Genomic DNA, 127826 nt, shown 5'->3' with positions numbered 1-127826 from the left:
GGGAAATATTGACCCGTATTACCGTATTTGTTCTATTAGAAACACCTTTTGATCTAGACAAAAATAAACAAGATTCTGGTCAAATTGTTAACGCAAATCGATGCGGGAGCGGGGTTATCTTTTTTAATATTTAAAAATTGTCATGAAAATGTACGTTTACTTATTTATAAAATTGTGATGGGTAATTTTTGAATTGATCAGGCATCTGAGGGTTTTTAGTCGACTTCGACAGCATCGAAAAAAATCATTTTTTTTCCTGATGTACGTAGAACACCACCTATAATTGTTTACTTAGTAGATACCACTATAATTTCCAATTACTATGTATTTTGGACACCATTTCTACCTGAAATTCACAACTGAGAAAGGAATAGCGAGGTGTGGGGGCTGGCCATTTTACAGTAATGTATGGCGGCTCTGAAATACGGTGGGGGGTGATTTAGGCAAGTGGTTTGGAAGTGATTTTTACTGAACAGGCTCTGCATATTCATACCATAAAATTTCTCGCTAAAATGTTGGTCTTACATTATGCACAGTTTCCCGAATGTTGATTTCTATAATCTCTAATTTTGAACCAGATCACGTGCAGAGATTACTATGGGCTATGAACTTGATTATTTTTTTAAATATTGAAAAAAAATTGAGAATTTATGTTGTGAGAGGTGACAGCAGCTGACTCTTGCTTTCAGTGAAACAATAAGGTAATAACGAAGGGTCGTAGTGATAAACAAGCACGCATACATTTTTTTTCCTCGCAAGAAATATGCAAATACAATTGGAAATTCGCCAAGTTTGTAGTTTTGCCAACATTTGCACAAAAAATAGGAGCCTCAGAGTAAACTCATGGAACCAAGTTTGATGCAAATTACTTTTGCATAGGACCTAAACACAATACATCTACTCAGTAAGTCTCTCCCCTAGCGATGAAGCGCTTCCGTGACGTAACTCGGGTAAAAGACGTAATGAATAAAAGTCGCGCCCTCTAGCGGTAAATAACGCATCCGCGACGTAAGTAACGTAAATAACGTAGATGAATTGCGTTCTTAGCATGGTCAGTGTTTTTTTGATTTTAGTCGCCCGCAATAAAAACAACGTCTACCAACCAAATACAGTTGAATGACATGGCCTCATTCATCCAGCTTCGTCATTTTGACGTCACACAGGCGCTTTGTCGCTTGAGGGAACAATGTATAGGAACGGCGAATTGGTATAAATTATGTTCTAAAACACTTACGGTTACTCTGAATTTTGCTTTATGTCATTTTGTTTATACTTCCTGAATTATATCTTATGTGTAACAATAGACTAGCGCAGTCGGGGCGATTAATTTGTTTTTGTAGTTAAATAAAATTTTTAAAAATCGCGAAATCTCCTGCAACTGCGAAATCACCCCGACTGGTTTATTCTGCATGGCCCTCTATCGACACTGCATGAACCCGTCGATTTTTCAACAGGTAATTATGTTAATGAGTGTTCTAATTGACAATCATCTAAGCCAATCACAACGTTTCTTCAACTGACCTCTAACCGAGAAGACGTGGGCTGATTGTAGCAGCCGATTTTTTTTTAATTCCATGACTAGTACGAGTTATTTTTTAAGTCTATTTACGACGACTACAACAATCTCGAATTTCAACGTGCTGCCATGTTGGGTCTGCAGGGTGACCTTTACCAGGTTGACCTCATTATGCACGTATTTCCGCGCCCACTTCATTATAATATGTGCTTTCATGGATATTTAATAGTAATGAATTTCCTGCAGAATAAACCAGTCGGGTGATTTCGCGAATTTTTTTATTTTATTTAAACTAAAAAAAAAAAAAACTAATCTCCCGACTGCGCCAGTCTAGTGTAAGAAAAACAAACCATGAAAGCATAATCAGAAAAGGGCGATTCAGTAGAAATTTTCATGGAAGTGTTAGCAGTCGGAAGGAGTGTTTTCTAATCAAGTTCACAAAGCACGGAATAAGCAAATTAAGCAAACGTGCCTTGTTTATGTTTCGCAATATTTTGTGCCAATTTTTTTATAATGAAACTAATAATAATTAAAACGATAAATACATTACTAATAGCTAAATAAATTAGTGTTCGACTCCATAAATGCGTCATGCAAATGTAAGCAATTATTCGGATTAAAAAATGGGATTTGATTTTCTGTTAAAATTCTAGTTCTAGTTAAATTTTACACGCCCGAAAATCATCTATTTTATTTTAGCAGCAGGTAAGATGAGCGTCCTTTAGAAATATGTGAGACGACACTGGAGACAGGGAACGTAGGAATGTAGATTTCCGAGAAAAAGTGATAAAGATATGTTTATATTATATATTTATGACATTTTAGAAGAGATAAATAACACCTTACCTGTATGGACGAAATAACACACGTTACTATTAATATAAAACCACTCTATTTTCGTAATGTTCAAATCCGTGAAATGATATCATGGAGTATAACACCGGATTGAATAAATGAATTAAAACAATTAAACCAATTATTGCGGTTTTTATTTATATGATTCACAATAATAATATTAGTGAAAACAGAATTCCGATCCCCATTTATGGTAACTTTCTATCAGGTGGCTTGCACGATCCAAACACTGACGGCGCTCTCACTTCCGTTCCTCTCCTTCGGGTTCTAAGTGGAGTGTGGTTGGCTTGCGTACGTTCAACTTGGATGGCGGATGGAGCGGACTTCATAATGTCTGCATGGTACACGTATATCAGTTTTGCTATCCGTTACAGACGAAATAAAATTTCAGATATTATCGTGTGATGATAATATTTATTATTATTATCTGGGGGTATCTGCATCCTATCATACTAGACTGTACGCGGTCGCATCGATCTCTGCTACGCGTCGATCGTTACTCCCACTGTACTGTCTTCTTGCATACATTGAGGTATCTTCGCAATAACCTCATATTATGTTGTAAGATATTTTCCGAAAAAACAACAGCGAATGAAATGAATTGTTCCCAAAGCTAAGCACGTTTTAATTTAACTACAATTACACATTTTTGGATTCTATTTCTTAATACCCCATTTCATCCCCATACTACGAACCATAACATAATCGCCTGTTTTAAAAGAACTATTCTCAATTTTTATCATGAAAAAGGTGTTGATAATGTTTGATTTGACACAATTTCCCCTTTTACTGCATTCACCATTATGTCTTATATAATGATTCTGGTTTGACAAATTTACATGAGCTGCTCCTGGATTAATTTAACCTTGATTATTGAAATTTGTGGATACGACTGTATTATCCGATAAGCATAGCCATTTTTGCAGTTCTGACTAATCTCTCTATTTCTCAGCCTTGACCTTCTTGTGAAAGAAGTATGGCTACCAAGAAAGTACGCAACTTAAGTCACAATGAGTGAATCTCTCTTTCCTATTATATTCTAAATAAGCCTGAAAAAGAGAACTCTCAGTTTGGTCTTCACTGTGGAACACAGATATATTATACGTGAGTATTAGAAACCCAAACGGACCTTAGACGCAAAATGCATTAATCTGTTACATCTGTTTCATCCAACAATTTTGTAATATGTAATACATTTAATCTAATTGTGCAATCAGTGTACTGCCCATCCGGTGTAAATGGGATAATAGGTTGTTCTATTTTATTCACAGCAAATATATCAATCCTAATAAATCCATTTATCTCCCGCGGTCGTTTAATTTTTTTAAAGCTTGGTTGATTCATATCTCAATATAAATATCATAAAATAGAGTATACCATTACCTTTTGTTGAAGATTACCTGTTTTTATAGTATAATCCCTTTCAATCACAAATGTTGTGATTTTTCCTGGAACTGTATATAATTTCATTTGCTAGTTAGAGACATAACGCAATGTTTTTTTAATGGTTGACCAGCTATCACGGTTATGAACCAATTTATACAATTACAGTATTATAATATTTCACAAAATTAGACTCCCGCTTGGAAACATTTGCAATGTAACACTCCGCTTACTATCTCCCTTGGTTAAAGCATCGGAATAGCAGTGGTTCTGTCGCGTATGAGGTCGGGACTAAGGTGCTGGATCGATGTAGGTACTGGTAACACCATGATTGATGTGCATAGGACATATAACTCTGCATCATTGCGACTGCCTCTTTAAAGTGAGTTAATAGCTACAAGAGTGCAATAACAAGTGTTACATTTGCACATTAATATAACACCACTGGCGGACGCAGAAATTATGTAAGGGGGTCGCGCGCTTCCATTGACGTGGCCTTAGTAGACCTCCGGGGTGCTGGGCCAATTGATTTGTAATTTTTTTTTTGGCGGGCTGAATGGGGAAGAGGTCTGGCTTACAAACCTAACAGCTCGTAACTCCAAACGCAAAATGTAATACCTTAAATTAAATTACCACTTAATACTTTAAGTTAAATAGACACGCTAATTGCAGGTTAACCATGAATGTGCTTTACGATTAGTTTATTAAAAGCGGAAATACCTGTAACTGTCGATTATTTTTCTCCGATTTTTATTTTTAATAAAACAATTTCTCTGTGTCATTTTTGTAACTGCCATCGCAAGTATGTGGACACTGAATGCATAATATTGTCGCTACATACGGACGTTGAACACTAAATCTCGTGGAAATGAACAAAAGATGTCCGCGGGGTTGCGTCCAGGTTTCCAGAGCGTGCCATCTATTGAAATTGTTGTCAAGCTTGAGAGGCTGTTACCCCTCTCTCTCTGTCGGCCTTACACTGGTGATTTTATGTGCCGTTCGCATAATAGCGTGCGTCGTGCGTTTATGGGTCCCATCTCAGACCGATCTCAATGAAAATGGCGACTACTCGACCTTCATTGTTCACATTGCATTTCATGTAACATTTAGCCTTATGGAGGGTGACTTTGTCAATGCAACTGTGTCTAAAACAATATGAACATTTAGATACTTAACATAAAATGACGATTGAAAAACCATTCAATCAATCACAGTAACAGTACATTTGACGTCAGTAGTGAGGATGAACACAATGACATGAGCGTCAACTAAGTGGCAGCCATGGTAACACACGGCACAAAAGTACGTCTAAATAACAATGCTGAACCTCTTGTTTTAATCTGAACCCAGATTTATAAATCTAAACAAAAAAAACAAGACCACAGCGTACAGATCGACAATTTTCTTGATTCGATTGTGACACCTTCGCATCAGTATCGCACTCTCTCTTAGCTTAGCTATGGAATATGCATATTTAACAGCGTATTCGCTATGTAGTATTTGCTTCCTCCAACGAAACTTTTTAACCAGCTGATTCTACAATGCCTAGTAGCCAGCTATGAACTTGCCAACTTAATTGTACTTCTTGTAACCGCACTAAACACCCGTCCAATTGGGAGCCTGTAGTTACATAGCAATTGTTATTTAATTGATTGATTAAGCATTGATTCACGGCGAATACGGTTTACGTAAAGTGTTTTGCCATGGGACAGGAAAAGTGAAATCACATCTTCTACTGGTATCTTAAAACATAAAAACGCTAGCGCTCCAGGAAGACGAACTGCCAACTTTGTTAGCAGGATTGCTTCACTGTTAGCAACATAACACACCCTTGGGTAACGCCAACAAGGAGTAGATCGACTTAAAAATGCATATTTTGTTAACTGACAAGCACGATTTGCGTGTTACTTAAGTACCATATGGCAACTATAAAACACCAGTGCTGGCGATTTAATGACGTCATACACGGGTTTAATCCCTCATTACAATAGTATTACTTATATAAGTATATAATAAAACTGTACGCTTCATTTATTATATTATATTATATTATATATCGTAATATCTTGTATCACTATCAGAATAAACAGACAACAACAATGAAGAAAAACAGTACAAGTTTGTTAATAAATAAAATCAAATCTAGAATTTTGCCCTAGCAGAATAACATAAATTTAAAATAGATTAAAGCTATTATACAATAAATCACACATGTTAACCATAACATTACTTTTTATTATACATAATTCCATTCCTTCCGGATTAAGTACTAAGCCTGATGTATATTCTTATGAGCCCATGCGTAGCATTGATTTATGTTATATTACAGACAAAAACAAGAGGGTTTCGATTATATTTCTAGTAGTCGTGCTTACGGTAAGTATGGTATAACATACGAATTAACGGTTTAGCCTTTATATGTACAATGTATATATCTCTGCGAAATAGTTTTTAGTGAAAGTAATAGATACCAATGCAAACTTGTTGTGTTTTGCAGCTTGCTGTCTTAACACAGTCTATTTAGTGTTCTCTTAATTATAATGTATTGATCTCTCATTCTATAGTTGCATCGAATAATGGCGACAATTAGAAGTATAACGCTATGGTTATTTCTGTGTGGTCTTCTGCAAGTGGCATGCGCAGCGACCATCTCCAATAACATTAATTCAGATACGGTATTCACGAAGACCGAAAGTCCTTATGAGGTAACTGGTGACATCACGGTAGATGATGAGATCATTCTAACCATCGAACCTGGTGTAATCGTGAACTTCTATCCAGGGAGTAGTCTAGTTGTGCGTGGGGCGATTGTTGCCAGAGGAACTGACGCTGCTCGAATTACCCTAACGTCTTCACAAGGTAACTTTGATACGGATTTGACTGAAGATTTCAGGTTAGCCTCAATTCGACTTGTTGATGGGGGAGGTTTGCACCAAGGTCGACTTGAAATCAACATCAACGGGAAATGGGGTACTGTAAGTAAAGATACCTGGGAACAAGCTGAAACAGATGTGGCATGTAGACACCTTGGTTTCAGTGGAGGTACATTATCGACGTCTCCTCCTGGAACTGGTAATATGTGGATTGATGATATTGATTGTACTGGTACAGAGGCTACATTATTTGAATGCATCAACTTATCTATTGGACAAGACGATTACGGTAAGTTTTGAATTGACGACATATTAAAGTGATCAGAAATACATCTGAGCTAATGTCATAGTAAAAGAGACGGGTCTCAAGTTGTTAAAAAATTAACGCAATTTCCCCTCAGGCTGTTTATGAATCTTTCTATTGCTGAATTTCGCACAACCGAATTGTATGTTAACAACAGTGTAACATAAAAATGCATGTAATCATGATTTCCACTTATGGACGAAAAATATCCACATTTTTATTATTTATGCAATTAGCAAGAACTCTATTTATCATTTTTAGTGCCAGTTTATTGCGATTCTAGTAGTTTTTAATGGTCATTATGTTATATTTTTTCTCATTCATGCAAACGTTTCTGTAAGCTAAACAGTGTTGTCTTTTGCAATGCAACTTTTTTCAATTGATTTCGTGTGTGTCAAGGTTCTAGAGAAATCACCTTACAAAGAATTGTCTTGTATGAATAGTAGTGTAACTCAAGTAAGTTACTGGAAAAATTACTTTGTAGTCACGAGTTTTCGTTGATTACCGTGATCTGACAGGGAACTGGATGATCACACGAGACACTGCAAACAGCGCAGTGTTGTATTACACGTTGAGTTTTATTACTTATGTTTGTGAAGATTGTGAGATCTCGTGGATTGTGTGATGCACTTTTAGCCTTTAGGCGAGTTGGACTGTAAAGTGCTGCGCCTGTGGATAGCGTGAAGAAACTGTAGGCTGTGTTGTGTTCTGTTGTCATAACGATTCGCCTATATCGGTCCATGAATGTTTCAAGATACCACACCATTCAAAAGAGTTTCAAGGGAGTTTAATTTTTTTTTCAAACTTTCAGGTTGTCACTAGCACTCGGCAAACGTTACTGTCCACAGTAACTCCAGCCAAAGCTTAAAGTCTTTCGATATGTGTGTTTGCTGGCTTAGTATTGTTTTTTTTTTTTTCGGTTCAATTTGAATACATTTATGCATGATTTTAGAGTTCAACTAGATGCACGCATGTTGCATAAACGTATACCACAGAAGTCATCAGGAGATATACAGATAATCCCTCTGGAAGTTAGTCTGACAAAGTAAATTTGACGAGAGTCGCTATTTCGAAATGAGTTTGCTGCGATCGCGTCTAAGTTACAAAGCAACATTTATAAGTTTTCTTTGATGCGAACACCAAATCGATTCGCCTTCCGTTGAGAAAACATCCCTCAAACACAGATACAGTATTTGTACATTGATTTGCTGCAACTTTGAAAAATTAACATGTAATTTATTAACTATTCTAGTGACCTTTGGTACTAACATCATGTCTTACATGATTGTTTTTTTTTTTAAAAAAGCCAAAGGTCGACTTATGCAAAAATTGAATTTACAGTGGGCGGCACAGGTATCGCATAGCAAATGTAGTGTGACGTATCCACCAAATGCACATACAAAACCGGGGAAAATAACCGGGGGATGAGGGCCAAATATCCAACAAAACAAGTGTGCCTTCCAAACACTAACCGGATTTGCACCAGCTAATTTAGGAGTATCCGCTAGAATACACCCGAGTCATTACAATTTTATTGTTTTATATGTTAATTTCAAAAAACAAATTTGTTGAATTTTTCGCGTCGACTCTAGATTTTTGTAAAAGAAGAAGTTATCAAAAAATCCCATAAAATTGCTACGACTTGCACTGTTTGCTGTTTTTTCACGGTATGTTTTATTACTTTCACAGATCACACTCGTGACGTCGGATTAGAGTGTACAGGTTCCCAGAATAGAGTCCTCCAGCACAATTACTGGAGAGGTATCATCTTCACCGGCTTGTCGCCACTAGTTACATCATTACTGCAGAACGTGGACATATCCTTCACATCCGGGACCCAACCGTCCGACATAGCTGGATCAGTCGAAGTTGAAGGAAACCCACCAACATTTGAAAATGTTAACATAACCAATTGTTTGACCAGTGGAATACTTGTTTCTTCATCACCAAACAGCGTATCAATACAAGACACTGTTATATACAACTGCATGAATGGAATTACAGTTTCTAGTGTTGATGGGAGTATTGATATCACAAGTGTCAGTGCATTATCGAATCATGGTTATGGTATTCTAATATCACCTTCAGGTAATCGACCATGCTTATTCTGAATCATAACCCCACTGCATCCACACAATTAACACAGTTAATCATAGAGTCAGTACATTGTATTACAATCTGCGTTGGCAAACCGTGGGTCCACAATACCTGTGAGTTCACCATTTCGTCATGAGAAATGCTATTTGAATGATCGCAATGCTTACCGAGTGTTTAAATCACGCATGTTAACATATCTCATACATCATTTTCCGACTTGATCGGACGTATTGTAATGTACAACTTAGATTAACATTTTACTTTAAAGGATTTGAGTAAACCAGTTTCTTATGTTCATAATTGTATACAATACAATACAATACAATACAATAGAACAATGACAACTCCATGCATTTTGCCAAAATGAGTGATTTCGCAAAGCATTCGTATAGGATGCATCATTATGGAATGCTATTTGCATATTGAAATCTAGTCTCCATCTTTCCTTCTATATACCTGGAGCCTCAGGGGAGAGCATTGCGGAACAACAGGGAACATTTACTATAAAAATGGTGTGGCATAGTTGGGATAATTTGAAGTCAGTTTGCAATAAAATTAAAATTAATCGAAAAAGTAATATGTTTAGTGATTGAAAGTGATTGCGATGTTCTACCAACGACTGTGACCAACAGAACACGAATCAATTTCTGACTAGTTTTGTTTTACTTTACAGGAATCGTGAGCAGTAACCTAGTTGTATCTATCAGTGAGGGTCTGTTGGAAAACAATGGACGGTCTGCCATAACATACGATACCACTGTAAGCACTGAAGGCAGTGTCAGAGTTGACGTAAAACATTCACAGATAAATAACAATGGAATGCTTGCGCCCCCAACGCCAGATGAATGCAGTGCAGCCATTACCTTGAACGCAGGCATCACTGAATTCAATATCTCAGCCAATCGTTTTATCGGAAACCAGCTTGGCGCTGTGAGTATATACACTGATAATATTGAAACCGCGCAGGCAACACCTACCACGTGCATCTACAACAATTACTTTGAAGGAAACACAGGCGGCGAGGTGATCTTTCTAGAATCTGAACAAGAAAGTGGTTTGGTAAATATTCACGATAATACGATCATAAGCAATGATCTGGGCGAGGGTAACAGCGTGCTAAGACTGCACAATGTAGTTTCTTATGTTGTGAATAATCTTCTTGTGTCCAACACTGGTCTCTATACTCTGCACTGGTCGCATGACACAGCACCGATCGGATGGCAAGAATGTTACAACAATTTGCTACTTTACAATAGCGGCAACACTCCGGGTAGAAAACTAACCTTGGTGACAACAGGAAGTGGGATCGGTTTCTATAACAACCATTTCGAAAATCCTTCAAACGATTACGAGTTCAGTGGGGAAAGTGGAACCACAAATGCACTAATTGACGCCACTGAGAATTGGTGGGATAGTGTGTATGGAGAGGACATCAGAAAGAAAATTCGAGATGATAATGTTATCATCGGTTTTCCGGATGTAGTGTTCACGCCATATCGAATGACGTCACCAGTCATAAGTGGTAAGTATAACATGATTTGAACACAGTTATGTTGAAATTGAACGGGGAACAAAATACTAGTAGATAATTCGTCTGGAAAACAAAATATAAAAAAAGTATAACATGATTTGAACACAGTTATGTTGAAATTGAACGGGGAACAAAATACTAGTAGATAATTCGTCTGGAAAAAAAAAATTCATTGGTACATCATGGTGAGGACCAATGACAGAACAATATTTTCCTTCACTTAGTTTTTGTGCTATTTTTCATGAGAAATGTAATTTATTTCCACTGTGTGAAATATTTTTTTATTGATCCTTGCATGATTTTCTTTCTGTGCATTAATTTATTGTTTTATTTCCAATTCTGTCATCGCCCCCCCAAAAGTGCTTATGGTTCACCATATATTCAAGCTAGTCACAAACATGTTGTCATATTTGCATGTATGTTTGTTAATCTGTCGACTTTGGTGTTCACAGATGCGTGTCCAATCGGCTATGTTTTATATGGTAGTAACTGTTATGGTCTAAACGGTGGATCACTGTACATCGATGATGCTAGACTTAAGTGTATGGTATGTAAAGTACAATGTTAATGCGATATCTCACTGTGAAACCACATAAGTACATTTGATTGCCAGGGAAAAAAATATCCTCGTTTGTATAAATCTAAAATGGCCGCCACACAAAAAAATATTCAATACGATATGTGGGGTTACCGTGCACTCCAATAAACCACTCTTTAGTTTGCATAGTTCGATTAAATATGAAGTATTAGATATACAAATAATTTGTTACAAACCTACTTATTCACACTAAACCCAAAATTATAAATATGTCAACAAGATATCCTTCGTGAGATTTTCGCAATGATGATTTATACTACCCATATTATCGAAAAGGAATGATAGCTTGAAAATTTACAAAGCTATTTGTATAGAAGAAAAAGGAGGCCGGAACATAAAATATTTTGTTTGCCCTGTAAAGCGAGAGAATATGGATGATATACACAAAACAGACCAAACTGAAACACACATGATGTAATGCAAGCAACGATGAAGTGTGACAGGTATTTTTGATGGTTAAAAACCTTTCACTTAGGTAACCGGGATTCGGTCGTTTCCACGCTAGGCTGACAAAAGACACACACAAACTTCATTCATGTTCCCAACGATTCTCTGCCAAGTCCCTGGTTTTCATCCAAGACAGCATTAAATCACTCTTTATTTCTTGTCACTCCTTAACCAATTACAATCAGTATAAGGGACTCCAAGGCCTTGCCTTCAAACAAACAACCAATCACATGAAAGTTTTACGCATCATAATCAATTAATTACTCGTCAAGCTATCTAGAAAAACACTACTATATATTGTCAACACTAACTAATATTTATGGGGTAATAGTCTTGCACTAACATTCCACAAAGATACCGCCTAAGTTAGAATCGCAAACAAAATTGGTTTAGGTTTACAGCTACTGTATTGTATCTTAAAAACTGCAGAGTCATAAGATGTTTTTGGTTGATTTCGACTAGCTCGCCATCTGGCCTTGTCATTAACCTTTGTCAGTATATGTCATGGCAACCACTGTCAAACTGACTGAAATATAAATCATGACAGAAGTACGAATGAGCAAGATATGGCAGTGAACGGAAATTCACCTATTGTGGTGCAGACTCGTACGCTGAAAACATTGGTAAAAAAGGATACATTCAATCAACTTGTGACTGTGTTCTGCATTACTGTGAAATGACTGATCATTTCAACTTCAAAATGGTATTTGACCTATGTTATAGAATTTCCACTATAAACCTGTATTTAATGTCGGAGAAATCAAACACACAAACAAATTATTTATACCGTATAACACGGATTGATTGCTGAATATTGACAATTTATCAGGAACACGGTATGAGACTTAGTATTCTGTATATCACTTAAATAATCTTGTTCATTTCAGGAGTTGGGAGGTACTCTGCCGACTTCATCAGATAATACAGATGTGTTGGCCTTTCTAATGTTCCATGGGCCTAAATGTGCCACACAGGTTCAAGTGTGGATTGACGACCAGCCAGTAAGTATAATAAGGCTTTAACCCAATTTCAATGTCACAGAATGTGAAAAATGTCTTTGCGTGCTTGGAATTGTGAAGGGTATCCAGGAATTCAGGTGGAGCATCGATGCAAACGCCTCCATGGTATTAGTGAATTTCGAGTACTGACTTATAACAATATAACAACTTAATATTACTCATCGTTTTACTACTGTATATACCGCTTTGCAGGGGTGCAGTGTTCTGACAATTAGTTTCCCAACTAGTAGTAGCATCGAAGCCGTAGATTGTTCTGATAAACATCCATTTGCAGTTGTTTGTAAAATACCAAGTAAGTAAGTTTTAACTCTTTAATTTGTTCACGTGTTTTTACAACAATAATTGCAATAGAATACCACGATTGTATGACTGTGTCTTCCTGCTCTAATCATACAATAATTTTAAATTCTTAAAACGTATGAGTGTTTTTGTTTGTATTTACATAGCGGCGGATACTTGCCCCTCGATATGTTCACATAACGGGATCTGTGTTGATGATATTTGTCTGTGCCTCGGTGGATGGACTGGGGATGATTGCTCTTCGTTCCACTGCAGAGATGTCAACGAATGTTCTGGCCATGGAACCTGTGTCGGTCCCAACACATGCAAATGTATAAATGGATGGCAGGTAACTATGTGGGCAGGATGAAATGAGTTTAAATTAAATTCAGATTTCATCTTAATGTGGCTGGTTTACAAAATATGTAAAACAGTAGATGGGTGTAAAAAGTGTACGTTATCGTGCCTACTGGCTCCTATGACATTTGCAAGTGTGCCAATACAGAATAGGACAGTTTTTTGGGGGTGGGGGGGGGGGCAAGTCATGTGACTCTTCCTCTCGCTGTCACTCTCAGCGAGATCTCGGCAGCCATTTACGAATACATTTTATTCAGTGTTTTCATTCTCATCATATGTAATCGCACTTAAGTTTGACGAATTGTTGTTTCATACGCTATAACAATGTAGGGTAGAGATTGCTCATATAGCTATTGTGATTCCATTGACGAGTGTGAAGAATGCTCTTCATCGACCGGATGTGGCTGGTGTGACACAACGTTGAGTTGTGCATCCGGAGATGGAAGTGGCCCGGATGAAGGCAGCTGTCCATCCTGGTTTTACTATTCATGCATCACAATACGCGATGCTTCTGATTGCAGTGACAAAATAAAGGTGTGTATAATTTAATTGTGTTGTATATTTGATGTATGCACATATGCCTGAAACCTCCAAGTTTTGTCCTTGTGATTATCTTTAGTCCTACTGGTTTACAAGGCCGTAGGAAACAAAAATTAGTTGGTCCGGCCATCCATCGAGGGCTGTGGGCCCGAGGCGTAAGATGACGTGGGACGAAGGACCATGTCTACTGGGGGGGGGGGCGTGCAGAAGTAGTCCGGCCATAGCCGGTACGGTTCCTACGGTCTTGGTTAACGTATTGCGATGGCCATAGGAAACTGATTAATTTATTTTCACTTCTTGTCTAACAATTAATGATACCATAGTTAATGTCACCCGTAATTACCCAGTGAATGCCGCAAATATTTAGATGCATTTCTCATTTGTAACTATTTGTCTATAACGTTTTTGATAATTTTGAGCCAAATGGACATAATTGTTCATTGGGTACAGGTTTGATCAACATTTTTGTCAAAAATAGCATTCTTTCAGACAAAGGTGATAAAAAATGAATTTAGCGGACAAAATATTCTAATAATTGTATGTTAAATATATTTAATATATGTTATTTTATTATATTTTTTGTTCTTACAGATCATCAATTGCGAAGGAAATCAATGTGCTGTTTCGACTGGGAATTACTTTCCTGGCAGTTGCCCGACCTGCTATGACGTGGACCACTGTTACAAGGATACAGTAGGTTATCATTATTGTTACAATATATCATGTGACAATTCATAACATCCTTCACGAGCTAAGTACGAATGTTCAATGTTACTTCCGGCGAAACAAGGATTTATATACAGTTGGTCGGTCATACATAGCGAAATTCAAAAATATGCACTAGCGTGAAGAATTATAAAAAAAGTAACTTTTTTATATACATGGTCCTCACCGATGCTAGCGCCTTTATTTTTAAATGTATGCTACTTCATGGTTAATACTTATCATATTCACCAAAACGCTCATAATATCAGCTACAATAATTGTATGAAGGCAAGTCGGTCTCAAATCTGATTTGTCTACGGCAGACCATGGACGTCTAACATAAATCATTCTAAAGCGTCATTTGATATATCGTAAGCTATTCTCATTTTTCAAAACACTTAACGATATTTTTGGCCTCTATATCGTCAGTACGTATTGTAGTTATAATTGCAGTTTTGTGTGGATAGTGAACCAATTAGTTTCTTCGTGTTTTTTTGATAATATGATGTGTTTCTTTGTGTAAAGATTGTTGTATTATATTTTCAGCCCACTGGTTGTCGGGGCTGGGACGAGGCTGTGTGCCCTGGCGGTATCCTACATCCAGACTATTCAGATACAACACGCGTCCAGAATTCTGTCTTAAATAGTAATGTGAAACTGATCAACGAAGGAGATGCCATACTGTACTCGTGTCCAGCTTTGAACGCTAATGATGAATCGGACGATTCGTTGTTGATAGTCACTCAAGAAACCCTGGATATCGCTGAGGGCGATATCATTGCAAGTATACAATCGGATGGAATATTACATGCAGTGTTGGGTATCACACAGATGGGTAAGTTCTTAGAAAAGGGTCGTCATCTGCGCACGCGCTGGAAGTTCATCTCGTTCGAAAGATGAATTTGAACAAAATTGGAATTGTGCTTGAAAATGTGTTTGTTTGTCGACATCAACAAATACGTAGCTTCATTCACTGTAATACTTTTCACAAATATTACTTTCCGTCTTTCCACAGAAACTTACACACTTATTCTAGGAAAACCTGCTCCACTGGAAGACGTTATTGCATATGCAAATTTCAAACAGGATGTAGAAGTGATACAGATAGAAGACAGCCTCGTACACGAGAATGCAATCAGTGATAGTATAGCATTAGGGTTGATAAATGGGGAGACCGTCGTTGATGGCAGCATACACATAATAAACGAGGGCAAGTAATAATAATAGTATATTCAATATCGATGTCACAACAGGAGAAGTGTTCAATGCCTTACGAAACAAAAAAAGGTTGTTCGGTCCATTATAGGTCGATCAATCTTAACAAAATAGAGAACTGTAATAGAAGACCTGCGTTACCAAAGAAGCTTTGATTTGAGTTTATTGTGTGATGTATTAGTGTATAATATAGCAAAATCAAAAGCACTGATGTTATTGAAATCATTACCAAATATTTAGAAATTTTAAAAATCCACATTTGATTAATGCCACTAGTTTTATAAACGATGTCACAATGCCGACCAACACATTTTTAATAGTATAAGTTATATTATTGTAAATAATTGCGATAACCGCTAAGTCGTACATCTACTCGGCCCGCCTAAAACCATTGTTTGTGAGGTACTTCCTAAGTTGTGGGTATCCAATACAAACTATGTCGAGATTTATAAATACTGTTCAGTGGAATACAAACATGAATGACTGTTGTATATTTTTTAGTCAGATAAGGTAGAGAGAGGATCATTTCCATTCAAATGAAGTTTTAATTCATCCATTAGGCACTGAATGTAATCGTACATACAGACGAAAAAAATGTTGTCTGGTATTATGCAAGGTGTCAAGACGTTTTCGGAATGACGAAAAATCTAAAACAGATGACTGCTTAGAAGAACTGTAAATGTCAGGGTCGGATCTCGGGTTCTGGAACAGGGGGGGGGGGCGATAAGTTGACCGAAGGCCAAGTTCGCGAGCGCCCTCAAAATACGCCACTGTATGTTATGTTAATTTAGATGCGTTAAATGAGATTCCATCTCTAATATGTTCTATGATAAAAAAGCAGACATAGTACTCACTGGTGTTTTGAAAAAAAATAGAAAAATATTAAATATACTTTGATATAATTTATATAATTTGATTTTATAACTCCCACCACAGAGCTCTAAATATATCTCAATTGATCTTATAGCAACTGAGGTTTACAAATGTCTTGGTAATGTTTACGAACTCGAAGTGGACAACTCTAAGAGAACTGTAAAGACGTTTTTCATTGTTCATCCGGATACTGTGATATTCCAAGAGGGCGACATCGTAGTATCGAACCACTCCAATGGTTTCTTGGCCGACGTTGTTGACATTGACGACAGCGAGATGAATGCGACATTTGTGACAACGCAGCTTACGCATTGTAGTAGTGCAACAAGTTTCCAGCCAAGGTGAGTTGTACTGGTAACATCAGCCAAATGAATAAATTACATATTCATGATTTAATAGATATCCCGCAATGATACTTTTGGGGCGGACATCCGAGCATTTTCACCGCCTGGCAACCATCACGGTGAAAAGAAAGGCCGAAAACTCGCAGAAAACGGTACTTTGAGATGGATGCTGAGACTCCCCTGAACAGTGTAACAAGGTCACCCCGTGTTTTCTTGAATTTAGTTATTTTCACCGGCTTTTCGACCGGCGTTCTTCAGCAGTCCATAGAAATACATGGTACAGTGATGCGCGTCATAGCAACGTAGAACGTTTCGTGACGTACTCCGCCCGAGGGATATGTATAATCAGATTTGGTTACTAATCGCATGTAACTGTCCAATCAACTTTTTGATCGATCATTGGATCATCTAGAATTTACTAAAAGTATAACGCATAAGTATAACTCTTCAAACATTGAAATTGCTAGTCTACTATATCGTCAAGTTGCAGGTGTGTGAATTAACATATTATGCAATTAAAACAATAGGTAGGTACTATATCGTCAATACTGAGTTGATATGTGTGTAAATATAAATATCGTACAGTCAATATATTTTGCATGAAAGACGGAAAAACAAACTGTCAAATAAGTATATAAATTAGTAGGGTGGCTGTAGCACAATGATAAACACGTACCGTAACGATACCCCAAAACGTACACACAGGTATTACTCTACAGTAATATTTTCTCGTGACATGTTTATAATACATGGTTATTCGTTATTATATTAGAGTTAAGACAGAGATACACGATGCTACTGGGAGTGAAGTCATTGTTGATCTCGTATGCAGTGGAGGAAATAAAATACCCGGACTCCTTATTCTAGAAAATATTCCTTCGTCGGATCTAGATATCGTTGTAGGTGATACGGTAATTGGAATGTCAAGCAGTGCGTTTCTTGGAAAGGTAATGTGTTATTTTGTCTGTAACATTTTTTTTTGAAGGATTGATGTTTGTTATCAGTTAACGTTGCACATCATCGTTTGGCGTTCACTGACACACTTTCTTCTGTTGATATGTTGTTTAGCATTCCCACCGTACAGCACATGGATGATCGTTTTGTTTTAGTCTCATAAAATATGTTTAATAACAACGTCGTGTATTGTTAATAGGTCGTGAATTCTCGTATTTATGATGGTCGTGTGTTTATTGAACTCCTTGAAATATCCACCAACGACGACCTTTTGTACGTAGACGTTGGTGGCCTTGTACCAGTACGAAGACGTAAACGAAAAGAATTATCATGGAATCCGGAGTTTTCTTTATCAAATACATTCCCATTCGAAGTAGGTATACAATAAGTATTTGCATTTAATTCATTTAATTTTATGTTAGTGATGCATTAGTGTATGTGGCAGGTTGAAGTTGATGTTGGGTGTGGTATTTTTGCACCAATTGATACTCCAATACTATCGTGCCAAATCAGATTGACACACACACGTCTCGAGAATTATAATTCTACGTTTCGAATTATAACACATAATGATAATTTTGTTTCTACTAACCCTAACTCAGGATGGTCCAGTGACATTTAATGTTACTCCAAAAGTTGACTTCTCACCGACGTTCTCATTGAATTTTGATGTTAACTGGTGGGGAGGTATCACTCGTGTTGGTGTCGGGTTTGACGGAAAGCTCACAGCATCTCTGGAGACTGTGTTGAACTGGAATATGGCGTGAGTACTTGATTTCAGTTCCCACTGGACAGAATCTGAAAAGTAACATTTGGTTTCCGTCCATTCTACTGCTGTCTGTGCAGTCTTATATCTCTGACATGTTAATTCTTACATGGGTAATTTATTATGGAGTTTTAATTGGATTCATCCACATTTAATGCGTTGTTATGCAACATGTCAGTAATTCTGTTCCAAAATTAGTACAAATGCAAATTATAATAGACCACATATTTTATTGTCATTTTTTGGTATCAATGCATTTTTAGTTAATGTTTTGGGGGATAATATAAAGATTTTTGGTCAAACAAGTGAATGAAAATGTGATATTTTTTTCTGGTATTTGGACACACATGGAGCATTTTTGTTTAAAATTTGTACAAAGGCAAATTATATTGAAATGCACATTTTACTGACATTTTGTAGATGTATAGTGGTCCATGCTTTTTAGCTAGTATTTCTTAGACACAATATACAATATTTGTTGGTCAACAATTGAGGTGAAATAATTTTTTTATTTAAGCTGGTCTGTTTAGGGTCACAGACAAGATACACAATTTTGACAAGTAAATTGCTGGTAAAAATAACAATTTTGTAAAATACGTTACTCGATTTCTGTACTGTCTATTTTGTGTTTATTTTATTTTATTTTATTTTATTTTATTTTATTTTATTTTATTTTATTTTATTTTATTTTATTTTATTTTATTTAGAATTTATTTAATTATCAATCAAACTGAGTGCATGAGGTGAATAACACTTTAGTTACACGGTGTTGTGCGGGTCATATATCATGTTATATCTTATTAACCTCATGCGAATGCAAACTAAAACAATGATCTATATATTCTTTTGTCCCGAACGCGTTACCTATGTATTGTAAATGTATTGGAGCTTAAATGACTCCTACTATGTATTTTTTTCTTTCAGAGGTGACGCAAGCTGGTCTCATAATTTACTTGATATAACTGTAGGGAGATTCGTTATTCCCTACATATTTGTACCAGGGGTGTTCCAGTTTGTAGTCGATATCAAAGGTTCAGTAGGATATAAGGTAGATTTATTTCACGTTATTATAATTTGTTATCGTCTATTTACCCCAATTTCATCACAATTCCGGATTCCAGATATTAACAAAATTCAGAATTCTAATTTTGATACCACATAGACAAAATAGTAATTCTGTTGAGACCTTAAAATAGTGATTCAATTGATAGTGTTAGTTATTTCATATTAATCTCGTTCATTATACTGTCAGATTAAAATATTTTAAATAAACTAATTTGACATCTACATAATCTCACATTCAAAACAATACTTAATATGTTAATTCATATTTAGATAGAGGGTACAGTTACTGGAGAAGTAGGTGCATCGTCTAATCTAACTACCGGGGCAACATGGACGAAAGCTGAAGGTGTGCGACTCAACAGGCCCAAGGTATTGTGTAACTAAACATTGCGGATTTGCTATTTGAACCTGCCATTTAATACGTTTTTCATCATGCACATGTATCAATGTGAATTATTTTATTGCCAAATTAATTTAGTTTTGAAATCTACCTGTATATCAACGGATCTATCATAAAAATACGGGTATACCACTTCAGACATCAGCGAGTAAATGTGCTGTGAAATTATGTAGTTCAGCCCTGTCTTTGCTTGATGTGCATAAATTATATTGATGTGTAGTATATTCTCGATCTTCTTTAAACAGGTATCCTTTGAACCATTTGTGTCTGCCTCGGCATCATTCAACACAGCTGGGCTTGCAAGTGCAGTTGCAGAAGCAGCTATCGTACCACAGTTCAATGCACAACTACCACCACAAGGCGTGAACCTGCAGAAGTTAACGAAGAAGCTTCCAAAATGGATGAAACAGTTACTTCGTAAGTGTGACATTTAAAAATATATTAAATGAAAGTTAAGTGAAATATATTAAGTGAAAGTTTGAATAGACGATGGATTAAGGAAATTAATCATGAAAGTAAAAAAAACAAAACAATTATTCAATACAGTTTAAGCAGTCTATTTAAGGACTAAATAATGAAGAACAATGGAACGAGAAACTGTTTAATGAGTTGCGGAAACCTAGGGGAACTTACAACGTCTAGAAAATTCAAATCGCACATTAAAAAACTTTTATATATATTTGTAAAGGAAGAAGCGAAACCTGGTATTTGTTAAAGTACCATTTCATGATGCATGGAATATATTATTATTAAGTTCAACAATATGATGTATCCATTACAGAAAGACATTCGTAGATGTAGATATGACCATAATTGGAATTCTGAACAACTATTTTTCTTTTCGTGTGTTTCGTTCAATCATAAGCATGCTCCAGTAGTATTTTCTTTGTATGGAATAAATTATTATCATTATTTAGTAAAATGATGTCCCATTTCAGCTAACGATGACTCTGGTATTGCAACAACCAATGACGTTGAAATAACTTTAGGCATAGCAACAACCATCAAAGGTAAAGTGTCTGCATCACTGTGTAGTGGGAAGTGTGCAGACCCTGATAAACAAGTGAGAGTGGATGTTGAAGGAGGTATACCAGCTATTACGGGTGATGCCAATTTTAAACTCTTCAAACTTGTCGACGAGTCCGTAAATTTATTCACGTTCCAGACTCCGGATTGGTATAACACAACTGGGTAAGTGTGCTCATATTAATGATGTTATTATCAGAAGATACGAGAAAAGGCATTTGTATTTTTCACGATATTATGCTAGTCAACAGTACAGATGATAGATGTAATATCACAACTCTAGTGTCCACTCTATGGATTCTGTAAGAATTTCTGTACCCATAGTGATTTTAGAACATAGTTCTTGACTGACCTAGTTCTTGAGGATCTTCCTAGGTCAGAAACCAGATGATATATTTGCCGGACCACTATAAGAATAGTGCAATATATGATTGTGATTCCTTTTGGTAAAACATAAAACAATTAATTTCTGCAGCTTCTACTGTTACTAATGTGACTGGTACTGTGACTAGGTGTCACATGGCGTCGTGTCAAAAGGATATGCCAAATGTTATGTGCTGTGATCGCCTGCTGAATCTAATGTAGTGTATCTATCTATAGCTTTGTTCCTCAGAGTTACCACGGTCACTATTCAGGTGTCTGCACGCAGTTTACATTCGACTAACGTGTGTAATCTCCTTAATGACAAATGGTTCTGCATAAGCATTATTATATTAATGTAAGAAAAATAACAAGATGACAGTACTCGTTGAGTAATGCATTCAACTTCTGCATAGCCAGAATAAAACAAATGTTTTGTCATGGTAAGCGAGGAGCCAATTTTTTGCAGAAACATGTGACTTGTTGGATTCTCTGGATTGCTTACACTGGCTATGGCACAAACAAGATTAAGCAATGAAATCTTGGAATAGCTTGCTATGTGGTCAAATTCATAATCGTCAAATAGAGTTTACCGATTCACTTCCTCCACTTAATAAATACTTAGGTTGGAAATCTGTTTCCTGCATGAACACCATATAAACATACTTCAGGTCTAATCATTTGCATGAATATTTTTCTGTATTCAAAACTTCATCATTTACTTCTTCCATGTGAATGGAAAACCCTCAGTATTAGTGTCTGAAATGATTAGGAACAAATGCCATTATAAACAAACCCTACCTTTCAAGGCATAGACCTTGCAAAGACTCTTGGAGCCATGCCACATTGAATGCTAAATTTACTACATTCTGAATAGATACATAGGTACCTGATGCACTCACTTTGTCATGTTCATAATCTAATGCATAACCATCTAGAGAAAAGAGAACCACTTGCATACAGTATATGGACCAGCTGACTACATTTCAAAATAACATTGGTGAATATTACTTAGTTGGTCATTGTCTACCTTGTGTATTTTGTGTGCAAATTTCTTTTAGCAGACCCGTCCAAAATAAGTTTACAGTCAGGGTGTTGTCATCATACATTCCTATTACAATACCAAAATTTACACACTGCCTTTAAATTGGTTGAACTGGTCACTGGGTTATGGCCATATTGGTTAGAGCCACATGGCATACCAGCAGAAAATATTCATCATCTGCCGTATCTAATAGTGTTTTAATAGATTTCAAAGCACAATAAATTCACGCACACTGAAAATTCACATCTGACAATAATTGGGGGTGGTTTATGAGCCATATGATTATATGTCACATATTTTGGTGGCAATTGTGATGTTTGCTCAAAGTTGTATTTAAGTTCTTGTTAGTTACTTCACAGTTAACGGTAGATTTCCATGTATTTACATAATATATAGCAAGCATTACAATAACTAGAACTTACAGCATAGTACTTTTTCACTGTAAGATTGCATTTTAAACTTTTTATATTGGCATCACTTGATTCTATAGGTATATTTTTCATCGATCCTACTGTGTATATGTACACATATCAATAATTGCATATTCGATTACACAATACAGCAGCAACGTCTAACAATCACTGACAAACATTGTGTTTTTCAACTATTTGTAATTTCAGTTGGTGTTTAGGTACTTTCCTGGGCTTGCCATGCTGTGTATGTTCGGACGGCATGCCTGGTATACTGGATTTAACCAATGGCGCGTGTACAAGGTGCAAATGCTGGTGTGATAACAGGAAGACAATTGGGGGATATTTGGTAATAGCAAACATAGTGCAGTATAATGAAACGTGTATGAATCGACATATTCTGTTCGTCGACGTTTTTTTTTTCAAAATGCATCTTTGTATGATGAAAATTTGTTTCACATTTGTTTTACAGAATGATGAAGATACATGTGTATGTGCATCTTGTCCAGATGGCACACCAATGCTTCCAGTGTATCCTGAATGTCCTTGCTTGTGTCCTGATGGAAACATCATGGCAATGAACGTTGATGGTACATGTCCTGTAAGTATATTTACTATGTTTAAATAAAATGCTCTTTCTGGTCGACATAATTGCAAAAGTTGTACACAGTACTCGTTTTATTGCACTGTCTTTTCACTATGTCTCTCTTGGTGGCAGTGCGTCATAGGAATTACCTCTTAACCTCAATTGACACACAACAAACAATGCGGCACCCACGCGGATTTAGGGAGAGGCGCGCCAGGCGCCACCCACTTCAGCCTCCAACAAAATTGACGAATCAATTGACAAACCCAGCCCACCGGAGCCTACGAAAGTAGGAGCGCCCCCTTAACGAATTTCTGGATCCACCAGTGGCACCCGCCGTGCGTATAGATTCCGAGAGATTCCCCACATGCTGTCAGCACGTACAAAAACGTGAACGTATCTTAGCATGCTTGCAGTCAGCATGTATAAGAAACATGAATAAGCGTATGACAGACTTATTTTAAATGTTCGATCTTGTTTAAATGGTGAATGCATATTAATGCAGTCAAACAATTTCCTGATAAATTGCTGTTGCATTTAGAATTGTGTATTAGGCATTTTGTTTGTGCCCCTTAAAATGTGCTCCATAGGGTCAACCCTTCCAATATAATATGAATTATAGATAATAGTAATAGCAGAATAGGGTACAAAATGCGTTCCCGTCCCAACCTATGCAAGATCTCTGGACTTTTTGCGCCTAAAATTGTTTTGAAACCACTAATCATTAAACAAATACAGTAGTTTCACTTTCTAAGACGTGATCATTGAACTCGCACAAATCATACTATTTGTAAAGGATTTTAATAGCATAGCTTGTGCAGTGTGTGTGCAGTGATTATTTTGACCTTATTCCTTCAGTGCATTTCCAGGACGAAGCGTGAACTTGACGGAGCAGTGTCACCTGTCGATTGCACATGTGACAAAGAGCTTATGCCTGGAACAACTGAAGACGGCTGTGTGTGTGTAGACGACTGTGCATGCACGGAAGATGAAGAGCCAGTACTCGTAGACGGTGAATGTGTTTGCAGGCCTCTATACATTTGTGGTATATCGTATGTGTGTGTTGTTGGAAGAAAGGGTGAATTTTGTACCGAACCGGAGTGTGCACCTTGTGCGGCATCCCCAGGTAAGTGTACTGCTCGGTGTTTTCCCCAACCTGCACCCATTGCATCATATGCTATAAATTCGTGTTGTGAACAATGCCGCTAACGTAAATGCTACACGTGGCATGATGTACATCGCTGTCGTACGTAATGTGTTGGCAATGTAGTTGATTGTTTTAATTTGTAACTATGTTGCTTTACATAATGTGCACAAGCGATGTTTATGTAACTTCATTCTTGTAATGATGTTTATACACTTGCTATATAAATTTAGAACAAATTTGAAAAGTCATTATTATTATATTGTATTAATTTATAGTGACTTAATGATGAATGTCATTTGTGTAAGCGTTCATAATAATTACGTGACTTGTCTCCTGACAGAATGTTCCGGACATGGTACGTGTGTTGCCTTGGATAACTGCAATGCCACGTGTAGATGTGATGAAGGATGGATGGGACTATGTTGTGACAGCAAATATACAAGTAAGGGGTCAATTTTGCTATTAAATTCAAAATCTAATCCCATTGACTGTTTCAGGCATTATATTGAATCATTACGTGTTTGTAATGGCATGTACTCTTGTTGTACTTGTAAGACAGGGTAGTCATGTGTGTTGATACATCAAAGAAAGTCTGTGCACTGGTTACGGCAAGGTAACACATCATCTAAACGAGATCTTCAAAAACTATTAAAGGTTCTCATTTCACATCAGTCGGTACTAATAATTTCAACATATTCAGACGCGTCATCACCATGACCTTTCAGTAAGATTAACTAACAGGACTACTATAGGCATGGTTTGTAGAGATAACAATATCTTCTAACTCCAGAAACAGTATGAATATCACAGTAATTAAATCACATGCGGGTAATTCGAAGGGTTTTGCTATTTTTGCTTAGGGAAACAGTTGAGATGTATTTAAACTATCACCTTACCCCAAATTGATAGAAGGTAGACAATATTCCTAACATACACAGATGCGCGTTAAAATATAGAATGACAGGTATTAATTTGGCAGACAAAACTGTTTATTGTCATTATTTCTAATTATCTCAACAGATTCAGGTCAACAACCAAATCTACCCGATGGTAAGTATCACCAAGGCAACTACAGACAATTTATTTGAAGGCAAACCACTTGAAATATTTTTTAGTAATGTCGTAGTAAGAAACGCTTCCAGAGAATACCCAATAACATGCAAGCACCATTAAAATAGACACAGGTTATTCAAATATGTGACGAAATACTACAAAGTTTATATGAAGCTGTTTTGTTTTTGTTTTTGTTTTTATGAGTAAAATAGTAATGATAGTGAATACAACATAGACGCAGATTTTGCCAGCGAGTATTCGCACAAGATTCCTGAAAAGCCAACTCCTCTAATTTCACAAATGTGTGCTTCCACATTCCATTAGGAGTGGGCCAAGGTGACCCCCACTTGAGAACGTTTGATGGACTCAAGTACGACTTCCAAGGATACTGCACATACACAATCGTGCGTAATAGTCCCAAATACGATGGAGTATCATTCGAGATAACAGCTGATTTCCGGAGTCAAAATCCACGGACTCCATATAAACCACCAACCAGAATGATAACCATCAACATTGCCGTTGAAGGAAAAGAGTTCATTCAACTGATGGAGGACAACACCATATTAGTACGTCAGTAATTTTACCCACATCTACGTTTTATGTTGCAGCTAAGCTATTTGTGTTATGTGAATTGACCTGAAACACAAATGGCCGCCGAAATGTCGTTGACAGCGAGAATCGTTTCATCCTTTCTCGTCAACGCGTCTACTGCTCTAACGTGACCGGAACAGTCGATTTACTGATAGGGGAGAATGGATCATAATTTTAGGGGGAACAACAAGTCTTGTGGCCCTCTTGCTGTCAACTAGATTTCGGCGGCGTCTGAAGTTTATTACCATACACAAGTTATAAACATGATTGATTGATTGAAAACATGACACATTCTGAAAGTTGCACCTTTGCTGGGAACATGTAAATATCAATATTGTTTCATACTACATGTTGATTGTTTTTGTAAATAAAAACAAAGCTGGACACATATTATAGAATATCGGTTGTAACTCGATTTTTATTTTCACAGGTTAATGGGAATAACATGTCAAATACCCATCCCCTAACACTTAGTAACAATTCAGTGCTTGTACAAACGGAAAATGGAGCATCTGTGGTGAACATAAACGAACCCGATATAACTATAACATGGAAAGGCAATATACACAAAGTTGACGTCATTCTACGCGATGATAATCTGAGAGGTAGTGTACACGGATTATTTGGAGACGCAGACGGTTCCCAAGACAACGATTTCCAGAAGCCAAATGGCGACATTGCAACTACTGCTGAGGAGTTTGGAAATAGCTGGCTGGTACCTGGAAGGTATGATACATAAAATTGATGTTTACAAACACCTACTTCAAATTTCGTTTCATAATATGTGCTAATATTTGATTTATATCATGTGTGATATAAACGCATTTTTTTCTCATATTATTTAATTTCAGTTGTCCAGCAAACTTGTAGCAGTCAAATAGAATTATTTAATGACAACAACTGTTGCGTTCCCTTGGAATCAACAGTTAGCTGAAGCAGGCTCGATTATATGTCTCATCTTCTATAGCAGTGCATTTGGATTGTAATTATATCAACGTCTAGCTTGTACTACACACCTGATCGACGATTTTTGTACTTTAGCGATGGTTTATAATATTTACAGCTATAAACTTCCTCCAGTAATATTCTATAACCATAGCGCGCTCAATGCGGGTATGAGGGAATCTAGAAGTGCGTTAGCGCTAGCATCATATTAAGCTTTTCTAAAGAACGGGCGCGCTCCTCTGTTCTAAGATGTACCATTCCATTATTTGCAATTGACGCTTTGATACTTGATGTTGGTGTTTCGTGAAAGTATTTTCAAGTTTGTTGAAATTAATGTAGGATAACTAGTTGCATGAATAAATGAAACTATATGATAATGTGTTTAATTCATTTTATAAATGTCAATGGAATGTATATATTTAAAAAAAATCATTGCGAAAAGCCAAATACTAAGATAACATTGAATCATTTGTTGTGACACGAAGCTAGAATTTGGCAATTAAAACATTAAAAAAAACTGTATCTCACACATGCAAGACGAGCTATCTAGCAAGCCTGGAGTGTCTGGACAGGACCATAGTGGTGAAAAAGACACAATCTGGTACCCGCAATACATCAGTGCTCCACACCTTACTTTAGGAAAGATAAATATATAATAAGTATAGTGTTTATAATTTAGACTACGGACAGGAGCCTAGCGGTGAAAAGAAATCAACATCTGGCACCCTCAAGACATCAGTACTCCACACCTTACTTTAGGAAAGATAACTATATATAATAAATATAGGAAATGTACACAGCTCTGAATAAACTCGAAAACATTTCACTAAAATAGGACTGCTACACATTAAGTTAATTCAAAACCCAATTAGCTCTTCATTAGCATAGGGTATTGCAAACGACATGACATCAGAGGTGTCCAGATTTCTACCCTGCTTTTAGTAGGTTCATTTCAATACAAAATAATCACATTAGAAATGTGTGGAAATTGCTCAGATTTGTTTTTTAAATACATGTTTTGTATATCAAAGCAATAACTAAAATTGGTGTCAGGTTGCAAGTCAAGTCGTATTCTAAATAGCGAGTCCCATTATTTTGGACAGAAGTTCTATTCTATTTGATGTACGTAGCACTGTTTGTCAGACAATATTCAAATCTACATAGTAAACACATTCTATATTACGTGTACTGGATAATACCGTCATATTTAGTCTCCAAGGGGGGAGAAGAGGATTGTAATTAGAGCAATGGCATTATCCTGACATATATTGTGTATACATTTTGATTCATATACTTTGGGCGGCATTCATTTAGTCCCGCAAACATTTTTGATCTGAAAAAGGTTTACTACAATAATTCACAATGAAATATGCGGATATTATGATGCTAGAGCACAGTTTTGCCGTAATTGATCGGCTGCTATTATAAAATAATCCAATGCGTTGCCAGGAAGCGATTGAGTGAATTAGAAACAAGAGGAGAGAAACGTTGTTCCACGATCTATTACCGCCGGTTAGCAAGTATTCGGCTGGTATTTCATAATGGTCACTATATCGCCGACTCTTCGAGGTGTTGATATTGTAATTTCGCACACGTTTTTGATATTAAAAACGACAGGTTTAAAAGTGGGTACCCAGACAAAATGTGGCGTTACATTTTCTAACTTCCATTTTCAATGTAAACTTGGTATGTATAATCCCCACAAGAACTGCCAATCAAAATTGATATGGAAAACTGTCACTGTGTGATACGGGGAACTGCCACTGTTCGATACGGGAAACTGTCACTGTGTGATACGGGGAACTGTCACTGTGTGATACGGGGAACTATCACTATCATACATATTATAATAAAATTCCAAAACAAATGAGTCAGATGTAATTCCCGGTAGATGAAGCGAAACGCATGAGTGTCCCGAATAATTATCAGTCTATAAGTACGGATATACTTGATCTGGTTATTTGCTAAGTGTCGAAACTGACATAAGAACTGTATATTCAAACCTTATCAATTGGAATAGAGTTGCAGTTGAGTCGAAGCATATATATACAACAAAAAGCATTAGGTTTTACGGTCGGGTGTCGATCACAAATGCTAAAATTTAGTCATCATGTTTAATGAGAATTAAAATTCATTGTATTAGGGAGCAACAAATAACGTTGATCAATAAACAAACGTTAATATTACAATAACTATTACGATAATATGAATTATCTATAGATATTCGTCTATATACCATGTGAAGCATGTGCGTGTAATTACTCACGATGTTTACACTAGCTGTTTAATGACAAATGAATAATAGGCTCCAATGCAGCAGTCAGATGCACCCTTGTTTTAATTTATGATCAGTATGGTTTTCATTATTGTGAATTTAAATTCGTATATGCATTTCGTGGTAAAAAACTATATCTACAACTATATTTACATTCAAACGTATTCAAGAACCAGAAAAATATCTTTTTAATGCGTTTTTCTGTTTACATTTTAAAGTATATGTGAACAAATATGTACTCTTTATTTTGTACATTATTGTCAAAGTCTTGAGTGCCTTTTATTAAATCCAATGGTTGCACGGCAACGGAACGTGACTTTTCATGACGATTGTATTGAAACAAAATTGCATACTTCAGCAGATCGATAAAGCATGCGTTCGACTACATGACTGCTTAATGTTGAGACACAAGCATTATTGAAGTTCATTACGATACAAATGATTCAACTTGCAATGGCTATTTTGTTGTTTGCTATACTGTGCTTATGTAGCATGATTCGAACGGCGATTCGCGCAAGTGTTACAGGTGAGATATTCCTAATTAACTTTGGCACTGTGATTTTTGTGTATTCAAACATATACACTAAATAATCAATATTGCATAAAAAAGTATAGCATCTTATATATACCTTCTAGATACGTAAAAAAAACAATGTGAGATGTTGTAATGGATGTATGCACTCTATGATTTTATGAATCATTTCCGCAATCATTTGATTTTCTTTAGTGTCAATGAACTACAACGGACATGCCTACTATGTGCCACTACTCATCGAGGAGAACTGGAACATGGCGAATGCATTCTGTAAAAATGGAAACATGGGGAGTCTGGTTATTATTGAAGACGGCGATGAGTTAATTGCAGTCAAAAATTTCTTACTTGAACATCAACCGTAAGTAAAATTAAATTAAATTAGATTTCGAATGATATCCATTAAATGTTGATTATGCGTTATTAGATAGGAAGTGGTTTCAGATTCCCAAAAATAATTTGAAACAAATCTTTGGAAGATTATATAGCTCACTATACAGTCTAGTGTGATCTGAATAACAATACAGTTCGTATTTTTAAGAATCGGTAGCGTGATTTCCACTTTTCAAAAATTACTTGTGGACTGCCACAGATTGTTATACCATTTACTATAATGGGTTCCTTGATGCCGTATTCCGTACATTACTAAACGGTACTGGAGTGAACATTGAACATTGTAGATTGCTGAAAATTAAAATTATATTCAGTATTCGAATTAAGGCTATCAGTTTCAAAACAAATCGGAGGATCCCTATAATAACGGTTTCCTACGGTGGCACACATTATTAGATAAATATGTCTTACTAAAGTCGATGACCTGTGACGAAATTAATAATTATAGAACAAGTTTGAAACCATTTTTATTTTATCAAATTCTTACAAAATGCAATAACTATTTGACTTACATTACTTTACAGCAGTGGCACAGCAGCGTGGGTTGGGTTGACGGATACTGGGGAATCAAACGTATATAGGACTGTTTATGGTGGGATTATAACATATCTACCATGGTATGAAGCACCCAGTTATCAGGAGGACATAGAAGATGCTCTGCAAATGATGACCGGGGATTGTATTTCTTTGGTGTTAGGGAATCCTTGGGGTTATCTACCAGTTTTTTGTCAATACCCTCTAATATTTCTTTGTGAGAAGAATATTACCGGTGAGTCCCATTGATGTGATGCTTGTAAAGACGCCCGAATGAATGAAGAAGCACTATCATTTTCTGTAAGCCATAACTGTGTTAGTTCGACTATCTTAACAAAGCGTCAGAAATTGATCCACCTCTATGAGTTGTGCTTTTTAGTACCAATTAGTCAATGATAATATATCCAAAACAGATACATTTGTGGTTTTATCTCAACCATTGTAAAACACACGAGATTAGACAATAATATTGACGATATCACTTGACATAAAACTAGACAGAATGCTTTTCTAGAATTGCATCATTTACATCAAATAAATGTGGCCAGTGAGGGAATATTCATATATTTATATTCGGAGTGTTCGTGGTTTATAATTGTCTGTTAATTGTGCAGAGTCACTGGCGTCTCCCTCAGCTTTTCAAGGAATTATTGTATGGTCCTTACTCAATGTAGGTTAAATATAGTTGTGCTTTATGTTCACAGAACCGACTACTACTTGGCCATCAACACACGATGTAACTTCTATGATGACTACACAATTCGCACCATCTGCATCGGTAACACCCATGGCAAGTAATAGTAGTGAAGCTCCAGCTGAATTAACAGAGATTGCGACAACACCAATAGTCGTTGATTCTAAATATACGTCAACAGAACAAACGTTACGTCAGCTGCCTATCTACATGTTTGCGTCCATTTTGTTTTCAATAATTATTGTGTTGGTTGTCTTGGACACATTTTATTATGTGAGAAAGAATAATATTCTGTAACAATGTGTTAATGCACAATCTATCTGTACCGTGAATCTGTTGTTGTGTGCTCGTCTGTTACCACCAAGTTGACAGTACCATTCTTCAAGCAGAATTGAAGATGATATAAGTTTTATATATAAGATAATGTCATCTAAATATCAAATATTCATCACAATGTGTTGAGATGTCATTAAAAATGGTTAGCATTAGTATTTTGCACATGTTTATATGGTTGAAACATTTCCTCATATCTCAGAATTGTGATAGGTTACATTGCATTCTCAATATCAACAGCGTTATTCCCTTGATACAATGTCATTTCCGTTCACAATTTACGTGTCATTGTTATTATAATGCAATTTGAATTTTGTATTCAGTCTGGTTAACAAAAAAGCATCATAAAAATCGATATTAAATCTTGACTTGATTATTAGTGTATGTCCAATATTGATTTTGTAAATACGAGGTTTTCACTATAAACAAAAATTATTCACGCAAATGATTAAATAATTCATAAAGTAACCTCACCAGTGTTTCAATTGGGGTACAGACAGTTAGCAACACTTGGTTACACGTATACGCATACGACCTTGTTGTTTCCAAAAGAACCATCCAGTAAAGTTAATTAAAATTATCTGTGTCGGAATTTTGAATTGTCACGCTTGTGTGCATAGTTGGAAATCACGGTTTTCTTTAAGCAGCCTTATTGCTTTAGCATGAATAAACAACACAGTTTATCCTGGTAGTAAATTCGATGTCAAAGGTTATTTATATTAATCAACTTGGCATTATAATGATGGCAGCACGCGTGTTACTAGATTTGCGGCTTAGGGTGTGTTGCTTGAGTCAACGTGTTCGTTTAGTGGTCGTGAGTAATCGCCACTAAACTTGGGTGAAACAAATTTATGTGCGTGGAGAAGGTAAAATTAGGGTGAATTTGAAATGGAGTTTCACATACATACGACTTCATATCTCACACGCGTTTTAGCTGACATCTGTAAAAAAACTTTAATTACTATAATTGTTAATATTATTTCCTTTTTTTAGATCCATCATAAATCCATATATATATATATACACAAAATAGGATCTTACAATCACTAGTATTATGTAATATGTATTATATCTAGGACCACTTAACAAAAAGCTGATACATTTTATGATGTAAAATTTGTATTGCTTCATGAGAATATGCGAAACACATGGCACAATATAAGTTCAATAAACCTAATCAACGGTTGTCAAGAAGTTCGTCACCGTTTTAAAATTTTAGTAGCACATATGCAAATGATGCCTGCCGTTCTGGTACTGGTCAGCGTTGAAAAAACTCTTAAATCATATCGTTAACAACAAAGTAAATTTACTGACAGATGTCCGTTGATCTCGAGTCATTAAAGTGCCTGTGCAATGCCCACCCTCACGTTTCCCATTTTAGATCTATGTCCCACTGAAATGGGCAGTTATTGATTTTTTTGCTGAAAATGATTACTCGTATCCAAGTAAATTTGGGATATTTCTCGTGTTGTAGCCACGCCCACCTATCGTGAAACGGTCGACTGTTTCCGGATTTCCGACTCTCGCCAAAAGTGCGCCACCAAATGACAAAATGTGAGAGGAAGTCGTACCCCTGAGCCGTAATAACACTGGTCGTTCAGTATACATACTTTTAAACAATACTAGTATACATTTTTCGGTCGGCGTTTTTTCTTTTTTTTTTGTCTATTTTTTTTTTTTTTTTTTTTGAGAGAGAGAGAGAGAGTTTTTAGATGTTGTGTTGTGGGCAGTTGCAGTGAAACGTATAGCCATAGTGTATGTATTCACACGTTTCTAATCGATCCGAAGGTGCGACATCACTTAACCTTAGATTCATTCAACTGTCCTCATCCATAAAAAAACGACTAGGTTTAAAGAGAAACGCCGACAACGTAAACCTGGCGCAACACTTTTGAAAGAAATAGATTCCGGACCAGCCCATGGTCACCGAGGCGGATTTCAGAAGAGAGAGAGAGACGTCCAGCAAGTGTTTCAAATCAGTTGACTTTTTTTTGCGATCCTGATTATCGTTTCATAGAAACCATTTAGTCCCTGTTAAGTAAAAGGTAGCAATAATTTTGACAGTGACACGAAAACGAAGCGTCGGACAAACAGGAAATTACACAGCCCTTACACACTGCTAACTGTTTTCATTTTCGAAGGCTAAAAGTTTCTGAATTGTTTGGTGATTGGTGTTGAATGTCGAATTCACACCTCTGTTCTTTTTTACCTCCATGCTTGCGGCTTGATCTGCTAATAATTTATGAAATAAGAATCCGGGCTTGGTCAATGTGTTTCCACCAAATAAAGTTTTAATACGATGTTATAATTATGACAATCACGCCATGGATCAAGCTAACTCGAATCCACTCTGAATTTATCTGTATTTGTGTCGATCTCGATTATTTTTGTTATCCGATTTAACGCCGCTTTTAACGCACTTGCCCTCGCCGTGACCCGACGCGTTCACCTATTTCAACAAAATGTCGATTTATTTCCACACGGCTGTCATTTATTTAGTAACTGTGATTTGTCGTTTTTTTAATTATTTTATAGTGATCACTATAGTCTAATGTTTAGAATGTCAAAATATGTTCTCTTTTATTTTAATTTTGAAAGTTTTACTCAGACGATCGATGAAATAAAACAGTGTAGTGACGTGCCTAGTAACCTGCTAAATAACGAGATAATTCCGACGTCAAATTCTATTTTGTCCAGCAACAGTGTACAAACGTGCGCCGGTGTCGGTGACGATCACGGTGACCTGCTACACCAGAACGGACATATTTCGCATCTAACTCAACCCCATGTAACAAAAAATGATACTATGTGTTCATTATGGTCCATTCTTCCTCGACGAACAAGTACATAAGTGACAATATAGTCAAAGACGAGAAAACTGCACAAGAAATTTGCCTTATTTACACGTATCGGCAATGCAAGCTGCCATGCGACTTCCCCTTCTGACGTCACAAGGGGAATTTCTGTATGCAAATGGAGCTAATGAGGAGCCACGTTTTAAAATACACAAAAATAAAGTTGCCCTAGACTGAGTTTAAAACACATTTTTTCACTTAAAAAAATAATTCATGCTTAGAAACATAAAAATTAATAATATTTATGTATCAATTGATAATTTTAGGCGTGAAAATAGCAGCCATTTCACAGGCACTTTAAGGGAATGTTCCTTCTATCTGTGTTTCAGCATGTCACCCGAATCAAAGTTATCGGTATTGGAATTACTTTTCGTCGCAGATAAAGTATATGACCACTATAAAAAAAATAATTTGAGTTCTCCCAAAACCATAGCTGATTTCATGAATAAATTTTCAAAAAAGATGCTTCAACGCATCGTTTGAGAGCACCCTGTTAATTGTATTCACACACGTTTTCGAATTCTAAACATATGTTAAGAAGTGTTTTTTTTATTCTGCATAAAAAGGTATAATACTTATACGTAGTGCGATGATTTTGTTGTCATATTATGAAATGTCATGTTTACGTGCACAGTTGGCAATGGCGGTATCCATTTATCAAGGAGATTGTCATACCGTGTGGTATTAAACTGATACAAACAAATTGATATATGGTGATTCATTAAATACACGTGAACTTAGTATGAACCCCTCCCGTCACTAAATATGATACTTATTATTGAAAATGCTTATAAGTATATATCATTATAAGTATATATATTTTTTTATAAAGGCTATCTATTTAGTTGATGAATTCTAAAGTTTTTGGAGGGGGCTGAATAAAAAATATATAAACATGTATTGTAATGATAGACTATGCCGAACATACAGATTACCATACCATATGTAATTAAACAAGTACTTATAATGCTAATACTGACAAATACGCCGAAGTATGCATTTGACTCGTATTCTATTATTCATTATATTTTGCTTATGTATCAATTACACTGGATTATTTGATTATCGTATTAAATTTTAGCCAGATCATATGAGGTGTGTGTGTTAAGTCTAACATTGATAAAGTTTTCCCGCATCACAATCAATCACTTATAGTGTGGTATATATAGAAGATAGGTTAGTGTTCACATTTGCAGGAAGGCTTGTCTGCCCTACTACGTATATATATATATATATATATATATATATATTACATTGCCATTCATATCATTTTATTTACAGTTATTTGTTAATATACGTCTGAAGACTGAAATCAGCTGTAACACATGGAAGGCAATTTGTTCAAGTAAGTGTGGGAAAGGTTTGTTAATTGCAGCATTACGTCATACATAAGTTTACAATCTGAAGTCAGGGTGATATACGGCGGGTAACACTAATAACTGAAGCCGCAGTTCTGTCGATGCAGTCTCGCAATGGATAATTACTACATTGTTCGTCTACCAACGTGTATCGACTCTTATCTTTGGCATGTTTGCCTCAAACTTAAATGAAAATCCCAAACGACTGAATTTATCCACCAATAACGAACGGTATTAAATGTAACCTTATTTATAGTTCTTCATTTTTTGTTATTGTTATTGCCGAGTCTGGTTATATTGTCATAACTTGTTTTGGGGTATTGTATTTAGTTAGATAAATGTCTCAAAGTGCTTTGCACAGTACCGCACCTTTACATGACATGTATCTGAATACGAAAGGAGAAACAGAATTATGTACTTTATGTTCAGCTATGGTCGCATATGATATAATGTACAATCTCTTCTCATATGAGCCTACACTAAATTGTTGTTCAATTTGTTATATTACGCTCACTAGCGACGGCAATACAATGCACTTCAATGTACACATAATTGCATCACGTTCTGTGTCAGCTTTGTTTCAACCAGAAACATCTGGATTAATGAGGACTTGCTGCTAGATAATCTATGTACTATAATTTTGAAGAAGAACTTTATACTTCTATTTACTTGTGACCCATGATAGGAACCCTTGTTGCGCTCATGGTACTTTCTTTGACTTTCATTATGTGTCATCAAACCTGCAGGCTAGCCCTGCGTACAGTGCTGTGTGTACAGGGACGCGGTCGGTTGATAGATGTCCCCACCACAGCCCTGCGTACCTCCATAGACAAAGTCCGGGAGCGCACCGTAATTGGTGCGCAAGTTAAAAATAAGTAGTTTCCCAGCCGAAATCGGCTGAAATGACGATAGTTATCCGTAACAATCACTACAAAGTTATCTGAAACTGAAATGTCTTTAAATAACAACTAGTAAAGACGGACAAATTGTAAACGCGTAGGTACCGGAGGAATTATCCACCAAACGCCGTCATTTTTAATTTCATTCTCGCGAGAGAATGCGTTTGTTTTTAGGGCAAAGTAGCAGTTTCTTATCCCGTACCGTAACGACCGAGAACGATTTCTCAGTGCGATCTAAGATTTTGTTGTTTTGGCCAATGATAAGGGGAAGTGCGCGAACGCGGCTGTAATGCCGATTTTCATCTCGTCAGATATCTAGTTTTACTAGTACGCTGATTTCTCGGGATACACATTTAGTGAAAGACGCATTTTGAATTGCTTGTTGTTCATTTCTCTCTATTAAGGATGCAGCTGATCACAGTGATATTTATGTTCTTTCTCTCTGAAGTTCATTCTATCGCACAAGAAGAAGGGCCCACGGTATTTTGTTTTAATTTGTTCAAAATATGTACGTGACATCCGCGAGTTCGTAATTAACGCGACAATTGTTCGTTCTTGAAACTGGTCATATTAATATCATGCATAAATTATTGTCAACGTAACATGCATCATTTATTACTGAACTAATTTTTATATATTGTATTTGTTATTATAGCACACTCACAGTCATTGGGACAAAGGTTAGTTAATAGTTATGATAATACGTATATTTTGCAATCACTATAAACAATTAGCTGTCACGTGGTTCATGGATGCGGGGAACTCTGTACGTGTTTCAGAAAATTTGCATATCTGACCACATTACGTAGAACTACATTCCACTGCGATTCCCGTCATGCCATGTGACAAGAGATAACTGTGACAAATGACTACACGATTGGTGAAACAGATAATACAAGATTTTGATAAAAAAAACAGCTCTTAAACAACTATTGGTGTAATAGTGACGAAATTTTAGTTTACCAGCCACAATGTTGAATTTGGAATTAATGTATGAAATGGAGTATATAAATTCGACCATGCATTATTTGCATATTAACATTATTAGAAACTATCTTCCACATGTGATACTAAATCCCTTGTAGAACATAAACACTCCAATAAGAGATGGGACTAAGCAAGATGGGTAAAATATTTTGCCCTGCGAAATCGAATATAAATTTGTGTTCTTTATCTTTTTTTTAATTTTTTCAAAGTACTATTTTACACAAGATCGTATAATTTCCGGACAGAATGCTGTTTCAATTACATATATTGTCCTATACCCCCATTAAAACATAGACATTATAATACTCTGATTCACGACACTGACGACAAACATAATTTTAAAATAACTTTTAAATATCTATTATTTTTGTGCAGAACAAATCTGTATTTATTATTTGAAACGGGTAATGCAAACTACTCGAAAATACTGATTTTTTCTCATAACTGTTCACAGTATGCGCTAACGTGGACACAATTAATACTCCGGATATCTACAACTATCAATATATGCCAGGGGCTCCAGGAATGACTCGTCTCGAGTTTGAGGTCAAAGCAAGCAAAAATGTACACATTGCTTTATCATCACAGTCAAACGATTTGCCAAATATGTACGAAATAGTGATTGGTGGACTTGAAAACAGTCAGTCTTTTATACGTCGTTCAAAACAAGGCGAGGATTTGGCAATTGCAATTACACCTAAAATGTTATCCCCATCTGAGTTCAGAGGATTCTGGGTGACCTGGGACAATGGCATAATCAAAGTTGGCAGGGCTGGAGAAACCGAACCGTTCATGCAAGTGGAAGATCCTAATCCACTGACAATAAATTACATTGGATATTCCACCGGTTGGGGAAGTACCGGAGTGTTCTATGTCTGCACTGCATATGGTATGTTACGGTTTGTATAAAATATGTTACTGTATATGACCCAAACAATATTTCTTGATAATTCTTTGACAGAATTATTTTTTAATTTTATCTTTTTTTTTCAAAATAAGTGTGGAGTCCTTGTGACGTTATAATTCTTTTTTAAAGGATATGGATCATTGTAGTTGTGATTCAGTAACTCGAATAATTAAAACATCTCACATATTTGAAATAGCTTATCTATTTTTCTTAGTCCGTAAATAATTGTCAGCCTATGCAAGACACTTTGCATTTATTATAAAATAACAGGCAATGCATATAACTTGAATAATATTACTTGTTATCATGGTTTTCAACAGAATGTGCTAACTGGGACATACTTAATACCCCGAAAACATACAACTATCAGTATATAACAGATGCGTCAGGAACTACACGTCTAGATTTTGAGGTCAAAGCAAACAACGACGTGCATATTGGTTTGTCAGCACAACAACACGATTTAGCAACAATGTACGCAATAGTGATTGGTGGATTGGGAAACACACAGTCTTTTATACGTCGTTCAAAACAAGGCTTAAATATGGTCAGCGAATATACACCCGACATTCTGTCGCCATCGGAGTTCAGAGGATTCTGGGTGACATGGCATAATGGTGTAATCAAAGTTGGCAGAGCTGGGGAATCCAATCCGTTCATGCAATGGGAAGACCCGAATCCACTGACAGTAAATTATATTGGGTATTCCACTGGCCCAGAAAGTAAAGGGGTTTTCAAATTATGCGTTGATTATGGTATGTTCTCGTTTGTATTAAACTTTTGTTTGTATTGAAAGCTTATATTTTGACAGAACTTAATTGAAATATAGAAACTTTCGGATATATTATGTATGTGTGCTGGTTAATCGATTCTAAAGTGCCCCCTAAGTCAATATCAAATGATTCAGTATTCATTACATGCGTGGAGTGCATGTATTTAGCACTTTTCTCTGAGATTGGCCTTTTTGAAAGATGTACAGAAAATTCTTCTGCTTTAAAGATCCTTTTATACGTCACCACAATTGTGCATAGTTTTCAAATTGCTTATCGCACATACTGTGTCACATAAATATTTGTTTTCGTAGCACAAATGTCGCACGTATTTATAAATGTTTGTTTGACTCGCAGTTGGAAGCGGGAATGGTGATCCACATATGACAACATTTGACGGATTGAAATACGACTTCCAAGGATACTGTTCATACGTACTTGTAAAAGATTGTAACTCTCAAGGAAAGTTTGAAATCACAGCTGATTTCCGTGGACGTAGAGAACCGACTAAGCCCCCAACGAGAATGATTGCTATCAATATATCTGCTATAGGAATACCAACAATACGTTTACTGGAGGACAATTCATTCATGGTAAGTCTTACTTATTTTGTAAAAAAATAAAATAAATTGAACAAAATGGGTTTATACAGGGAATTAAAAACACGTGCGCGAGCTCATTTTCTACTGTTCAATTTATATAATTTACATAAAAATAAGAATAACTAAAGAATCAATAACATTCAAATAACAATTGACGCAAAACACTACTTTTGTGTGTTTTTGTTTACCAGGAATTAGGTAAAAACCACTTTGGCTTTTGCCATATGTACTGCCATACATACATTTGTTTTAAAATGTTTTTAATTGCAAGTTTTTCTTCTCATAACAACTGCACAAACTGTTTACTGTTTTATCGTTTACATTGTATTAGTACTGCTTCATTATTATTTATAATTGTCAAACATAAATACAACAAGTCTAAATAGGTGTTAATGACGAATAGCTTTTATGTTTGCCAACATAAACAATGGTTATTATCAAAAGAAGAAAAGGTCTCCAAACTTGGTAATAACACTGCTCAACAGAATCATTTTTTCATTGTGACGTTTCAAAATACTTAAGTACAGTAAGTTGCAATGCGATGTCATTTGGATTTTCTGGTTGTCGAGAGTATATCTTGTAAGTACATATGTGCTCCGGTATTTTCTGAAAACGTCAACCGAAACACAGACGTAACCTCACAGTGACGTTATCCTCGTAATAACCTTATTATTATACATGTTTTCCTTCAAAGGATACATCACGGGAATGCCGAAATCCAGAATGTTTAGAACTTCTTTATGTGGAGTCCGGCCAAACCCTGGTAGCAGTCATGTTTGATTCTATTATTTAGATGACAGATTTAGCCGGCTAAACTCTGGGGCCACCATTTTTTTATTATTATTATTAGAGGACGCTCACGCGCGTAATCGCTCCGTATTTGGAATTTGCATTTCCTAATATGGCAGGATGAAAATACCCAGTGCAATGCCGCAAAATTACGGCACGCTGTAACTTATGGCGTTACTGTGACAGATGTATAATAATATCAATTATTACAATGAATCTTATATTGATTGTATTCACTCAGGTTGGAGGTAAACCGCATCGTGGTGGTGACTTTTACTCTGAATTTGCGTCTGTGACTCCAAGCGGACATAATGTCATCGCAAGGCTAACTGACCCCAACTTATCAGTTGTTTGGAATGGTAAACCTCACAAAGTGCAAGTAATGTTAGACGATATAGAATTACCTGGTACCGTATGTGGGTTGCTGGGTAACGCTGATGGAGATACTACTAATGACTTCATCAAACCAGATGGCGATATAGCTACGAGTGCCGAGGAGTTCGGTAATAGCTGGGCTGTACACGGCAGGTAATGTATTTCAATTAACAGAAGTTGAAAGTACGTAAGTCGAATCCGAATGTCTGTTTAGAGAGATCTTCGGGGGGGGAGGCCTTTCATTTACATATACTCTTAATCGCCTGTTATACATTTTGGGTTTTAACATGATAATAATGGTGTACAATTTATTCAAATATAATGTTTTCTAATTTGTTTTAGCTGCCCATGAGGAGTAATATGCAGATAAACCTACCCTGTCATATAACCTAGCCATGGCTGAGAAAGGGGAATCTTCGAATAGTGAATTGAGATTTGATGAGGTTATCTCTATTTGTTCGATTTTCGGATTATATAACTGACCTAGTTTCAATTGATATTTAGCATGCATGGATTATAAGGTTTAATAATTGTTCAAAACTGTAACTGTGAAAGTGGAAGAATAAATATGACACGTCGCATTATATATATATCGTCCTGTTATCTTTACATACGTAGATACGCATTGTTATATCCCATGTACAAATTATTTCATATACAAAGCAGATTCAATGTTTTGCTTAGTATGGCAGAATGTTATATAGATGCAATGAACGTTTCAGCTGACAGATTAGATTGTATTGTGGTATAATCAATTAGATAAACTTCGTAGATGCTTATAATATAACCAAAGTATTGCACAAAAATTGACAGGAAAATCATAGTGGTCAAAGGCTTCATCTTTGATGAATATTTGCTGTGTTCTCCTAATGTCAGGGGTACCTCATACGTACGGTAAACGTTACACCAATCATCATATAATTGATTCAAAACTGTATAAGTACATAATGGTTCATCGCTATTGGTTATTTGACTCTTTCCAGAAAAAATCTTTTAAATGATTACTCATATCACTCATAACTACACAATGATTATAGGGAATTAAATGTGTTGAAAAACATACAACTCAATCGAAACAAAATACATAATTCCACCAGATTTAAACATTGCACCGACAATGAACGTTGTAATTTGACAATGTTTTGCATATATATCTACGGTAACCGGTAATGTGGAATTTTTTCAAGTCTTTGAATTTGAATACACAATTCAGGGTGGGTAAAGTAAAGTCATTCATTTGAAAATGTAAATTTACTTAAATAATTTGTGTAAACGATATATTCAACTTGTCACTTTCTAAAACTACCAAATTGTATATTTTTCAAATGCTTGAATCTAAAACGATTAAAACGTGCCTCAAATTATGCGACCGGACTAAACAGTTTAAAGGCGTTGATGTATTTACAGAAATAAAAAGTATTTATTAGACCAAACACTTATTTAACTTAATTGTATCTATCTATACGGAATCATGTCATCATATCACAGTACGGTGCTCCTCGGGAAGGGATGCATTTTAAGCCCAAAATGTGGATGAAAAATAACAAAATTTATCAAAATACACAATGTGAGTTTTGAGCAATAATTAAAATAGAAAGCTCAGTATTATATCTTTCTATTGATAATAAGACTCTTCCCAGTGCATTACAAAATGTTTCACAATCACCATGCACATTGACAAGGGAATATCATTATTACATAGAGGTACAGGATGTTTACTTCCCGATTTTTGCTGGGAAGCCGGCTTGATTTTTGATCACATACTATGGAGCCTGTTTTTACATTAGTAATCTCACATCACACCATGTAATACACGATATTATAATACCGATAATATGACTTTTCATTTTTATTATTCATATTTACATTATTGAACAACTTTCATAATCAAAGCAATAGCTTGGAAATATTAACTCAATTAAATATGTAACCCACGAAGTCCTCGTCTAATAATTGTTACTGTATAGAAGAGCTGGGTAGCAGTAGATAAGGTGATTTGGAACAGGACTGTAACATTTTTATGGACAACTGAAAATTGGAAATTATTATAAAATCATTATATTGTAAATGTAATAATCGATATAATAATCCATCCATGACGACTACCTTTAAATCGAAACTCATACATAGTCAGAATCTGAAAACAGAACTGGTAAATGGTAAGTTTGATCTAGTACTACGAAAACGCCCAATTCTAACCTAATTAATTAATTAATTAAATAATATCTTACCTGTTGTGTACAGCCCAGCTGTTACCGAACTCCTCAGCACTGGAAGCTATATCGCCATCTGGTTTGATGAAATCATTAGTAGTGTCTCCATCAGCGTTACCCAGCAACCCACAAACAGTACCAGCCAATTCTCTACCATTCAACATAACTTGCACTTTGTGAGGTCTACCATTCCAAATCACAGGCAGTTCAGGTTTACTTAACCTGGCGATGACATTGTCTCTGCTTGAAATCACAGATGCCAATTCCGAATAAAAGTTACTACCACGATGCAGTTTACCTCCAATCTGAGAGATGAACATAAAAATAATTGTTGTTACTCATTACACATTCTGCCACCCAGGTAATATATAGTTATACACACTATATAGGTAAGTTCCAGTGTCGTATATTGGCCCTTTCAGTTTTATCGATGTTTCCAGTCCACATAGTTTGGTTATTTAATATCTACTTAGAGCACTATATTTTGACAATGATGATCTTAATATTTTATCTTTTAAGTATATTTGACTGTTTTATGCACTTTATTTGTAGGTTTACACCATCTACACCACAACGTTAGCTGAATAAAATCTATGCTAAGTTCGATTCACTATAAAATTATAAACAAATCTTTTATTTAAAGAGGTTCACTTCTACCAAATATAAGTAAGTAAGTAAGACTTACCATGAATGTGTTGTCTTCCAGTAAACGTATTATTGGTATTCCTATAGCAGATATATTGATATCAACCATCCTCGTTGGGGGCTTAGTCGGTTCTTTACGTCCTGCTGTGATTTCAAACTTCCCTTGAGAGTTACAATCTTTTACAAGTACGTATGAACAGTATCCTTGGAAGTCGTATTTCAATCCGTCAAATGTTGTCATATGTGGATCACCATGTCCACCGCCCCCTGCAAATTAAATAATTATTATTTTTAATGATATTTAATTTTTAATGATATGGTAAAACTGCTTTGTCACCAAACCACAAAAGAATATTCTAGTAAAATGCAAAGAAAATGTTTTATGGCGCAAACTTCGTATTTGTATGGCTAAATACAAAAACATCTTAAAACAAATTGCTCTTCCTAATACTTTACTTAGCATTAGAATAAACTAGATAATCACACTGGTTGCCAATATACCTAAAAGAATGATGGCTGCCAAGATTACGTTAGAAGCGAGAACTGCACGAGACTTTTCGCCACTCGAACAGTGTTTTATTCTCTCCTGTCATCAACCCACTGCCTAAACATCATCGTTAATCAGCTCAAAGTGGAATGTCATGTGACTGTGTTGTGCATCTAAGATATGACAAATTTGCTTTTGGTGTCCTGGGTTTTTCCCTTTTTGAGCGCTGTAAATCAGATTGTGTGTATCCCCCGGTGGATACCAATCACAATTTATCGCCTTTCAGTGCTGATAACCCAATATGCAAAAATAGTCGGGAAACACCAGGTGGAAATGTTAAGTAATTGTAATAATGTACATCTGGTGTGGATAACGCAACAATATTTGGACATACTGTACATGGTAACTCTCGGGTCACATGTACATGGTAGAACTGTTATCATTAACCATGGAATTCAGCAGAGAGTGGATGAACTTAGAATTTAGAGCTTAGCTGAGTATTTGTTCTCAACTATTAAGGTTTACTTTAGTACTGGAAGTCACTATCTATAACTTTTACTCAATGAATAATTTGGCTGGGATAGCTCCCGGGGATAGCTATACAAATACATACATTAGAGGTAGGCTGGGCATAAGTGTATGTTAAACATAAACACCACACCCATTCATGCGATTAACTATACCAATGGCTAGTTGATACTTGTGTGCATGACAACTTCCCCTAAATTTGACTTCATTGTCGTCTCGGCTTTGGACGATAATCGAATGAGTATTTGTTTAATTGCGTACCATTTACAATTTTGTGTGCCAGCCCCAGCAATTGTAGACAACCTTGAAATGCTATTGTCATCATTAAGACTAATAATTCACAATTGTATAATTTAATGAATGGATGAACACACCTCAATTTCACAAAAATGTCAAAACAATGCAATTAAATATATTGTGTCATAAAATCAGAAGCACCTATGGAATTCATTATATTACAATTAATACAAATGACATTACGATACATCTAAAATAACAAAAGCGTACTTGCCATTTGCAGTGCATATTCGGAACACCCCTGTACTCTGATAATCAGTAGCGTATCCAATGTAGTTGACAGTGAGTGAATTCGGATCAGTCCATACCATGAAGGGGGTGTTCTTCCCAGACATGCCCACTTTGATATTACCGCTGTCCCAGGTCACCCAGAATTTCCTGAACTCAGATGAAGATATGATACCAGGTGTGCTTGCAAAACCCAGGGCTGTACCTCCATATGATCGACGTATGAAATATATAGCGTTAGACGCACCGATCATAACTTGGTACATGTCTGGTAAATCGTTCTGTTGTGCTGACAAACTAATAATTATGTTGCTGGCTGCTTTAACTTCAAAATCGAGACGAGTGACTTATCAGGGTGGAATTCTTTTCTCTGGGGTTCCCCACACGTGTCAGTGCGGAATCTCGTCTCGTCTCTATATCTCGTCCCCTTGAGGTACGGGATCGGGAAAGTCACTTAAGCTTTAACTGTCAGAAATAGTAGTCCGAATAGTGACGGTTATCTCGTAATTAGTTCCAAATCACTGAGTCGAGTTCCGTCCAAAACCTCACATGGCTTAAACGGTGCCAGACATAACACAGTCATTCAGCTAATTAAGTCGATTAACAGATACGCAAAAACAAATTCATCATACATCCCTTCACTCAAACTGAGCCATGCCTCCCGGCATAACACGTTCATAAATCAAAGATACCATCCTCTACTCATCGTCATACGGGTTAAATACAATACTAAGAAAAGGAATAAATCAAAATAGTAAAACACACTGATTAATAAACTCATTATAAAGTCTAAATACAATGATTATAAAGTCAAAAAAACAAGGGAAAGGCTACCAATAGGCCCGCTTTTCTCAAAACGGTTCGCTAAGGTAACCCTTCGCTGCACTGACTCTCGTTACTAAGGTTACAAACTCTATATCAAAAGGTCAAAAAGCTAAGGCGTGGCGGTGTAACCAAGCGACCAGCCAATCGCTGCAGTCGACAGCATGATCACGTGATTACCAGGGATGCATGTCTCGGTTAAAGTATTGCAAAGTGGTAACTAATCAACCATGAATAAACAAACTATTAATCAAACTCCTGTCATATACGCTTATAAACTTCTACTGAACTCATAAGTCGTTAATCAAAATAAAAGTCATACGGCGTGGAAACAGAATGCAAAGACAAAGTTATCATAACACATTACTCCTCTGGCAATTAAGACGGGAAAGGCTATAGACACTACTAAGTCACATATAATCCTGTCAATCATGAACAAAAGCTTGCGTTATCAAACAATACATATATAAGCGCACCACCTCTCATTCCAAAATAACATTAAAAAACGTTACAAAGGTGCTATCAACTCAAAAAGCGTCAGAAGTATTCCGGAAACAACACATAAACAAAAACAACTCTTAAAACGTCGATATCTCTGTACATCGACAAATCTCAAAACTCTTAAATACTCTGAAAAACTCTTTGGGGCATTACTCTCCCCATCATATTTCGTACTCATAAACTCATTAAAACACCATAAAACTCAAAACACTGTGTTGCAAATACTTGTCCACTGAGGCGCGCTTAAATCGTTATAAAGGACCTCAAACGTCACTAAATATCAGTTCAAAAACAGAGATCTGGGCGCTTACATAACATACAATTCGACATCACAAAAAGTACATTACATACTGAACAATAGGGTTAGGATTCTGTAAAAGAGTTCAACGTCTTGAGTTACACAGTGTCAGTTACAGTGTCCAGTGAGCGGTTCTCTATACAAATAGATAAAGTTCTAATCAAAGTCTATAAGCGTCTCCTCTTGTCATCACGTTAGTCAGGGTCGTTCTTTATCATCATCTTGTCTTTAATGTCGCTCAATTCTTGATTATTCAGTCCTCTTCGATACTCGTCCTTCCGAGGGGGCTTCGAAGTCTTCATCTCTTCAGCGTTGTACATCGGTGCCATACTGTTAACGGTGTTAGTCGTCAAGCGCGGTTTTGTCTCTGTGGTCAAGCTGTTAGTTCAGTTCGCAAGAAAGACACACCTTCGCCATTTCACTTTTCTTCACAGGATGCCAATGTGCGTAAGACGCAATGCCCACACCACGTATCAGGGGGGAATTTTTTTCTCTGGGGTTCTCCACACGTGTCAGGGGGGAATCTCGTCTCGTCTCTATATCCTGTCCCCTTGAGATACGGGATCGGGAAAGTCACTTAAGCTTTACAGTCAAATAAGACACACACAACGAAATACGTTTCAACTCTCGTCTAAGTCGATCAGTCGAGCACTCTATAAGACACAGCGCCCTGGGAAAAAATCCCCAAGACTATCGCAAGGCTGACCCAAGACTAGCCCTAGACTGGACTGCCTCAAGGCTCGCCCCAAGACTCTCTAGGACTGGACTGCGTCTGTCGTGCTGTACTCGCCAAGACCAACTAAAACAACTTTATTCATTTTCAAAACATTAACCAATTACAAAGCAGTAAAAAGACTCTAGGGCGTAACCTTCAATCATAAAGCCAATCACACTAAGTACTGAATACGTCATATCTTTTGATTAATCGTTCACTACACTAATAACTACGAATACTAACTGTCAGAAATAGTAGTCCGAATAGCGACGGTTATCTCGTAATTAGTTCCAAATCACTGAGTCGAGTTCCGTCCAAAACATCACATGGCCTAAACGGTGCCAGACATAACACAGCCGTTCAGCTAATTAAGTCGATTAACGGATACGCAAAAACAAATTCATCATAGACTCCTGAAACATCTGTTACATACTGAGGGCTGTAGTAGTTCGGGGAATTCACTGTAACGCATTCTGTGGAAATCAAATAAATGACGTAGATTTTGTATTAGCAAGATAAAATACAGTATGGTTTAATTACCTTGTTATCAATACAAGTTCAACTAATATGGCTATTGAAAAAACATTACGAGAATGTAACGATATGTATTATCGTAAACATATTACTAACCATTGGCTCGACGACTATAGATGTGCTATAATAAAAAAATCATGAATATTAATAAGTAGTTTGTGAATCTATCAAATTTAAAAAATATTTGCTTTGATAAATGCTATTCACACATTTTATATGAAATTTGATAAATATTATAGAACATCACCTCTTGTGTATGGCCCCGTCTGGCAGAGTTAACCTCATATAGACACGGCGTTAATATCACTGTAAATAGATGCATCCTGTGCAGGAAGAAACAATTAAACAGTTGAAGCTGTTAAGGAAAAGTCATTCATTCGTGTTCCACTTGTTCCGACACTTGATTACACCCCGGGAAACCTTTTTAGGAGGCAGCCATCCCTATTCTGTAGCTCAAACTATCGTATGTGTTGTCGATGGAAATCGTATTTCTAGTTATTATCACTCGAGATGCGGTGTATTCTGCTGTTACGAGAATGTAACGATATGTATTATCGTAAACATATTACTAACCATTGGCTCGAAGACTATAGATGTGCTATAATAAATAAATCATGAATATTAATAAGTAGTTTGTGAATCTATCAAATGTAAAAAATATTTGCTTTGATAAATGCTATTCACACATTTTATATGAAATTTGATAAATATTATAGAAAATTACCGCTTGTGTATGGCCCCGTCTGGCAGAATTAACCTCATATAGACACAGCGTTAATATCACTTTAATAGATGCATCCTGTGCAGGAAGTAACAATTAAACCGTTGAAGCTGTTAAGGAAAAGTCCTTCATTCGTGTTTCACTTGTTCCGACACTTGATTACACCCCGGGAAACCTTTTTAGGAGGCAGCCATCCCTATTCTGTAGCTCAAACTATCGTGGAATATGGTTTTATTGGCAGGGTGTATAATAATAAATATTGTGTATCCGACTATTTAATTTGCATTCTCAAATAATGTTCTTGGTGGCATGCCACAATTGACATTGAGAATAAATTTGGCGATCTAGATTTTAGTTTATTTTGCCCTTTCATTTGATTTGACTCTCTGACACCGAATAACAACGTTTTATTCTGAAATTACCCGTTGCTTGATTTATAACGGCTTTTTATCACAAATGTCTACACTAATTGGGTTTTGAAACGAAGTGATCCTCTTGATGTTTAGAACCGCTGTTGTAATCAAAGAGAATAATAACCAACTTTTGTTGTGCTAAGTAATTCAGAGAACGAACCATTGAGCTATCTAGAAGAGATATGATGTTTCGAATTAAATCATATATGATAGGATTCATTGAATGCCCTCACAGGTTCTCTGTTTTATACGGATTTTATACCCACAGTTCAGTTTATCATCAAGATAACAGGGATAAATGTGTATTCGAACCTTGAAATAAACATGATGTATGACAACAATTTGAACTAGAAATACAATACGATTGTATATATTTTGTTCTATACCACACTCCAAGTATTTTTTTTAAAAAAAGGTTCAGATTTAAATGAACTTGACATAGTCCACATTGTAAGTCAACTAGATTTAGCAATGAGTGACCCCCCCCCCCAAGTGGGATGAAAATGCGTTGTCTCGTTGTAACTTTGTTAGTATGAGACTACATTTTCATTTTTCTGTTTTCCATTATAACCTCTTGCAAACAAGATACACTTTAAGTAATGGTTTGAGCGAATTTAAGTGAGAGCGAGATTGTGGAATAGATAACTTAAATTAGATGGAAGAGAACTCTGTATTTTATATAATTAAACAATTTAAACGTTGTTAAATATTTCGGAATTTGTTCACAGTGAGAAGAAGTGAAATTATTCGAAAAACCTGACACATCGTTTTTAAGTGTTGTATTATTGAAGTGGTTTTGTGTTGTCGATGGAATTCTGAAGTCGTGCAAATATCAAATACTCCTACACTAACACATCTGCTTCACAAATAACTTCCAATGATGGTATATAAAACACTAATATTTGGAGGAACACAAATATTCCCTCAACTTCTGTTATTCGCTCTCAAATATTATTATTCCACTTCCCATTGACGCCTGTAATGCAATATTAATGACAAAACATATTCAAGAGGATCTGCTACGTCGGAAATCAATGATATAGACCTTAGATCATGCGTACAGTACACAGCAAGCCTAAACAGTAAATCGGTAAAACAGTATAACAATATTTTTACAGTGTGACATTTAAAAAAAATCCAGATAAAGCAAATATAAAGCATCAAAACATCCAGCTATGTATATTACCTGGTAGTAGTGACAATCCTGCCTGTAAATTTCCCTACTGTCAAAAGATAACACAATTACTGGTGGTGGTTTTAATGATGTATAACATGTCATCGCAAATCAGTATTATATATTAATTATCACGTGATCTGGAGGAGATATAAGTGTCATAATGAGATATGTAAATGCATGTAAAGTAGGATTCAAAAATGAGGTAATTTGGTTTAACAATGGATTCACGCTTAGCCTGAAAATATATCAAAATTTTGAAACTCAAAATACATTTCTTAATTTATAATTGGTGATTATAAAATTGAATGCGTTTATTTTATATAGCGAGACTACAAATGCCCGAAGGTCAACGACCCTCTGCATCGGGCGATGTTGTCATCAATGAGCTATACTACAGACAGACATACTTGTGAAATTCACGAACGGAGCGGTTGTGCGGGAGGGGTGGGCAATTAGTTAGGGGTTAGTTGTCCTCGTACCGAGTTTTGCACATAGTTAGTTAATAATAAGTCAACTAAATAATATGCAATTCTGCAGACTTGGTGATAAGTTTCGGATGTAGTAGTAGTACCACTTCTGATGGAATTGATATCACTTTGAGTTGTATAATACAAATATTCTTCTGTAATATAATTTATCATATACCTCGTATTGTCCGGCATCGTAACGCTATGGGAATCCCGATGAGCGAGCCGTGCAATAATTTTCCATATCACGCCCGGGCCCCGTTTACCATATTTGGTAAACGCGTCTATTTCCTGGAACTACTTTCTGTTTATAAACAACGCGTGTAATTTGCGTCTGTGCTTCGATAATGGCTGACGATATTATTCTGTGCATGGAAAATATACCGAAAACACCAGTTGGACTCATTATTACCCTGACGAAAGCCAGCATTCCACCACAACCAATCATAAATATAACTGGTCACAAAAACGTGTCAGGTTTACAGCACTACGATACTCACATTCAGCTGGCATCGGTGTCGCGGGATACACCCAGCGACACCGATGCCAGCTGACCGTCTGACGATACGTCAGTTCACCGACTACGGTTTTGAACAACTGTGAAATTAACGTGTCTTTACCCGTCTTTACCTGTGGCTACAACATCAGCTCCAAGAAATCGTCCGTTGTCGGACGGTCAGTAAATGACCAACTTAGCTGGACTGTAACGGTGTCCATTCTTAAGAAAGCAAGTTTATAATGAGTTCGTATTTATTGCCGTTAAAATATTGTTATAAATTTATGTCCATTTGCTGTTTCATTAAAACGTAATTTGTGGATATACTTGGTGACATTCATTTGTCTATAGATCCCTGACACTGACGTCATGTGGTACCGGTCTATTGTGTGAGAGATGTTGACGCGTTTGCGTCATTTAGAATCCTCCGTATAAATCCGCACCAGTAAAAAGGCCCGTATCGAAACCCGGGTGAAATCGAATAGGTTTTCTTTTGGGCCAGACGAGCGAAAAATAACATAACTAAAGCCTTTTTTTCATATAAGGTATATGATAAAACCTTTATGGACTGGATACGGCTTTTGCTGCCCTCGATCGTACGGCTTACGCGCCCTCGCAAGCTCGGGCGCTTCCGCCGCACGACCTCGGGCCGCAAAATCCGTATCCAGTCCATAAAGAATAATATTGGATAGTAATTGTCACTATCTGTTGGTATTTAAATGATTACCACTTCTTTTAGAGTGGGTTAGTTAGTAGTAGTAGTATAGTACATACAGAGATACTCAAACTTTAACATGATATGTGGTAGCAATGTTTTATTGCTAATGTTTGAATGTCTGGTATTGAATACCAGATTTTTTGGCCACGTTTGGCCAAGAAGAGAGTTGGTGGGTGTAACCAAATGCAGCCCAGTTTCTCGGAAAAACAACTGTTGGGAGAAATTTCTTGTACAAAGCGAATGAAAAAAAAACGTCCAGCTCCAATAACAATTGAAAGACAAAAAAAGTTAATAAATAATTTAGGCATTTATCAAAAAAAAATTGTCCTAATTCTAAGGAAAACATTTTCTTTCTCATACCATGAAAGTTTGGAAATGATGTTATGAAAAGGTAAGATACAAAAAGGTGGTATTTAGTGTATATACATTAAAAAAGAACACTTCAGGAAACCCCAAAAGATAAACAGATATTTTTAATCTTGGCCTAACACAACAATTCATAGTGATGCATAAAAATTGATATATAAAAGAATATAAATTCTAAATTCTACAACAAACTGTTTGATATATGATGCATCCATTTTCGACAAAATTATTGCAAGATCACTAAAATAAGGTGAATTAATTGGGAATAATATGATGCTCCATTTAATTAATTTTTTACTGTACTGAAAGCATGATCAACTAACCTAAATTCGATTTGCCACCATAAAAACGATCGAGTATGCAAGCTTATGCACAAAATGGCACTATTAGCAAAACAAAATGGCGATTACATAAATTAGTGATCGCTTCATCGAGTACATTTAAACGGAGATTTTTATTGCAGCCATAATATACTTCACTTCACCCTGAAATACCAAATGTAGTTCTATAAATTCTGAAAAGATTTGTTCACAAAATGTGTTTGTTTACGACTAGCTGAAACAAAGAACAGCTTCTATTAATAGACATTTGAATCGATGAATATATGATTATAGTATATAATTTTCATATATAACAAATCTACAGGGATTGCTATTTAATTACGTGTATTTTTTACAAACACATCACAAGATTCAAATAAAATAAAATAAAATAAAATAAAATAAAATAAAATAAAATAAAATAAAATAAAATAAAATAAAATAAAATAAAATAAAATAAAATACGACATAGAAAATTACTAAATGCTTTGTTTTAGCTGTATTGTACATGTAATTATTCATGGATCAAAACATTGGTTACACCGGCTAAAGGCACACAGACGCCAATCGGTCGTCATTGTTATTTACGAACGAGATACTTTTACTAGACAATATATAAACCTGTTCATTATTATTCAAATACATGTACATGAAAGCAAATTTATAAATCATTAAGAACGCAAACATGTTTTGAAAAGTGTCATTTCGTAAATTGCTAGATTAGGTGCTAGATTATAACAAATCCATGGATAACGTATTACTCCGTGTGTACTAACGCTGAATAGGTTTGAACGAATTGAGCAGTTTAAACCAACATTAGCGTCGACTAACAAACCTTACAAAAATGTAGCAAAGATTAGTTAATCTACTAACCTAAAATCGTTAAAATCATCAGGCTTTCCTAAATCCAATCGTGTAGCAAGTATAGGTCAATCGATTCAGACATCAACATGGCGCACTTGTGGTCTTATTTACCACGAACCTGTCGCATTTGTGTTGCACCATTGCAACATATTTCTTCACAAACGGCACAGACACAGAATCAGATGATAGGTACGAGGTAACAGATGATGTCATCATACAATTAACATTTATTTAGTGAACAAAAACATGTTTTAAAATATGCTTTAATATTCTAAAAAATAACATATGAAATAATGTAACAACAACACACTTTATTAGCACTTCAACTTTCATTTTATATATTTTTCATATTTTCTATATATGGTCTTGACTTATTTTGGAGGAAGGGTATGATTTTATCCATATTTTGGAACAAACTGATGTGAATCATCAACCGAATACATTGAATATCACATTCTTGTCTGTTGTTGAGATGTTGACCAATTTTTACGAGTAAACTTCGAGATTCCAGCTTGAAAAATTGTTCTCCAGATGCCATGTACCAACGAGGTAATGAAAATGGGAAACAAAATAAACGTGCATATGTTTTCCATTATGTCTTGCCTTTTGAACCAAATTTTAAAAAATCTGTAAAAGCATATCTCTAAAAAGGGGCAAACACAAAAACAAAATGACGTGCCTATGTAACCTAATATGTATGATCACCACACCAACTTTGATCAAAACTATCCTGGTCATTTCTGAGAAACAGTTGCTCACACGTAATAATGGTGCTTTTTCATCACAATTGACTTTTGGCCGGCCAAATTTATATTGAATCACAAAAAATGGTGCTGATGTATCTTCATTTATACTATCTATGTACTAAGATTAAATAAATCTTAAAAGTTTATCAGATGGATGGATGGGGCCCAAATTAATATTCCCCCTAACAGGGAATGAAAAGAATATGTGATGAATGTTGTGTTTGAATCAAAGTTCTAAACATCAACAATGTTCGAGAATGAGTATCAATTTATCTTACAACACGATTGGTGTTGATATATGCAATATAAAGTCTTTACAAATCACACAGTGGGGAATTGCAGAGTAAAAGTATTATGAACCTGTGGATTGGCGAGTCACACAAACTAAGTTGAAAGGACAAAATAAAACATTTCTTGATTCCAAAAACATTATTGTTTATTACTTATGAAAATGTAAATTCATTGTATCGCTGACTAAATATAGCTTATGCATTTAATTTTATGAATAAGTCATGAAGCCAAAAACAACGAAGCTTACGAAGTACTACACCCGAGTGTAAATGTAGATTATACAAACGACTGCTTTTGACACATCCCTGCCGGTGACGGCAGATAGTAAAATCTTTAGAATGAGTGTATTTAACAAAATCCTTATAATTATACCAATTATATATTACATCTATCATCTAAAAAGTAGGAAGATCTGAGGAGTGCCTGATTAATAGCACTCATTTTATTGACTATTTGGATTTCAGAATTAAAAACAAAAATATATACTCATTTGCATATCAATAGATGAATAATGGAGTTGCTGCATTATATTTTAATGGTCTTGAAATATTCTTTGACTATATTTTGACGTCCAGTACATAGTGGATGATAGGAAAGCATCTTATAATGTTTTAAATCTATTTATTATTCATGGGATTTATTAACTATTTAAAATACATGCAAATATGCAAATTTAGTCATCACAACAATGTGGGTAATTAATTCTGACTACTATTTTAATCATGTTCCATTAATCACAGAGCTCCAAGGTGTTCGTAGAATAATGGATATACATATAGATTGTATAAAATATAAAAAGTTCAGTTTGATTAACATGTGACAAAAAAACTCCGATACTATCTGTCATGGTAATTTCAGTGATATTACAAGAACTATATTATTATTATTTTATTTCCATTTCTCTAAAGAAATATACCCCACTAACCTGGGGGAATAGGTTACGATGCTAAAGTTACAGGCGTGACTTTAATCGCCTCAATAAAATAGTAAAGTATTATACATACACACACATATACATATACAACTCATCTATTGGAGAACTCACACTAACAAATTATATCTAATCTGAAAAGCTGTGTATACAAATCTTGCAAGAATTTGGATTATTTCATGGTTATCCTGAGAAAAAATATATGTAAGTTTACTGATAGACGAGAAGAACTCGAATTGTGGTTCAATGCGGTTAATTCGATCAAAAAGCGGTTTTTGAATATGGTTATATGCTGGATAAACTACTAGAAAATGAGTTTCATCTTCAACTGCATCTAAGCATATTTGACAGGTTCTATTTTCCACTGGAGTGATGGATCTGGATTTTATAAGACATAAGACTCCGCCATATATACAAGACTATTATCTGTCTAATTTACCGAATATTTCGCATGTTATACACAATCTTATCCTACAATATATTAGCCGGAAATTATATATAACAATTTACGATACTTAATGACAGATTCACTCTAGTTTATACTCGAATGAATTCGTCGGCAAGTTCGCAATAAATACATACTTATATCCGTGTGTCTTGTTATCTACGATCGAGACATAACCAACGATCAAAGGTCAACAAATTTGATAATTTAATATTTCTTGACATAACTAAATGTGTATGGCTGTTTATTTGAGGTCTGAATTGATAAAAATTCACAACATGTATTTTTCGAGCAATAATTAAAATAGAAACCGCAATATTATATCATTCCTATTGATAACAACACTCTTCCAAGTGCATTCCAAAGTGTTTTGCAATCACCATACACATTTACTAGGGAATACCATTATTACACAGAGGGACAGGATATGTACTTTCCAAATGTTGTTGACACGTACTCCGCTGTATAAAACTAAACATGTGTGCTTTTCATTCACATACTAGTAATCTCTTGTAATCTCACATCACACCATGTAATATATACACGAAATTATGATATCAATTATGCAAATTTCCCATTTTATTGTCCACATTTCCACTATTGAAAAACTACAATTTTTATTTAATGCCATTTCATAATCGAAGCAATAGCTTGAGAAAAAAATAACCAACGAAGTCCTCGTTTAATAAATGTTACTTGATAGAAGAGCTAAGTAGTAATAGATGAGGGGATTCAGAACAGGACTGTAACATCTGCCTAATATTTGTTATGGACAACTGAAAATAATTGGAAATCATTATAAAATCATTATATTGTAAATCTTTCGATATCATAATCCATCTATGGCGATTACCTTTAAATTGATACATAATCAGAATCTGAATACAGCACAGACTAGTAAACGGTAAGTTTGAGTTAGTACTTCGGAAAAGCCCAATCTTAACTTAATTGGTAAGTTCATTAATTACCTAACATCTTACCTGTTCTTTACAGCCCAGCTGTTACCGAACTCCTCAGCACTGGAAGCTGGATCGCCATCTGGTTTGATGAAGTCATTAGTAGTGTCTCCATCAGCGTTACCCAGCAACCCACAGACAGTACCAGCCAATTCTCTACCATTCAACACAACTTGCACTTTGTGGGGTTTACCATTCCAAATCACAGACAGTTTAGGTTTACTTAACCTGGCGATGACATTGTCTCTGCTTGAAATCACAGATGCCAATTCCGAATGAAAGTTACTACCACGATGCAGTTTACCTCCAATCTAAGCGTTGTAAATGTAAATAATTGTTGTTACTTACTACATATTCCAAGATATTCACACACTATATAGGTAAGTTCTAGCCCATGTATTGAACCTTTAAGTTTTATAGATATTTCCAGTCCACAAGTGTTTAAGTATTTTATTTGTAGGTTTGAAAAGGTGCTCATTTACACCGAAACATCACCTGAATAAAATTTATGTCCAAGGCAAGTCATTGTAATAAGTATAATCTTTTACTGTATTATATCCATTTACATTTACATTTACATGGCATTACCAGCAACAGTAAAAGTTGATTAATACGCCGCTGCCGACAAAGAATGACAGCAATGAAGGTTAAAACATGCGAGAGTAAATTTAGTGTGTCATATTTATCAGCATAGTGTGTCACGTTTTTCAATTGTTACGGAAGCATTGGTAGTTACGTCCAAGTTGTAAGATAATGGGGTTTTCGATATCCACGAATTGTGTATGGGATTTACACTGGAGACGACCACGTGGGTCTCAGAGACATTTACTATTTTGACAGTACTATTATAAGTAAGAATGAAGAATATCACAACGTTGGTGGAATGGTGTAGTCGTTCATAGAGAAAATCAAAAATATAGATATTGCTGGTAAAACAGTATTTTAATTTGAATTAATTGAAATAATTTGATGAGATGTATTGGACTAGACTAGACAACTGCTTATAAAAGCGGATAATGGCATTGTTCATTTCAATTTTGAATTCGTATGAAGATCTCCATGTGTTGGCTTTAATATCTAGCCTTAAATCGGTTCACCGTCAATGTATTTAAAGAAATTGCACAGCTTCCACAAAATATAAGTAAGTAGAAAGACTTACCATGAATGAGTTGTCCTCCAGTAAACGTATTGTTGGTATTCCTATAGCAGATATATTGATAGCAACCATTCTTGTTGGAGGCTTTGTCGGTTCTCTACGTCCACGAACATCAGCTGTGATTTCAAACTTCCCTTGAGAGTCACAATTCTTTACAAGTACGTATGTACAGTATCCTTGAAAGTTATATTTCAATCCGTCAAACGTCGTCATATGTGGATCGCCATGTCCACCGCCTACTGTAAGTTAAATAATAACATTTAATGATTTGTAATAATATGTGTCGATTAAAATATACGATAATTACATGTAATAGCCAGTACGGTTATTGGTGCCCCCTTGTCTGATATCCTTTCAGTGGGCACATTCTACAATAACGCGCGTCTATTTAAGATCATAATAACAAAATATTATGTTCATAATTTTAGGGTAAAAAATCTACCTGATTCAATCTATTCTACATACTATCAGCAACAAAATTCATGGAAATCTGGGTGATATGGAGCAATGTTATAATCAAAGGTTGTTTGTTGGATATTCAACTGGTTATGGAAGTATAGGGATGTTTATTATATGTACTGAAAGTACAAGTATTCCAAGGTTGTGTATGATCAATATTATGTGCAATCTGCTCGTAATGTCTCGGCTCGATCACGTTCAACGACTATCCGATTATTATGTCCGCTCGTAAATGTTCACAAATATAGTACACTAGCCACTTGAAAACAATTGTCTGGGTTTAATAATAAACAAAATTGTTTGGGTTTGCCAATCTGCATAGAAAAGCTACCTTGTCACTAAACCACAAAATTGCATTTCAGTAAAATGTAAATAAAATGTTTTGTGGCTAAATACAAATACATGTTTGTGCCATCATTCACCAATCATAATCACAATCGTACATGTCTGTGAATCGGCTTTCAGTGCTGATAAACCCACAAACACAATCAAGTCGGGAAGCACCTGGTACAAATGTTAAGTAATGGTAATAATATCTGGTGTGGATAACGTAACAATGTTTGGACATACTGTATATGGTAATGCTCAGAGGAATACTCAGTGGATGAACTTTGAGCTTAGCTGAGTATTTCTTCTCAACTATTAAGGTAGAAACCTACTCACGATTTCATAAACCCAGAATTTATTCATTTTCAAATAAATTGTACATCCGGGCAATATAAGAATAGTTGGGGTCACCTGCTTGATTTTCCCGAAAATGATGATTTTATTTTAGTGAATAATTGCCATTTGGGCAGTACATGTATTATAGTGCTTTTATCATGGGTTCCTATGACAGAGATATTATGCCATATCTCAAAGCAATATAATTAAATATATTATGTCATAAAACCAAAAGCACCTTTGGTGTTTATTATATTACAATTAATGAAAATAAAATTGCGATACATCTAAAATAACAAAAGCGTACTTGCCATTTGCAGTGCATATTTGAAATACCCCTGTACTTCCAAAATTAGTTGCGTATCCAGCGAAGTTGACAGCGAGTGGATTCGGATCAGTCCATTCCATGAAGGGGGTGTTCTCCCCAGACTTGCCCACTCTGATTATTCCGCTGTCCCAGGTCACCCAGAATTTCCTGAACTCGGACGGCGATAGGATACCAGGTGTCCAGACTTGCACCATGGCTTCACCTTCATACCTTCGACGTATCAAAGATGAAGACATATACCCTGCACCAAGCAAAATTCGGTACATGTCTGGTAAATCGTTCGGTTGTGCTGATAAACTAATAATTGCGTGGCTGTCTGCTTTAACTTCAAAGTCGAGACGAGTGACTCCTGAAACATCTGTTACATACTGAGGGCTGTAGTAGTTCGGGGAATTCACTGTAACGCATTCTGTGGAAACCAAATAAATAACGTAGATTTTGTATTAGCAAGATACAATACAGTATGGTTTGATTACCTTGTTATCAGTACAAGTGCAACTTATATCGCTATTGAAATAATAAAATGATGATAATGTAAAGATGTGCATTTTCATAAATAATTAACTAACCATTGTTTTGACGACTATAGATGTGCTATAATAAAAAACAAGTTCATGAATATTAATGAGTGGTTTGTGAATTTATCAAGTTTCAAAAATATTTGCTTTGATAAATGCTATTTACACATGTAATTGTATAAATATTATAGAACAATACCGGTTGTGTGTGGCCTAGTCTGGCAGAGTTAACCTCACATAGACACAGCGCCAATACCAATGTAAATAGATGCATCCTGTGCAGAAAGAAACAATTGAACCGTTAAAAATAGCGAAGTTTTTTGGAAAAAGTGGTTTGTGTTCTACTTGTTTCGGCACTTGATTACATCTCTAGAAACACCGGTCAGAACAGCGTGGAATTTCATTTTAGTGGCAAGGTATCTGAATTTTTACTTTGCTTTTTCAAAGATGGCGAGATACAATAATGTATATTGATTTTGGTGTTATTGATATTAAGAATGAATATGACGGTCTACATTGGAAGATTTTCTTTTATTTTGTCCTCGAACAGTTTTATTGCTGTGACTCTCGGAAACCAAATGACAATGTTTTACTTATTTCTTGATTTATAGTTTTTTTTATTTGTTCACAGTGAGAAAAAGTGAAACTATTTGTTCGGAAAACTTGACAAATAGTTTTGGAAATATTGTATTACATTTGTATTTTTGAAGTGGTCTCGTGTTGTCGATGCAATTCCGAAGTCGTGCAATTATAAAATATTCCTGCACATTACACCTGCTTCTCAAATAACTTCCAATAATGAATCAAAGAAAGCTTAGAAAGAACTCCCATGTGCTGAGAGTATTGGAGACACATTAAATATAATTCGAAATTACTTAGCTGAAAACTAATTATGCAAATCAGAAAATTAATATGACCAGATTTGAGTGTAAAACTAATGAGGTCTGCGCAATATAACAGAAAATCTATGTCTCCAAGTTTAATTGAAATGTGATTAGAACCAAAAAATTATGAATTATTATGCTTATTAGGGAATTAATATGAACAGATTTTTACCCCTCTAAAAATTCGACCGCCTATTTATTTGCCGGGTTTCGGTGTTTTATTTACCTCCAAATTTTCGACTTCACTAAAAATTGCCGACTCATTCTTATTCGAAAATTGCGACCAGTTTTAGTTTTCCCCCAAACGAAAAAAAAAAACGATGTGAGCGTTCAAACGGGACCTTCCTCGAAGGCATGAATCCGGGTTTCTGATTGACTGAGAGATTTTTATTTTATTGGTAACAAAAATATATTCTAAATAAACGAAGTTTCAAATAAAAACGAACACAAAAATCTCGGCATGCTGCGTTTCTGAATTGTTGATTATTACTGTACTCAGTAGTGATTATAATAATGTACACAAAATAAATTTGTTGAATGGTTATGAAATACAAATAAAAGTCAACTTAGTTTCATCGTAAGCGAATGATTCCGGTCTCGTATAAACGTTTGATGCTGTAGGATATCCGCCATGTTCTCTTAGGTCAAATAGGTCAAATCGCTAATTAACCAATCAAAAAGCTGGATGATGCCAACGTGTTCAAATTACCATAGCTTATTTAAATATGTTAATGTTATTGAACGCAATGCGGAAGAGATTGATGTTGTAGTACGATATTTTGGCTTGGATTTTGATGCGAAAACGGCATGATTTTTTTTAAATAAAAAAATTAGTTGTTTTTAAAAAATAAACTGGTCATCTGAAGAATAATTTAACATTGTACACAGTGATAACAGCTCATTCTCGAAAGGAAGCTTACCCGCTCACGCTAGTCACGATAAAAATCATACACGTGTACTCTTGAATAGACAGACGTCAATGACTACGGTAAAACTTAGACTCTATTTTAGCCGGCAGGATTGATTGAAATGTCCGAAAAATGACGCCAAAATACACCTTAAAAGTCCCATTTTATTTTCTTAAATCCCATTTTATTTTTTAATCCAAGGGCGAATTTACGGCAGAATTTGGTCCCTCAAATAAGGGACACGTGAGCTTTGATTCTAACCGGATACATTGCACTGGGTCGGGGAGATAGTTTGCTAAACTTCCATGTATCTTTTGTCCAATGGGTACCTGTACTTCGAACATTCGCTAGTTTTCCTAGGTAGTGCGAGACAGCTTTGTCTTTTGACCTATTAGTTTTGTGCTGACCTCTTCTCCGCGTCTTGATGTTTTGTTTTGCTTGTCATAATACTCACTGATTGATGACTTTGTTTAGATTTTGAGTTACAACTCGGCCACGACCTTTGCTTTTACCGTGAAACATGGGGAAGTTTACGTCAATTGACGGACATTGCATTTTTTAAAAACTAATGAAGCACACTGTCTATCATCCCCATTTTTTCATTTGCTGATTTCTATTCTGAAAAATTCGACCGTCCGAAAATGCACCTTAATTTTGACTCTAAAAACACGTCACATTTCTAACACCAATTATTTAAAACCGGTCGAAATTTTGGAGTTTTTTTATCAGTGTGAAAGCTTAAAATTGGTTAATTATGCAAATTAGGTAATTAATATGTACAGATTTTAACCCACAATTATTCAGGTCTGTCTATTGTCCTACAGCATCCATGTACATTCATTGATATGTGATGTATAGTACCTGAGATATCAGTGTGAAAGTTTGTTAATTATGCAAATTAGGTGATTAATATGCACAAATATTTACCGGAAACTAATTGGGTCTGCATAATTCTAGATTCATTGAAATGTGATGATTAGTACTTTAGATATCAGTAGAAAAGCTGAAAATTAATTATGCAAATTAGGTAATTAATATGCACAATTATTTACCCTAAAACTAATCAGGTCTCTGCATAGTCCTAAAGGATCTATGTACCAAGTTTCATTGAAATGCGATGATTAGTACTTGAGATACCCGTGGAAAAGCTGAAAATTAACTAATTATGCAAATTAGGTGATTAATATGCACAAATATTTATCGAAAACAATCAATCTCTGCATAGTCCTTGAGTATGTAAGTACCAAGTTTCATTGAAATGTAATGCTAACTACTTATATCAAATGCTGAAAATTAATTAATTATGCAAATTAGGTAATTAATATGTACTGATATTACCATAAAAACTATCAGGTCTGTGCAGTGTCGTATGACATCTATGTACCAAGTTTCATTAAAATGTGATGATTAGTACTTGAGATATCAGTGGAAAAACCGAAAATTGACTAATCATTATGCAAATTAGGTAATTAGTATCCACGAATTATTACCAAAAACTAATCAAAACCTAGCATTAGTTCAGAGCATCTATGTACCAAGTTTCATCAAAATCCAATGAGTGGTTGTTTAGATATCAGTGGAACAGTCATGGAACCACTAAAAAATAGCTAATTATCATGCAAATTAGGTAATTAATATGCACGGATTTTTACCAAAAATTAATCAAATCTGCGCATATGTTCAGAGCATCTATGTACCAAGTTTCATCAAAATCCAATGAGTGGTTCTTTAGATATCAGTGGAACAGTCATAGAACAGCTAAAAATTAGCTAATTATCATGCAAATTAGGTAATTAACGAGCATGGATTTTTACCAAAACCTAATCAAATCTGCGCATTGGCCCAGAGCATCTATGCACCAAGTTTCATCAAAAACCGATGTATGGTTCTTGAGATAGCAGTGGAACAGTCGGACACACATACACACATACACACACACACACACACACACACACACACACACACACACACACACACACACACACACACACACACACACACACACACACACACACACACACACACACACACACACACACACACACATACAGACACACTAACTGCAAAGACTCCCATTTTGTGCTTCGCACATGGGAGTCAAAAACACTGATTTATGGGGAAATACTAATATTCTCTCAACTGATTTTCGCTTCCAACATTTATTATTTCCTTTGCAGTTATTATTTCCAGGTGTTTCCATACTACACTTCGTTATTTCTACCAATTATTATCGTACTGCGTACTATGAAGAATGCCATTTCGGATAACAGTATTTTGCGCTTCGGGAACATTTTCAATTATCAGTAAGTTATACTTCAAAACATCAGTTGCTATAAAATGACACTCTTGTTTTATTATTACTCTGGAACACAATTCACGCTGTTGCAGTAGTAAGAAATGCGATAGTCAGTGTAAACCGAATTGAAAACAATAATGACACATTTAAAATAATATTAATGGCAACAACAAATCTGGTACGTCGGAAAAAAAACAAAATAATTAAACGTGTAAATGTGCCAGACCCTAGCGAAACCTAAATGTAAATCAGACATACATACAACAAAAACAAGACAAGAACAATCAAATATAAAGCATCAAAACACATTCAGCTATGTATATTACCTGGTGGTAGTGACAATCCTGTCTGTAAATGATTTCCCCCACTGTCAAAAGATACCACAATTACTGGTGTATGTGCAGGCTGGTTTTAATGATGTATAACATGTCACCACAAATCAATCTGGTATACCAATTATCACGTGACCTGGAGAAGATATTAATGTCATAATAAAATATGTAAATTTAAATAAAGTAGGATTCAAAATCGGCATATGATTTTATAATGAAATAACACCTAGCTTCAAAAAATATCAAAATAGATTTCATAAATTATAATTGAAGATTCAAATAAATGCGTTTTTTTTATATAGAGACTACACAGATTTTAAGCCGTAACAACATATGTGTGGCGGGATGCAAACTAGGCGTGCTTATATGCTGTAACTTCGTGCTTTAGTGTAGATAATAGATGTGTTGATATCAATCATAGTTGAGACAAATCTATAATGTCTTACTAGGCAAAAAAATGTTTTCATGACAATTTAGTGTTTTCTATCCAGTATTCTGGATATTTATTTGTTTGAGCCAACGTGGCACAGCTTGATTTCGAGATACTATTGCGTAAAAGCATCAGTGAAGTAGTCATACTAGTTGTGGGTATGACGGGCACTTTCCGCAAATTACTAGATAGAACACACCAAATTGTCATGAAAACGTCTAGCTGTATAATCTACACTAAAGCACTGCGACACAGCATATAAGCACGCCCAGTTTTCATCACATCACACATATGTTGTTACGGTTTCAAATCCGTGTAGTCTGTATATAACAAAAAGATAGGATTTTATTTTAATTATAATTTACAAAATGTATTTTCAATTTTAAAATTTTTGATATTTTTTGAAGCTAGGTTTGAATCCAATGTTAAAACAAATTAGCTAAAATTTGAATTCTCCTTTATCGCATCATGACATTTAATCCTGCTCTACATCGCGTGATAATTGATATGTAAAACTATGGTATATTTTGACAGTAGGAACATCTGGATTGTCACTACCATCAGGTAATATACATAGTTGGATGTGTTTTATAGTTGATTGAACGGTGTCACATTGCCAAAATATTGTCATACTGTTGTATGTGTGTCTGGGTTACTGTGTACAAATGAGATGACGTTAGTAGCTGGGGTCTCGCACATTCTAAACGTTTAATCTATATTTTTTTTATTTCCGAAGTAGCAGATCCTCATTAATATTGTTTTAAATGTGTCATTATTGTTTTCAATTCGGTATACGCTGATTACCGCATTTCTTACTGCTGCAACAGCGTGAATTGTTTGCCGGAGTAATAATAAAACAAGAGTGGTGATAAAGTGTTACCTTATATCAACTGGTGTTTTGAGGTCTAACTTACTCATAATTGAAAATGTTCCCGAAGCGCAAAATACTGTTATGTGGCATCCTTCATAGTACGCAGTATGATAATAATTGGTAGAAATCACGAATTGTAGTATGGAAACACGGGGGGGCACCTTGCAATAATAACTGCAAGGGTAATTATATTTTGGAAACAAAATTCAAATCAAAAGTTAGTATTAGTTTATTTTCCATATACCAGTAACACAATTGAAACTATTTCGGGATAATTGGATTCGCTTAAAACGTGCTACTGTAGGGTAGTATTGTTCTTAATTTCCTCATTTCTGATATCAATACAAGAAATTATCAGAAAAAATCTAAAACGAACAAATAAAATATTTTTGTGAAAACAAACCATTACAGTAGCACATTTTAAGCGAATCCAAATATCTCGAAATAGTTCCAATTGTGTTCTGAGTGTTTTATATTCCATCATTGGTTATTTGAAAAGCAGATGTAATAGTGTATGAGTAGGAGCACAAATTCAAAAATATTAAAAAATGCCTAAATCGTAAAATTATTTTAAAAATACGTAGCTATCTTCTATCAACTCCAAATCATTTCACATGCGCTCAAGCGTTTGCAAGCGTGCGGTACTTGCACAACATTCAGATAGGAAAGTGGAACGGTTGTTCATAGTATCACAGTTACTGTGACATAGCGCATTTTCATCCACTTGGGAGAGCTGTCACTCATTGTGCAATGTAGTGAATTTACAATGCGGACTGTGCAAAGCACATTTAAATATTGCCATAAATTAAATATTTGTATTGTGATATGGAAAAAAATACAAGCTTATTGCCATGTGAACACTATCTCAAATTGTTGCCATCTGGTATGTTTATTTCAAGGTACAAATACATATTGTTCATTGTTATCTTATAATAGTACGTTACTCAAGACTGTTCTTTTTGTTTTACTCTGATAAATAACAAGGCCGGATACATCCTCTAAAACAAAATATTCAATTTACCTGGATCCTTAAGATCAATTAATATTTACTCGCTCTGTAATACCGGTGATATTTGTTATGATATTAGCCCGATAATCTGATCTCTGAAATGGTATAAAAGGAAAATTTCATTATTTTCAGGGCATTCAATGAGTCCTATCAACATTTCTGCAAAATACACGTATGCACAAGCTGCCACCTTTCGAAATGTTGTATCTGTTTTATAATGCACAATGGTTCATTCTCTCCTTAGCACAACACAACTTGGTCAATGTTTCTCCTTGGTGAGAACAACGATTCTAAACATCAAAACTGCCCTGAGATTCACTTCGTTTTGAGTCCTGATTAGGCATATGCGATATAGAGCCGTTATAAATCAATCAACGTGTAATTTCAGAGTAAATCATTGTCAAAGAAAGTCAAATCAATGAAAGTGTTCAAGAACAGAGTAGAAGAACTTCTTGCAATGTAAATCGTCAACGGTTTAATGGTTTCTTTCTGCACAGGATGCATGTATTTACAGCGATATTGGCGCTGTGTTTATGTGAGGTTAACTCTGCCAGACTAGGCCATATACAACCCGTAGTGTTCTATAATATTTACAAAATTACACATAGAATGTGTGAATTAGCATTTACACCTGGTATTCTATAGACGTCTGAGTTCAGGGAATTCTGGGTGACCTGGGACAGCGGAATAATCAGAGTGGGAATGGGTTGATCCGAATCCACTTTCTGCCAAATACATTGGATACTATTTATGTAAGTACAGGGGTGTTCCGAATATGCGCTGCAAATGGCAAGTACGCTTTTGTTATTTTAGATTTATCGTAATAATAAATACTATAAGTGTTTTGGTATTATTACATAATATATATTGAATTGCATTGTTTGACATTTGTGTGAAATTGAGGTTTGTTTCTCCATTCATTAAATTATACAATTGTGAATTATTAGTCTTAACGATGAAATTGGCATTCCAAGGTCATCTACAATTGCTTTGGGGTACAAACAAGAAAATACAACTGGTATGCAAATAAACAAAAATACATTTGATTTCCACTCAATGACGTGACGACAATTCAGTCATATAGCTAATCGCATGTGAATGTGGTGTTTAAGGTAGAAGCCTACTCATGAATTAAAAAAAAAACAGAATTTATTCATTTTGCAATACATTGTACTCCAAGGCAATATAAATATATTGACCTAAAAAAGTTGGGGGTCACCAGCTTTTTTTGGAGAAATTGATGGCTGTATTTTAGTGGTAAGTCGTCATTTTGACCCTATTCTAACACTTTTACCACAGGTTCGTATGGCAGAGATATTATGCAATATCTGAAAATCTAGCCTGAAGACATAGGCTGAAAAAATCATATAATGTTAAGGATGGAGTACTTTTTGTTGTTCAGAATTATTTAAAAAATCTGGGTGTCAACAAATGTAATTTTCCTTTAACATTGTGTTCTATGGAATTGTTCTAAAAATGGCAATTTTCAAGAAATATTAGGACACGTTTCTCAAAAAGCACACTGTAACACACAAAATAATGCTATTTCATTGTACCATAGGACATTAGCTTCATGATTGTGCATAATAAACTAATGATCATTGTCATGCGATTTATGAGCAATTTTGTCAAAAATTATGACTAGTAAAATAATAAAATAAAAAGGCATTAATAACAAAAGTAATAAAAAATAAAATTAAAATAAGTTTATAGCCAAAATAATTAAAGCCCGTACACTACATCAGATTTTAATCAGATTGACTGAAACATTGTTTATGGTTTGGTGACAAAGTAGCTTTCCTTGAATAGTCGTTGACCGTGATCGAGCTGAGATACGAGGGGCGTTCAATAAGTAATGCCACTGACCCACTTCCAGTTGTCTGATCTAGATTAAATTTTGCATGTGTAATGATTTACATCTCTATGGATTATGTTGCAAAAAACAGCTCTAAACTAATTGTGGTTTCTAATTTACAGGTGTTTGAACAGAGTCAGGTGTGAAATGGAGCCACTTGAGTGTCGTGCAGTGATTCGGTTTTTGTATTTGAAAGGATGCACACCAATGGAGACTTTTGGTGAAATGAAAGAAACTTATGGTGATGATGCCCCATCATATGACCTTGTAAAACGCTGGCATCATGAATTCAAACATGGGCGGAAGTCTGTGGAAACAGCTCCCAGACCTGGTCGTCCCTCTTCTGCCATTGATGAGGCATCTGTCTGTCAAGTTGAGGCAGCCATTTTGGAAGATCGACGCATTACTGTTTGCCCAAGATTAGTACAGTGTCTGTGGAAACTATCATTCATGATCATTTGCATATGCATAAGGTGTCTGCCAGATGGATTCCCAGGTTGCTCACACATTTCCAGAAGCAAGAACGCATCAAGTGCTCAAGGATGAATTTGGAGATGTGCCAAGAACATGAGTCAAAGTTTTTCAAAAGACTGATTTCACAGGATGAAACTTGGGTCCATCACTATGATCTAGAGACCAAAGCCCAGTCAATGCAGCGGAAGCACTTGGACTCACTGCCTCCAACGAATGCAAGGGTGCAGTCAGTCTTCTGGGACCAGGACGGAGTTGTGATGACAGATTTCCGGGCAAAGAGTACCACAATTACAGGAGCCTATTACGCTTCACTTTTGATGAAATTAAGAGAAGCTATCAAAATCAAGAGGCGGGGCAAGATCAGCAAAGATATCCTCCTCCTGCAGGACCATGCTCCGGTTGAAAACTTGCACATCGGCAGATGAGAAGCACAGGCGTGTGGCTATAAAATCCTCACCATCCTCCTTACTCTACTGACCTTGCACCCTCTGACTTTCATCTCTTCCCAGCCATTAATTTGTTTCATCTCCCTTACTCTACTGACCTTGCACCCTCTGACTTTCATCTCTTCCCAGCCATTAATTTGTTTGTGAAAGGAAAGCGTTTCACAGATGATGCAGCCTTGGTTTCTGAAGTTACGACGTGGTTGGAGGACCAATCTGGGGTGTTCTACAAAAACGGTGTCTAGAGCTGCATCAAACGATGAGAGAAATGCATAACTCTGGGTGGTTCCTATGTAGAGAAAGACTAATAACTGTGCCAAGTTTCATTAATCTTCTTCTATGGGAAATGGGTTAAAGAATTAATACTAATAATAGAACAAATTTTCGTTGTTTAGGCTTAATGCAATGCACTCACCAAGTGCATTTAGGTTATAGTTTAGATGCATGCATGAAATGCAAGTGGTTGGTGTAATGGTCTGAAATTTTGTATTGTCTCTTCCAGAAAGTGATGACAAGCCAGTGCATGTATGATCAAAACATATATATCAGTGTATACATATTAAAGAATATGTAGTGTTCCTGTACTTAAGACACTAGCATAACGTCACTCGCAACAATCAGCAAGTAATATATGATAATAGTGTTCACAAGTATCAACACCCATCCAGTTATCATTCACACGAATCTAAACAGCCAAGGACGCATGGGCAGCATTACTGTATTAATGTTATTATGGCAAACATACATACTTACAAGCTAAAATTCATATTCAGTCTTAAAGCAATGACATTTATTTGTTTTACTTTAAAGTGTTTATTTAGATTGCTGAATGAGATGCATGGAGTTTTAACATAAATTTTCATATTGCTAGTTAGGCGAAATGTGTGATCTTGCACAACCTGCTCTATGCTATAGTGTTATTCGGGAAACGTTGCCATTTTTGTTATCTGTTATCATTGTTGTTACAGCATGTTGTCCTAATAAGTCGGGTGAACTGTATTGTGAATTTAAGATGTTCAACTTCAAACTGTTACTATAAAAGTTATTTAACAAGTTATGCCTAGAGTATATACAATGTGATTTTAGTAATAGCTTCTAATAAAAAGAAATTGAATTCATAACCATGTTATAATAAAGAAATGTTTGTTGGTTGTGTGTTCTACAGCTTTTGTTTGCAGATACATGGGCAGGTAAGTAAATATTTTTTTGTTTTGTTTTTGTGCTAGGCGACAGTTCTGGACATTGAGTGTCACTGTTGTCTCTCCTGACTTATTTTTGTATGTGCAAATTGCAAGTACTAGTGCTGACACTAGTGCATTTTGCCACAGAAGTCATATTCATGTTTGGGACTACAAGACAAGGCTGTGTCGTTAGTGAATGAATCTCAGCCAGTGGAATTGGCCTTCCCATTGAGTCCGTGTGACACTCACCCAGGGTAGGGGTCGACCCTTTGATGTTCAGCCTAAGGTAAGATTTGAACTTGGGTCTACCGATCATGAGTCTGATGCGACAACCACTATGCTACCAATGACCGGTTCAGTAAATACCTATTTACTGGTCTTAGGGTATTGTAGTATTAGTGCCAAAGAAAAGCTCTTTAAGGAATTGCAGTAACAGGAGAAGAATCACGCTTTGATCAGAAGCGAGCAAGATCGTGACCAAAATAATCATCAATGAGTGATGCTAATGATCTTCTCCGAAAAGAACAAGCAAGGTTTAGGAGAGGCAGAGAATGCATTGACCGTATCTTTCCATTGCTAAATATCATTGAGCAGAGCGCTGAATGGCAGACAATTGTATGTAAACTTCGTAGACTTCGGAAAAACCTTCAATAAAATTCACAGAGAAAGCCTGTGGCATATACTATGTTAATATGGTATCCCAGAGAAACTTGTTCTTGTTATCAATAACTTTACCTGTGTAGTAGGAAAAAGTAATTTACAACTCCCATATGGAGACAGGAATGAGACAAGGGGAAAGCGTTTTCTCTGGATTGTCTTCTCATCGATGGAAAATGTGGACTATGCTAATGACATTTCTAATTTATCCTATACACACGAATACATACAAAAGAACACATTCCACCTTGATGAGTACTGTCAGCAGATTGGCATAAAAATCAATCACAAGAAGACAGGAGTAATTACTCTCAATATCTCTAACCCATTATCTGTACATGTAAGTGGAGAAGACCTCTCATTTACTTGGGAGTTTAACTAACTGGACGGTTAGGAATGATGGAGGGGCTAGAAAAGACATCCCAAATAGACTCAACAAAATTAGAATTGCATTCAGCATGCTTAGTAATGTACAGCGGTACCAGCAATAAAAAGTTAGGAGAAAGGCCAGGATATATCCCAGCTGCATCCTCTCTAGCCTATTGTACGACTCTCAACGTTGACTCTCAATCAATCAATCAATCACGTCAGGATTGCATTCCAAAAGCTTAAAACGCATAATTTGCATATATGTCTTTACAGAATATCTAATGAACAGCTATATATATATGTCATCAGGAGAATACGGAAGATAAAAAACTAATAAGAAGAAGATGGAGGTGTATTGGAAATGTCTTGAGTAAGGATACTTATGACATAACACGGACAGCTTTTCCATGGACTCCAGAGGGAAGAACGTGGGGTTTGGCCCAAGGGCACTTGAACTGTGGAAAATGAAAAGAATAAATTCTACATGACCTGGGAATCAATCCAGAAAATGCCCCAAGACAGACAAGAATGGAAAGTTTTTGTTGCTGACCTACATGCCATAAGAGAGAGCAACGTATAATAATGAATAACATAATCTATACAGATAATATTTGATCAAATTCATGTTTTGAACAAAAAAGAAGTATTCTCAAAACAGCTATACATCGAATATTTGCTTTTTGAGCTTTGATGCGTCATTTGATACTGTTGTTTGTTCTTCAATTTTGTTCTACATTACAACATAATACATACAATCATTTGAAATGGTAACTGCCAATAACCAATATGAGAGAAGAAGTATAATGGGATAATTTTCCAGTTACCTAACCAATGCCTCTTTGTTCTAAAGACAAGATGTGATAGATTCTGTATTTATTCAGATCACACAAAAAACATTGTATACATGAAAAACGTAGAAAACCCATGTTAATTCACAAACAACTATGTTTCATTTAGTGTTATACCACCACTACAATACATAGTAGGAGACCAATATGTCAGCATCATGACTCTCTATTGGCAAATAAAACATCTGAACATCTTTGACATAGTTGGCTCTGTACATCGGCAGTGTGTTTTCTACATCTTTCACATCTATTTGAAGATGATGGTTGTATTATTACTGTATACTTCATTGGTTTGTCACCACTTTCTGTAAGAGAATATAAAACAAATTATATTCCAGACCATTACACAAACCACTTGCATTCCATGCATGAATCTGAACTACAAGCTAAATGCACCTAGCGAGTGCATTGGTTCAAATCTCAAAATTTATATTGGTTCTCATCTTGCCTTGAATATTTGTTTCTTCATAGCATAACTTGCCATATATGATATTACAATTTATTTTATTTCACATATTATTCACTAAATAAGAACCATGGATATCATGTAAAAATTAAGTATGCACAAAGACAGAATGTTGAATTCGATCAAATGCTATATTGTTGTTGTTCTTGAAGTAAAACAATTTCAAATAAAATATAGGTACGATTCAATATCGAACTTTAAATTTAGTGCAAATAAGGTTCGAAATGATACAAAATACATATCTTTAACATATTACATTGTATTGTTTCATCACCGGACATATAACAATGAATATAGAAGATATATTTTTATACATACCTTGCCCAATATACTCCCCATATAACTTGGTCATATCTCCATTGTCACTGGCCGTCAGCTTGTTTGTTACAGTGCAACATGATGCAGTCATTATCTCACACAATTCTGATATGTTGGATACTTCATCCATTTGGAATCTCTATAAATAAATGAGCTAAGTGAAATATATGTCATCCATCTCCAGGCAGTTTGTCATGTTTAAATACAGGCCAAAGAAAGAAACAGTTTCTCTATATGATTTTCCATATGGAAGTTATAGAAAAAAACAGGAATGATTTACATATTTGTCTTGTTTTTCCACTCCAGCGACAGCGAATCTATATTTAATTGCAAAAAGTGCATTTTTACAACTTACCTTTAGTACATTGAAGAGTTCTTTGTCATCTGTTGAAAGGACAATGTCATACTCTCGACTTTTTGCAGGCTCTATTTCATTGAGAAATGTTTCTTTAATATTTGTAAGAATTTGCCAATCCTCAACTATATCAGGTTGATGCCAGTTGGTTTGACATGTAAACCAGCCCGTCTTAAAAACACTCACAAAATCTACAAAAATAAGTCAAGAAGAATTAACTTGCAGCAAATTGTCTTTTGCAACTCAAAGGATCTGATTCAATATTTTCAGAATTACATGAATACATATTGTTTCTTAGAAACATTCAAAGTGGTTCAATATCACCTCACCTGATGTGTTGGCCCTATGTAAGAACGTTTCTTCTGCTAAATGAGGTACAATTGGCGCTAATGATCGTGTTAGCACCTCAACCATGTGATGTAAAACTGTCAGACATGATCTTCTGCACACACTATTAGCTCTGTCATTATAAAGTCTGTCAACAAATATAAGGATTGTATATACATATCAATTTTGTGAAAAATTAATTTAGCCAAAATATTAAAAATACTATTAAATAGTGGAGAATGATACATGCTTCTTAATGATTATTATATTTTTCACATCGGAGATGATTGCAGAATTGAAGAGTATATTACAACCTTGCCGTCCACCTGTTTGAGGCAAAGATTCATGTTTCATGAGAACTGGTGGTTTTGTTCTATGCAAATCAGTGTTTCAACTCAAAACTGAAAATAATGTACCATTGCCTGGTCCAGAACATTGCCTTACAATGATTTAGTCTGAAGTAAAAACAATAATTTAATTTTCCTTATAGCAAATTTGGGTCACCAAGTTTAAAATTTCTTCAAAAACGACAATTTGTTTTATGTTATCATGGCATTTCCCCCATCTAGAAAAGTTGCATGATTAGCAAACTGTCTTATATTTAGTGTGATTATCATATTATATTCAATGGCTTTCACCTATCCTTGACTGTGTCAAAATAAAATGTTGATATCCTATTATGTATCAGAGCCATCGCTGCAGTAGTCACTCTACCAAAATCTACATCTTCATATGCTCTAGCAACCTGCAGACAAGAAAGGAAATGGTGATGCTACAAACGAACTAACATGCACAACACAAACCCAAATTTTGAACCATTTGAATACGATATTCTTTGATGAAATATTAAACATCATATATTTGAAAGTATTACTCATATTAAGAATTATACAAATTAGTATACTATGAGGTTATTACGAGGATACCTCAAAGTATGCACGAGTACTGTCGGAGTGCATACTTAGAGGTATTCTCATAATAACATTATTATTATACATCTTTTCCTTCCAAGGATACACCATGGGAATGCCGAAATACAAAAACTTTAGAACAGAATCAGTGAACTTCTTTGTGTGGAGTCCAGTCAAACTCTGGTCGCAGTCATGTTTGTTTTTATTATCAGAGGACACTTACGCTCGTAATTATTCCATATTTGGAATTTGCATTTCCTAATATGGTAGAATGAAAATACCCTGTAAAATACCACAAAATTATGGCATGCTGTAACTTATGGCGTTGTGGTGACAGATGTATAATAATATAATGTAATCATTAAATTCTTCAACAGTGTAATGTACACCTCATGTTGTCATGCCACATTTGTGCTTGTATACTAACCTGTTGTCCATATTCATAAAGATGATGCAGCATATACTTATCAATGAATCGAAGTTTATCAAAGTCAACTTCATCAGAGTTATGATTATAGTCATACAGATTACCAAGACAATATCGTAATGTGTTACGAAGCTGAAATGAGAATTAAAAATACAAAAATTGTCTTAAGATTAAAATTGTGGGGGGAATGGAAATGAGAACACTTATTTCAATCCTAACGAGCCTGAAGTTCAGGAAACAAATAAACAATATCAATAAACTGCCTTTTATAGCCTTGTTAGGATCAGCCACCCTAACAAATTTTAGCAGGCTTGGTGCTGATTGGTTCATAGTGCTATGAGGTATGATTGGTAAATAAGATAATAACATTGAAATAGCGTGCTAGTTCTCTTTAAGTTAAACATTTAACAAGCCATGCATGGCACAGTCCCCGTTAGTTATCAAATTTAAGATATATAGTTTTGTTTATAGTAATATAGCTGGAATATAACCATGTCAGGAATATGATTTTTTAACATTGAAATGATTGATGTTTGTATCTGATCGTCAAAAAAGTACTTGTCCATATTGAGAGATATTGCTCTGGAACAGCATTCAAAATCAGCCATGTATATATAACATGATGTATAACGAATATAGAAAATTTGAGTATAATCAGTCAAAGCATGCTCTAGAACCCCAATCTTAACCTGTAATGTCTAATATATGTACCAAGTTTGAACAAAATCCATCTATAAATGCCAGAAATTCTTGATATTTGATGATTTTTTAGCACAAAAATGGCCACCATTTGGCCATTTTGAATAGGATTGTCAAACCATTATATCTGTCTATCTATGACATCATGTATAATGAATATTTAAAATTTGAATATAATCAGTGACAGCAAGTCAGAGATATGGCACAAGAGCCACATTCATTAAAACAAAATGGCCACCAGTCGGCCATTTTGAATCTTATCTGAAAAACAAAATTATTTGCATCAAGGTCCCATAACGTCTAATGTATATACCAAGTTTGAACAAAATCCATGTGTAAACAGCCGAGAAATGCTTGATTTTGATGATTTTTTAGCACAAAAATGGCCGCCATTCGGCCATCTTGAATCAGATCGTGAAAAAATATGATGTGCATCAAGGTCCTATAATGTCTAATGTATATACCAAGTTTGAACAAAATCCATCTGTAAACAGCCAAGAAATGCTTGATTTTGATGATTTTTAGCACAAAAATGGCCGCCATTCGGCCATCTTGAATCAGATCGTGAAACAAATTGATGTGCATATGTATAATATCATGTATGATGTATGTAAGTTTAATTGTGATTGGTCCAGGCATTTCTAAGATACAGGTCCGGACCCATGCACAGACGCACGCACGCACGCACGCATGCACGCACACACGGAGGTCAAAACATAAGTCCCCGTTTTCGGACTGCGTCCGAACGGGGACTAATAAAGACGATTAAATTGAATAATCACAATAACAATATAAGAAGATCAAGAAAGCACTGAATCACAATTGAATAATATTGAATCAATAATACGAATGAATATCACAGTAATAATCAGGGAGATAATAGTTATTATTCTCTCTCTCATTGACAAAATTTGTGCAAGAAATATTTGATTCTTCTGAAAGGCATCAAAGAATTCAGGTTGGGAATCAAAGCAATCCCATTCCATGGCCTCTGTGGTAAATAGTGGTATGGTGAATAGCTTTATGTGAATAGTCAATGTATGTGTATTTTCTGTATTGACTGGTCATCCCTGGCGTTATATTCCTAAATGTCAATTTACCTTAAATATATGTTGACTTGCCATGCCAAAATGGTCTGGACCAATAAAAATTCTTCCCAAAACATTAGACTCAGCAATTTTCCATCTAAGGACATCAGCACCAAAGGTAGGCTCCTTCTTCTTGTTCTGTGACAAAAGATAAAACTTAAATTCCTTCACTATTACAGAAACTGTAATTCTGAGGAAAGTATTGGGAGTATAGATATACTTTTCATATTTATCATTACATTACAAGTTGAAATTTCTCCAGTTGCCAGCTACTAATGAAAAAGCATGGTCATGACTCAAGATTACATTTCTTAAACTTTCAGTGAAGTGTTATGTTTACAAATCATGATTAGTGTATTATCTTGAAACATCTCTTTACCTTTCCACCATCGATAATGATACTTGGATCAATCACATTTCCCAATGATTTAGACATTTTCCTTCCTTCAGCATCCAAAGTAAATCCATGAACATACAGATTTCTGTTGAAAACAAACACTCAACTTTAAAAACAAATATATGTCATTACAGCACACTGTTTCCAGATACCATTGTGGTTTGACACCATTTCACCTCACATTGTTTCCAGATATCCTTGTGGTTTGACACCCTTTCACCTCACATTGTTTCCAGATATCTTTGTGGTTTGACACCCTTTCACCTCACATTGTTTCCAGATACCCTTGTGGTTTGACACCCTTTCACCTCACACTGTTCCCAGATATCCTTGTGGTTTGACACCCTTTCACCTCACATTGTTTCCAGATACCCTTGTGGTTTGACTCCCTTTCACCTCACATTGTTTCCAGATATCCTTGTGGTTTGACACCCTTTCACCTCACATTGTTTCCAGATACCCTTGTGGTTTAACACCCTTTCACCTCACATTGTTTCCAGATATCCTTGTGGTTTGACACCCTTTCACCTCACATTGTTTCCAGATATCCTTGTGGTTTGACACCCTTTCACCTCACATTGTTTCCAGATACCCTTGTGGTTTGACTCCCTTTCACCTCACATTGTTTCCAGATATCCTTGTGGTTTGACACCCTTTCACCTCACATTGTTTCCAGATATCCTTGTGGTTTGACATCCTTTCACCTCACATTGTTTCCAGATACCCTTGTGGTTTGACTCCTTTTCACCTCGCATTGTTTCCAGATACCCTTGTGGTTTGACTCCCTTTCACCTCACATTGTTTCCAGATATCTTTGTGGTTTGACACCCTTTCACCTCACATTGTTTCCAGATACCCTTGTGGTTTGACACCCTTTCACCTCACATTGTTTCCAGATATCCTTGTGGTTTGACACCCTTTCACCTCACACTGTTCCCAGATACCCTTGTGGTTTGACTCCCTTTCACCTCACATTGTTTCCAGATATCTTTGTGGTTTGACACCCTTTCACCTCACATTGTTTCCAGATACCCTTGTGGTTTGACACCCTTTCACCTCACACTGTTCCCAGATACCCTTGTGGTTTGACACCCTTTCACCTCACACCTCACATTGTTTCCAGATATCCTTGTGGTTTGACACCCTTTCACCTCACATTGATTCCAGATATCCTTGTGGTTTGACACTCTTTCACCTCACATTGTTTCCAGATACCCTTGTGGTTTGACTCCCTTTCATCTCACATTGTTTCCAGATACCCTTGTGGTTTGACACCCTTTCACCTCACATTGTTTCCAGATATCTTTGTGGTTTGACACCCTTTCACCTCACATTGTTTCCAGATACCCTTGTGGTTTGACACCCTTTCACCTCACATTGTTTCCAGATATCCTTGTGGTTTGACACCCTTTCACCCCACACTGTTCCCAGATACCCTTGTGGTTTGACTCCCTTTCACCTCACATTGTTTCCAGATATCCTTGTGGTTTGACACCCTTTCACCTCACATTGTTTCCAGATATCCTTGTGGTTTGACACCCTTTCACCTCACATTGTTTCCAGATACCCTTGTGGTTTGACTCCCTTTCACCTCGCATTGTTTCCAGATACCCTTGTGGTTTGACTCCCTTTCACCTCACATTGTTTCCAGATATCTTTGTGGTTTGACACCCTTTCACCTCACATTGTTTCTAGATACCCTTGTGGTTTGACACCCTTTCACCTCACATTGTTTCCAGATATCCTTGTGGTTTGACACCCTTTCACCTCACATTGATTCCAGATATCCTTGTGGTATGACTCCCTTTCACCTCACATTGTTTCCAGATATCCTTGTGGTTTGACACCCTTTCACCTCACATTGATTCCAGATATCCTTGTGGTTTGACACTCTTTCACCTCACATTGTTTCCAGATACCCTTGTGGTTTGACTCCCTTTCATCTCACATTGTTTCCAGATACCCTTGTGGTTTGACACCCTTTCACCTCACATTGTTTCCAGATATCTTTGTGGTTTGACACCCTTTCACCTCACATTGTTTCCAGATACCCTTGTGGTTTGACACCCTTTCACCTCACATTGTTTCCAGATATCCTTGTGGTTTGACACCCTTTCACCCCACACTGTTCCCAGATACCCTTGTGGTTTGACTCCCTTTCACCTCACATTGTTTCCAGATATCCTTGTGGTTTGACACCCTTTCACCTCACATTGTTTCCAGATATCCTTGTGGTTTGACACCCTTTCACCTCACATTGTTTCCAGATACCCTTGTGGTTTGACTCCCTTTCACCTCGCATTGTTTCCAGATACCCTTGTGGTTTGACTCCCTTTCACCTCACATTGTTTCCAGATATCTTTGTGGTTTGACACCCTTTCACCTCACATTGTTTCTAGATACCCTTGTGGTTTGACACCCTTTCACCTCACATTGTTTCCAGATATCCTTGTGGTTTGACACCCTTTCACCTCACATTGATTCCAGATATCCTTGTGGTATGACTCCCTTTCACCTCACATTGTTTCCAGATATCCTTGTGGTTTGACACCCTTTCACCTCACATTGTTTCCAGATACCCTTGTGGTTTGACTCCCTTTCACCTCACATTGTTTCCAGATATCTTTGTGGTTTGACTCCCTTTCACCTCACATTGTTTCCAGATATCTTTGTGGTTTGACACCCTTTCACCTCACATTGTTTCCAGATACCCTTGTGGTTTGACACCCTTTCACCTCACACTTCACATTGTTTCCAGATATCCTTATGGTTTGACACCCTTTCACCTCACATTGATTCCAGATATCCTTGTGGTTTGACTCCCTTTCACCTCACATTGTTTCCAGATATCCTTGTGGTTTGACACCCTTTCACCTCACATTGTTTCCAGATACCCTTGTGGTTTGACTCCCTTTCACCTCACATTGTTTCCAGATACCCTTGTGGTTTGACTCCCTTTCATCTCACATTGTTTCCAGATACCCTTGTGGTTTGACACCCTTTCACCTCACATTGTTTCCAGATATCTTTGTGGTTTGACACCCTTTCACCTCACATTGTTTCCAGATACCCTTGTGGTTTGACACCCTTTCACCTCACATTGTTTTCAGATATCCTTGTGGTTTGACACCCTTTCACCTCACACTGTTCCCAGATACCCTTGTGGTTTGACATCCTTTCACCTCACATTGTTTCCAGATATCTTTGTGGTTTGACACCCTTTCACCTCACATTGTTTCCAGATACCCTTGTGGTTTGACACCCTTTCACCTCACACTGTTCCCAGATACCCTTGTGGTTTGACACCCTTTCACCTCACACCTCACATTGTTTCCAGATATCCTTGTGGTTTGACACCCTTTCACCTCACATTGATTCCAGATATCCTTGTGGTTTGACTCCCTTTCACCTCACATTGTTTCCAGATATCCTTGTGGTTTGACACCCTTTCACCTCACATTGTTTCCAGATACCCTTGTGGTTTGACTCCCTTTCATCTCACATTGTTTCCAGATACCCTTGTGGTTTGACACCCTTTCACCTCACATTGTTTCCAGATATCTTTGTGGTTTGACACCCTTTCACCTCACATTGTTTCCAGATACCCTTGTGGTTTGACACCCTTTCACCTCACATTGTTTCCAGATATCCTTGTGGTTTGACACCCTTTCACCCCACACTGTTCCCAGATACCCTTGTGGTTTGACTCCCTTTCACCTCACATTGTTTCCAGATATCCTTGTGGTTTGACACCCTTTCACCTCACATTGTTTCCAGATATCCTTGTGGTTTGACACCCTTTCACCTCACATTGTTTCCAGATACCCTTGTGGTTTGACTCCCTTTCACCTCGCATTGTTTCCAGATACCCTTGTGGTTTGACTCCCTTTCACCTCACATTGTTTCCAGATATCTTTGTGGTTTGACACCCTTTCACCTCACATTGTTTCTAGATACCCTTGTGGTTTGACACCCTTTCACCTCACATTGTTTCCAGATATCCTTGTGGTTTGACACCCTTTCACCTCACATTGATTCCAGATATCCTTGTGGTATGACTCCCTTTCACCTCACATTGTTTCCAGATATCCTTGTGGTTTGACACCCTTTCACCTCACATTGTTTCCAGATACCCTTGTGGTTTGACTCCCTTTCACCTCACATTGTTTCCAGATATCTTTGTGGTTTGACACCCTTTCACCTCACATTGTTTCCAGATACCCTTGTGGTTTGACACCCTTTCACCTCACACTGTTCCCAGATACCCTTGTGGTTTGACACCCTTTCACCTCACACCTCACATTGTTTCCAGATATCCTTATGGTTTGACACCCTTTCACCTCACATTGATTCCAGATATCCTTGTGGTTTGACTCCCTTTCACCTCACATTGTTTCCAGATATCCTTGTGGTTTGACACCCTTTCACCTCACATTGTTTCCAGATACCCTTGTGGTTTGACTCCCTTTCACCTCACATTGTTTCCAGATACCCTTGTGGTTTGACTCCCTTTCATCTCACATTGTTTCCAGATACCCTTGTGGTTTGACACCCTTTCACCTCACATTGTTTCCAGATATCTTTGTGGTTTGACACCCTTTCACCTCACATTGTTTCCAGATACCCTTGTGGTTTGACACCCTTTCACCTCACATTGTTTTCAGATATCCTTGTGGTTTGACACCCTTTCACCTCACACTGTTCCCAGATACCCTTGTGGTTTGACTCCCTTTCACCTCACATTGTTTCCAGATATCTTTGTGGTTTGACACCCTTTCACCTCACATTGTTTCCAGATACCCTTGTGGTTTGACACCCTTTCACCTCACACTGTTCCCAGATACCCTTGTGGTTTGACACCCTTTCACCTCACACCTCACATTGTTTCCAGATATCCTTGTGGTTTGACACCCTTTCACCTCACATTGATTCCAGATATCCTTGTGGTTTGACTCCCTTTCACCTCACATTGTTTCCAGATATCCTTGTGGTTTGACACCCTTTCACCTCACATTGTTTCCAGATATCCTTGTGGTTTGACACCCTTTCACCTCACATTGTTTCCAGATACCCTTGTGGTTTGACACCCTTTCACCTCACATTGTTTCCAGATATCCTTGTGGTTTGACACCCTTTCACCTCACATTGTTTCCAGATATCCTTGTGGTTTGACACCCTTTCACCTCACATTGTTTCCAGATACCCTTGTGGTTTGACACCCTTTCACCTCACATTGTTTCCAGATACCCTTGTGGTTTGACACCCTTTCACCTCACATTGTTTCCAGATATCCTTGTGGTTTGACACCCTTTCACCTCACATTGTTTCCAGACATCCTTGTGGTTTGACACCCTTTCACCTCACATTGTTTCCAGATACCCTTGTGGTTTGACACCCTTTCACCTCACATTGTTTCCAGATACCCTTGTGGTTTGACACCCTTTCACCTCACATTGTTTCCAGATATCCTTGTGGTTTGACACTCTTTCACCTCACATTGTTTCCAGACATCCTTGTGGTTTGACACCCTTTCACCTCACATTGTTTCCAGATACCCTTGTGGTTCAACTTTTTTAATATCTGCCAGAATGCAAAAATGTATGCTATTTTGAGTATCACAACAATTACCATTCACAGTTTTAGTAAAACAATCTGTACCTGTATGGAGCTCTATTATTGATTGCAACACTTGTTAACAATGATGTCTGAAACCAAGCACCATATTGATCTTCTCCTTCCCAGTAGACATCAGCTATTCCTCCAGTATCTGTAAAATGATTAATACATACATGTTGTACATAGCAAATGATATGGTAATTAATTGAAATGATCAACTAGTTGAAATGATCAAAACACATTTATGAGTAGTTTTACCTCAAAAAAACTTTACAGTGTAATACACCGATAACAAAAATAGTACCTTTTAATACATGAGACCATGACGACCCGCTATCAAACCAGATATCCAGAATATCTTCACCACGATAGAATTGCCTGCTAGGATTTACACCACACTGAAAGTAAAAATATCTGAAAGTCATGCACAACGAATAGAGCATACTACATATAACGATGATATATAGTCACTTTTTTCTATTTAACAAAACTACAGAAGTGAAAGGAGGATAAATGTCGAGTATTTACCCTTCAACCAACATTTTATTTTCAACAAGGTCAACTTCAAAAAAGATCATTGCACCAGTTTAGAGTTAATTATGTTGTGAAACCAAATTCAAAATAAATTGACATGGCATGACAGATCCCCAGTTAGTTCAATAGCATGATGAAAAATGTAGTTGTGAAGTTTAATTGTGATCAATGTTGTCAGAGATGATGTGCGTCAAGTCCCCATAATGTCAAATGTATGTTTGATGGGTCAAGGCATGTCAGATAAATTGCATCAAAACAGCATTCATTAAAACAAAACGGTCACCAGTCAGCCATTTTGAATCCAATTTGAAAAGCAAATGAAGCAATCCAATCTTTGGACAAAATCTGTCTATACATGACCTACATCTACATCCTGTTCTGGAATGGCAAAATGCTTCATTTAAAAAAATTGTCAACATTAAAATAAAAAAACCATCAAACAATAATATGTAAATATGTGAGACAAGATGTATGACATTTATATAAAGTTTGAAAAAGATTGGTCAATGCTTGTCAAATATATGGCCCTAGAGCAGCATTCATTAAAACAATCAAAATAACGTGCATCAATGCCCATAATGTCTACTAAACTTGAACGAAATTCATCCACACACAACCAAGATCCAGTTCTGTGACAGAATTGTTGAATTTTTAGTACAACAATGGCCGTCATTTGGCCATCTCGAATTTCATCATGAAACAAATAGACAAGCATATGTGGTCCAAGACATATGATATATTTGCAAAGTTTGAATGTGATCAGCCCAGACATGTCCAAGATATGACTGAATCATCATATGCTTCGGAAATGTTTCGATATGCTAATTTTTTGAATATCACTCCTGCTACTGCATTTTAATTTTAAACAACGTATATGAGAATCTAAGTGCTGATAAATATTCAAAGATTATCCATTTTGGGCTGGAAAAGAAGCATGTCTGTTTAATGTAAATATTAAAAAACTATTGAATAAATCAAAAGGGTTTACCCAAACCCACACAGAATACAGGGCAAATGTTCCAGGATGCAATCTGACACTTGAAATGTCAATAGTAATGCACTGTCATGAAATATAATGTATTGTTCATATCTACATGCAAACATACACAGAAATGAATGCTTACCTCCGAAAGCAAACTAGTTGGCAGTAACTGTTCTATTGGCAGTGTCCACCAGCAGTCAGTTCCATGTTTCCTGACCAAGTTTGTGATATGGGCCACTGTTTGTCTATATACACAAAAGTTAAGAAATAAAGTTTTGTGTAAAATTTAACTAAACTCATTGGAATTTGGAGTAATTAGGCTGAGAAAAAAAATATATCTGTTTCTCGTTTCCGCACGCATCATTTTGAACTATGCACCTCGGACGTTTTTTTTTAACTTCTAAAGCATTCCAAAATGCGCTTGTACATGCACTTGTCTCAAATTTCCCCGATTTTAGCTCAGTATTCAAAAAAAAAAAAAATCGCCTCGCCGCCTCATTTTAAAATTTCTATGAAACGAGAAACAGAGAATTTTTTTTTTCTGGCCTTACATAGAGAAGAAGATTACTGCTGTTGTTTAATACTAACTGTCCACTGATACAGATTTACACGAACTATGTGGTAGAAAACAGATGCATGTATTGTCTATGGGATCATTAAAAATATGTCCTGTACTACTAATAGTGTTAGGGGAAGAAGGTGAGTCCTGTCCGACAGTGTAGTCCTAGTAATCAGTAACATATTGTCAAGTCCATCAATAATGTCCTGTCCATTAATTTTGTTTTTTCATCATCATCAGTCAAGAAACCAGCAGTTACATGCTGTATTTCAATATTTGTTACCTTAGCAACTGATATATGACAGCTAACATTACTCATAACAGACACAACTTCAGCGTAAACTACAAACCTTGTCATGAGTGGTTCATGCGTCACTGTATCATAGAATACAGGTAATGGAACACCCCAGACTCGCTGTCTTGATATACACCAGTACGTTCTGCCAGACAAAGCTGTTTTCATACTGTTACTTGCATGCTTTGGTAGAACGGAAACACTGTCTATACAATCCTAAGAGATGATAATTAAAACAACAATATTTGAAAGAATTACTACTGTGTGATACAAGTGTCTTAATTTTATTTTGTTATTATCATACAAGCCACTTCGCAATATACATTGAGAAAGTGTTCAATGAAAGATGAGGGAATATTTATATTTAAAATAACACTGTTATTTATATTTTATGTTCATAATTTACTCTCACTTCTGTATCTGTTATGTACAAGTGATCATTTTTTGCGGTATAATTAAACTATAATTGCATTTAAATAATCGCATTTAATTAACAATTAAATTACTGTGGAATACTTTATTTTCGCTGGAATTAATTTTCGCTGAAAAGGCTTTTGGGGCGGTTTGCTTGGAATTTCTTTTCACTGATTTTTCATGAGTTTAATGTGAAATATAGGAAAAAAAGTATATTCGCTGGATTTTATTTTCACGGAATCATCCCTTCAGCGAAAATAGCGAAAATAAATTCCAAGCGAAAATAAAGTATTCTACAGTACATCAACAATCACAACATTTACACATACATGTAAGTATCATTCATTAAAATACTTATATTGTGTTATATCAGTAAATGTGCCACATTCAGCACTCCATAATTTTATTTAATATATGATTGTGTAAGCAATAATATGGTACATATGTAACCCCATGTTGATTTGTAATTATTGTATGTGTCGTTTTCATCAGTAATGTCCCGTCTGACCAAAATATCTTGTTGACTAGTCTTGTTCACCAGTCTAGTCCACCAGTAGTGACCTGTCTATTAGTCCTGTTCTGTTCATCATGGGATATCCACCTATTCAGTCTACTAGTAATGTCTTGTTTTCTTTGCCTATTCTGTCTGTTAGTCTTGTCCACCAATAATGTTTTGTCTTGTCCACCTGTAATGTCATGCTTTGGCTACCTGGCCTGTCTGTTAGTCCTGTCCATCAGTAATGTATTGTCTTGCCCACCAGTAATGTTTTGCTCTGTCCACCTGCCCTATCTGTTAATCTTGTCTATCAGTAATGTATTGTCTTGTCCATCACCAATGTCTTGTCCACCAATAATGTCGTGTCTTGTTCACCTGTCCTATCTGATAGTCCTGCCCATCAGTAATATATTGTTTTGTGTTGTGCACTAGTAATTTCTTGTCTTGTCCACCAGTAATTTATTGCTTTGTCCACCTGTCCTGTCCATTATTCCCATCCATCAGTAATATATTGTCTTGTCCACCTATAGTGTTATTTCTTGTTCATATGACATGTCTGTTAGTCCTGTCAACTAGGCATATTTTGTTTTGTCCATCAGTAATATCTTGTCTACCTGTCATGTCTGTTAGTTTACCATTGCTGTCTTGTCATGTCCATCTGTTCTGTTATTTATTTATTTATTAACACTTACTCACTCCCCGGAGAGAGTGGAAATGGTTACAGATTATTAGTAAAAGAATACAGTATTAATACACTAATAAGGAAGTAATAAAAAAAATAAACTAATCTACAAAAACAGTATATTAATGGATAAAAAAAATAATAAAACAACTCCTTCAATTAATCCAAAATTTGTTGTCTAATTTCAAAGCACTTGTCGATATACTGTGCTACCTGGATTATTATTGTTAGTAATTCCTCATCCTAACTTGCTCATGACTCACCATGGCATTCTTCTTCAATGCAGCAGTGTTGATAAACCACTGAGTACTAGCTCTGATTATAATAGGCTTCTTTGTTCTCCAGTCATAGGGATAAGCATGCTCATATTGTCCAAGGTGACCAATATTACCCGCATTCTCCAATAACTTGATTACTAAAATAAGTAAACATACATATGTGTGACTCTCATATTATAATATTATCTATGAATATTACATGTAGTTTCAAGATGAAATGCAGATGCTATATTAAATTTTTAGTTGAGCTGCATCTATTTCGATATGTCAATTTATTACTTTTGTTTTCTCCTGAAACATTTTGTCCCATATTTAGAGTTTATTAGGCCTTTTGATATGTCTGATTGGGTATTTTATTTCATATTTCACAATTACATAGCTGTACCCAACACGTCATCAATATGAAGAGGCTGAGACCTGCTTAAGTGCAATTGAAATTCTTACCCAGACGCTCAAAAACCACCAAAATTTCTGCCTGAAATAATGAATGACTGTATTGCGGGAGGCACTGAGCGTCAGAGCAGCGGCAGAGCAGCGGCAAGTAACCTTATTGAATGGTTGAAGTGTGTCTGAAGGTGAGAACAGTTGATGAACTTTTCTACTGCCTTCCACAAGAATCGTCGCCCAGCTTTTGGCAAATTTGCGGGACCTGGAATCCTGGAACTGTGGCTCATTGCTCATCAATAAAGTTGGTTTGCCATGATTTGTATAAAATATCACTAACAACAACCACGAGTTGCCCACTCCACTGTGTAGGTTATATCAAATCATACGATTTCTCTTATGTTACACTATCACATTGAATGAGTTTAAATGTTAATGTGAATTTATAACATTGCATCAGGAATTGTATTACAATTTAGTTCTGAATTTCATAAAACTTTCAATTCCCCACACTGTTATAATTGGAGTATTTGAGTATCAATGTCAGATAAGGAATAAATAACACATCCTGACGTCTTGGGACTCTTGGTCAATATATTGTATTTGTCTTGCATGTTGTATTTTTATAATTATTATCATTAGGATTACAGCGTCCTCTGTGGTCACAACTGTTCTCAAGTCCAGACAACAGGGTTATATTGAATCAAGGCAATACAACATTAAAGTTTATTTATCACTGTGTGCAGACTTGATTACAAATCAACTTACCAATGTCATTAGCTTCTGTGAGAACATTTTTGAACTTTAAAATCTCGCCAACATCCTCTGTATAAAGACCATCTTCATCTACCATGCATTTCTGAAAAACAAAACAATCTATCTTGCATTAAAAACAATGTTTTGCAGTGATTACAAGGGTACTAATATTGGTGACAATCTTATCAAACAGCTAACTGCACCACCAGACCAGACAACCTTTTTTTAAAAGTGATAAAGATACACATGGTATTTGATATGACAAGTATATATACCATCAGTGCAGGCAGAATGGCATATCACTTACCAATGATAGATTGTGTTCCACTCCCACTACATAGTCTTCTGCACCATGTGCTGGTGCTGTGTGTACCAAACCAGTGCCCACCCCCATCTTGACATGATTAGCTGGCAACAGTGGTGACGTCTTCTCATTCAAAAATGGATGGCAACAAAGTGTACCCTCAAGATCGCTTCCTTTGAATAATAATAAATGAATGTATGTAAGCGTTGAATGGGTCTGTGTAATTAGTATGCCTTTTTCGGACAGTCACAAGCCATGCATGGCATAGTCCCTGTTAATTATACATAGTTTTGTTAATAGTAATATGGTTGGAACATCAACATGTTAGCGATATTGATCCAGAAGCTGATGCTTGATTATGATAATTTTTTTAACATTAAAATAATTGACATTCAGTCATCTTCTATCTGATCAACTAATAAGTACTTGTCCATATTGAGATATATTGCTCTGAAACAGCAATAATTAAAACAAAATGGCCACTTTGAATACATCTGTATATCTATGAAATGATGTATAATGAATATATAAAATTTGAACATAATTAGTCAAAGTATGTCAGAAATATGGATCTAGAACCGCATTCAAACAAAATTGATGCCATTCGGCCATATTAAATGTATAATATTATGTAGTATGGATGTGTGAAGTCTGAATGTAATTGACAAAGGCATGTTCAAGATATAGGTCGATCAAGGGTGATTGGCTGTTTCCATGGATTCAGTGCATTGCCATGGAAATATACATGCACAGATGGATACCAAGATGTCTTGTAGTCTACGTATGGATACCAAGATGCAACTAGAGAACTAAAAACTTTGCTACCACTCACCACTGAGAGTATATTTGACTTCCAGACTAACACCAAATATCTGTGATATTTCTTCCAGACGTTCAGCTGCCAGTAAATACCATTCATGGTTATTTGAGTTTACAACAAGACAGTATTCCTTATTAGGCATGTAACATATAGCTTCATTAGCGGGCAGTGTCCATGGCGTAGTTGTCCACACCAGACAAAATAACGATACATCACTACCTGGAAATCAATAAATACAAACAATTTGGATGATTAGACCTCAAAAAAAAAAATATTGTTGGTCACATTTTTTTTTTAAATGGACAGTAAGATGTTTTTTTTGTTTTTTTCATTAAAATGTTTTACTGTGCAGAAATATTGCAGGTTTAATCAATTCGTTAACAGAGGGCGCTGTAACTGCACTTCTTTTGATGGTGTGCATGCTGACCAGAAAATGTTGATTGATTTTATACCAAAATAATTAATAATTTTTGCATGGAAACAGATTTTTATCAAAGTTTATGAAAAAATATAATAGTGAACATTACCGGTATATTGCTTATTTTGTAGCAAAATTTACTTTGACATTCAAAGGGTAAACACGAACTATAAGAACCACATAGACCCTCAAAATATAGAATTACCTATTATAGACTGTATCTCATTTGGCAGTCTCTTGACTGGAAATTTAACATACAAAGATGGTGATATGTGTTTGGAATTGTATTCTAATTCAGCCTCTGCCAATGCAGTCCTATTAAAAAAAGAATAAAAACAAGAAATATCCATTCAATGACACATATATATTGGTATGCACTGCTCTGGTGAGAACAGAATTCCTGATATCAGTCTTAACTTTCTGCATACATAAAAAGTAACTTGATTCAGATGAATGTATACAGAAAATGTTATTTAAAAGTTTTCATGACAATGAAAGGATAATGATCATACTCAGACATATATACAGTACTGTGAACTATCTTTTTCAACAAATTTTTCATAAAATTGTTCATAAAAAGTGTACACAAGTGTATATTCCTAATAAAAAGCATGTCACAATAAGGTCACCACAACAATTTGAGATTGGCAATTTTAAATTTAATTGCAATCCCATATAGGAATGCAATTTAATTAAACTAAACTAAATTGCAATTTTATGTAGGGTTACATTTTAATTGAGTTTGACTGAATTGAATTTTCAAGGTAGCAATCTAGAGATAACAATTCAACTGTAACTTAATACAACAGTTTGCATATTTAGGGTTAAAGTCGGTAAAATAATGTGCAGGTTATACAAACTGTTCCATACATTACTCCTTTCAATAACTGTAAGCTACATAAACGTGGATTAAATATTAATAAATCGCAAAATATTAATCATGGTCTAGTTATACTGCATGTAATGACCTCTTTTGAAGATTACTTATAAAATATTATAATGAACAATACATAAACAAAATCTTACCTGGAAGAAGGAGACCAGTTAACAGGCTTTAAATCCCTGTACACATATCCCTATGAACAACAAACAAAATAATCTTTACATTCATGTTAATAAAATTTATATGTTATAGGGGCTGCATAATGGTACACTACAGATAATATACATATATGAAGAATATTGTAAAGGAATGTTTAGAATAGATGAATGAATGAATGAATGAATGAATGAATGAATGAATGAATGAATGAATGAATGAATGAATGAATGAATGAATGAATGAATGAATGATGGATGGATGGATGGATGATGGATGATGGATGGATGGATGATGGATGGATGGATGAATGAATGAATGAATGAATGAATGAATGAATGAATGAATGAATGAATGAATAAGTTGAATTGAATAAGTGATTAAATTAATCATTCAAAAGTTAAGATTGATAAAAAAAGAATGGGTCTAACCTTCTCATACATTTGATAAAACAATTCCAGCTGAGAAGCTTCATATTCTTTGTTAAATGTAAAGTAACAATGGTTGTCCCTGTTAAGGAGAATAAAGTGACTATCAGTTTCACTATTTCACACCTTTTCCTTTAAGGTGACCAATTCACTTGTGCAAAATTTGACCAAAAAAAGAGGCAAAAAATAACACACCTCACAATTTTTTTTATCCAAATTAAATACGTTATTTTTCATACTTATATTATTCACAATTATATATTAGCATCTTAGTTATAACTACCGGTCAGCCATAGCATTACACACCATCTATTGAAGGCATCTAGCTGCCGGGTGATAACATATTTTGAAGCTGAAAATTGAATAACGTGCGAGTAAAACTAATCTGTTAAATATATGTATTACAAGGATACTTACCAGTCAGCCATTACACCCCATCTCCTGAATGCATCTTGTTGCCGCTTGATAGATTTCTGGGCATATTTGAAGGCTGAAAAGCACATAAAATACAAGAAGACAATCTTTATCAACAAACTTTTCACTTACAGCATTTTGGTTTCACCTCGTGAACTGGAATGATAGTTCAAATCCCTTTTAGTGATCATTTTGCAAATTTTTTTTTTCAATAAATTTTTTTTCGTTACTTTTAGACCAAATGGAAATCAATCCTTATTGGCAAAGGTCTTGATCAAAATTATGAAAACAATTAGTGAAAAAGATGCAGTTGTTGTTAGAAAGGTGACGAGTTGACTTTGGCATTTCAATAATTAATAGAAGCATGACTGGAAATTGAGAAATACCCCAGTAAATAATTGTAAGAGAATTTGAGACATACCACAGCAAATTAATTCACAGTACACTGATTTGTATTATTTAGATATCAATGTCTAAATCAGACAAATACCTTCAATGACGAGGGTGCACTTCAATGACTAAGACACTTCTCACATCTATTTTTAAACTATTGGGCTACAAAAATGACCATGTTTCCACAAAAATGTCAAATTTGGTTCAACCTTATTTTAGCTTGGCACAGAAATTAATTCACAAAGAAAATCTTAAATCTTTGCAGTATGAAGTCAATCTTTTTATAGTTTAACCTCACCACCAGTTTCTCTTTTCATCACAAATAGTCATGTTTATAGTCTGCACTTTCCTTTTCCTCGAACAAAAATAGCCAATTTTTTTTTTAGTAAAAACTGAAAATTGACTCAAATTTTGTCTGTTGGCTCCAAAATTAGGATTCATTTCTAGAAATATTGATGAATATAAAAAAAAAGGTGCAGAAAAATTTGGGAAGGTAGAATGATATTCACTGGGAAGGTGTACTATAATGCTGTTACCTTTTTTTCTGATTTCCATGGGAGATAATTGTTTGAAGTCTTCTTTTTTCTCCGACAATGCTTTTAATTCGATTGGAAGACCATGACAATCCCATCCCGGTACATAGTGCACTTTGAATCCTCGTAATAGTTTGTAGCGATTTAATATGTCTTTCAAAATCTGAAAATAATTATCTTATTCACTGATCGCCATTATTACTACAGGTATATAACAACAGTTGATAGTAATTCGTTGAATTAATGATGTAGTGGACTTTTCAGGTGAAATAAACAACATCTTGTTTAAACTGTATTTGTAGCTACACTGTCTGTGTAGTCTTCGTCAAAGAAAAGTTGATTATGACTGTGAATTTTGAATATGATGAATTATCATACATGCATGTGTGATTTCTAGTTACTGAAAGGTTCCAAATGAAAATATACGCGGTCCGATTGACCTCTGTTGCATGTCAGTTAATACTCGCGCTATACTTTCTTTGTGCATACTTTATGGTATCCTCTCATACAAAAATACATCAAGTTAATTGTGTATATTTTAGTACTATTCAAACTTCAGTTATGAGAAATATTGAAAAATGAAATCTACAATTTTCTCTGACAGGTTGAATGATTCATTCCTTTAGAAACAAATACATGTACTTTCAAAAATTAATTGAATATTTTTTTAACACCTCAAACAAATATTTTTGCAACGAAATGAAAAATTTGTGACTTTCAAAAATGTACACCACACAAGAAGCCAGTGAGTCCCCTCAATAAACAAAAGGAGAAATATTATCAAAAAGTTGCCACTGGTGGCAGTATTTCACAAGCACTTTGCAGTGGTTCTCACTTTATTGACAGCATGGCCTATATGAGGATCCCCATTGGCGTAAGGTGGGCCATCATGCAGGCAGAATTCTTTATCCCTTGCTTGTTGCCTTTGCCAGGAATATAACTCGGCAAAACCGCATGTCTGTGAAAAAAAAAAAATATGTGAGTGCCAGAGCTACTGGCAAAGGTTCTTGAGAAACATTGGTCACGCTACACAGCGTTGACAACAGAATAGTGCATTAAATTTCCATGAAGTCATTATGATAAGGTGGTCACACAGCTCTGTAACTTTGTCCCAATATGGGATATGTTAACAGCCCTATATGTCAAAACTTGTACTTGCAAATTGGACATTAACAAAGCCAGGAGAGACAACATTGACATTGACATTTTTTGTTTGATTTTTCTATTCTGTATCCTTACCATACAGCACCCATCGATGATGCAGTTATTGAAGTTAAATTAAATGTCTGGAACTATTGCCTAACACAAAAATATTTAAAAAATAATAATAATACATTGAAATTTAATAAAATATTATCGTAGCTTGTTATTTCAATGGAAAATTCATGAATTTATTAAAAACTCAGTAAATATGATAGAATATAAACACAATGAAATTATATACCAGTGAAAATAAATGCTTTTACAGTAAGTGATCTGACTTATGCTAATTGCTATCAAATTAGATCAACCTGAATAGAACATATGCAAAATATCCATCTGGAATGCATTTAAAATACACAGTTAGTACTTTAACTAGTATGACATAACTAGTTACATGGTTATGTAACACCTAAACATATTGTTAACAAGGCATTCTCTTATAGTAATGCTAAAAGGTCACTGGACAATTGACAGCAATGAGTATCCCAGGTGCGATATTTGCATATCATTCAGCCTACCTAACTCACTGATAAACGGTCACTTCACTGCTAAAGTAAGACATGCCATGGAAAGTCACAAGTTTAGACAGGTAAAACTAATGGAACACTTTTTGTTACTTGGGTTTAGTTTTAAGCTTAATGATCCAAATTTTCTATATAACACAACCCAGAGTCTCTCTAGTTTGAACCTGAAAAGTAAAGAATTTGGAAATCTTACATCTATAATCTCCTGGTTGACCTTGACTGTTCAAAGTTGGGAACTTCCCAAACTTTAATGAGTTGAAGTATGAAATCAGTGATTTAAAACAAAATCTAAATTTTATTTTAATATTTTGTTTACACTGATATGATAATGGCTGTACAGTTGTGTGTGCGATTAATTTTTTCATTTATTTTTCTGTAGAAACTTCATCACATTCATATCAGTCGTCTGCCATTATGAACAATACTACCATTATTTATTTTTCTGTTGGGTTATAACTGATTCCCACTGACCTGACACCTGGAACCATAATTTGAAAATATCACTGTAGATGTGAATGCTTCAACACATGACAACCAGGGTTCCCCCATTTTAACAAGAGTCGAAGATTACCCATTTGAAATCTAGAAGCAGGATTTATTTTTCCACTTTTTATCAGTAGATTTTGTTATGCAACCCCCCCCCCCCCCCCGAGTTTCTATTTGCCAATCCCTTAACTGCGTCTGCGACTTTTTGCGACTTTTTTTTTACAATTGTCCGGCTTGTAGCATTCATTCAAATGTGTTGACCTTGCTTACCTTCTGAATGTCTGTCTCTCGCTTTCCAGCACCCCATACCTCGAAAGTAGTTTTAGGCAAGTTTAAAGTGGCGCTGTACTTTTTCTGAGAATAAAACCTAAACACTGACTTATTCGTTCCAATAATGCCTTCAAGGCAATTCTTGCATATATGTAACCTCATTGTTCCCATGGATTAGTAATTACGTAACACAAAACTTGCATAGTGACGGACAAACAAAGATGCGATCTGATCAATGCATGTTTCGTTTAAAACTAAGGGGGCCGCCATTATGACCTCCGTTTCAGGTCACCAAAGCCTTCAATCAGAAGGTATAATCAGTAATTACAGAAACGCGTCAAATAACGTTCGATTTCTAATTTAAAACACTAAATTCTGATGATTTTATAAGAAACTTTACCTAAGTGGCATTTATATTAATGATTGTTTAATTTTTAGTGTAAATGTATCTCCATAAATTAACCTGTCTGGTTGAGGTCACGGTGAGTGTGCGCAGACCGGTAACCGGAAGATAGCGGGAAATTTAGCCAAATTAATGATATCTTGGATTATAATTTAACAATTTGAATCAGGTATTCAATTGTTATCACAATTATCTTTTTTTCGTTCGGCAATTACACAGAGTCCACGAACCGACGAGAATTCCAGTGGAAATATTGCATTCTTTCATTCCATCTTTGTCTTTGTCGTTTGCGGATTGGGGAAAACAGCTGATCACGCAGAAGCGTTGAGTCGTCACATAGATCCCTGCTCGATGTTATCCGCCTACGCTTCGTTCCGAGACTAGTCAAATTCGTACAATTTTTACTCGTTTTGCCGGAGAATTGTTATGTCTAACTTACAGAAATATCGCTTTCAAACAAGTAATGCAAAAGTTATGAAGAAGTCGTCTCCGCTGTCATCAGATCGTTCACGAGACGATGAAAGCACCGTAGAAAAAAAAATGGCATCGACACCGCCGCGGTCGTCTTCAGGTAATGTGCGTTGTTTAATACCGGTATTCACAACACTGATCGGACACTATTATAACTGTCAACATAAGTGTCAAATACGACCCCGTGTATTATTGTTCAGGTAATCCACTGAGGTCAAAGGCGAAGGTTGAATTAATTTCCATGGCAACGTAGTCATCACTTTAATTAATTCGAATGAAAAATTGTCACCGCATCATAAATGGTGACATTAAAAAACGATTATTATTGAAACTTTTTAGTAGTTTACATTTAATTCACATGATACAGTATACCTTCATTTCGAGTTTGTCTTTTAATTCTGGATACTAGTACCCAGAACAAAGATATTAAATGCTGAACGGGGGTTTAAATGGGATTAGCCCTTTACCTCCAAAACGGCCATGTCACTAATTGCATTCCTCCCCATCTTTATGCAAGGAAATACTAGTGCAATAGTATATTGCCATGTACCATACACCCGATTTTGTTCGGGTAAAGCACTCGTATTCATTATCGTATGCCTATGACTGCTATTGTGGGACATTACAGTTAAACTCTGATTTAAAGGTGATATTGTTATGTCGATCCTCACATCGGCAGACTACAATTTTTCCGTGCATCTTAATTCAGAGCACAAATACTGAAGTGTGATTTTCTTGTATGGCATTTCTTATGCCTTAGTCAAGAGTTAATTTAATGTTACAAGTTGCATGTATTGTGTGAACTGCTTTCATCACAAATTTAGGCCAAGAAATAACATTTCTGGTGACTTCCTGGTGAAGCTCAAAATGTCCTGATCTTGTTCAATCATTTCAGACAAAGGGCCTAAGTGTTTTCTGTTACTTTTAATTTACTGTATTACACCAAAGATGTGGCAAATATTGAGAAGATAAGTAAAATCCACTAAATTCAATCTACGTGAACATGTAAAAAAAACAATAAAACTCATTGTTTCCTTGACAAATTTTTGAAATTAAAACACAGTGAATATGTTCAAAACATCAAAATAGTGAAATTAAATGTCAGTGAAATTAAATGGTTTTACAGTAAACCCCTAGTTTTCTAGTAAACTGCATTCTGTCAACTTAAAACTTTAAAATTTTTAATTTATTTTCAGCAACCAATCTCATAAAAAGGAAATAGTGCATACTGTTACAAATAACACACATATTGTTAATATTCAGAGGTGTCAGCTTTATTCAATACTTAACAGAAATGCATGTTTTGTTGTGCTTCTTAGCACAGATCGTGTATTGCGACTTTTTTTTCAAAAAATTGCTTGACCCTTTAATGTGATTTTAATAGGGCAACAGTTCATGATAAACACAACAAAATCACAGCCAAGATCATTTAAACAATTTCATATTCATAAATATCTAATCACATCATGCATTTGTTGGATGAAGGAGTTAGGGTCAAAAGCTGTATTAACTAAATGTGTTATGCAAAACTTTTGCTACCTGATTCATGAATTAATGTCCGTGATCAGTTCATCCTTTTCATGTGTGGAACTGTACCAATATAAAAATGATAAATAATGTTAATGCATTTCATTGTCACAAAGATGTTTTCAATAGAACACAAATTTACAGAATCATTTTTCTCAATGTTCACAGATATACAGGTGATTCCAGAGACTCCATTATCGGAATTACCAGAATCCTCGAGTCCAGTGTTCAAAAAAGCTATCAAAGAATCAGCCAGTGATATTCAGTATATTTCTAGCTCTGAAGACGAAGACAAGCAAAGGCCTGCACCTCAAGTACAATTAAAGCCACTAAAATTGAAGAGAAATCCAAAGTAAGAATCCAATTGCGAGGCTGATCAATGCAGTTCTATTTTTTCTGTTTACATGGTTGTTTGTGCAAGTAATGTTGCAACTGCTGTTTCACTTCAGTCCATTTAAAAAAAAATTAAAAAAAATACAATGTTAATAATAATGCTGTAAAATATTAGTAAAATGAGAATGAAAAGGTGTGGTGATTTTATTTAGTAATACATGGTTTAAAGTGGACACATAGAAGTTTTTGTGTTTCATTACCAAGCCAAATATGAAGTAATATTTACCCTAAATTTGTTTATTTTACACACCACCATAATATTGGACGAAAAAATTCCTCATAATTTGATGAAACCGTATTGATCAACCTTAAATAATAAGTTTTATCATCATGCTGGTACTGGTAAACTAAAACAAATGTGCATGTTCCACTCATTGTCTGCTTTTACTGGATGGCAGCTGTTCAGTATATACCTGGATTAAGCGATATAAAATCATTTGAGCTCTTATAAGCACTATTCTCAACTAAAACCAGTCTCCCGGAGTCCCGAAATTTCTCTGGCACAGCTGATATCACCTATTCACAGTAAGTTATGATCAAAAGTAGGCTTTGTGAGCTTTCGTGATTATCAAAACTTTAAAAAATACCAGTAAAAAAACTAGGATGCTATTGTAATCAGATTGGTTATGATCCATAACTTCATAATGTAAATTCAGGGTTTGAACTTCAGAGGTATCAAAGACAATTTTCTGCACCTCTAATAATTCAGCGCTTCTGTTTGATTTGGCATAACCATGCGACTTTCAAACTTCTGTGGTCAACACGTTTTGCGTTCTTCTATCTGCCATTATGTGTGTTGTGTATTTTCACCAAATAAAATTATATAAATTTGATGTTAAATTGTTCATCTCTATTCAAACTTATGTTGTCTATTTTTCCACATCACTGGAACACATGTGTATGGAATATTGGTTGACCAATATGTTAAACTAAAAAACATACTATTAATGTTAGGAATACAATTCCTACTATTCTTGTTCGACTGCGAATCCGAAATGGGAACTATTTTCTCATATAAACTGTTATTTTAGTGGGGGGGTATATCTTTTTATTCAGCATCCTGTTTTATAACGTGTCAGTTGAGATATGGGACCAAGTCCAGATCATGTCAGTTTATTTATAATAAGATTAACATTACTTACTCAAATATTTCAAAATATTTTAAACAACTACTAACAAGTTGATACCTAATAAAAAATACCCAGTAGAAAGTCAATCAGTTTATTATTATGTTATGCAAATGTATAACTATATTGACCTTTTTCCTGTGATACCATGCGCAAAACGCAGTAAAAACGTTCCAAAGACGAGCACATTTGTATTCAAAGTCAATAGAATCTTGTACAAGTCCAAATGCATATTTTACAAGTACTCTCATGATAACCTTATTGTCATACATCTTTTCCCGTTTATAGTAGAAAAAAAAAAGACGCCTGAAAAGTGTTTAATCTGTGCTATCATTGCGTTTAATGACGTGATTCTGTTTCTGTCTCGCACAACATTATAGATGCATCTAATGTAAACAAAACAAAAACTAAAATGTGATAAGCATTATTTATGTAAATAAGGAAAATCCAAATTTGTTGATATGCATCTCTCATGCTTCTGTACAGATTTTTACAGTTACCTGAAGTAAGTAAAACTGAAAATGACTTGCACCATGATGTGAACACGATTTTATTTTTGTTTGTTTTAGCAATCAGGTGTTTGAGATAATGTCTTCGCATAGTGAAAACGAATCCTCAGAAGAAGATAACTGTGGTAAAGCACATAGCAGACCTTGCAGCTCCACATCGGGCTATTGTTCGAACAACGATGATGATAGGAAAGAAAGATTAAAAAGTTTACAAAACCTGTTTGTCAGTCGAAGTAAAGAAGAGTTAGAAGAGTTTGTGAACTCCACCAATACATTAGATGAAGCTGTAAATGCAGTGTTAAATTCTAAATCATCAAGTAAGAACAACAACTATTATTATTAAAGTTCTATGTATATTTGGAATGAACAATATCAATTTGCGACTTGCTGCAATTCCTTTTGAATCTGCTAATGAAAGTGCCATAATAATAGTTTGATGCTATCATCAAAATTCACATGTCCCAACCATAATTGTTGGGTGGTCAGTAGTTATATGTGCATTTTCTTCTAAATGTACTGCAAAAAAAATTAATGATTATTATTATATTTCAGGAGAAAACTACTGTAAAAGGGTTATTCACTGGGTTTTAATTTTGCTTATTTCGCTGACTGGAAAATGTGCTAAATTAAAACCCAGTGAATATGTAAAATTTAGCATAGAACACATTATCTGAAATGGCAAGCCAGCGAATTTTAAACCCAGTGAAAATTAGTCATTTTACAGTAGTTGTGCTGATGTCTGCACAATAACAGTGCAATGTGCAATACAAGTAATATAGACTGTCCAATTACGTTTATTTAACAGACTGCCTCTGTGTTTCCAACAAAATACAATGGAAGACATGATAGTGTTTATATATATGGCACATAGCGAGTGAGACGTATTCCAGGAACAAGGATGCTCAGTGATAATAACAAAAGATAAGAACAGTGTGAGTGTGTGTTTCTGATCCATGTCACCCATTCTGTTCTTATATTTTGTTACTATGACTGTAGGTCCCTGCTCATGAGTAATTTCCCACTTACTACCTGCCGAAAACAATATACAACGCTATATTGTTGATTGTTGCATGATTACATTTTATATAATGCCACAGCAGAGGGAACACATGGCACCAATTTCTATTATTTTGTTGATTCCATTTCAGAAGGAAGAAAAAAACGGAGCAGGCAAGAATCTGTCGAGCATTCACAAGACACCCAGCGAACATACAGCAATGAGTCGATAATTGCTCCAAAGAAGAGAGCTAGAAAAGAACCACTAGCCCTTGAGGATAGTTTCACAGACTCAGACGCTACGTTGATTGGTTCTCAAAATAAAGATAAACTTATAGAGCAGCTGAAAGATATGTTTCCAAATGAAGGCACGCAGGTCAGTAAAAAAACACTCTATTGGCATTTTTGTTGTAGTCTTTGAATGCCTGAAGTATTACCAAGTAAAATCTGTATTAGAAGCCGCATCCCTAATAGAAGTCGAACCCATTCTTTTTTAACAATTGAGAACCAAAACTTCACCATTTCTCATATGTGTCGATGCTCTAATAGAAGCCACATCCCCTGTATTGTATTGTACCTTTTTAATAGAAGCTGCAGCTTCTAATACAGATTTTACAGTATTATACATTTGTCTCCGTATTTCTGTAAGTTAATGTTGTAGTGCTCTACATCCTACCATAATGCTAATACTAATTCCAAATATGACTATGCAACGTTTTCAAGATAGTGAACATGTTCATAGCAAGAAAGTCGCACTAGTTTTCACTAGCCTGCTCATGCAGTTCTTGGCTTCACACGCACAAAGCAGAATTAGGGAGAGATATAACAATATGATTATTACATGGATACTGCAAAGTATCGGGCACATCAGCCTCTGCTATGTGTCAGTCAATACTCCTTATGTTACTGTATTTATGCATACTTTGTGGTATCCTCATAATAACCTTGTAGTACGTTCTTCAATTGCACATGAATTTTTCTGACTGATGAATTGAATGCAGCTTAAACAACATTAGATGGGGAGCATTCCTCATATAATAGGTTTGTAATGATAGCCCCCCCCCCCACTTGTTGTGTTTTCCTACCTGTGCTTTAAGGGTCTTTTCTTCTAAATATATATGACAACTCCTAACATTTTTTGCCACTACATCCAAGAAAACTTTGAACATGGAAATTTCTTACTAGCTAGGTTAGAATTAAAGTAGAATTAAAAACCACAATGCATGATTGATTTTTGTATTGTCAGAAGAAAAAAAAAATCTGTCAGGTGTCGATATACATATTACACAAATTATCTAACTGACTTTATTTAATGACTTATTTTACTACATATGTTAAAGAATTATACAAATTCATTGTGCCTCACTACATAAACTCTTTAAGTAAACAATACTCAGCTTGGCAGTCATCATCCATGATGCATTGTACATCGTGCATTTTTGACGTCGACCTCACCAATATTTAGTTTTTGTTTAAAAGACTTTTATGTATTTGATTGTTTTTTCCCCGTAGGACTTAGAACGCATATTAGAAAACAGTGATTGGTCTGTTGATGCTGCTGCTACAATCGTATTGTCGCTAAAAGATGAGGGTATGTATACGACATTAACAGTATTATGAAGTCACTGCCATCATGTCGAAAAGTATGCACAAAGACTGTACAACGAGAGGATCAGCCGATGCGTAGTGGGAGTCGTTGCAACCATGCACTGCCCGAGTGCATCCTTTGCAATATTGTTGTTGTAACTTAATTGTTATGCATGTTCTTGAACAGCTTTTGTACGATTCACAGAACACAAGTAAAACACTTTTAGCTTTGCTGTCGACTTTGTCGAGCGGAGCCTATCATATGAGTGATTGTCCGCCGGCGTCGTCCGTGTCAATGTTTTACTTTTTTGACTTCTTCGACTTCTTCTTGAAAACTACAAGCCTGAATGCTTCGATACTTGGTGTATATGTACCTTGGGTAGGCCTTTCTTAGATTTGTTCATTTCATGATGATATCTTCAATTGTCTAATGATGATTGATGAATAGTTTTGTCATTGTTGAGAAAAAGTGATATTTTTGACTTCTTATTAAAAACAGCAAGTCCGATTGCTTTGATACTATACATATTGTTCATTTTCTAATGATATCTTCAGTTCTTTAATTGAAATGTGCATTGCTAACAGCGGAGCTATCTCAGCCGACAGGCTGTTTGTTTTAAAGTGTCCCCCATCTTGGAAATGCCACCTAATTCTCATTTCCCTCATATATGGTCAAATGTTTGGCAACTGGTCAGGATTTTGTTCCAATATTTTTAATTTTTTTTTTCTTAGATGATTCAGTAGAAACTAAGCCACAAGAAGAGAAAAAGATTGAAGTGAAAAAAGCAAAAGAAAGAGAAGAATCTCCAAAAAATAATCAGAAAATGTCTAAATCTACAAAAAGCAAAACGGATAAGAAATCAGCAAAGCAAGAAGGTTATCGTAGAATTGTTGTGGTGATTTCAAGTGATGAAGAAAATGAGGAAAATCAGAATGGAAAAGATGAAGATAGCGATAGTGATGCTGATGACAAAAAAAAACAGGGTACTTGTAAGGACACAACAGATGGTGCCCATCATAGCAGCAATATTAACGGTGCAGCTGGCACTGAAAGCGAGGATTCTGAAGATGGTGGAGATGATGAGGAAGAAGGCTATGATAGCGAAGACAGTTACGTTGAAGAAGGTTTCTGTTTAGAAAGTAAAGAAGTAATTGTGACATTTTTCAACGAGTCCACTCTGGAGGAATTACAGATGGTACCTTTTTGTTCCAAGAAAAAAGCTGAAAAGATTATTGAAATGCGTCCATTTGACGGTTGGAATGAGCTGGTAGGTATTCATTATGTTACGCTGAGTGAGGGGAGGGAGGGCTGTTCATTACACAACCTTGAAAGAAACAGTTATTAATATAATTAAGTGTTCTGGCCATGCATTAGTTGTACATTTAGGGGTAAAATTTGTGATCTAAATTCAGTTAGGGATATATTTGTTAGGATAAAAAAAGAAACATCTAGAGTTTTCCCTCAGCCTGTTATTCTTACCTGAAAATAATAGTAAGCCCAGGGCTTTTATCTTTCAAAGACATTTGCAAAGAACTTATTTTGGATATTTATTTGAAAAGTGGTGTAAATTGACTGAACATCAATAAAACATACTAAGAGATGAAATTGAAAACCCATTTTTCAACTCAATCCTTTATAAATTGATTTATAAATTTGTCATACATGTACAAGTAAATAGAAAATACACCAGTTGATTGGCAGGACTAGGTTTATTCAGACACACAAAACACATGGCGGTATGAGAATAATATGCAACAACAAATGGTGGCACTCTCAAACTGTTAGGGACAACGTCAAAAGATTGATGTCAGATAAAAAAACTTTGCTTTCGTTTGGGGGTGGGGGGTTTTGACCTCAAAAAGTTTCCATCCTACAAAAACAATTTTATTTTTTAATGAAGTCAAAAAAATCATGGAGTATTTGTAGTTCGTGTTTTTTCTATCCAATCATAGATAAAAAATAACAGAAAATGAAAAAAACAAACATCCAAGACGAGAAAATGGTTTGGCCCGAGTGAAAATATTTGCGTTAAATGAGGTCAATTTCAGGGCATGAACCTAGAACCAACTGCTATGCCATACAACTGTCCTGATTATTAATTTGTATTTAATGGTGAATGTAGTCTGGCGCCATAATCAATATTTATCAATTAAGTTTCAGTGGGGGTTGGGGATAAAAAACTAAAGCAATTAAGTTTTTTATCCTACATTGAACTTTTGATGTTGTCCCTCATATCATGCAAGATCAACAATACAGCAATAAATGATATACATACTGGCGGTGCAACACTGATATCAGTGTTTCTCAAATTTATTGACAGTGGAGAAACTTTTTTAACCCGCACCAGATTGTTTTTTCCCAGTGTTATCTTTTTACCCCGAAATGCTACAACTATAATTACAATCAAAATGTCATTCATTCAATGATTGACACTACATTATTTGTAATATACAGCCATCTTTTTCCCCCATGTATGAAACACTGCATTGCTAGAGGGCTTATTAGACAGGTGGATAATTTTTGTTACAAAATGCTGATGAGAAACCTTCACAGAGTGAAAGTATGAGAAAAAACCAAAGGGGGAAAAAACAGTACCGGTATATTGTAAAATCATTCCTTCAGCGAAAATAGTATTTTATAGTATACTGTTTACTTGTTTATTTTCATAGTGTCAAAGTATGGAAGAAACCAAAGGTCTGACGATTGATTTAGTATATGACAGTAAGACAATACTGGATGAACGAGAAGTGGTGAAACGACTCATGAACAAGTGCCGAAAAATAGCGACTGGTTTGCAAAAAATTATTGCCAGGAATTCAGATGATGGTAGTGGTCCAGTGGAGCCAGCAGATGACCAGATTGTGGAGCAGCCGAAAATTTTAGATGCAAAGTATGATTTCATTTATACATTCTGCAACAAATGCATAATACAGAAAAATCTGTATCAGAAGCAGCATCCCTAAAAAAAAGTTGCACCCATTCATTCAAAAATTCAAAACCATTTCTAGTGTATGTACATGTAGATGCTCTAATAGAAGCCGCATTCTCACATTCATGTTGCATTGTACCGTTGTAATATAAACCACAACTTCTAATACAGACTTTACGTTACTCATTTAGTTTCAAAATTAGAATTGTGTTCTTGCATTCAAAACTTGTAAATATTGGTGGGTTACCTTGGTCTCCCAATCTCTCTGCTTTGGGAATGTATGTACAGTTCCTGTTTAACTCACTAGATCACAATGTTCATTTTAAGACACCTGCAGATGTCTTATGACAGAATGATGTGGTTTCAACCTGACGTGTGCAATACATGTATGGAAGTTATTTCATGAGGATGCAGTGTATGCTTCTGTCTTATTTTCATAAGTACAATAAGATGCATTGCATTAACTATTGTGTAATATTATTCTGTGACAGTTACTCTTTGAAGCCATATCAGATAGTTGGACTAAATTGGCTGGTTCTCTTGCACAGACAGGAAGTTAACGGTATACTGGCTGACGAAATGGTAAGTTTGTATGATAGATTGTAAAATATTAACTATTTTGAACCTTTGTGTGTTGGGGAAATTGGTGATCTTCTCAAATAGGCCGATCACAGCTAATGGTTGTTGTGTATGAATGTGTGTTAAGGTCACTAGTTCAAATTCAGTCTTTAGGTGTACTAAAAAATGGGTTAACTCCGCGCTTTGAAAGAGTACAGTATGCCACACATGAGGGAAGTCAAAGCAACCAGTTGGCCAAGAACGCTTACTGATGCATGTGACTCGCCAGGGCCTGTTAATGCTGCTGACTAACCAAATTGGGATGCTGAATGAATGATGTACAGTTGTAAACAAGTGTGTTTGAATAGTGGCTGGCTATCAGGCTCTGAGAAGTCGGATGATTTGCGAATAAACGCAGAATCAACCAAGTTACCCAGCTGCGCAGGGCTATATAGCCATTCCTGTGCAAGTATGGATTATGATTGTGTCACACCTAATGCTGATAAAGCATTATTGTCAGTGTATCTAAACCCCAATACTTTCTATATTTGCATACAGGGTCTTGGTAAGACTGTTCAAGCTATAGCATTCCTAGCACACTTGTTTGAAGAAGGTGACAAGGGTCCTTTTCTTATAATTGTACCATCGTCAACCATAGGTAAGTTTAATGTTGGCAATATGAGTTTGATCAATGCCATCATATTCTTGATATATACCAGGAATTAAAAAAAATGTTACACAAAATAAAAAAAAAATCCCAAATCAAGAAATTGTTCTGCTGATAAACACTTAAAAAGTCATTTAAGGAGTTTCAATCTTGTATGGGACTATCATTACTAGATTGTATGAAAAGCCAAACTCTCTGAAAACTATCGGCATGGATCTAGAAGCCGTACCTACACACGAATTGGTGACGTCACAAAATACATAACCTTCAATCGGGGTCGTTTCCTCGGTATATACGAATTGGTATATACAAATTACAATAAAGATACTTAAGACATTACACATAAGGTAAAACAAATCATGTGACAATATAATGATAATAACGGTAATAAATCCTAGCTTAACAGTTGAACAGAACGATCATATAGTCAGTCGGGTGACGCCGAAGGTCACGCACTGTGTTACAAAATGGCCGTGTGGTTGAAACTGGGTCATGGCGTGACGGGTGAGGAAGACATCATTAAATACTCTCAAAATCACAATAAAACGGGGAAGTGGTTGCATATTACGGCGTAGCCAACATGGGAAATAAAAAAACGACCAATACAAACTACATGGGTTCGAATCACACTAGATACACACTCACCAGAACCGAAGCAATCAGAAACCAGCAATCGTTTTGGCTTTTCCGTTCAACTCATCAGAACACTGGAGTAGTTAGAAAAATGAACACCACTCAACGACCAACGTCGTGGCGTGGTACACAAGCGTGCCATCAAAATAAAACAAAATTAGCTTGAAAAGACAGTGGGTTCGAGTCCTGCTCAGAGCTACCGTAAAAACGTAAATCAAATAAACTGAAATCTCTCAAACCGTAAACAAGTAAACAAAGAACGTCGCGAAAAAATAATAAACCTCACAAAACTCCACCATACAAAACTGAATGAATAAATAATAAAATAACTTGCGTCTTAAACTGGACGATGCGCAATTTGCTCAACAGTTTCCCGATTGTGACAAGAGATAAACAAGACCCAAGTCAAGGTAAGTTTTGTTGAAGTGTCGCTGGCGTTCCCTATATTACGAAAACAATTCAGGCAACAGACGAATATTTTCTGTGGTGTTGTGGAATTTTTACTGTGTCTGCGGAATTGTTAGTCCCCGTTCGGACGCAGTCCGAAAACGGGGACTTATGTTTTGCCCTGTGTGCGTCCGTCCGTCCGTCCGTGCGTCCGTGATCACCTGTATCTCCAACATGCATGGACCGATTAAGTTCAAACTTCACTCATACATCACACATTATATGGGACATATGCACATGCATTTTTTTCATGATCCGATTAACGATAGCCGAATAGCGGCCATTTTAAGGCCGAAAATGCATCCAAATCGCACATTTTCACCATTCCGGACCCGGATCTCAGTTATGCATGGACGGATTTTGTTCAAATTTGGTACATACATTAAACATAATAGGACCTTGATGCACGTCATTTTTTTTTTGGATCGGGTTCGAAATGGCCGACTGGCGGCCATTTTGTTTTAAAGAATTCAGTTCTGGATCCGTATCTGAGACATGCTTGGATTGATCGAGTTCAAACTTCACACACACAAGGTACATCATGTCACAAATATGTATGTGCATTTGTTTCATGATCTCATTAACGATAGCCAAATGGCGGCCGCTTTAAGGCCGAAAATGCATTGAAATCGCACATTTTCACCATTCCGGACCCGTATCTCAGTTATACATGGATGGATTTTGTTCAAATTTGGTACATACATTAAACATAATAGGACCTTGATGCACATCTTTTTTTTTTTCGGATCAAGTTCGAAATGGCTGACTGGCGGCCATTTTGTTAAAGAATTCAGTTCTGGATCCGTATCCAAGACATGTCTGGATTGATCAAGTTCAAACTTCACACACACATGGTACATCATGTCACAAATAGATATGTGCATTTGTTTCATGATCTCATTAACGATAGCCAAATGGGGGCCGCTTTAAGGCCGAAAATGCATTGAAATCGCACATTTTCACCATTCCGGACCCGTATCTCAGTTATGCATGGATGGATTTTGTTCAGATTTAGCACAATGTGTTGTACATATGCAGGTGCATTTCGGTCATGATCTGCTTTGAATGTATACGTCACTCAAATATGAACGGAACGGGGACGTGTCATTGACAATGACTTGTTGATTTAGGGTTCGAAGCCAGCAGTTAACATTTTGTTAGAAAGTTTCACAATTAAATCAAATATCCAATGATACCAGTATATTTATTTCATTATTTTAACAACTTGCAATGGTGGAAGTTGGTCAAACAGTTCTTACACCTAAATAAGTATCAAATATTTGTCGACACATTTATTCTCTCAATTTAACAACCTTGTAGAGGTGGAAATTAATTAAACAACAGGTATTTACTCACAAATATAATGATCAATATTTGTCCATACATTCATTCTGTCAATTTAAGAACTTGTAATTGTTGGAATTAATCAAATGAGAGTTGTCTACACCAAAATAAGTTTCAAATATTAGTCCATACATTTATTCTCTCAATTCAACAACTTGTAATGGTGTAAAATAATTAAACGAGAGCTGTCTACACCAAAATAAGTCTAAAATATTTGTCCATACATTTATTCTCTCAATTCAACAACTTGTAATGGTGTAAAATTATTAAACAAGAGCTGTCTACACCAAAATAAGTCTAAAATATTTGTCCATACATTTATTCTCTCAATTCAACAACTTGTAATGGTGTAAAATTATTAAACAAGAGCTGTCTACACCAAAATAAGTCTAAAATATTTGTCCATACATTTATTCTCTCAATTCAACAACTTGTAATGGTGTAAAATTATTAAATGAGAGTTGTCTACACCAAAATAAGTCTAAAATATTTGTCCGCACATTTATTCTTTCAATTTAACAACCTGTAATTGTGGGAATTAATCAAACGTGAGTTGTTTACACCAAACTAAGTATTAAATATTTGTTGAGAAATTTATTCTCTCAATTTAACAACTTGTAATGGTGTAAAATAATTAAACGAGAGTTGTCTACACCAAAATTAATCTCAAATATTTGTCCACACATATATTGTCACAATTTAACCACTTGTTAATAGTGGAAATTACTTAAACGCGACTTGTTTAATCAGTTGACATCAATGCAACTTACCCACAGACAGTGCACAACAGAGTATCATTATTGAGCAATTATAAACAGGAACGTGTCTGGGCATTAGGTTTAGGGTCGGGTCAGGTATGGGCAACGGAATTATTAACAGGAATGTGTCTTGGCTTTAGGGTTAGGGTCGAGTCAGGTATGGGCAACGCAAATGGCAAACACCCAATTGGCAAGATGTACACTAACGGGTTATGGCATGCATATAGTTTACACAAGTAAAAACACAAAATTGGCAATTTTTTGGACAATTGTAACTCAATAGTAGAAATATGTTCTATTTCTATATATATACATACTATATAGTCTTATCAAATGCAAACACATCCAGTCAATCAATTGTGGTCTTGTGGTTCAGTTGTCTACACAGTGATCAGGAGGACCCGGGTTCAATTCCCATGCCTGCTAGTCTTTTTTCGCAAACACTAATTTGCAATAAAGCTAAATATGAAAACAAAATCATTCATTTGCATGACTACCCATATGGTTCAGTGGCTATGTACAATGTAGGCAATGTAGTACGGTTAGTACGATTTTGAATGCTAGTGAAAACGTTGATCCTATAAGTAGGACTTAAATCCTATCATTTGTGTGAAGACACTCGTGGTACAGTGGACAAGACAGTGCGCTGGGAACTCAAAGATTGCAAGTTCGAATCAAGGACAGGACAGGACACTCCTACAAGACAAGATATGAAAGAGAAAAAAAACATTAACAGCAACTTCTGTATATCAAGAACTCAAGTCAGAAAAACAGAACACAAGAAACTCATATGGAAGCGACTCGGAGTACGAACACAGTTGACAGCTGCAGGTCACGTGCAACAACAGACACAAGGATCAATGCTGCTCTCCAAATGGGTCCCTTCTTTTGTATTGACCCCCTAAGGATTGCTAATCCCCCTTTCTAACTCTTCCCCCAAAATAATATATCGCCCCTTTTAGAATGTATTGACCCACAAATTAATGAATATTCATGAGCACAGAAACTGCTACGTCATGAATAAATTAGCATAATTTAAAAAAAAATTGCATAAAGTGTAGGTACTCCTTCTGGAGTCCTGCCAAACTATCTTATGATTAAATTTAACTGATTTTGGTGCAAATTTATGTGTAAACTTGTTTAATGTGGATTATGGTACTTTATTTTTTCTGGAATGTATTTTTACACTGAAAATCATAAATTGGGTTGACACATGTAATTATTTTCACTGATTTTCTATTATGTCAAGTAAACAGTTGTTCACTGCATTATATTTATTCAGCGAAATGAAAAAAAGAGTATTTTACACATCACTGGAGGACAAATTTAACTTGTGAGGGTGGTATGACACTACAAAAATGTGCCTCTGTTTAACTAGTGAGGGCAATGTAACTACAATACAGATATTGATTGCCTCTCCATTTAGCTCTCATGAGAGCGCTATGACTCTACTGTAAAATACTTTATTTTTCGCTTGCAACTTATTTTCGCTGAAGGAATGATTCAGTTAAAATAAAATCCAGCGAATATACCTTTTGTATATAACATTCAATTCATCAAAAATCAGTGAAAATAAATTCCATACAAAACGCCCAAAAAGTCTTTTCAGTGAAAATTAATTCCAGCTGAAATAAAGTATTTTTACAGTAGTTGCCTGCCTCCTTACTCCTCGTGTTAAGACTTGTTTGTAAAATTTACAGAGAATTGGGTGAGAGAGTTAAATAAGTGGTGTCCGTCACTTGAAGTTCTACAATATTATGGTTCACAAGATGAAAGAAAAGCATTCCGATACCATATCTTGTCAGGCAGACTCAACTTTCAAGTGATGATATCAACGTGAGTATTTTATCATGCTTTTCATGAACGTACAAATACTGTATTTTCCTGTATTTAGAAGCCAAAAGGATTTGTTTAGATTGTACAGGTTACACATCTAGACAATTACTTTCTACATGTAATTTATAGTGGATAAAATTTGGTAAAAAAAAAAGTCATTGTCCTATGTAACTATTTATAGCAATGACTGTTGTCTATAGCATTCAAGACAATGTTTAAACAGACAGGCAGAACATAATAATAATAATTTTATTCAACTCGAAAAACATACTACAGAAGTTGTTTTTATGGTTGTGTAAACAAAAGAAAAACAACAAAAATTGAAAAAGAAATAAAAACAAGATTAAACTAAAAACTACGTATAAACAAAAATATATTACTTTAAGGACGAATATTAGCTATATAAAGCACTAATACTACTTAATTTGGTCGAGCTGTTACATGTATAATTCATCTCTGATTTTCATAAGAACACACATTACAACTAAAAAATGGAATCACTAAATGATTCCACAATAGAACTATGTATACTAGGTAGTAATCACAGGGAAGCATTTGAACAGTTTATTATTTCCTTGTGGTTCTTTAGTTCCAATGTGTGATATAGTTTCCTCCTTGAAACAGTGTTGAACCAGTGTAGAGTTAGAGTTACCCATGTTTATTACCCCCGGTACATGAAATGCAATAAACAGCATTACTTGTACATGTAAGTATATGTGCTGCTTGTAGAGTAAAATGTAACCTGTCGTTGATGTCAGCATTTTATTTCTCTATCCTGGTTCCAATAATGTCACTATCATGGATTCTTTGATACAGAAAAGTAATTGAAAGTGGAAACGGGGAAAATTAATACTTGCTCGATGTTGTTACTCTTATTGAAAAAAAAGCTGAGAAGCTTGCGTGAAGTATAGGAGATACAGTCGTTATACTGTCTGTCTGTCTGTCTGTCTGTCTGTCTGTCTGTCTGTCTGTCTGTCTGTCTGTTTGTTCTTGACATTTGCTCACGTTCGGTCTAAAGTTTGAACGTGTTGATTTTAGTAACACAGCTTGGCCATTAAAGGTTAAAATTGAATATATATTTAATTGAATTCAAAACTGTTTTAAAGAATAAGAATGAACTTGATTGAATATTTATAATTGCATTGATGTCAGTGCTGGAAGTAGCATGATTGACATCTAACCTTATTCACTTTCTTGTTTTACAGTTACAACATGTGTATGAATATGACAGAAGACAAAAATCTTTTCAAAAAACTTGACTTTCATTATATGATAATTGACGAAGCACACATGTTGAAGAACATGAATTCACTGAGATATAAAAATATGATGAAGATAAGGGTAAGATAGAATTCAAGGTCGGTAGTTGTCGTGCCGCGCATGTGCGACATTTGTGTTGATAAACATGCGCTTTTCTAATGGGAATCACAAGTATGAGGTTTAACCTGGCGTGACTTGCACTAATTACCGCCGGTGACTCCTTCGATACCTTCCAATCACCTAAAAAATACCTAATTAAAAGCTCAGTAACGTCTCAGTTTGTACTCGGTTATCTTCGCAACAGCCAAAGTCGCCATCTTTGTTTATATGAGACCCATATATCTCGCGCATGCGTGGCGCAACGATTACCACCCTACCAATTCTGCAGACCAGATCAAGTTATTCATTTTGTGAAATTGATCCCTAGAGGGCAGTGTGCAAGACAGTCAGTGTGAATGTATTATTTATGATGAATGCATAATATTCCTGTAAAACATGCATCCAGCAGTCAATGTAGATACAACAAAGTATGCACATTATGAGTTTCTGCATTTGGGAAACTGATAATTGTAGTGTTCAACCAGGACATAAAATACACTCTTAAGGGAGAGTAGGAAATCACACGGGCGGTGCACCGCGGTCATTGCTGCGTGTATGGTAGGCTCGCACAGCAATTCACACTTATTGTCAAGACCACGATCACAAAGTTCCAATGAAAAATTAAATAAATTTGGCGAAAAGCTTGGAAACTAGTCTATAATAGTTGGCAGAATAACACTATTTTATTTGTCTGAGCCTTGGAATGAAATCACAAAGCAATCCAGAAAGACGTAGAGATTATAATATAAAATAGGATCACATTATTTTGTGAATATACATAATGCATGATCTCAAAAAATGTTTAGAAAGTTTAATGTTTCGCGTAGACCAAATATAATTGTTTTAATACATATACTGCAGTCTATATTTTGAGCGATTGAAACATAGAAAACTCAACTGCGTGAAATACTGTCGCTAAGTTTATGCTCGCTTATTTCACCTTCAGGGAAATAATGCTAAATAATGCTTGTGGATGAGCAGAACTTATAGGTCATGTCCACAGCACTAAGAATGTAATGTAATTAACAGACAAGATCAATTTGAAATGTTGACTTTGTCAGTGTTTCTCAGAAATCCCATTGCCCATTGCCCATTGTATATTTGTTTGAATTTTGTGTGCATGCCTGGCAACTGGTTGGCAAGAACCGATCGATCACACCAAAAAATAAAATACAAGCAGTGTCATTGTTATTCAATATACCTGTATGTGTCCCTGTTAATAAAACTGCAAATCACTAGCTACTGCTTATCAGTGAGCTACATTTGCTATCAAACAATTTGATCTATTTGAGTGTTGAAATGACGCTTGTTCTTGAAAGCAATATTATTCATTGTTTTACATGTGTACTATGAGTTTAAGTTCTATGATTTGTCTTTCAGGCAAAGAGGAGACTATTATTAACAGGCACACCGCTGCAGAATAATTTATTAGAGTTGATGTCTTTGTTATGTTTTATAATGCCACATATATTCATGAGAGGTGGAAGTACAGATCACTTGAAAAGAATGTTTGCTGCAGTAAGTATGCACAATAATATTCAGTCAGGAAATGATGCAGTGCCCTCTATGGTCCTTTTGTGTCAATGTTTTTTTTTAGCTCCGCTGTCGACTTTGTTGAGCGGAGCTTATCATATGAGTGATTGTCCTCCGTATTCGGCGTCCGTGTCAATGTTTTACTTTTTCGACTTCTTCTTGAAAACTACAAGCCTGAATGCTTTGAAACGTGGTGTATAAGTACCTTGGGTAGGCCTATCTTAGATTTGTTCATTTCATGATGACATCTTCAATTCTTTAATTTTGGTGAAAATTTTTGTCATTTTTGATAAAAAGTGATATTTTTGAATTCTTGTTGAAAACAGCAAGTCCGATTGCTTTGATACTATACATATTATTCATTTCTAATCATATCTTCAGTTCTTTAATTGAAATGTGCATTGCTAACAGCGGAGCTATCTCAGCTGACAGGCTGCTTGTTTGTTTTTTTGGCTTTTGATTAAAAAATTCATTCTTTATTTCTGCATGTCTGTCATGCATTTCTATCTTGAATTGTGAAATTTTTCTTTAATTTCATTTCACACCATACCTCATCAGTTTAATTGGTTCATCTCGTGCTAGGACAGTTTTTTTCACTGCTGGAGATTATACTATTGCAAGTACAGTACTACTAACCAGAGTTTAATGATCAATTATGCTTGATATTTCAGCTCTGACATTGTTTTCTTTGTAATTACAGAAATATAGCAGTGACAGCGCTGAACAGAGTAATTTTGAGAAAGACAGAATAGGTGACGCTAAGAAGATTATGCAACCATTTGTACTGAGGAGAATAAAAACTGAGGTGATTATTATTGGTTGTCTTCCTTTACTCTGCATTATAAGTCCCTGTTTTATCCCGAAAATTTGCAATTATTCATTTGCTGTTCAATATCACCCAGAATTCCATACTGGATGATGAGTCGATTTGTTGTGAGACAGTGTGCGAGATATTTAACCCTTATCTTGTCAAGTCAGTGTAAAAGTACATGTGGCTGGCTGGATACGGGTTGAATTGACGAATTGAGAGTGGAATGCCTAGTTTGGCGTGTTTTACCTCCAAAATCATAGAATGCTGCAACTCGGAATACAACTTATTGCATAAATCAATTTAAAGTTTGTTTATATTTCATTTTAACTCCTCCACAACACCGAAAATGTTGCATGATTTATTTAACCCATACAGAATGGTTCAGAGCTGATGGTACACAAAAGAGTAATATAACCTAATGTTTAAAAGGTGGCAGGCGTGCCGCGTTCTGTTCGATATGAGACTTATAGCCACGTATACAACACGTGTAAAATACATTGTTTATTTGCATGAAATTCGAATACGGGCTGCGGGACGACCACCGCGATTTAATGAAGTAGAGTAATGATATAATGCAATGTCCAAATATGGATAATGGTGTGTTATATTACATATTTGAACTTAAATTTTATTTCCTCTCACTTTTCACCAGGTACTTAATCAGCTACCAAAGAAGCATGATTGCATTCATAGGTGTTCCTTATCTGACAGTCAACGCAAGCAATACACCAATCTGGTTGCCGTATTGACCAAGTCATTACGTAGTAAAACAGAATCTGGCAATCTCGCTGGTGCTATGATGCAGCTACGAAAGATGGCCAATCATTCCCTGCTACATAGGCACCACTTTAATGATGGAAAACTTAGAAAAATGTCAAAACTTATGCTAAAGGTAAAGAATCACAGTATAAAAATACTTGCATGTGTAATGTTCACCAAGAACAGACTAATTGCACTCACATATTTGGAGTATAAGCTGATGTAAAACTGCAATAGTTATTGTAAATGACCTTTTTTTTTCTCTCTCACTCTCCTCATTTACTGTAAAGGCACTAATTATTCATTGGGTTTTAATTTCACTAATTTTATTCGCTTTATTAAATTTGCTTGAAGTTAAAATCCAGTGAATATGCACAAAATATCAAAATAGTGAAATTTAATACCAGTGAAATGAATGGTTTTACAGGACTTGCTTTTCATCATTCTTGTACAAATGTTAAAATATGTACTTGAAATGATTCATTCTTGCATATGTGAGAAACCACTATATAGAATTTGTTTTGTTCTCGAATATGTGAGTACGGTAATTTTCTCACTATTCTCGAAAACGACTGTACTTACATTATGGGGGAGTAAACTAAATTAGATCCAATGGTCACATAAAAAAATTATTTGTCATTATTCCACCAGACTTCATATTGCCAGGCATATTCAGTGTTTTAAATTCACTGTTTGTGGAGGAAACGATAAAGTTTTAATTGAGCGAAATTAAGCCACGGGCAAAGAAAAAAAAATAAACATGAATAATTGAGCCCATTTTATATTACACAAGAATTTACCCAGAATGCCGTTTTACTATTGCAGGAACCAACCCACCACGATGCAAGTGATGAGCTTATATTTGAAGATATGTGCGTAATGTCTGACTTTGAACTTCATGGGTTGTGCAATCAGTACTATTCTATCAGCTCTTTTACATTGCCGACAGAAACTCTTCTTAACTCAGGAAAATTTTATAAACTTGATAGTCTGCTGCCGGAGATGAAGCAAAGGGTGAGCAATGTGATTGTTTATTTTATGCTATGACACTTTGGTTGTGTGATTTAGGTGTTTATACAGTTAACATTTAATTGTATCTTCTTTGAGATTTTGATATAATAGTTCAATAACCATTTGAGCAACAAAGTCATCTTTTGTCACCATTCACAAAATAGTTCTATATACCGTCTGTGCATATTAATTAGGTAATTTGCATATCATTGACCATTTGAGCACCAAAGTAAACTTTTGTCACTATTCACAAAATAGTTCTATATATCATATGTGCATATTAATTAGGTAATTTGCCTATCATTAACAATTTGAGCACCAAAGTCAACTTTTGTCACCACTCACAAAATAGTTCTATATACCGTATGCGCATATTAATTAGGTAATTTGCATATCATTAACAATTTGAGCACCAAAGTCAACTTTTGTCACCACTCACAAAATAGTTCTATATACCGTATGTGCATATTAATTAGGTAATTTGCATATCATTAACAATTTGAGCACCAAAGTCAACTTTTGTCACCATTCACAAAATAGTTCTATATACTGTCTATGCATATTAATTAGGTAATTTGCATATCATTAACAATTTGAGCACCAAAGTCAACTTTTGTCACTATTCACAAAATAGTTCTATATACTGTCTATGCATATTAATTAGGTAATTTGCATATCATTAACAATTTGAGCACCAAAGTCAACTTTTGTCACCATTCACAAAATAGTTCTATATACCGTCTGTGCATATTAATTAGGTAATTTACATATCATTAAACATTTAAGCACCAAAATCAACTTTTGTCACCATTCACAAAATAGTTCTATATACCGTATGTGCATATTAATTAGGCAATTTGCATATCATTAACCATTCGAGCACCAAAGTCAACTTTTGTCACCATTCACAAAATAGTTCTATATACCGTCTGTGCATATTAATTAGGTAATTTACATATCATTAAACATTTAAGCACCAAAGTCAACTTTTGTCACTATTCACAAAATAGTTCTATATACCGTATGTGCATATTCATTGGGTAATTTGCATATCATTAACCATTCGAGCACCTAGGTCAACTTTTGTCACCATTCACAAAATAGTTCTATATACCATCTGTTCATATTAATTAGGAAATTTGCATATCATTAACCATTTGAGCACCAAAGTCAACTTTTGTCACCATTCACAAAATAGTTCTATATACCGTCTGTGCATATTAATTAGGTAATTTGCATATCATTAACAATTTGAGCACCAAAGTCAACTTTTGTCACCAGTCACAAAATAGTTCTATATACCATCTGTGCATATTCATTGGGTAATTTGCATATCATTGACCATTTGAGTGCCAAAGTCAACTTTTGTCACCATTCACAAAATAGTTCTATATACCATCTGTGTATATTAATTAGGTAATTTGCATATCATTAACCATTCGAGCACCTAGGTCAACTTTTGTCACCATTCACAAAATAGTTCTATATACCGTATGTGCATATCACTAACCCTCTGAGCACCAAAGTCAACTTTTGTCACCATTCACAAAATAGTTCTATATATCGTATGTGCATATTAATTAGGTAATTTGCATATCAATAACCCTCTGAGCACCAAAGTCAACTTTTGTCACCATTCACAAAATAGTTCTATATATCGTCTGTGCATATTAATTAGGTAATTTGTATATCATTAACCATTCGAGCACCAAAGTCAACTTTTGTCACCATTCACAAAATAGTTCTATATACCATATGTACATATTAATTAGGTAATTTGCATCTCATTAACCCTTTGAGCACCAAAGTCAACTTTTGTCACCATTCACAAAATAGTTCTATATACCATATGTGCATACTAATTAGGTAATTTGCATATCATTAACCATTCGAGCACCTAGGTCAACTTTTGTCACCATTCACAAAATAGTTCTATATACCGTCTGTGCATATTCATTGGGTATATTTGCATATTTTTACCCAAATTTTGATCAAGACTATTAGATTGTTAGTTTGATAATTTGATAATTATGAGGACTTGCATTTCAGGCATGTAACTAATGTAACTGTACTATTGTGTTGTGTTGACAGGGGGACAGAGTATTGCTGTTCAGTCAGTTCACCATGATGTTAGATATCATTGAAGTCTATATGCAGTATCATAAACACAAGTATTTAAGGCTTGATGGGCAGACACCGGTACAAGAAAGGTATTTTTCCTTTGATTTGACGATATTATTGATGCAGAAAATTGAATTACTAGTCTCAATAGAATGATAACAGTATAGTAAATCACTGATGTGTATTTATTTAACAGGTTACAACTTATTGACAAGTATAACAATGACAATGGTATATTTGTCTTCTTGCTGTCTACAAAAGCTGGCGGCTTGGGTATCAACTTGACATCAGCCAACGTGGTAATCATACATGATATTGATTTCAACCCGTATAATGATAAACAAGCTGAAGATCGATGTCATAGGGTAGGACAGACAAGGTATGATGAAAGCGCAATCTTTACTTCATTTTCACAACTTTACTTTACGTTTACTTTGTTGTTCCTCTGAAAATTGTGATGCGATGTGTCTCTTGGTCCACTCATAAAAAGCAGCCATTGACTGATCGCAATTACACTTTGCAACTACATTATACATTATGTAATGATAATTTGTTCCATGTTCTGATTCAAAATAACTGACTCATTTCAGTTTTTTTTACTATTTACCTAACAGGAACTGTCATGATATGACTTGATTTGATTTGCATCTTTTACGCAATCAAGCCTTAATAGTTGACAACTGTTAGCTAGGTTACATGTCATAACATTAAACACACATATAAATGTCTTCGAACCAAGCAGCTGATCTTGAGTCTAACAACATGTACAGGTCGATATAGCAACCTAAACTGCCTGGAAATTTGATACATATTGTGAGCACCTACTATGAAATGTATTGGCGTTTAAGTGCCGTTTTTATTTACATTAATTACGTCAATGTAAGTGTTTCATTACCCCCGTGCTGATATTGCAAGAAGGTTTAAGTCCCCTTATGTCGGCATAACATGTTCACACCTGTTTTTCTCTTAACCTTAAGTTACAACACCTTGAAAGAACATGCTTATAGTGTGTAAAGTATACACTTGCAGTGTAAGGAAACCATGGTGCATTGGAGTACTGTTTAATTCAATATTTGTGTTCACCTTTGCCTATCTGTGAATTGATAATCTAAACTGTCTAGAAGGTAGCATGGTATTGTGCGCGATGTGTGTACGCGTTATGTTTTGCAGTATATCTTTCAGTAACAATTTTATTTTCTCTTCAGGGATGTTACAGTGATCAGATTAATTTGTGAAAACACAATAGAAGAAGCAATGCTCAAATGTGCAATGGGAAAATTAAAACTTGAAGCTGATATCACAGCAGGTATGTAGTGTGGTGTAGTGTAGGCCAGGAGTAATGTGACCATAGTGGGGGGTGTATTTATAGTTATTTTCAACGGGGAAACACTATGCTCTTGTGAAGATCTTCTCATAATGTCTGTTTTAAATGCTTCACTTCATTCGTAATGTTGTGTTCTGAAAACATTTTTATAGTTTTATTATCAGAAAACATTGCCCACTGCAACTGATCAACTGTGAGCGATGTTTCAGCACTTAGGCGTTTTTTTTTTTTTTTTTTGGTGCCTCAAAAGCAACTACTGTAAAAACTAATGCAGTAGTAAAAATAATCGTTTTTTCAAGAGTGCAAATTAGAATACAAATCAGCATGGCAGGTTTAGCAAGAATTTGACAGACACACATCTAAGATGAACATACAATAATCCAGGTTCTTTTGTTTTTGCCCCAAAAAATATATATTGCAAGTTCGTTATTAGACTGATTTAGATGCAATCAGAAAATCAAAATTACGCAACAGAGCTTTGTAGATCTGGCTAGCGTGTACCGACATATAGTCAAGCAGCTGAACAATCAAAGAATGAATTTCAAGTATTGGGTCACTCATGGCATCCACATATCATGACGCCAAAGTCATGCTGTCAGCTTGAACATATTTTCCTGCCATTAACTCAGACCATCCGATATTTTACATGTACCACAACACCCCAAAATTAGGAATCATCTCTGATTTCAGTTTATCATTCCTCCTATCTACAGATGATGGTGATGATGAAAATGCAACCGATATGGCCTCTTTGCTGAGAGACTCTTTGGAACTTTGATGCGATGCAATCTTGGCAACTTTAAAGGAATGGCTCCCACAAATTAATAGATGTAGATTGCTCATGCTTTCTTTGATGCAACAAGCAAACAAAGCCTCCGTTCGTTATCATCGATACATTTTAATTATGCACACCTTTCTTACCTTGATAAATGATACCACATTAGGATAACTAGTGATGTGTATTTTTTATTTCAGGTAGATAAACTGCATTTTGTGTTATTTAAAGACCAACTGCCTGTACAGCAAATAGCGTAATATATATAGTCATGATGAATAAATTGAAAACTGGAGATATATTTAAATGGTCATTTCCATGAGTTCCATATGTGTTGTGAATTTATTACAACCTCAGAAAACATCACATTGCAAGGTTTTATTTCTTGCTCGGACTCCTATTTAATATTTTATCAGTCCTCTCGAAACATAAAAGTCGTAGTGTATCAACAACGTCATGTTTCAATCTTTCCTTTACTTTCAAATCGCTTATTGCTTTCAAACATACTGTTATAGCATCACGGTTTTCACAAATCACACCACAAAGCATTGTCACATTATTCATTAAGATGTGAAAGTGTGTGTAAAATGAAGCAATAGTGATTATTTTTTATATTTGAGTCACTTGTGGTTGACATTCATTCAGCTTTGGGGCTAATCTGCACTGGCTCAGAAGGTTGTAAATGATTAGCTAGTTTGAATTTCTAATTTGCATAACATTACTGAGAATGAACGTGCATTCAACGCCACAAGTCTTTTGTTTTTTTAGCCATTCAGAATTCATCTTCCGAGCCAGTGCAGATCAGCAGCAGCTTTTGGTCGCATTCTCAGTTGTGTACATAATTTTTACCTGCTAGTTGATTCACTGACAACTGTTCATATCGCAGTAAATCATAAGACATCTAGCACCAAGTGCAACATCCTATCGTATTCAGCATAATTTATATTTATATACAAGTATATTGAATCATATTTTACGTGATTTATTATTGTTTGTTTGTTTCTTGTTTACTCCATCAGGTGTGTAATTTAATTCTGTAGTCATTCATGGTTCATACAATCTCAATGGTGAACTTTTTTTGCAGGCAAATGCTTGAATTGATGTTATGATGGGAGGCGTTTAAGGATGAATATGGCTAACCAACAAATTTTTACTACATTAAGCACTACAGATTCTCCATATTTTGATGACAAAAAACGTCCAACCAATAAAAAGAAGAGTGCATATCTCAACTTGCTACCTTCATTCCTCCCTTACTCTGGCGGCAATTTTGAATTTAAAATTCATATACCCCAGATTCAAAATTCAAAAACTTGTTCAGTTACCCAATTATTTTTCTTCAGACTTTCAAATTACGCTGTCATCAGAAATAACTTGCAGGACATATGTATCCTTACATTACTTGTAACATTACTGTTCTGTTGAATTAAATCCTTCTATTCCATAGACATTACTACATGCATAGTTGTTACGTCAGTAAATGCTTACATCTTTTGTTTGGTATGGATCCTACTAAGGGACGACGTCAAAAGATCGATGTCGGATAAAAAAAACTTAATTCTTTTAGTTTTTTCCCAAAACCCCCCACCCTCCACTGAAACTTAATTGATAAATATTGATCATGGCGTCAGAGTGCATTCACCATTAAATACAAATTGATAATCAGACAGTAGTATGGCATAGCAGTTGGTTGTAATAATGAAGCGAAATATACGCATGCGTTTCAGGGTTCTGCGCATGCTCTAGGTCCATGACCTGAAATGGACCTCATTTGACGCACATATTTACACTCCGACCAAACCATTTTCTCGTCTTGGATGGTTTTTTTCATTTTCTGTTATTTTTGTCTATGATTGGATAGAAAAAAAAAAACGAACTGCAAATACTCCAAGGTTTTTTTGACTTCATTAAAAAATATAATTGTTTTTGTAGGATGTAAACTTTTTGAGGTCAACCCGCCCCCCAAACTAAAGCAAATAAGTTTTTTTTATCCGACATCGATCTTTTGACGTCGTCCCTAATTCCATAAAGGCTCCATAAATTGGCTTGGCATCTGCAGATATTTGATGAATAAGAAATTGCCATACAATTGTGTGTCTTAAGTCATCACCTTGATTACACAAGTCTTTATTTCTCTATAATGCTTGCAATACATGCTCATTTCACTAGTACATTTAGTCATTTGTACTTTTGTATTACATTCGATTTGCTACAATTAGTGAGTACATATAGTTTATTCAAACTCTATTTTTATTATATTTTGTTTTGGCTTACAGCAAATTTTTTCTACACAAATACTTCTATCATGTTTAGTGTATATTGACAATCCCAATAAAACAAAAAGCCTTAATTATTCATTCCTTTTTCTATATTATTGGTAATGTATATATTAATCACTTTGTACTGTAGCATCACCAAATAACCTTTGTGTCTGTGTCTGATTTAAACAGGTTTCACCATAGTGTATTATCGACACGAACCAGCTCACGACCTGGGCTTGATGTGTCTGTTTTTTGCCAGCTAGGTTTTTTGTTCTTCATAAAATGAAGACCCTGACATCGTTTATTATTCCAGTGACAGAAATCTGCTTTTTAAAAACTCTTCATGCTTCCTGGTGTTTATCGTTACTGTAATGTATTTTCAAGAGGAAAGTTACTATGTTAACGTGATGCATTCTGGATGGTTACTATGTTAACGTGATGCATTCTGGATGGTTACTATGTTAACGTGATGCATTCTGGATGGTTACTATGTTAACGTGATGCATTCTGGATGGTTACTATGTTAACGTGATGCATTCTGGATGGTTACTATGTTAACGTGATGCATTCTGGATGGTTACTATGTTAACGTGATGCATTCTGGATGGTTACTATGTTAACGTGATGCATTCTGGATGGTTACTATGTTAACGTGATGCATTCTGGATGGTTACTATGTTAACGTGATGCATTCTGGATGGTTACTATGTTAATGTGATGTATTCTGGATGGTTACTATGTTAACGTGATGCATTCTGGATGGTTACTATGTTAACGTGATGCATTCTGGATGGTTACTATGTTAACGTGATGCATTCTGGATGGTTACTATGTTAACGTGATGCATTCTGGATGGTTACTATGTTAACGTGATGCATTCTGGATGGTTACTATGTTAACGTGATGCATTCTGGATGGTTACTATGTTAACGTGATGCATTCTGGATGGTTACTATGTTAACGTGATGCATTCTGGATGGTTACAATGTTAACGTGATGCATTCTGGATGGTTACAATGTTAACGTGATGCATTCTGGATGGTTACTATGTTAACGTGATGCATTCTGGATGGTTACTATGTTAACGTGATGCATTCTGGATGGTTACTATGTTAACGTGATGCATTCTGGATGGTTACTATGTTAACGTGATGCATTCTGGATGGTTACTATGTTAACGTGATGCATTCTGGATGGTTACTATGTTAACGTGATGCATTCTGGATGGTTACTATGTTAACGTGATGCATTCTGGATGGTAACTATGTTAACGTGATGCATTCTGGATGGTTACTATGTTAACGTGATGCATTCTGGATGGTTACTATGTTAACGTGATGCATTCTGGATGGTTACTATGTTAACGTGATGCATTCTGGATGGTTACTATGTTAACGTGATGCATTCTGGATGGTTACTATGTTAACGTGATGCATTCTGGATGGTTACTATGTTAACGTGATGCATTCTGGATGGTTACTATGTTAACGTGATGCATTCTGGATGGTTACTATGTTAACGTGATGCATTCTGGATGGTTACTATGTTAACGTGATGCATTCTGGATGGTTACTATGTTAACATGATGCATTCTGGATGATGGTTGGACAATAATGTGAACAATAAAGAGTACTCTTTTGAATTATTTGCATACGTCTACAATCGTTTCATTGTGTACCATTTATTTCCGATTAAGTCCAAAAATACTGGTACTTTAAAAATGGTCTTGCATAATATCTGTGCTCAATTCAGGTGCATTTGATTTGAATGACTGTAAATTTCAGTAATTCTAAGAAGATTTGTACATCTTCAAATAGAGTATGTTGATTTATCATTGATATCTACCCAATTTTCCCCCAAAAATAGTCTAGATTCACTCCAAACATCTGGGTACTGATTTTTTTTATTTAATAAGCTTGTACATTACATTGTATACAAATGTATCTCCAGTGACGATCCTTATGCTATGAGCACCTGTTTTATAAAGCCCAAAACTATATACATTTACATCAACAATTTGACTATCCCGCGTTACTATTTGAGCTTAATGAAATAGTGCCCTTCGGCAATGGTAAATTTTTTCGTGAGAAAATATATGTATGCTATGTACCAGTATTTTCCATACTGAGGGAGTGTTCCATAGGTATAATATATATATATATATATGCTTACAAATTACCTACCGGGGTAATTTGTATAAATTAATCAATTTATAGATGTCTCACAGATATCTCATGAAATTTCAATCCAAAGATCTGATTACTTCAGGGTTAAAATCCATATAAATTATTTACCAACCTTGTATAAATGGGTTCATGTGACCTCATTATTATGCATAAGTGTAATATTTCCAGCACTGTTGCTAATAAGGACATGAAACTGGTGCTATAATGGAGACATTTGGTAGGAATTATGACATATCAAATGGCCATGTAACTAATTAATATGCATAACTGTACTGTATTAACCACTGCTGCAGATAATTTAAACATAGTTGAACTCTGGTGACCTTGCCCTTTGTTATATATTATTCCTTTTATCAGTTTGTTTCAATATGAATATGCATTGTCATAATTAATTTTGAATACAAACAAGTTTTGGGGTTGAAACAACAGTGGGAAAGCAGTTTATCGAATGTCCTTGATAGATGTAAATATCTTACAAAAACATTGGTGCCTAATTTATTTAATTCATTTAAGGGACATAATTTCCAGCTTTATTCAAAGTAATTCAGATTTATTATAAAAAAAATGCATTTAGATGTGAATAGATTCATAAATCATGCAAGATACCAGAAAATCTTAGCTGGCTTTTGCCCCAGTATTTTGTACAGGTGTCTGTCAAAAATTAATGATCCACTGAGACAAATATGAACTGCCTCTATTCTGTTGCAAGCTCTGCTTTGTAATGCAAATCAACTTAAACAAGTCATTGAAAATGACACAGTCCCAGTTCCATTTTTCAAAGTTCTCTTTGTGCTCGTCATATTAAAGCGGAGGGGTTGTCACGAGCCTGTCCTTGAAACTTGAGTTCCAAGTGGCGTATTCAACAGATTGTTTATTTACATCAAAACATGTGTTCCATGTAGTTGTAATATGGCCAATAAAAACAGCCGTTATTCGACCATCTTTGATCTGATTATAAAACACACTGATATGTATGATGTATGTGCCAAATACGAATGAAAATGGTACATAAATTGTGGAAATATAGTAGTAAGGTCAAATGGCTGTCAATCGGCCATCCTTGACCAGATTTTGAAACAAATTATCATGGACATTTATCCTAACATGTATAAAGTACATGTATGTGCCAAATTTGAATGAAAACTGACAAAGCATGTCCAAAATACAACATTTTCAAAAACAAGATGGCTGCCAGTTGGCCATTTTGAATCGAATCGCTAAAGCACTGCATGTA

The 127826-nt window shown here is 35.4% G+C and overlaps 4 protein-coding genes and 1 long non-coding RNA gene across 8 annotated transcripts; 3 read left to right on the top strand and 2 right to left on the bottom strand.

The window, feature by feature from the left end:
* The first annotated feature begins 6293 nt into the window (after positions 1-6293).
* Positions 6294-27664, top strand: LOC102805966 (uncharacterized). The gene is made up of 27 exons (XM_006825947.3): positions 6294-6916; positions 8621-9019; positions 9702-10550; positions 11012-11106; positions 12492-12605; positions 12816-12915; positions 13070-13251; positions 13590-13793; positions 14391-14492; positions 15051-15339; positions 15520-15714; positions 16687-16933; positions 17709-17883; positions 18090-18263; positions 18493-18653; positions 19581-19704; positions 19992-20090; positions 20367-20538; positions 21060-21312; positions 23173-23311; positions 23435-23563; positions 24407-24674; positions 25036-25137; positions 25716-25745; positions 26073-26317; positions 26773-27068; positions 27194-27664. Exons 1-27 carry the CDS (start codon positions 6331-6333, stop codon positions 27210-27212), a joined length of 5748 nt encoding a protein of 1915 aa, XP_006826010.1. The 5' UTR covers positions 6294-6330; the 3' UTR covers positions 27213-27664.
* Positions 27665-41456: 13792 nt separating this feature from the next.
* Positions 41457-42176, top strand: LOC144344610 (uncharacterized). The gene is made up of 2 exons (XR_013419220.1): positions 41457-41743; positions 41933-42176. It is a non-coding gene; the product is annotated as an uncharacterized LOC144344610 (long non-coding RNA).
* A 15194-nt stretch (positions 42177-57370) lies between these two features.
* Positions 57371-65416, bottom strand: LOC144344608 (uncharacterized). Of its 2 annotated transcripts, none has more exons than XM_085505430.1 (7): positions 65308-65416; positions 61093-61168; positions 60945-60969; positions 60359-60784; positions 58929-59164; positions 57794-58080; positions 57371-57589 (listed from the first exon to the last, which is right to left on the bottom strand). In XM_085505430.1, exons 2-7 carry the CDS (start codon positions 61165-61167, stop codon positions 57580-57582), a joined length of 1059 nt encoding a protein of 352 aa, XP_085361556.1. In that variant the 5' UTR covers position 61168; positions 65308-65416; the 3' UTR covers positions 57371-57579. The 2 variants fall into 2 exon arrangements, with proteins under 2 accessions (XP_085361556.1, XP_077862599.2); XM_078006473.2 differs by having other exon boundaries at positions 58929-59161.
* Positions 65417-73207: 7791 nt separating this feature from the next.
* Positions 73208-96533, bottom strand: LOC102805718 (isoleucine--tRNA ligase, mitochondrial-like). The gene is made up of 23 exons (XM_085504909.1): positions 96267-96533; positions 94619-94741; positions 93787-93946; positions 92861-92933; positions 92447-92525; positions 92003-92052; positions 91182-91291; positions 90571-90777; positions 89742-89911; positions 89447-89537; positions 88280-88431; positions 86480-86640; positions 85713-85815; positions 84359-84452; positions 84097-84205; positions 78421-78523; positions 78054-78179; positions 76255-76386; positions 75555-75661; positions 74919-75064; positions 74590-74780; positions 74235-74373; positions 73208-73755 (listed from the first exon to the last, which is right to left on the bottom strand). The coding sequence occupies exons 1-23, from the start codon at positions 96435-96437 to the stop codon at positions 73607-73609; spliced, it is 2946 nt and encodes a 981-aa protein (XP_085361035.1). The 5' UTR covers positions 96438-96533; the 3' UTR covers positions 73208-73606.
* On the top strand, positions 95492-126051 carry LOC100373244 (SWI/SNF-related matrix-associated actin-dependent regulator of chromatin subfamily A containing DEAD/H box 1-like). 3 transcript variants are annotated; one of them, XM_085504906.1, is made up of 20 exons: positions 96761-96838; positions 97111-97240; positions 98836-99019; positions 100757-101013; positions 101845-102068; positions 103205-103283; positions 104012-104547; positions 105950-106170; positions 106701-106791; positions 107326-107425; positions 112317-112452; positions 113658-113793; positions 115192-115329; positions 116045-116149; positions 116808-117047; positions 117740-117928; positions 120017-120135; positions 120243-120425; positions 121252-121352; positions 122084-126051. In XM_085504906.1, exons 2-20 carry the CDS (start codon positions 97144-97146, stop codon positions 122146-122148), a joined length of 3201 nt encoding a protein of 1066 aa, XP_085361032.1. In that variant the 5' UTR covers positions 96761-96838; positions 97111-97143; the 3' UTR covers positions 122149-126051. The 3 variants fall into 3 exon arrangements, with proteins under 3 accessions (XP_085361033.1, XP_077862601.1, XP_085361032.1); XM_085504907.1 differs by lacking the exons at positions 96761-96838; positions 97111-97240 and adding an exon at positions 95492-95575; XM_078006475.2 differs by having other exon boundaries at positions 96743-97240.
* The last annotated feature ends 1775 nt before the right edge of the window (positions 126052-127826 follow it).

The sequence above is a fragment of the Saccoglossus kowalevskii genome, chromosome 11, assembly GCF_978046115.1.
Source record: "Saccoglossus kowalevskii chromosome 11, keSacKowa6.1, whole genome shotgun sequence".
Taxonomy (NCBI): Eukaryota; Metazoa; Hemichordata; class Enteropneusta; family Harrimaniidae; genus Saccoglossus; species Saccoglossus kowalevskii.
The sequence above is the reverse complement of the archived record's forward strand: the minus strand, read 5'-3'. Positions and strand labels throughout refer to the sequence as shown.

Excerpts from the sequence above, each read along its gene's own strand:
- LOC102805966 (XM_006825947.3), top strand. The coding sequence starts at position 6,331 with ATGGCGACAATTAGAAGTATAACGCTATGGTTATTTCTGTGTGGTCTT. Across the intron at positions 12,606-12,815 it reads TGTGGATTGACGACCAGCCA|GGGTGCAGTGTTCTGACAAT; the intron begins GTAAGTATAATA and ends ACCGCTTTGCAG. Across the intron at positions 16,934-17,708 it reads GCAACAAGTTTCCAGCCAAG|AGTTAAGACAGAGATACACG; the intron begins GTGAGTTGTACT and ends TTATTATATTAG.
- LOC144344608 (XM_085505430.1), bottom strand. The coding sequence starts at position 61,167 with ATGCATCTATTTACATTGGTATTGGCGCTGTGTCTATGTGAGGTTAAC. Across the intron at positions 60,970-61,092 it reads GACTAGGCCACACACAACCG|CACATCTATAGTCGTCAAAA; the intron begins GTATTGTTCTAT and ends TTTTTATTATAG. Across the intron at positions 59,165-60,358 it reads TCAAATATGCACTGCAAATG|TAGGCGGTGGACATGGCGAT; the intron begins GCAAGTACGCTT and ends TTTAACTTACAG.
- LOC102805718 (XM_085504909.1), bottom strand. The coding sequence starts at position 96,437 with ATGGGAACAATGAGGTTACATATATGCAAGAATTGCCTTGAAGGCATT. Across the intron at positions 89,912-90,570 it reads AGTCAAATATACTCTCAGTG|GAAGCGATCTTGAGGGTACA; the intron begins GTGAGTGGTAGC and ends TATTATTCAAAG. Across the intron at positions 85,816-86,479 it reads CATGAACCACTCATGACAAG|ACAAACAGTGGCCCATATCA; the intron begins GTTTGTAGTTTA and ends TTGTGTATATAG.
- LOC100373244 (XM_078006475.2), top strand. The coding sequence starts at position 97,096 with ATGTCTAACTTACAGAAATATCGCTTTCAAACAAGTAATGCAAAAGTT. Across the intron at positions 102,069-103,204 it reads TTCCAAATGAAGGCACGCAG|GACTTAGAACGCATATTAGA; the intron begins GTCAGTAAAAAA and ends TTTTCCCCGTAG. Across the intron at positions 107,426-112,316 it reads TGTACCATCGTCAACCATAG|AGAATTGGGTGAGAGAGTTA; the intron begins GTAAGTTTAATG and ends TAAAATTTACAG.